Genomic DNA, 144179 nt, shown 5'->3' on the forward strand with positions numbered 1-144179 from the left:
TCTATGAACCTGATATTAAAGATAATTTAAAAAACCATTCCCAACCATGTTTTCCCATTCCACATCCATGAGGACAGTGATATCTCTGCATGGTTCACGTGACCAAAAGTTGTGGGGCAGAACTTTCTCCCTGGTTAAAATCGAACTGGAGCAGCTCAGAGAACTGGTCTCTGCTCTTTACACATTTCTGGTTGAAGAAGTGGCTCCAGTATGAAAGTCCTTTAAAAACCCAGGCTGTATATCCAAGGTGAGCCCACCAGAAAAGAAAAATAATAAAGAAAGTAGCTTTGAAAGACTGGGCAAAGGTCTGGAGGAGCCAGAGTTTTCCTTCCCTGCAGTAAAGCGTGGCTAAAACAACACAAACTCCTATGGCTTACTAATTTTTCAACCCAATATTTTCATATAATTTGTGTGCTTTATAAGCCTTGGAAAAGCCACAAGAGGCCACACATTTCTGATGTAATCGTCTTTGAATTCAACAAAGCCCATTACCATGTCAATGAGGGGGCTGGGTTCAAAGAGCACAGGCTGGTTTGCAGAGCACCCAGAGGGGATTTGCACTGCAGCTACTGAAATAATAAACTCCTCTTTCCCCCCCTCCCTCCCAAATTTTGGCTCCAGCTGGAGACGTCTCAGGAGTTTCGTTCTAATCGCAGATAATTCTTTTTGTTGTTGTGTCGTTCCAGGTTCTGTTGTTGGCCATAACAAACGTTGCTACGGGGCTGGAGCAGCGAGTCCCAGCTTTAGGTGGGGTCAGTCTGAGCACAACCTCTCCGCATTTGGGCCCTTCAGGATGTTCCATGCTTGGGGTGGAGGTTGCCTTTTGTTTCCAGGCGCTGCTTCATGGAAATGGCTTTTTTCTCCATGAGTTTATCCCAGTTTTTGTGCTCTCTGCAAGCTGTGCTGATTCCACACCCCCCAAGCTTTAATTAGAAGAGGTTAATCACCGATGCTTAAACTGCCAAACACTTCAGCATGGGAATATTTTCCTGCAGGAGAAGTGCCTCTGCCTTACACTGAGCTATTCATGGTGCAGAATATTTTATGGACATTCAGGTTTTGCACGGTTGGGACCTCACGTGTGCCCTCCCAGGAGTAAAAAGGAAGGCAGGAGGTGGCAATGCCATGCTCACGCTATAGAAACGAAACAAAAAAGGAGCTACAAACCCCCCAAAGTTTTGCTGCCATTGCTCACCTTGGATACAACCCCTTGCAAAATGCTTTGGGATGGAATAGCCAAAGATTATTTATTCCAAAACATTGTGAGTCGAAAATGACAGCTCAGGGTGAAAGAGTTGAAGGGTTGGGTGTTCAGAATACAAAAAAAAAGCCTAAAAATGAGAGCCTTGGTGCTGAGATGTTCCTTGATGAAGAAAATAATCTCTAAGTCCTTTCCTGTTGCTCACAGAACATCCTTCGCTCTCCTCTGGATCTCCTTCATGACTGTGGTGATGAGAATCTGGTTTTTTGGGCAGTGACCTCACCCTGCTCCCTCTGCCAAGAGCTCCAAAGTCAGGGAAGCTCCAGATCGCGTGGGGTTTCCAAACTGATGCCAAAATGTCCTGGAGAGAGGGGTAAAGTGACATCAGGGAAGGAGCTCTGTCACCCAGCTGGGTCTGGATGCTGAGGGCAGGGTTTGATTCCCAAAACATCAAAGATTAAATTACCAAACACCAAGCTCTGTTCTCAGAGAGCCCGGCTGTGTGTGTGGGACGGCAGAGAGGATTTAGGAGGTTTCAGAGGAGATCCCAAACCCTTCCAAAGCATCTGCAGAGCAGGAGAAACAACCCAACAACGAAACCCCACCTCATCTCGCAGATGGTGGAGCAGAAGGACCAACAGCCACAGAGACACAAAACTTTTGGGGGGTTTAGGGGAGGGAAGAGCGTTTTCCTCTCCATTTCAGAAGACGGCTCTGGTAGGGTTGCAAACCTCGCAGCTCACCAGAGCAGAGCCATTAAGGGTTTATTACAATCGAGTTTTATAACCCACGTTCTAATAAGTCCTGCAAGAATGTGGCTGCATGCAGTAATCATTTCATAAATATTAATACAGCATTTAGAAAGGGGGCCTTAATTTAAAGTGTTACCTTTTTACTGGCAAGTGCACGGTTTAATTACTGCAGTAAAAGCAGAGATTAGTTAAGCCTTGCTGCTGTTCTAATACCTGGGAACCAGCACCAGCCCGGCTTTAATAAGCAGCTTCTGAGGAGGTGAAAGAAATTCCTCTGGCTGGAGAGGCTGAGGGGGGAAGTTTGCTGCTGGAAAGTGGCTGTATTCTTTAACAAGGCTAGACTGTGGAATGACTTCTTCTTGCTGTCTGCATTTTTGTGTGCGTGTGTGTTCATTCACACACGGCTCCAGGCAGGCCCAGCAGGGATGGACAGGCTCCTTCTGCACTAGCAAACACAAATAAAGCACCAGGACAGGCAACCAGCACCAAAGGGTTGGATTTCTTCTCTGGAAAAAAAATATTTACTCGCTTTTTCATAAATTGGATGTTTTCGATCCATTCTGTGCTCCTGGAAGCTCCTTTTTCTTCCCCTGCTGGTTTTTGTTCCCAGATAGAGCAGTGGGGAGGAAGCAGAACCCTGAGTTTGCATCTCTGCTCACACGGAGGGAACAACAACCTTGGTGTATCAATTTCCCAATGAATTAGATAAAAATAACCAGCCCGGAATCATCGCTCCTGCTGTTGTGTGAGGCTGGGGAAGAGACAACAGAGGCCTCCGTGGCTGCATTTTGAGCACTTTAGACCTGATTTAATCACTGCCTGCTCTGGAGCAGGGGGAGGTAGTGCCTAAAATCCCACAGTTTAAAATCCCACTGCCTAAAATCCCAGGTGAGGGCAGCACCAAGTTCCCTCTAAAAGCAGACACTGCCCACACTTGAGGACACGGTGTTCTCCCAAAGGGAGGATAATTCCAGCAGATGGGATGGGGAAGGGGGAGGAGAGGCCACGTCCCCACTGTGCAGGAGCAGATTCCAGGCACAGGAACCGCTCTGAGCTCACTCAGGAGGGCCCTGGCTGTGCCAAAAGCTGAACTCACGTCCCGTTGGTCCCTGCCTGGGAAGATAAGCCGTGGTTCTGGGGAAGAGTCCCTGGGTGAGGACAGCTCTGCAAAGCGAGGCACTTGTGCTTCCTCCTGCTGCTCTTTGCAGCCCCTTCAGTCTTGTGATTTATTGCAATTCCTGTGTTGCAGGCCCAGCATCTCCGGCCAGCGCAGATTGGAACATTTGGAGCCACTGCAGGTCACACCCTGGCTCTGAAACTGGTGACAGCCCACAGAGCCCAGGCTGTGTCCTCACACCTGAGGGTGCTTCTGGCCAGAGCTGGGATGGCAACAGCCACAACCGGAGGGAATTGCCACCCTTGGCTTCTGGAAATAAGGGCAAACCCCCCCTTTGGATCATATGAATGTGGGGAAAAGAAGAGCAAAATGAAAGATATCAGAGACTGGAATTCCAGAATATCCTGAGCTGGAAGGGACCCACAGGGATCATCCAGCCCAGCCCCTGGCCCTGCCCAGACCCCCCAACAGCCCCACCCTGGGCATCCCTGGCAGCGCTGTCCCAACGCTCCTGGAGCTCTGGCAGCCTCGGGGCCGTGCCCATTCCCTGGGGAGCCTGGGCAGTGCCCAGCAGCCTCTGGGGGAAGAGCCTTTCCCTAAAATCCAACCTAAACCTCCCTGGCACAGCTCCAGCTGTTCCCTGGGTTCTGTACCTGGCTCCAGAGAGCAGAGCTGCCTCTCAGGAGAAAATCAGGGCTGGAGGCAAGTGAAGAGTGGAATCCCAGCAAGACTGGTGCTGGATCCGGGGGGAATCCTGAGCACTCTGGATGTGGAATGGGAATCCGAGGGCTGTAACTTCTCCAGCTTTTGCACCTTCCTTGGCCCAGCTGAGCAGCGTTCCCAGCCATTCCCAGCCATTCCCAGCTGTGACACTTGGATCATCATTAGGGGGTGTTGCCATGGCTGATTTCACAATTAAAAACAAATACAGCTCATGCTGCAGCCCGTGCTATAAAAATAAACACAGCTACTTTGCATAACAGCATAATTAGGGCCTAATTGCCAGCTGGTCTGTTAGACCATAAATGAAAACAAACAGGGCAATAAATGGAATTATTAGAAAGATACTATGGCTTGGGGAGATATTGCACCATGAGGGCTATTTGGAGGATCACAGAGCAAAGCAGGGCCCTCCTCCACTCCTCTTCCTCAAATCCCTGGGGATCAATCCAACAATCCATCATCATCCTCTTTCCACGTGGGATCATCGGGGTGTCCTCACAGACAGACATCAGTTTTCAGTGGGAAGAGATGCAGCAAATGGAATCACATGGAAAGGCTCAGAGACAGAAAAGGAGTATTTGTGTGTCTCTACTCATTCCTTAAAGAGGGATTGGGGTTGGGAATGGCACCGCTCCCAGAGTATTCCTGGAAATTTTACCTTGTGCTAAAACATGAGCCATCATTAAAGCTGATTTAAATCTTCAGCGTTTCTGCCTTAGTTTCCTGCTGGTGCTGTTTGGTTTTGGGTGAGCAGTTGGAATTACCGGGACACTCAGAATGGACCTTCCCACCATGGCAAACCAGGGAATGATGCTGGCATCACCTCCAGGAGCTCCTTGTCTGGGTCATTCTCCTCCGTGAACACACACAGGACACACTGGAGACACCCTGGGACAGCCTCTGCTATCATTCTCTCCTTTTTCTCCCTTCACGAGGAGCTTTCCTGAGTGTTTCTATCAGAAGAAAAGCCTGTCCTGTCAGGCAGCCCTTGAAAATGAAACTACTGGGGGCAACAACAAATTCAGGGCAGGAGCTGTTGAAAACAAGGCATAAAACACCTGTTGAAAGGGAGCAGGGAGGAGAAGAGTTCCCAGGGCACACGTGTGCCCACTGCTGTCCCCAGCACAGCTCTCTGGTGATGTATTTTTGCTTGCAAATGCTGTGAGAGGAGCAGGGCAGGGAAAAGGAGAGGGAAAATCCAACCCAACAGCAAGTCAGCAGGTTAGAAATGCTGAATCTTCAACAGATTCCCATCCTTCCCATGGCTCCACATTGGATTTGACGGGATTTATCCCTGCTCCCTGTGGAATTCAGCTGAGAAACGTGAATTGAAGCAAGCAGCACCCCAAAGGCCCTTGGGACCCTCAAGGGAGAGGGTAAACCTGAGTTATTTGTTGTATTGGAGAGGATTTCCAGCTCTGCTGGAGCTGGATTTTGGAGATAATTGAGGATTGTATTAGCAGGGGATTGTCCTGCCAGGACCTGTGTGAGCTCAGGCACCTCTGGAACACCTGGGCTGCATTAACACTGATCATGGGGCTTCCCTGGTGACATCAGACACGAGAGCAGCTTCAGGATGTGGCTTTGCCATTTCCTGGAGTTTCTTCCCCAGTTAGGGCAGCAATTGGATGGGGAGAGTCCAGCCAAAGCGGTTCAGAGCAAAAGGAGAGGAAATCCCAGGTATTTGTGGCATCGATCCGCAGTGAATCCCTCATTGCAGGGCCGGGCTTTGCTCAGCCTCTTCACTCACAGGATGTTCTGCAGTTTTGCAGCAGCTTCCACTGGAAAATTCCAAATCCCTTCCAAGCGTGGGTCAAATGTTGTGTCGGTGGCATCAGCAGGAGTTGGGCCTTTGCTGATGTGGCCCTCAGGGTTTGGCCATGGAGTGTCCTGGGAGGAATTTCCAAGGAGCTGTGTTGGTGCAGGAGAAATCCCTGTGGGATGGAGACTGAACCCACAACCTTGGTGTTATCAGCTCCCTGCTCCGGCCGACTGAGCCAGGCTCAGGGTCATTTTGAGGGGAGTTGGAGGTAATTTAGCCAAAGCTGGGTTTAGCCAGGCTGCCCTGCTCCTCTCAGGCCTGGCAGCACAGACCTGGGGGTGTCCTGCTCTCCCTCCAGCCCCTCAATCTCAGTGCCATGCTCTGTGTGACGAGGTGGTGTCAGGTGCTAGGCTGGATCCAAAGCTCTTTTCCAACCTTGTTAATTCTGGGATTCTGTGAATCCCCAGCCTGGGGGTGAGAACTGCCTGGCAAATCTCCTCACCTTGTGCCCGCATACAATCCAGGAATGCTTCTCCATGGCACTGCTCCCTTCCCTGGTCGAGGACGAAGACAAAACAAACCCCTCCTCTAAGCACAGAAGCAGCCCTCTCCTAACACTCCCAGCACCCCAAACGCTTTTTTAAAAATTTTCCCTCCAGAAATTTCCAAGAGTTTCAGTGATCCCTGAGCCGGGAATGCTGGATCCTGCTGGTTTGGGAAGGACAAGAGGCACAGCCTGGGTGGCTGTTGCAGGAGCTCCCCTGGGCTAACAGAACCCACTTTGTCGGGCAACCACAGCCCTGGCAGCCTCTGCCCAGCTGGGGCTGTGCCAAGCCCAGTGGAGATAGGCCACTCGATTTCGTTCACAGTTATTCCTTGCAGGAGGAAGGAGAACGAGGGAAAGGCAACGAGAAGCAGGCTGGGATCACTGAGTCAGCACACACACACAGAGCCCGCTGCCTGCTGGGTCACTGCTTGGCACGGGCACAGCTCGGCTGGGGCAGCTTTATGGGCTATGTCAGAGTGGTTATCAGGGAGAAAATGGATCCAGGCGGGATGGGAAGGATCCTGGGAGGATTAAGGAGGTCTTTGTGTCACCTTTTAACCACTGCTTGTTGTTTAGAAGAAAGGGCATGAACCTGGTGTGAATTCAACGCCCCCAGCCTTTCCCTGCCCTCTGCAGTGTTCCCGGAGCAGCTCCTCTGATCCAGGCTGTTGTTCCACGTCATCCCATCTGTTGGGAAGAGGATCAACTCCCTCACACCTGCATCACAGGCCGCGGGATGGAGTCTTTCCCTGACAGCCCCATGGCCCACGGATTCCACATCCAAACTGTTGTTGGTGTCCAGCACATGGAGCCAGCTCAGCTCCCTCCAGCTTTAAGGACAGGGTTTAAGGAATGTTTCGTGTGAGCAGAGCAGCAGGGGCAGGGAGGAGGTGGAAGTTTATTTAAGATATACCAAACATCCATCTGCCACAGCAATGTCACCACGTCCCTTCCAGTCCTCCCTTAACCAACAGATCTTCCCAGAGCTGGTTGATCAGATTTTTGAACAAGTGCTCCTCGCTGTGTTCCCTCTGCTCCTCGCTGCATCCCTCTGCCTGCACGTGGTCTAATCTTGGGTTCGGGTCCTCCAGGCAGCACAGTTTTCCTGTGGATCCATTCTCTCCCTGCTGAGCCTTTGGAGAGCTGTTTCCCGAGCGTTCCCACGTTTGTACGGGACGCTTCCTTCAGGGACATGTTGCCATTCACGTTTGTTTTCTGTTCTCTTTGGCTGCCTCTCGTTGCTCTCCTCCAGCAGTTCTGGCAGGAGTGGGGAGCTAATGACTTCAGAAGGTCCTATTTCATGTAAAGTTTATCTCCTCCTGACTGACAGCTCCGTGGATCCTTTCCAAAAGCTTCAGGTTGGTTTTCCTGATGCCCTCTTATGTCAGACATAAGATTTATTCTCCTGCCAATACCCAGAAGGTTTGAATCACAGAATGTGCCTGTCATGCTCTGCCTCCCCAGCAGCTCTGATGGGCATGTGGGGTATTAAATGGACACTTTCTTCCTTGGGGAAAAGAAAAGGCACTTTATTTTAACAAGTTTGCTCCATCCGTGAGAGGGAAGCAAGAGAAACAGAGGTGAAAGGACGTGAAAGAAAGATGGGAGAAAAGTGTGAGCAAAATTAAAGGCAAAGGAAATGAATGAAGGATTAAGAAAAGTGAACAAAAAGAGGCAAAATGAAAAGCGATATGAAGAGATCTTGCAATGTCCTGTGGAAGAAGTGCAGACATCAAACCCTGCTGCTGAGAAGGGATTTAAAGAAGGAAAGGGAACCCCTCAGCTCAGGGAGGAACAGGGAGAGTGGAGGGGACCTCCGAAGGATCCACGTGGAATGGAACATTTGTGCCTGTGGTGATCCCGCTGCTGATTCCGGCTGCTGGGCTACAGCTGGGGCCTTCTTGGATTAGATTTTGGGAATAAACTCTCCCCTGTGAGGGTGGGGAGGCCCTGGCACAGATTCCCAGAGAGTTTGTGGAATCCCCATCCCTGGAAGTGTCCGAGGCCAGGCTGGACGGGGCTTGGAGCAATCTGCGATAGCAGAAGGTGTGGAACGAAATGAGCTTTAAGGTGCCTTCCAAGCCAACCCATTCCAAGATTCCATGAAACACAGGGAATTCCTGAAGACACCACGTGCTCCCTTCCCCGTGGATGCAGAAGGAACCCAGAAAACTCTGCAGCTCCTCCAGCCCCCCTCGGAAGGGTCACACAATGGAACAAGATAAAGGCGGGAGCCAAGGCAAACACAACGGGCCCACTCTCAACATTTATTCCTAGATATTTTTTTAGAAAAAGAAAATACAGACTAAGCACATAAATGGACAAGACTTATTTAGCTCAGTCATTTTATTCCCCTCCCATGCACCACTTTGGAAAATAAATAGTTTTAAAAAAGATGGAGATTTTTTTCTCTTTGCAATCCAAGGCCCGTACCTACACTCACAGCAAACCTTTAAGAGCTACATTTTTTCCTTTTTTCCCCGCTGTAATTATGGTCTCATTAAGATTCCAATAAAAAATAGTCAAGAAAACTGTTTTTTTCTTCTTCTTCTTTTTTTTTTAAATTTTTTTTTCAGAGAAAACAGAAGTGCTCACAGTGTCTCTCTCTACATGTTACGCTTTTAAAATATTTGCATTTGAAATTCCTCACTGCAAATAATTCCAAGCCAAATGTAAATATAACACTTAGATTACTCCCAGAAGAACATTCTTTTGACCATTAATCCCTCCAATTTGGAATCAAATTTTTCCCTCTCTCTCCTCTTTTTTTAATTTTTATTTTTTTTTCCCCAGGACTGTAATTCCACTCTATTGACTGGATCCTGCAATTTGACAGGCCATGTGTGCTAGGACAAATATCCATATTCTGGAACCTGCTGGAGATCTCTTGGTCTCCTCTGCTCGATTTTTGTCAGGCTCTCTGTCAGCTCTTACAGAACCCATGGGGACAGAGCTCCCAGAACACTGGGACGAGATTCCTGGCAGGATGGGGAGTGGATTATGGAGCTTCCAGGCAGGAGAAACAAGGTGTGACATGCTCAGGTCCAGCATGGAAGCAGAGCACAACATGGAGCTGGAATAGGAACATTATTGCTCTTACTTCCCACCTACATCTTCCTAGGACACACAAAAGTCAGGAGGAACCATCCCGACCCTCCAAGGCCAAGCTCCTATGGAATACAAGCCTAAGGATTCCACCCAAGAGCTTCTGCTTGAGCAAATCCAAAACCAGAGCAAATCCTGCAGAAAGGGCAGCACAGGTCGGAGCTTCCCAGAGGATTTAAAGGATTTTAAGAATTTTAATTTCTAAAGTAAAAGAGGGTGGGTTTAGGTTGGATATTGGGAAGGAATTCTTCCCTGTGAGGGTGGGGAGGCCCTGGCACAGGTTCCCAGAGAAGCTGTCCCTAGAAGTGTCCAAGGCCAGGTTGAAGCAAACTGGGATAGTGGAAAGTGTCCCTGTGGAACTGGATGGGCTTTAAGGTCCCTCCCAGTCCAGTCCAATCCAATCCACTCCAATCCAATCCAGACCACGATTCCATGATTCTGTGATCCCAATTTGTGCCAACATTACTCCTCCTCACCTTTCCAAATGACTGTGCCATGGGAGAGCCCAGGTCTGGTGCATCCCAGCAAACCAGGACACACTGTCCCACCCCACCGTAGGGACATGGCATTTCACTCTGGGCCTGTCACTGATGGAGGGAAAACCAAGACCTGATCCAGAAACTCCTCCACCCATGTTTATTGGGATGTGTGCATGGCCATGGCTGTGTCCAGCGGGGGATTTGGGAATATTTGAGCAGAGCACTTCCCAAGCAGCAGCTGGGTCCCAGAGCCGGCGGCGCGGGCTCCCATGGACAATGCACTTCTATGCGCTCCCAGCTCCCCCCTCCCAGCCCCCTCCCCTCAGGAAGATGGTTTATGAACTGTGTACAAATGTTTTCATTCAATGGCAGGAATGTTGTTTTCCTAAAATCGGGAATTAGGACTGGGGCTCATTTCAGGAATTAAGGTGTTAAGCCTCAGGAATCCAGCGGCAAAGACAGGCAGCATCCAAGGGATAGAAATGCCAACCGGCAGGAATCTGGGTGCGGAGACTCTGCAATGTTAATTGGCTTTTTTTTTTTCCAAGGTAGGTTTGTCCTGGTCAGTGGAAGGTGTTTTGTGCACTCTCTGTTGAAGCAGCACTTGGAAAAAGGCCCTGGGGACTTCTTTCCAGCCCTTGTGTTCACTGGAAGCGCTTGGATTGGATCATCCTGCTTTGCCCATGGTTTTTTCCCGGTGGGAATGCAGCGTGGTGGTGTTGGCACCCGGCTGCCTCCCACCTCTGCGCCTGGGGTGGAATGCAGGGAGCACAGACGGATCATCCCAGGAATGCAGTGGGTGTTTCCTTGGGCCTCGTTTCTGTGTTTTAATTGCCTTAAAAATAATAGCGAGCGTGATTTGAAAGTACAAAAAAAAAAAAAAAAAGAAGAAAGATACAAAGCTATGAAATGAAAGGGAAATGAATTTGTAAGACAATGGAGCAGATTGCAGCGCCCTGAGCCAAAGGCCTGGAGCAGCTTTCCCCATCTCTCCTGCCCTGCCCTTGGCTGACGGGAATCTCCCAGTTTCCCTCCTGCCAATCCCGCAGCTCCTGACTGGGACCCCTTGCTGCCACAGGGATCCCTTCAGTTCCTGTCGCTGCAGACCGACCCAGCTCAGTCCCGAGGCGCTCACAGCCTCCTCTGCCAGGGATTTCCAACTGCCGGGCTTTTGATGGCTCCATCTGTGGTGCATTTTGCGTGAAACACATACAAATAGAGAAACATCTTTGAAGGCATTTTTCTGGTTTGCCTGCTCCTCTGAGGTCTCCACTGTACCACAAACTCTTCACGAACCCAATCTCTGCTTCCCCAATAATCAGCCGAGCTCAGGAGCACAATTTAAATACATTTGCAAATGCATCAGAGCTAAATCAGAGCAGCAGCTCTCTGAACTCCTGCTCAGGATTTGGGGCTGATTTTAGGATTTTTTTTTCTTTTCTTGTCTCTGCAAAGGAAACATCAGCCTCTGTCCTTGACACAGGGAAGATACAATCACAGGAGACTCCCTGAACTGGAGAGAAATCAAAGCCACAGGATTGGCCTTTATTTGGAGACAGTAATTCCTGCCTGGCATTTCAGATACAATTGCAACATTTGCCACTTGGGAAAGATAAACTTCATTTTCCTCACCACTACAAAATGTATTTCTTTATTGTCAGCAGCAGAGATTACCCCTGTACACGGAGTCCAAAACAGCCTTTCCAGATTTAACCTCCCATTCCCAAGGGAGGTTTTTGCCACCCCCGCCATCCCTGGGCTTCCTGCTCCACTGACCCTTCTTCTTTGCTTTGGGTATTTTCTTCTGGATCCCTGCAGCTACCCTGAGATGGAATTGAAGGGTGTCACGGATAAATTTGCTCTGTGGATTTCTTCAAGAGATCTGCAAAGGGGGAGAGGATTGGTGAGAATGGAATGAAGAAAAGCAGAACTGAAGGCAGCCACCAAGAACCAATTTTGTGAGCAGCAGAATTCCCATAGTGAGAAGGATAATTTGAAAGCAGAGACAGCAGGAAGCACTCAGAATGAAGTGCAAGGCCAGCTGTGGGATAACCTTATCCAGTGTCATGGCTGAGGACCTCGTGTCCCAATCCAGTGACACTGAGCACAGCACGGAGCTTGCAGCACATTCCAGATCCCAGGAAAGCTGCTGCGTGTGGTGGAAATGCTCCAAACTGGGCAGGTGGATGAGAACTGGTCCCTGGAGGCTTCATCAGGGTCTGCTGCTGACTGGGGATGTCTGGCTCTGGATGTCATCAGGGGAACAAGGATAAAACCCCACAACGCTGACACCACTGTGCTGGGACAACTCTGTCCTTGGAAACCCTCCTGCACTTCTGTCCTGCCATGCAGGGAATAGCATTGCCAGAATTCTCCTTTCCAGAGGCACTTGGAAGTCGTGAGGTGTGGCAGGAGGGCAGCGGGAGAGCCCTGTGCCCCCTGACAGCTCAGCCTTGCCCAGGCACAGGAACCCTTTGGCAGGTGGAGGATTGGGAAGCGTGGAGCTGGGTTTTGATGGACACAGAGCTGGAAACCTGAGCTGTCAGTCAGGCCTTCCACAGCCTTGAAACTTCTCTCCCCCAGCACAACCCTTTCCGCTGCATCTCCAGCAGCAGAGAGGAGGCCATGGCACTGTCAGGTTTCCCCGGGCAGAAAACTGGGAAAGAGATTCCTGGTTTTATCATCCCCCCGAGCCGAGGCTGGTGGACAGGAGGAGGCTCCTCGCTGGGGGAGCAGGGACTGTAAATCCAGTCTGTTTCCAGAGTTTACTCAACAGTGCAAACAAAAATAAACGGGTGTCAGCTCGCCTGCTTAAAGAGGCCATGAAAGGTGACACTGTGTCACTAATCCCTTGTTGCCATTCATTAAATACATCCTCTGGGCTGTTAATCTTCACACCTTCCTTCAGGGGCCACCAGGCAACAAGCTGGGAGGTCTTGACCATGGCAGAGGATGGCAGGAGATGCCGAAGATCAGCCTGAATAAGCAAAACCAAGAGCATTGGAATGGTAATAGGATCATGTGTGAAGAATGCACGTTAAATATGATCAAATTGGCTGGGGTGGCTGGAGAAGGACCAGCCCAGCTGAGAGGATATTCCAGAACGCCCAGAGAAATCTGATAAATCCAGATTCCCACTGATTCCCAAATGTGGGATTTCTCCTCAAGTGGGATAATGCACAGCCTTGGATGGGCAGGGCAGAAAAGGTGGGGAAAATATTGGAGCTAATGAGAGTCAGGTCCACAATGAGAGTGGCTCTGCAACATAAAACATCCAAGGAAAAGGAATAAATGTGGATTGGTTTCCCACAGAAAGCAGAACAGCTGGAGGAGGGATCCCAGACAGCTCTGCATCCATGGACCAGCAGCACCCCAGGACAAGAGTGACCACAGGAACCTCATGTGTCCTTCAAGGGCAGGACAAGGCACTCCTCACCTTGCCTGAGGTTCTATCTGGATCAGAATGTCTCCTGCATCCTGAATTTTCCACAGCAGATCCGTTGGCAGGTCTTCCTTACTTACACTGAGCCGGAAGTGCAGCAGAGCTATCACATCCCACAGGAAAACAAGGAAGGGCTGCCTGTGAGACACCCTGGGACGGGGTGAGTGGGTGAAACCCCACAGTGCTGACCTTCAGGGCTCAGCCAGGGTTAGGAGAGGGGCTGCTGTGTGACGGACACTCGGACACAGCACAAACTGCTCTTGTTGTCCCGGCTCAGCAGGTTGGCACCTCTGGGCCAGTCCTGCCCGTGGTGCCTGGTGCCGTGTGTGCTGCCTGTGCTGCTTTATCCCTCACCGGGCTGCTCATCCAAGCAAACACGCTGGAGATGTTCCCTGTGTTCTGGGCAAAGACAACAAACAAACACAAAGCAGGATTTGGGAGCCGGGCTGCGCTGACCTGCCCGTGCCGAGCGCTCAGGAATGTGACAGCTCAGGCAGGATAAACCAAGCAGCAGCTGATCAGCCCCACTCTCCCTCCTGGGCTGCTCCAAACAGAGCTGATCTTGGGCGCCTGCATGGAAAGGAGGGGAATATTTGGGACTACAAAGTTTCTCCCTCCAGCAGATAAATTTAGCAGCGTCTGTGCTGAGGTTTGAAGCGCTGACACAAATCTGCAAGGCAGGGATTCAGCTCAAATTCTTTCCAGTGTTGTATCACCACATAATTCTCCACAGGTGCTGTTGTTGGTGGTGTTTCGTGGTAAATAATCCAGGCAAGTGGATGTTTTGTTACAACAATCTCCCCTCGGCACATGGATCCACTGGTTTGTCCCTGGCTTTCCGTGCTGAAGTTTCAGTGCCCTTGTCTGGAAATGAGAGCTCAGGCTTCAGCACCAAACAAAAAATAAGAACGAATAAGAATTTCTTCCTTCTGGCAAGGAAGAAATCATCCAGCTTGTCTCACCAGCCAAGAGCCTGGGCATTATCCTGTTTTTCCTTGGATACACCAAGGTGTCAGGGTGACTTTGCTGGGTGAGAGACAGATGAACAGCTACTGCCTCCCTGCTCCTGGGTGTCCTGGGGGACTACTCTCCTCTGGAAGAGCTGCCACAGTATCCTCGAGCTAAAAGGAAATCTCTCATTTGGCTCAAAATGATGACAGCCCCCAAAAGAACTGGCCCAGAGGAAAAACACCCCTTTTTTGTCCCATTCAACGGGTAGGAAATAAGATATTTAGAAGAATTAGCTGGCAGAGATCAAGCTGCACAAGGGAGAGGTGCAGAGAGGCCACTGCAGCGGGTGGTGCTCAGTGACCCTGTGGTGAGAGATGGGGAGTTTTCCTGCAGGATCCAGCATCATTCCAACGTGGCAATGACCCCTTCCTCGGAGCACGGGGCAGAGCTGGGATCCCAACCCCAGACATGGGAGCTGCTCTGCCACAGGGCCTTGGAGCTCCTCGGATTTGCACAGCGGGATGTGTTTGTACATGTGCTTTGCCACCAAAATGTTTTTTGTGTTCATTTTAACAACAAAAAAAACCCTAAACAAGCCCCAAACCCACAACCCTGTTGCACAGGGCCCTGTTTGCTGTTTATCTTTGTTGAGAACATATGGTTCCACTTTCTGGGGCTGTTGGTCTCCAGGGTTAATGACATCTGACCAGATGGCCCAAAGCAAAGAGTGATGGGACCAACGTGCAGGACAATTAATCTGGGGGGGGGGGGAAAAAGCAAAATAAAACGAGAAATCCCCAAATGCCCCCCCTTCACCCATAAAATGTCAGATCCTTGGGCTGCCATCTAGACAGATGTTGTTACCATCTGGGAAGATGTTAAGTGGAGGCTTTCTGTTTCCTTTTTCCATTGAAATGGCCCAAATGTAAATAGTAGACACAAAAACATTTATAAATGATGCTGTCTTTTTTTGGTGTGTTGTCTCCACAGCACTTCCAGCTCAGCTTTTAAAGGTTTTTTGCAGTGACACACTCCCAACGTGTCCAGTGACAAATGATGTAACGTGTTGCTGGCCCAGGGGGGCTGCGCAGGGGAGCCCTGTGTTTCATTACATTTTGCACGCGAGCGTTTTCTCTTTGACAAACCCTGCGGCACCACACACCTCCCACGGCCCGGGGTGCCAGGGCAGCACCAAAGTGCCAAAACCAAGCGGCCACAAAGGGCTGCCATTCCCTCCAAACTCACCCTGCGCTTCGGCTTTCGTGGAATGGGCACCTCTGAGAGACGTTCCAGCCACGCTGGGAACCCCGAGGGAATCTGGGCACAGCCTCCAGCACCCAGCTCATTAAAGCTGCCCATGGATTTACAGAAATCAGCAGCGAACTGGGCTCAAACACCAGCTCTGGCTCTGGAAAAGGCAGCCTCCAGCCCGTCAGTGCTTTGTTTGGGGCTTGTTTTTCTGACAGGAACAAGTTTTGGCGGTGTCACTGAAAGGCAAGGCTTCCTTTGAGTCCCCGGCCGTGGTTTTATGCTCGTGACACCAAGGGCAGATAGAGTTTTGCTGAAAGAAGAGTGCTTTTTGGAGCATTGCTTATTTGGTTTGGGGCACTAATATAAACTGTGCTGGCAAATCCTTTCTCCTGTAGGCAAAGGTTAAGTAGTCCATTGATTTAATTGGCTTAAAGTTAAGTAGGTGTCTACAAGATTAGAGCCCGAGAGCAGCCCTTCATTTCAAGCTGGCTTCCTTCTTCCTCTGACATCACAAAAATCGTCTGGGAGTTTTTTCCCCTCAGCTTTGAAACTTCAACGTTATCTTTCGTCAGCATCTCAAAAGTTGGCAGAAAGATGCAAAGCCAGGGTTTTTTATGATATTTTCATCTCCCTCTGGCTTCGTTGCTCGTGCAGCTTCACAAGCAGCAGAAGACACATTTGTCCTGCACCACGACCACATCTGAGGGAGCTCAAGGAGCAGCTCGGCTTTTTAGACTCAGCTCGGTATTTTAAATGCTGAATTCAAAGTGTTCAACCCATTTTTGTGCTGTTTTCCCAGGTTTTTTAGGCTGGCTACAGAGAGAACTCTGGGGAAATCTGAGATATAAAATGGGCAGAGTGTCCCAAGCTCTTTGAGATCCTTCTCCCTGGAGGAGCAGCCACCATCCCATGATTTCCACGTGGAAAAACTGAAGGTTTGAGCAACTCTTTACCGTAAAGAGCCTCCCAGCCCAGTGATTCCTCCCATAATCATCACCCACCCACCCAAATCAGTATTTTGGGAGTGGGAGCACCACCGTGGGTGTGTGGAGCATCAGTGCTGGAAAGCACAAAATGTTGAAGCAGAAATCAAAATCCAAAAGATGAGGGAAAATGACTTTAAAGGGTCTTTTGTGTCATTTTTACCTATTTGAGTCTGTGCCTCATCTCTGTCAAAAACCTCCAGAATCAAAAACCTCCCAGCATCATCTCCAAATGCAGGGAACCAGGAACTGGGAGACATCTGCTTCAAGTTGGAAGGAAATTATTTTACAAAACCCTCTCCTTCTTTCTATTTTTGGTAATTTCTTAATACGCCAGAAGCCTGTTGGATTATGAATGTTTATTACAGATGTTTGCAATGCATACCTGGCTCCCTGGGGCACGTTTAGTATTCATATATTAGATTATATGATTAAATCTTTATTGGAGACATCTTCTAGTGCAATTTTCCATTGCAGGGTGCTTGGAAGAACGTGAATTTAGGGCTTCAAAGATACTTCCTTGTTCTTCACTGTCCTGTTTAGGAGAGAAATATTGCATGAAGAAACAGGTGAGAATCTCCTTCTTCCCTCCACAGGTAGCACCACTCTCTCCAAAGGGAGTGCCAAGGACACTTCATGGGGGTGAAAACAATTCCGTCCAAGATTCCCACTGAAATCAGGGCACTTTAATTCATCCCCCTGTGCTACAAACTCTTCAGAACGGGAACAGAGTTTCCTTTCTCTTCCCACAACCCTCCCCCAGAAGAAAATGTTGGGTTTTTCTCTCTCTTAAACACACACTTTCAGTAAATGTAATAAATGAAAAGATAAAATGGAGAGGTCTGGAAGAAAACACAGATTAGGTTTTGACAGATATTGAGATGTTAAAGATGCAGATTAATGCAGCTTGGTATTGGGATCTCGAATGGGTTGGGTTGGGGTTGGTATTGGGATCTCAGATGGATTGGATTGGGGTTGGTATTGGGATCTCAGATGGGCTGGTTTGGGGTTGGTATTGGGATCTCAGATGGGTTGGGTTGGGGTTGGTATTGGGATCTCAGATGGATTGGATTGGGGTTGGTATTGGGATCTCAGATGGGTTGGGTTGGGGTTGGTATTGGGATCTCAGATGGATTGGATTGGGGTTGGTATTGGGATCTCAGATGGGTTTGGGTTGGGTTGGGGTTGGTATTGGGATCTCAGATGGGTTGGGCTGGTTTGGGGTTGGTATTGGGATCTCAGATGGGTTGGGTTGGGGTTGGTATTGAGATCTCAGATGGGTTGGGTTGGGGTTGGTATTGGGATCTCAGATGGGTTGGGCTGGTTTGGGGTTGGTATTGGGATCTCAGATGGGTTGGGTTGGGGTTGGTATTGGGATCTCAGATGGGTTGGGCTGGTTTGGGGTTGGTATTGGGATCTCAGATGGGTTGGGTTGGGGTTGGTATTGGGATCTCAGATGGATTGGGTTGGAAGGAACCAGACTCCAATTCCACAGCTCCGCTGTGGGCAGTGACACCTGCCAGGAGCTCCATCCCAGCCGATGGTTGGCGTTTATGATCCTGAAGGCCTTTTCCCACCTGGAGGACGCCAGGTGCAGCTGTGAGGGTCCGTGGAGTGCAGGGTGTGCTCTGGGTACATTCCTCATTCCCATTTGGCAAACCCTGGGACTGGCAGTGCCTGCAGTCACGTAGGGTGGGATTTCACTGCCAAAAAGAACGGGAGCTTTAATTGAAAGCTGCAGATCCCTTAATGCAGAAATTACCCATTAAACAAGATAAGAGCAGAGCAATCCCCGCTGGAATGAGAGCTGGATGTTTGTGTAAACACTCAGATCTGAGCTGGGTCCCGCTGCTGGCTGGGCTGCGGGATGGAGACTCCACTTTCCCCTTTCAGCTGGCACTTTGAAGGGCTCTGCTAATTGCTTATCTCCTTCTCTTATCTGCTCACCTCCCCCAGCCACGCTCTGCCTCTCTCTGTGTGTTGGTTCAAGGGGTTTTCAACTGTGAAAGGCCTGCAAAGTGCAAAGCCCTGACAGAGACAGGTTCAAAAAAAGCAGAATAAACACCCCCAGGGGTTGTCTTTTACCTGTTTCCTCAGCTGATTATCTGGGAACAATCGGACTGCACGGTGCTTTCTTTGGATCTGGCAGTGCCCTTACGGAGTTCCAGGAGAATGCGAAATGAGCATGGATCGTGTTGGAGCAGGCAGAGGCTGCTCGGGATGGCTGGGGAGCTGTGCTCAGGATTTCCCCCCTTCCCGGGCAAGGGGGTCATAAATCCATCATTCAATAATTTAATACATGGCCAACCATTGGACCAGGTGGATCTCCCCGGAAAAGCCATGGAAACATGGAATGTTTGGGTGGGAAGGGACCTTAAAACCCATCCAGTGCCATGGGCAGGGACACCTCCAACTATCCCAGGTTGCTCCAACCCGGCCTTGGACACTTTAACACTCTGGACAGCCTGATTCCATTTTGTTCCTTGTGTGAAAAGAGAAAATTCTTGGATCTCAAAATAGTTGGGAATAATCCAGCCTAAGAGTGTCCAGTTATTCCAGGCTAAACACAAATTCCAGGACAGCTCCAGGATGGAATTTTACTTTGTCCTTTACCCACTGCATCTCCCCATTTCATCTCTAACCAGAAGAGAGCAGCCATCCCACCAGCCTGGGGATTTAAAAGAATAAGCTTGGATTGGCTTTGGAGCAGACAAGCAAAGCTGGAGCACTGAGGGAGAAATGAATTTAAATGCTTTTTGTGTTTATTTGACTTAAGCAAGTCCATTTTCCCTGCACCAACCCACGGGTGCTTCCAGAGCCTGGAGAAGTCAGACTTCCTGAGCCATTCCTGTGACAGGCACTCGCTGCATCAGACAAAATAAATTAACAAAAATTTAATTAGTTTGTAGCATTCCTGTCAAAACTGACAACTCAGACATGGGGAAAAGATCATGTTTTTCCCTGGGGATCATTTTTTATTCCTTTCTTTGCTCTCTGTCTGAGGGGGAACACGAAGTTGCAGAGCTATTTTTGGGTTTTACATGGCCCACTGCTTCCTGTGCTGTGGGAGGGTTCAGGAGTGAGGCCATAAAGGAGCTCAATTTCCTTCTCTCCCTTTAGGACTGTGGATATGGACCCTCTGCTTATTTACATTCTCCCTGACAAGCTTTTCCCTGACTGAGCCATTTTCTTGTAATCCCCACTGGATCCCTGACATGGGTTTCCATCACAGAACGTCCTTTCAAAGGAGTATGTCTTGGTTCTGGCCTAACTCCGTGGATGTAAACACAAGTATGGGTATCTTAGGAGTTTCTCAGGGAAGCATGGAATAACCCAGATGAATTTCCTGCAGCCATGAAGAATTCCCCTCGGAAAAAAACCCCAAAATATCACTCGGAGCCAGAATTTATTAACAACATGTTCACATCTTCCACTTCCAAAGCCCTTTCCCACCTCCTGCCGAACTCAGGCCAGTTGTTAATTGTGGGGACAATTGCTGGATGTCACAAACAGTGAAATACCAGCTCAATGTCCCAAACCCAGACCTGCGGGATGTCTTGCACGGAGGATGTAATTCCAGAGGAATTCCTACATCCTGGGCTGGCACAGAGCAGGGGAAGGTGTTGTGGTTGGAGTAGCTGCGTGCTGGAATTGCTCAGTAATGATTTTGGGCCTTGAAAGCAGCTACTAATTACTTTAATTAAACAATTATCCAGGAGATCAAATAAATAGCAAATAATAAATCTTGCAGGTTGGGAGTACCATGCATTTCGCTCAGATAAGCATCAGTGAAATATAATAGAGTTGAGTGTTACTGTTAATTTTGACTTGGGGCTTACAAATCACAGCTCCCCCGAGCTGTGCAAGATCCAGGTAAAGCAAGAAATCCAATTCAACCTTTTTAATTCTTGTTTTCCAAAGAAAATCGTGCCTTTGGTTTTCATCTCCCCCCCCTTGGTGGGGTGGGGGAAGGTCTGTCTGGGATGTCAGCGGCTCCCCCTGGCTCTGCTGGACCAGCAAACCCCTCATCAGGGGAAAAAAATAGAGTTTAATTAATTGTATGAAGGATTTCTGTGGTGTTTCGTGCTGTTGGCAGCTCACCTCCTCAGGCAATCCTCTCCTCACTCACGTGTGGCCAAGAGGAATCAGGAGAGGATTCCACACTGGGTGTGGAATGAGGGAGGGAGACAAAACATGGGAATGCTCCCCTCAAGAGCAAACTTCAGGAGCTTCACACAATGATTTACGCCAAAAGGGAGGCCCCAAATGTCTGCTTTTGCCTCAAGTGCCCAATGCCATTTTTTGGGCCACTCTGGCAGCACCACCCCCCTTCCCACCCCTGCCCAGGTGTGGAGCTTGCAAGGTCACGGAACAGAACTGCCGCATTAAAACTTAATTAATTCCATGCATCTTATTAAATAAATAATAATCCGTGGGCCCTGAGTGTTTCTTACAGCCCAGGATTGGATTAATTCCTGGATCTGAGCCAGCAGCTTCCCACTCTGCCCAGCTGAGGCACAAAGGAGAGCGTTTCCAAGTCAGTAACCAGGGGGTGATTTGTGGCATGTCAGGAATATCCAGGGAAAAATGATGGTGCCGGAGACCCTGGAGAAGGGAAATCCATCTTCTGCTTGGGAAGAGGTGAATAACTCTTGGAAACCCAACACATTTTACCTTCCCCCCGCTTGGTTCCACAGCCAGTTCCAAGGTGGAAGATTAGTAGTTTGCAACTGAAAGAATTCCATGTAAAATAATAAAGGGAACAGATTTCCAGGAGCAGAAATGATACCAAAACTGAGCCACTGCCCCACTCTGTCCTCCACTGAGGGAACATTTACTCAGCAATTAGGTTGGAATGGCAAAACTTTCAAGGCAGCACTGGGCAGAAAGTCAAAATCTACATTTTAAGGAGATATTTTAAGTCCCCTACACTGCACAGGAGCCTGAGTGATTTTTCTTTCTAACACAAGTGATCTTTCTTTCTAACACAAGACTTTGTCTTCCTACAGATGCACAAGGAGGAAAGGAGATAAATGCAGGCATCCCATAAAGCTGATTTAATTCAGCTTCTCTGAATTTCCCACCTGAATCTCAGAGATGGATGGTACAGCGTCACTACCAGGTGCTCCCTCTAAAATTTAAAAAAGGCCTTAAAAAGGCTTTGAGATTCATTGCATTCCTTGAATTAAAGACTTGAGGGGAAACAAATAAGTGGATACTTTAAGTAAAACCAAAAAAGCAGCAATCAGGAGCACAGTAATTGGTTTGCAAGTTTAAACACCCGTTTGAAGGATTCTCCTACTGTAGCATCAGTGATTTTCCACGGAATCTCAGAATGGTTTGGGTTGTGAGGGGATCTCAAAGCTCCTCCCATCCTTTGCCATGGGCAGGGACACCTTCCACTACCCCAGGTTGCTCCAAGGTGGCCTTGGACACTTCCAGGGATGATAATGTGCAATTCAGGAGGATGTTCAACGGTTCAATGCTGCTCATTCCATGGAATATTTTACCTGGCAGAGCATCCAAACCCCTGCATGTGCCTCTGTGCCGTGCTCAGGTCACCTCCCTTGGGGACTGTCCCGTGCCAGGAGCCTCCTTGTGCTCAGGAAGGGGCCGACTCTCATCAGGTTTGCCCTACGCTTTGTTTCTTGCAAATTTAATGCAAATACAGCAAGAACAAGGAGACAAGAACAAGGGCCCAGCTGCTCTGGGGCTGCTCCCTGCACTGAGGGCAAGACAGGACCTTGGCCTGGGACAGAGGAGCTACTCCTGGGAGATGAGCTGTGCAAAGAAAGAGGAACGTGAGGAGCTGAGAAGCCTCTTTGTAACTCCTCAGCTTCCCTTGAAGCAGGAATATTGACAGAACCAGCTCTGCACAGTGCTGAAATCTGGGAGTTTGAAGTGCTGGAAAGAACTGGGGTTTTAATGAAAAATAAAATAAGCTTTGAAGAGAGTGTGAAAACCCCAGGATACGGAGAGTAGGTGACAAAGTGAGCTCCAGAGCAGGGACACGGCTGCAGGTCGCCATCCCCTCCCCAGCCCTCGTTTATCCCTGCTCTGCAGCAAATGCAGGACCGGAGAGGGAAGGAGGGGGGGGTGCACTGCCATGAAAGCTTCCCCCATCCTTTTTTCTCCTTTCTCTAATGCTGCCCCTGATATATTAAGCTGCATTCCAGCCAGCTTCAAGGACATGTTTCTGAATCCCATTCAAGATGCTGACAGCCCCTGAAGGTGTGAGAGGAAACATGCCCTCAGATGGACTGCATTTATTCGTCTGCTTAGACCTTTAATCTGACATGTTTAGCAAAGCCTCTGCAGCGGCTGCTGAGAACGCTTCAGGAGAAGAAAGGAGGAGAAGCAGGATTCAGGTGTTGCCTCTGGAGGTTGTTGTGGTGTTGGTGGGGCAGGCTCCAAACCTGACAAGAAGAAAGTGGTGCCAGCCAAGGAATGGGGTTCTGTGGTGCTGCTGGGCTGGGCAGGATGCTCTGGCTCGGCTGGTGCCCACCTTGGGGGCTAAAACTGGTTTTACTGGTCTTTTACTGGTCTTCTACTGGTCTTTTACTGGACTGTTTGGCCACGTGGAACCCCAAGGATGCCCACAAACTCTCTCAAATCCTTTATTGCAAATGGTCCCAGGTCTACTCTTGAATCCATTCCATTCTTGAGGGCCACAGAGCCCAACTTCCCATCCTGACCCAAAACAGAACTTCAACGGAATTACTTTGTGCACATCATGAGCTTAGACTTGAGCCAGATAAGGGCTCCTGTCCTTGCTCTGCACAGGAATTGCTGAAATCCTGCCCACTTTGAGGAGAGGTCTGCTGATTTCCACCAGCAGGACAAGGGCAGCTTTCCAGTCCTGGTTTTAATCCATCAGAGATCTCCTGCAAACAGCTGCCTTTTATTTCTTTTCTTTTTATTTTTTTTTTTTTTAATTTCTCCAATTAGGACTAACTCAGTGTCTTTCTCTTTTTTATTCATTTATTTTTTCCTGTGGATAGAATCTATATTTGCTGTGTCCTGGAGAAGTCCCAGTTATTCCTATTTCGTTTACATCAACATCACTCAAGACTTAGTCACCAGCCTTAAATGATGTTGACTTAACATGGGTTTAAATAGAATAAAAAATGACTCATCACTGTGTGAGGGATTTCTGAAGCTGAGCAAAGGGGAGAAAGTGGAACAGCTCAATCCTTCAAATCCTTCTTTTCTCTTTCCTGCTAAAAAGGGAGGAGGGAATTCCCTGTGGTGCTGAAACTCTGATGATGGGAAAAAGGGGTCACTTTGCAAAATACAAAATAAAAGGCAACTTTAATCACCATGATAAAATTCTCCTTAAAAACACTCAGCTCTGCCCTGAGAGCCCTGCTGCAGCACATTCATCATCGCAGGGTCCTTGAGCTGCGTTAAATTGTAAAATTGTATTTGCAATTGTGGTTACAAATTCCATGGGGGACAATGCTGATGGCACAGCAGTGGGGACACAAAACAGTTTAGAGTGGGCTCAGCTCTGCTGCGTTTTGGAGCAGATTTTAAAATCCCGAACTCCTGCAAAATCCCATGCTTAAATAATTTTAAACCCTGGCCCAAGGAGCTGAAGGCCCAGTAGTGGGGATCCAAGGACTTGGGGCAGCTTGGAGGGGGCAGTTCAGCCCTTCACCAGGTCTGCTGCATTTCGGAGCAGGTTTTTAAAAGGGTAAAGACAATCCCAAACTCCTGAAAAATCCTGTGCCTAAATAACTTTAAAGCCTGAACAAGGAGCTGAAGGCCCAGCAGTGGGGACACAGGACCTGGGGGCAGTTTGGAGGGGACTCCAGCCTTCACCAGGTCTGCTGCTTTTTGGAGCAGGTTTTAAAAGGAAAAAAATCCCAAACTCCTGCAAAATCCTGTGCCTAAATAACTTTAAAGCCTGAACAAGGAGCTGAAGGCCCAGCAATGGGGATACAAGGACTTGGGGCAGTTTGGAGGGGCCCGAGGCCTTCACTCAGGTCTGCTGCATTTTTAAAAGGGAAAAAAAGCAGGTTTTAAAAGGAGGTTTTAAAAGGAAAAAATCCCAAACTCCTGCAAAATCCTGTGCCTAAATAAAGCCTGGCCCAAGGAGCTGATGGGCCTGGCAGTGGGGGCACAAGGATTTGGGGCAATTTGGAGGGGGCAGTTCAGAGGGGGCTCAGGCCTTCACCAGATCTGCTGCATTTTGGAGCAGGTTTTAAAAGGAAAAAATATCCCTAACTCCTGCAAAATCCCGTGCCTAAATAATTTAAAAACCTGGCCCCAGGGAGCCCACAGCGTCCCTGCCATGGTGCCACAGCTTCTGTGGGGGCAGAAAGGGCTGGGGGGTGCTCAGACTTGTGGCCATCGTGGCACAGAGACCTCCAGGCCCTGCCCAGGGAGGGACGGGAGCTGCAGCCCCTCTGAACACAGAGCTCCGCACGGAGCTTGGTGGCAAATCCTTCCCAGGGGCTGGAATTTGGCAGCCAAAGCCAAATCCACATTACCCAAGAGCAGCCACTTCAGCTCCTAATGACGCGCAGGCCTCTGATCTGCACTTTGCTCCTTTCTGTGGAGTAGAAAGAGCAGATCAGAGGACACCCCCCAAGCCTTTGAGGAGCATCCAGCTCGGGTTTTAGAGCCCAATGACTTCACTGCGAGCGTCGCTCGCCACTCTCGACGTCTGGAATAAAGAGACAGAAAAAAAGCACCTTTGGAGCCTTTAAGACTAATTAAGAAGTGTATCAAAAGAAAAAAAAACGAGAGAAAGAGAGAGAGAGAGAGAGAAAGATACGTTTGGCTGACTGTGAATGAATCTTATAAAATGGAAATGGGAAACATGTGCAAACACTTTAAATATTTTTGCCCCTGCAAGATACTTGAAGACTTCCCTTGTAAAACAAATAGGGAACAAAATAAAACCAGGTTTCCTTCAGTCAGCACATAATCATTTTCATGTTAATTTTTATCTTGTTAACCCAAAAATCTATTAGAAGAAAATTATCTGCCTGAAATCTGGCTTGTGACTCACGCTAAGTGGTTCTGATATTTTGAGAAAATAAATCTTTACACTGTTTACACAAGTCTATCTGAAATTACAGTGTGTAAAAGAAATAATGGTTTCGGGTGACCATAGGTGACAAATGATCAGGCTTCTGATGTTATTCCCCTTGGCCTTGTCTGCAGAGGAGTTTTTTCCTTTTCTTTTAATCCCTGCTTGTTGTGACAATGGCAAACCATGCCCAGAGCCAAATGCAAAACTAACTGAAGTCATTCAACAGCAAAATAATCGTGCTGTGGATTCTGCCCAGGTGCTGAATGGTCAGATCCAGCCATAATTAAAATGGGCAGAAGATTAATTTAATTACAGATCTGTCCTTAATTGTGAGAAGCCTCCCTGCTTTTCATACCAAGTTATGCTACCCAAAGGTTTGGATTTTAGAAAAGATCATTTGCACACACAGGGCAAGATGGTTTTGAATGGAATCATGGAATCATAGAATCAAAGAGTCACAGATTTATGGAATCATGGAATCACAGAAACACAGAATACTGGAAGGACCCACAAGGATGATCCAAGTCCAACTCCTGGCCCTCCACTCCAATGTTTCATAGTTGTCACCTGAACTCTTCATTTTCTCAACAGGCCCACTGGTTGCCATTAAAAGGAGAATTAAAGTTCTTTCAGGATTTAAACATTCCTATTTCTCCTCACAGATACCACCAGTCTCCACACATTCCTTGTGTCATTCCCAAAATACGGTACAATAATAATAATAATTCAACATCTGTGGCTAATCCTCCAAGCCAAAGGCTATAATTAATTCTAACCCCTTTCTTCTGCTTGAATTTCAGCAGCATAAAATAACAGGTAGAAGGAGATGTTCAATAGTGAGAAATCTGGATAAATACACAGAAGTTCATTAATAAGAACAAGTGGTGTGTTTTGGCTGGAAAACATCTTTATGGGGTGAAGAGAAGGAAGCAAATGAAAGGAAACCTGGGCATTTTATTCCAGGATTTGAATGTTCCATATTCTGCCCTGAGTTGTTTTATTAGCTAAAGCTCTGGGAGGACAATTATTGAGTGGTTTCTATTGAAGTTGTTACTTAAATTCCCTTAAATTCATAGTGGGCAGCTTGGAAACTCTGCCTTGGGTACTGGGATTCCTGAGGAGGGCACGGACTGCAGGCAAAAGCTGCTTTTTAGCAGCTTTGTGTTATTTTGCAAATTGATTCAGTTTCAGCTCTACCAGTTATCAAAACCTTTACAGCTGAGTTTTGCTTTTTAAAGGGAATAGAATCCTTCCCACCCCGCTTTGCAAAGTTCATTCCCGTGCCAGGTTTTCCATCCTCTGGTTTTGAGTCTGGCTAACTTCATAAATAAAAAATAAACAGATAAATGCCTCTCCTTGAGGCTGAAATCCTGGGAAGGGCAGCCAGTCCCAGCATCCACCTGGCGGGATTGATGGATTCTGTCTTTATCCAGACTGGCAAGGCAACACATTGGCACAGACTGGCAGGAAGAAATGTTGGGAATAAATATTTGAATGGTACCTTGGAATTCCCAGTAGGATCAGAAAAGCAGGAAGGGCTTTTGCCTGTAGGTGAGGGACAGCTGGGATGGGACTGGAGGGGCGAAGAGGAGCTGCCCACGAGTGGAGCTCAGGCTTGGAGCCTGAATTCCTTCGGGAATTTTCTCCTCTGTTTAAAATCTGAGCCGTGGCTGGGCAACCTGGAGCTGTTTAACAGGAATCACCCAGGTTCTTCCCCTTCTCCCAGGTGAGATAGGGCAGAATCCCAAGGGAAAGCCCAGCCGGTGCCTTTGCTGGTCAGGGATTTCCACTGCAGAGCTCTGGATTAAAGCAGAGCCATGAATCCAATGCTTCCTTCCCATGTGCACTTCCCATCCCCTGTCCCGAACTTTGGGTGATCCATGGATGGCCCTGGGAGTGACACAGCAGAGGGGACAGCTCAGCATCTTCCGAGGGCTGAGCAAGGAGCTGGATTCCAGTGGCAGGAGGGGAGGAAGAACCATTTGTTGGAAATCAGCTCCAAAGACTGCAGAGTTCCGAGGTGACGGGATTTGTTTTGTGGCACTGAACAACATCCCAGCCCAGCAGGGCCAGGCAGGCTGAGGTCGATGCCCAGCCCATTCTGGGATGGGCTCCACGGCATTTCTGGGCTGTTTGCAACAGGAGAACTTCCCAGGAACGCTGGGGGTGAGCTGCCCACCCAGGCCACAGCGATAATTGGGTTTGGTTTGAGATGCAGATCTCCCACCACAACAAGCAGCACTCCCAGCTGGGCAGCTGGCACCGAAAACAGCTCCAGGAAATCCAGTCCCATTCAGCAGGGGGAAAAGATTTCTGTTGGGAAAGCAGGGAGAAGCTGCTCCTGCCCTGAAGAGCTGCCCTTCCATCCCTCCACAGGTACCTGCTGGGGTTGTTCCTTCCAGGTGCTTGAGGATTTAAAATACACAAGAATTTCAGAGAAAGGAAAACCCAGGCTGAGCCCCACCACAAGATCAGCCACAGAATTATACCCTGTGCTTCCTGCAGCAAGCAGAATTTGCTTCTCTATTACCCAAAAACGACACAGCTGAGCTCCGTGGCTTGAAGTTAACATCACTTGGAAACATGAGGAGGAATGATTTAAGGATTTTAGCAGTGAATTGCAGTGATTCTGTTAAAAAGTGTCTTGGTGGCTGTTAAAACATTTTAAAATTCCGTGGAATTTCTTTAATTCCAAGCCTATCTTCATACTCACATCTAATAATCCAGATTCTTGTCTGTGGATGTGAACTTGAGATTATTAAATCATCATGAACCACATATTAAGCCCCATGAAACAGTCTTAAAATGGGGCAAACTAGAAAAGTTATTAATTCATTAAATGACCAGGATATACATTATTCAAACAGAGCCCAGAACATGAGAGATGATAGAAAAGTCTAGAATTTAGCTAATTTAGGGAGAGCAGTGTGGGTTGAACAGCATTTCTGGTGAGAGAGAATTCTGTGTAAGTGTGTTTTTGTCTTAATTTAGGACAACCTCTTTAATTTAAGACAAACTCCGCTTGGTTGTGTTGATGACCATGAAGTTCAGAAAACAAAGGCCTGGCAGAAAGAGAACTTTTGCAGGAAATTCTGCTCTAGAAGACCTTCCTTGGTGGGATTAAAAGCCCCAGAGCTCTGTAATTAATGTCACCACAGCCACTGCTGTTGATGGACCCTGGGGACCACCCACAGGTGAGGCTGTTCCCACATTCCACCTGCTGGGGAAAGGTGTTTTTCCAATTGTTTTTTCCCCTAAAAGAATGGCAGGCCTGGGGTTATCTCAGTCCCAGTGCCACCAGCCAAATAAAGCATGGACTGGCTGCCAGCTGCTCCCCAGGGATTAATAACATGGCAAGATTTACAGGGAAGTCAGCTCGAGCTGCTTTCCAAAAAACATGAATCAAAGCCATTATATTGTCCTGGATAGACGTCATTAGTAAATGGATCTGATGGGTTTCTGGCAGGAGGACACCTCTGAAGCCAGATAGGCCGGGATGTGTTTTACTGGAGCTGTGAGGGGAAGGGAAAGGAGGATGTGAAGCACATGGAGTGAACATTAAACCCCTCTTAAAATGGCTCTGCTGAAGTTAATGATGTTTTACAGCTTTGCAGCAGGCACAGAGCTGTGGAAATCAAAGGCACTGGGATGTCAGGGAGCCTCTCTAGAGCTGGAAGGGCCCCTTCTCTATCAGTATCTTTCCTTCTTTTTGGTTTTCCCTGGAGATTCGTAGGGTTCAGGAATGTTGGTTCCCCAGTGTTGCCTTCCATTTTTTATGGCCCTGGGGCTGGACTAGATAATCTTTAAGGTCCCTTCCTGCACAAACCATTCCATGAGTCGGTGAACCCTTCTGTGAATATTTTTAAAGAGCCTAAAGATGCTCTTCTAGGGCTGAACCCTCCCAAATTCGTATAATAAAAGGAAACAGTTTGATTTGTAGAGATAAAATTAAAGATAGGAAATAATTTGAACATTATTTTGCCCAGGCTCATGAAAAGCACTTTTCATCCCCACAGCTGCAAAACCCAACCGATTGCCCAGGTTTAGCTGAGCAATGGTGACATCATTGCAGGGATTTTTTTAAGATCCAAGCAATTATTGTCTGCTGGAGATGGGGCTGGCACCGAATTCCTGTCAAGCAGAGCTCGAGTGCTGCAGGGAAACCACATCTTTGGAAGGGTTGCTTGTTTGTGTTGTTTTGGGGTTTGTTTTTCTGCATTTGCCTGGTCCTTGTCCATATAAATACGCTGCTGCTGCACCTCGGGTTGTTGTCTAAGAAAATAAAGCACAAAGTTCTTCTCTGGAGGGGCTTGGCCTGGATCTTGGGGATAAACCAGGCAGCAGGTCCAGGCACATCCAGGATGTCTCTGTGTGGTTCAAACAACCCCAAACCACAGCGGTTACCTCAAGGTTTGAGTCAGGAAAGATCCTCACCTTCACTGGAGGGGTGGCAGCTGATCTGCTGGAATTACTGAAGGTCTGATGAGCTGAGAGAATAAAGCTGTTACTGAAAGATTAGTTAAGGTTAGGGAAAAGAGAGCGGATCATCTGCAGAGCGGATTGGGTCTGGGTAATTTCTGTACACACATTCTGTGTTTAAAGGACTAAGAGTAAGAACTAGAAAGAGTCATGGAATCGTGGAATGGTTTCGGTTGGAAGGGACCTTAAAAATCATCCAGTTCCATGGGCAGGGACAACTTCCACCATCCCAGGTTGCTCCAAGCCCTGTCCGACCTGGCCCTGGAAACTTCCAGGGATGCTGCAGCCACAGCTTCTCTGTGCCAGGGCCTCCCCACCCTCACAGGGGAGAAGGTGAAGGCCAAGACAGAAGAACTGTGGTCCAAGACCAAGAAAAGCAAATACTCCAATGTTTTGTTCAGGGAGGGCGAGCCAATCCTTTTGAAACAGCACACTGGAGCCGGAATCACTTGGATCCTTTGGAAAATCTAATTGCATTTTGATACACAAAGATCATTAAACACGGAGGTGGTGGATAAAGAAGAATAGAAAGTAACATTCTCCTTAAAATTCAGAAATAACATAAACTTCATGGAATGAACACACTGAGCGGTCCCAGGAAGACACCTCTGAGTGCTTGGATTGGGTAGAAGTTAATCTGGATGAAAATAAGAGCAATCCAGCAGCAAAACCATCCCTGACAGGCTAATAAACAGTTCTAATGAGATCTGTTATTACCTGCTATTTTGTCATGTTCTGGCATGCAGTCCCAAGTCTAATGTTTCTAAATGCTGTCATAAATTTTTTCAACCTAATCTGCTCCTAAAAATTTCAGCTCATGTCTCTCCTGCTTCGCAGTAAATTACAGTCAGTGTTGAAGCCTGTGAGGGAATCTAAACCTTTCTCAGAAAACCCCAGAACACCGAACCTGGTCTTTGCCCATCCCACAGGTTGCTGTGACTGTGAAGTTTTATGAAGAACTCTTCAGCTGGACGTGTCAGGCATCTGATTTTGCATAAAGTATACACAGAAAATCACACAGCTGATCCAAAATTATCTATTTGGTGCCCAGAGAGGGGAAAAAAGCTGCAATAGCCTGTGCCTGGCAGCACTTAGACCCTGGCATGATCAACTGTGTCCTCTCCTCTGCTATAGAAAAAACCCTCCAGGTAACGTCTCTCCTGTCCCGCCACTGCTGGTGCAAGCAGCTGTGCCCAAGTTCTGGGTAGAAAACCCCATTTCTGGCAGTTCTTGCCAGTTGCAGCAGAGGTGTGGCCATGGCATTGTCCTTGAGGGCATCTGCACCTGCTTTAGAGGGAAAGGAAACAGCAGCGGTGTCCTGGACATTCCCTTGCCATTTATTATTAATCCATCCATGGATTTTTGGGCACGGGGGATGTGCCCTGGAGGATCCCAGGGTGGTGATGCCCTTCAGGTGAGTTCAGCACAGGAGGCAGCTCCCTGTTCCATGGTTTTGCTTTTCCATGGCAGAATCCAGCCAGGATGTTCTGTTCAGACTTGCCCTGCAGGAATTGCAGAACAGCTCCACTTATTCCACTGGATTTGCTCTTAATTTTTTAATGGAAAGCAGTATCTGCAGGACTTTGATGGATGAAGAGGGTTGAGAATCTCTCACTGACCCAGAAAACAGTGGGAATACTCAAATTGCAGCATTCTGCATTGGGTGTTTTGTACACATCAACACCTTCCTGCTGCACATGTACTGGGAGAAGAGCACTGAAAGGCTGGGAAACTCAGAGGGAAAAGGGCAATGAAAGAGATCTGAGAGAATCCTGAGTGATCCAATTTAGAGTCTGATCCAGATGTGCTGACACAGCACATGGGTCATGTTATCATGTGGGGAATGACAAAGAATTTTGGGTGGTTAAGCCCCTGAAATAACGCTCCAGGCAAGTGGTGATGCTCTAAAAAACTACCAGAGACCGCGAAGCACTAAAATTATCCAATGATTCCGAATTCTGCTGGCTTGGGTCAATGGCTTTGCTCCAGCACCCCCAAAACCAGGCCCCAAATGCTGTTCAGGGCAGGAGCTGGAAGGTTTGTGAGTCCCTGTCCTGCATCCCGGGGACACACAGAGGGTGGAGGGAAGCTGCTGTTCAGCACAACGTGAGGGATGTCACCCACTGGAAAAAGAACCAGAATTCAAAATTCTCTGTGAATTGCGCGATGTTAAAAACCTTATTACTGCCATGCAAGCAAACAAAGGCATTGGGAACACATTTTTGGGCATAAGAAGCTTTTAAACTTTTTTTTTCCTGTAATATATAAATCTGCACAAGTGTTGTCACTCCCACAGTCCAAACAGTTCATTCAAAGACTGAGAGCAGTTTCAGTTTTCCACCAAGGTCAGGACAACTTTGCTGTGCCCTGACAATCCCCGAGCAGGTAATACTTCTAATGCTTTATTAACACAGCCTGGGGTCAATAAACACTTTGTACTGCCCTCCTCCCATATCTCCCGACGTAATTCCCCAATCCTAACGCCTAAAGACCGGAGGGATTCCCAGACCCAAGCCAGGGAAAGCTCAGCAGTTCAGCTCCATTTCAGCTCCTTCTAAGGCCACCGTGGCTGCCACCTTGATAAATGCAGTTGTTACTAGGAAAGAACAAAATCCTTTAATCATTTGCAAACATTAAATTCCATCATGTCTGGCCCGTAAATGTGAAGTCCACTTTCCAGGAAGGATTTACCAAAGCTGATACCTTGTGCTGGCAGAACGTTCACTGTACATTTAGCAAAACGATTTCTCGGGGGAGGTTTTTTGATCCATTCAGCTCCAAACCTACAACCGTGCCCTAATTTGCCCCGAGTGGCTGCAGCTGAATGTTGTCATCTGTCCCTAATAAGGGCTTTGTTTGTCCCGGGCTTATCCCGGGATAGTTAAGGCTGCAAAAAAAAAAAAAAAAAAAAAAAAAAGTGACTCGAGCTCCAAGTCTGTTCTCCCTCCTCATGCAGCCTCCAAAGCCTGACGTCTGTGCTGGTTTCTCAGAGGCAACGTTCAACATCTGGTGCCGAACCAGTGGGGTCAAATAATGTTCTCACCATTTAGCGTAATTAACTCCAACCGCCCGTCTGCTGCGCGGCCCCGCCGCAGCCAACACAAGCAAAGGCGGGCCAAGGCGAAATTTCTGCTCATTATTAAACCCAAATCTAAGCACTTGTCTGTCTGTAAAAACAGAGCAAAGGGAGGAAAACTGAAACCAGCGAACAGGGTCTGAGGTTTCAATAAATGTCAGAGAGCGTCAAGTCTGTTTGGATTGCAAATTATTGCTGGCTGATGGTCTATTATTTTACAACTGGCGATTGCTGTCAGGAGGTGGGGAGGGGGTGGAGGGAGAGGGTGCTCGAATCCCAGCCAGAGGGGAACAGAAGTTGCAAAATACTGTGACAATCGTTTAAAAAAAAAATACCAATGTCACTTTAATGTTGGCTAAATTTAGAGTTTTCATCAAGAATCTCTTCGAAGAGTAACGAGGGCTTTGATGGATGTCCCATCATTAAGGACGGGTTGGATGGGGCTTGGAGCACCCTGGGGTAGTGGAAGGTGTCCCTGCCCATGGCAGGGGGTGTGACGGGATGGGCTTTAAGATCCCTTCCAACCCAAAGCATTCCATGATTCCAAGTCACCCTGGGATGGGAACCACCCCCAGTCCCTCCCTGCCATCCCTGCCTCTGCTTCCAGCCACCATTCCCCAGAGAATTAAGACAACTGCACAACCGTGAGCATGCAGGGCGAAAAAGGCCACCCCACCCTCCTGTTGGGCTGAAGGTGAGCTCGTATCTTGCCAAACAGAGATAAGAGAACTTTGAAATGGTTCTTAAATTCTTTTGGTAAATGAGTTAAAATACAAAGGGGTGGTTGCTTCTTGAAATCACTTGAAATGTCCAGTTGGGAGAGGACATCTTATACAATCCCAGAACCCCAGAATGGTTTGGGTTGGAAAGGACCTTAAATCCCATCCCATCCCACCCCCTGCCATGGGCAGGGACACCTTCCACTATCCCAGGCTGCTCCAAGCCCCGTCCAGCCTGGCCTTGGGCACTTCCAGGGATCCAAGGGCAGCCACCAACAAATCTTGATGGATTTGACTCCCACTGACCACAAATGCAGAGGATCAGACCCAGTCTGTGAGGAGGAGGGAGATGGTGAGGGATGAGCTGCGGGAAAAGCACACATCAGCAGACGGACAAATGTCCCCAGCCGCAGCGAGGCCAAGACAGCAAAGTGCTCACTGCCCCGAAGAAGGGGACATTGGCCTAATTCCACAAAAATCTTCCAGTTGCTAAAACCTGTTGGTTTTGGACTCTACCAAACAGCCCAGCTGAGGCTTCTGACACGGGGAAAAGTAAATGAATCCGTACCATGTGCAAAACAATCAATGAAAACATCCTGCAGTTAATGGGGGGAATACATTTCCCCCAACAACGCTGATTCCAGATCCAAATTTCTCAGCCAGCTTTTTTGGAAGCGAACCAAGCCATTGAACAGAACTTTACAACTCAACACAGGCCGGGGAGCTTTGAAATCTGTGAAGGGATGAAATGCAGGGAGATGTTTTTACATGGAAAACATGGTAGCTCTAGATCAATATGTGAGGTGGGCTCTAATAATCTGCAATTTTATAAAGCGAGAGTAAGTCTTTACAGCCCACCTATTTCTCTTTTTTAAAAATTTCTTTTCAGCAATGCAAAGTGAAGAATTCAAGTTTGAAGACAAGAAGGCTTTAAACAAAATATAAATATTCAAAACATGGCTGTTTGGTGCTGTATGGAAAAGTAAATTCTATTTTTTTTCTATTTTTCTCTCCCTAAATTAAACCTGTGTTTTGCAAAGCAAAAGAAAAAAAGAATGGATTCATGGTTACAAAAGAGTGGTTATGCTCTCCTGTGCCCAGCACCTCCTCCTCTCTCCCTCACACGCACACAGCCACTGGTAATAAAACTGTAACTTATGATTTCGCACCAATAATATCCCAAGAAGGGTGCCTCGATTTTCCCCTGGAGCAAAGGAAAGACGCCAAAACAATCAACGTCTCTCTTGTGCAGAGCTGAGCTTGGGCTCCACTTGGACTCCGCTCTGCGTCCCCCCTGAGCCTGTGGAATATTCTTTACCTGCCAAACTCCTCAGCCCCGAACGCGAGGGTGACCCTGGAGCTTTTTTTGGCCCCTCTCAAAGCCAGGGGAGAAACAGGAGGAACGTGGATCACCCAAAGGTTTCTCCTCCACTTCTCTTCCACCAACCCAACAGGAGCTGCCAGGCAGAGTTGATCGATATTTTCCCAGTGCAACAACTTTTCTGCTGTGGAATCCAAAGGTTCTAAAGATATGTTTTAATTTTTCTGGTTTTTGTAAAAAATGATCACAATTCCTGGTTTCTGGAAGCAGGAACATTTTGCTGTCCCCTCACTTGCTCTGACTGTAGAGTACAATGACTTTGGATTTTATCAAGGGGAACTTCTCTTTCTCATCAATCTCTGACTTTGGTCAGCTCGCACAGAACTGGAAAATACTCCTGGGATGGGAAATCTTGGGAACACACGCTCCAGGAGTTGCTGTACACATGGCAGGGGGTGTGCTCCACGCTTTGGAGGGATTCCTGGTTATCCACACTGCAACACCAGGCACTGCCCAGGGAAGAGGAGATGTGCTCTTTGTAATGCACAGTAATTAAATCAGCTCTAATCAACCACAGCATCTCTTTGGGAAGCATCCATGAGTGAAAGGCTCCCTTTTTTTTTTTTTTTTTTTTAGTACGAGTTTTTCTCATTAGTTACACCAAAGCTGCATTTAATTCTTGTCTTGGCTGAACTAAACTCAGATGCACAGAGAGGGCTGAGAATAAACTTTAACTCTTACATTTGGAACTGCCCCTGGAAAGCTGAGTATCAACATAATCCCAGTCAGACCCCCTGTGACCAAACATGCACTTATAGAAAGAGTAAACAGCCAAATCTCCTCGAGCTGCTTTGGCCCCAGCCCTGCTCCTTCCCTTTGGCACTTGTTCCCTTGGAATGATGGATTAACAACTCCCAATTTCGGCAGTTTCTTCTCCCCCCTCCCTGTATTGGGATTCAGTGTTTGGGTGTAATTAGTTTCTAATTGCTGCGTCCAAACCATGGGAGTTGAGGGGTGGATATCCATGGACATCTCAGCTCTCCTCAGGCAGGAGGGGGAGAATTTCCTCGGGAAGAGAGGCTGACCATGCTTAATGAGCAGTTCTGGCCTGACAAATGGTTGTGTGAAACACTTCCTCCCTCTCCATGTGCTCCCTGCGTGTCTGGGAGTGCCAAGCTCTTCACTTTTGGATTAAGTATCACACACTCTACAATTATTTTGTCTCCTTGTCAGATGCTCACTGTGGAAAGCAGCCACTGGCTTTGTTCCCCACCCGGGTGGTGTTAATGGGCTGCTCAGTCACCCCAGACATGCAGAACAATCAGGGATTTCTCAGCTTTAGGGAGAAAACCAATTTTTCCCCCCTTTAAGTGCCAACATGGACACCCAGAACTCTTAGCTCCATCCCAGATTTCAGGATTTTAGAATAGAAACACAGAATGGTTTGGGTTGGAAGGGACCTTAAAATTATCTCATCCCACCCCTGCCATGGGCAGGGACACCTTCCACTATCCCAGGTTGCTCCAAGCCCTGTCCAGCCTGGCCTGGGACACTTCCTTGGGCGCTTCTGATGCATCTAAATTTATCTGCACCCCTTTGTAGCCTGAATCTCTGGTGAACTCTGCCCACAATTGGCAGCTGTGGTACTGGACTGCTCAGAGCCCAGGAAATACGAGGATCCTCAGTGACCCTCCACCATCCTCATGGGTGCAACTCAGGAGATTCTGTGCGCCCAGGACTGGGTGAAAACCTTAAGAGAAGAAGTCTTCACACCACATTTTACAGCCGAAAAATTTGAAAATAAAAGTTCAGTGAATTCACATTGAAATGTGACCCCAGAATTGCACCAGCCTCAATAAATCTCATTCTCCTTGGCTAAAATACCCTCAGAATAGTTCTCCAGCTTTAACCAGGCACATCTATTCATCGGCCTCACCCAGATGAGAAAAACACTGGGAAAGAACATCCCTTTTATTGGACCTTCAAAACATTTCCCAGCCAAAAATTTAATCCAAACTGGGGCTTAACATTTAGAAGTCAGACTTGGCATTTTAAGAGCTGGTCGATACAAAGCTCGGGACAAACCAAAAAAAAAAGAGATTGTTGAACAAAACCTGAGCTGAGCCCATGATGGATGGACCCTTTCTTTGGTCTCATTCAGCATTGAAACCACCCGTTGGGTTGGCCACCCCGAGCTCAAATATTATTTAATGCTGGCGTAAAAAGAAAATAATAATTCTGCAGTGTGAGTGTTCCACAGCGCGGCTTCCAATTCACCTCTGGCCTTCCAGGCTCTGGGCAATGATTCATTTTCCTCCTGACAGGAGGGGTACAACGTTCTCAGGACTTCTTGGGTGGAAGAAAGCTTGTAGGAAGCAAATCCACAGCGAGCCATTAAACTTGATGAGGATTAATCCCCTCCCTCACTGGTTTCATGTCCAAAATGCATCGATCGCTTGGAGAATTGAGCTTAAGTCCCCAGCTGGGAGCAGAGCTGTGATCTGGGGGTTTTGGGGAGCGTGTATGAACGACCTCACTAATGGTGGAACAAACCCCAGTGCTCTGGGCTTGGGGAGTCCCACTCCAGCAATAAGAGATTGTAAAAGATCAAGTTTCAGCACAATTAGCTCCTGGCTGCAGTTTATTACCCCATCGGAGATTTAAAACATGATTTTTTTTTCCCCCCCTACTGCATTCCAACAATACTTAAGTGTCTGGAGCTGACACTGTAAAACAATAATAGAGTGACAAATATCTGTCTCTCTGAAGACAAACCCAGTGGCCGGGCTTGTTTGGAGACAGTAAATTGTAAGACATGCTTTCAAATGGTCTTTTCTCCTTCTTCTTGCAGGTTACAGAGCTGACTGGAAGTGGTTTTGGTGTCTTGTTTGGTTTGTACCGTTTGTTGGGGTTTCAGGATGGCTGAAGCTTCTGAAGGACAAGGCCCAAGGGCTGAAGGATGAAATTTCCTGTTATTTCCAGCAGAACTGAAGGACAATGCCCAATGCCTCAATGTGAAAAAGAACTCAGTGGATTAAATTCTTCTCTGCAGATGTGCAGTGCTTCCCAGTGGATGTCAGGAGTCCCTGGACGTCCCCTGGGATGACAGAAACTCTCTAGGATCAGTCTCATCTATTTGATTCATCCAGGCTTTGCAGAAAGCCTTTAGCAGAGGAAATAACTGAATGGAGATTATGAAAGATCTCAGAGGTTCAAACACTTCTCAAAACCACTTCTCTAATCAAACACCTTCTAAACCAGCTTCTGATTAAAACAACCAAACCAAAATCCAAAAAAACCTGGGTTTTGCTGGAAAAAACCTGGGTTTTGCTCCCCAAGAAGGGACAGGGAAGTCCCTGGTAAGCTCAGTTTTGGTGAGTGTGAAGAAGCTGGGCAGCGAACTGGGCTCATGGCACATCAATCCATGGAACAGGAGGGGCCTCCAGGCCAGATTCCAGGCCAGGATTTTTGGGATAAACATGGCTGTGTTTGCGGTGTTTGCACATGGAGCTGAGGCACCACCAGGTCTTTATGTCACACACGCTCCCCGTGCACACCCTGTCCTGTTCTGCAGGGACACAGGGAGTGATCCAGGACCTGCAGGGCCTTCCCAGAGGGGCTTTGTGGGGAGCTCAGGTTTCTTGGGGGAATTCTTGTGCCACAGCCAGTGAATAAAAGAGGTGCTGGGAATATGGTCTTTGGACCCAAATTTCTTCTCATCATTGCAATTATCTGTCAGACTGAGCTAACCAGTGTCCCCCCAAGCAGACAGACCTCTGCTGTCTGTTGGCTCTGCTTCCAAGCCATGTTTGTCCCAGGCCTCTCCAGCCCCAGTGTAAAATCCCCGGGGGTGGATCTGCACTTGGCCTCTCCTTGCAGCGGCACCACTGGTGGTGGCAGAGCTGAGGCTTCCCCATTGCTGAGCACCTTCATGAGCTCAGAAACGAGGAGAAAGTGTTTCCTGAAGCCTTGAATTCCCCAAGAGACCAAAGTGTGCCAGGCAGGTCCCTCAGAGCAGCTCTTTGAGCCTCCCCTCTGCCAGAACACACAGGAGACCGAACAACAAAGCCTGAACTATGGGACAAAGTTCCAACAACATTGCTATAACATTGTACTTAAACCCACTGCAGTGTGGAGCATCCGTACCGCTGAAGCCAAGCTGTGTCATTCCTACAGTTTGGGACATGAAGAGCACTCCAGCAGTTTCACTTCCTTGGGCTGGATGGAACCCATTGGAACAGCGTTTGCAGGACACCACGAGCAGGAATATATTTGGGGACATCTCGCTCTGCTGGTTTTTAATAAGAACACCCTGCAAGCAGCCCTGCAGCTTCCAAAGCACTGTGCCAAGAGTGAGCAAGAGAAATGAAAGCACACAAGGGGGGAAAAAGGGAGAGTTGGGAGCTGTCAGGGCCGATCTGGGATAGTTTCCATGGATTGGAAGTGAGCAGCATCGTGCGTTTTGCAAAACATGGAGTCGCAATTACAGGAGCAAATCGTAGCGATCAGAGCGAGTATGAAACTTCCCAGCGCCACAACAAACAGCAGGGCAGAGTTATTTCCATTTAATTAAAGTCCTGTTTACTCAGAGCCCGATGTTTCAGCCCTAAGCAGAGCTGCAGGACCCCATCTGCCCCATTGCTCTGGGTGTTGTGTGAAGCTGTGCAGTGAAGGTGTCACAAGAGCTGCCCTGGTGGGCCACTCACCCCGGAGGGTCTGCGGTGGCAGCTCTGCTCCAGGAATGGTGGCAGCACAGCAGGAGGAGTCTCCGGGAATCCCGGGGAGGGCTGGGGCCTGAGAAAACACGGAGCAATTGGAACAACCCTGGGCTCTTCAGCGCCGCTTTGCCTCCCATCGTTATGGGTGGGATTCAACTCACTAAGCTCTGCCCAGCTCTAGGCCACCTGTCTGGTTTAAGCTGTTTCTCAAGTCCACTTCAAAGCCAACAGCGCAGAGGAAAGTCAGAAATGGAGCTGTGCCACCTCCCTCTCATGGGGACTTACATGGGTCCTTTCCTTTTTCAGGGAATCATGGAATGGTTTGGGTGGGAAGGGACCTTAAAGAGCATTTCATTGCACCCCAGCCACGGGCAGGGACACCTCCCACTGTCCCAGGCTGCTCCAAGCCCCGTCCAGCCTGGCTTTGGACACTGCCAGGGATCCAGGGGCAGCCACAGCTTCTCTGGGCATCCTGTGCCAGGGCCTCCCCACCCTCCCAGGGAGTGTCCAGCTCAGAGCAGACACCTCATCTTTCAGCAGCAGGAGATGGAGAAGCCAAATCCCAGCTCTCCTGGGTAAGACTCCTGTGCAGGACGTTGCTGATGCCATGGAAGCTGCAGTTCCAGCCTGAGGGTTGTCTGGCTTCCAAAGCAACCAGGACAAGGGGATTTGGTGGTTTTGTTGGCTGCCTGCACGGGGCGGTTTGAGCCCAGCCTGGTTTCCACAGGTCAGGCTTAAGGCAAGCTGGTGGAGAGGGGCAGGAGTCAGCCTGTGGATAAACACAGCCTGCTCTCCGTGCAGGAACAGCAGCCCTGCAACATCATTTTCCAGTGATGTCCATCTGGCACCTTCGTGCTGCACTAAACTCACTTTGAGGGAGTCAAGAGAAAAAAAAATAAATAGGGAAAAAAAAAAAAGTGGGAAAACCAACAATGCTAAAAAAAGGCCTTGCTATATTTAGGATAAAGCTGAGGATGCATTGGTCAGTGTCCAAGGGAAGTGGCCCAATGACCTGATTACTGCTCAGCAAAGTCGATGGGAAAAGCTGAAACTGGAAAACTCGATCGGTTTTATGACCTTTAAGGAGTGCAGTCAGAAAGGGGAGTTTAGTGCCTCTATCTTAGCATTTGTTTATAATATTAGTCATTCTTAGAAGAGGGCCTGACTCATGCTGCCCGAGTTTCTCCTCCTGTGTAAACTAAAGCACTGTGACATTCAGTTATTTAATTATTTTAGGCCCCTCCTAAATGAATGCTCTCCCTGAAGTGCCTTCTCCTCCCAGTGACACCGAGTCTGCACAGAACAACATCTGGCACTTGTTCCTTCCACTCCACTTCAGGCGCCTGCTGGAGAGGGCCAAAATTAGCAGCACATTCACCCTCAGCCCCATGCTCAGTGCTGAGGGGATGAATGTCCAGATTCTGGGATTTCAGCTTTATTTAGGACTAGGATTTTCTGGTCTGGCACACGCTGGTATCTCTGCACTTAGAGACACTCGAACATGTTTATCTTCATGTGTTTATGAGTTCATGAGCTGCGAAAGTGGGGATTGGGCAATAAAGATCATTCCACTGAAATCATCACCCCCACCCCAATCAACCTGGAGATTTCACACTCGATTTTAAAAGATGGGCTGCAAATCACGGCTGCAGTTTTTCTGCTGATTCCTCCCAGATGCCACCTCTGTTTTACATGGCTGTGGAGATGGAAGGTCTATTTATAAATTACAGCCTGATACCATCTGCACAGAGCCATCAGATCTCCACTCGGTGCCAGCTCGGAGCTGCAATCCCCAAATGTGCCCTTGGAGCCCTCCACGAGAAGTGTTCTGGGTGGAGACCTTCCCGATTTGGCTCCGAACCACCCCGCAGGTGTTCAGTTCAAGGAGTGTCACCAAGGTGTGAGGCAAAGAAAGCCATTCCAGCCCAGACTGGTTAATTCTTATTTTCTTTGCTGCTAATTGTACCTGCAGTGAGCGGATTCCCTCATTAGCCCCGGGAACACCGCTGAATCCCCGGGGCTGCTCTCTCCCTGCCCGCCCCGCATGGATTTTATTCCTGAAGTTGGCAGGCTGGAAAACTGGCCTGGCTCCAACCCTCGCAGTGCCTGGAACACAACCCTTGCACAACCCTCCCAAGGCTCCACTTTCCCCGTTGCCACCTCCGCTGGCAGCGCCATCCCAGGCTGTTCCCTCTTGCCCAACAGCCCGACGCGTTCCCCTGGGAAAGCTGACGGCTGGGTCTGGAATAGAAAATGATGTTTGAAAACAAAGACACGTGGCAGTGGTGGAAGGGACAGCTGAACGTGCTCACCGAGGGAGAGGGATGATTAATTGCGGGGAAATCTACAATTTGATCATGGTGGAGTGGTGAAAACAGAGCGCTGCACTTCATTCCCACTTAATTTCCATGGAGTTCATCCCAGTTTCCAGTCTCAGGCAGTGGCTTTGTCTGCTCTGGATGGATTTGCAGCATCCTCAAGTGATGCCACTTGAAGCCGTGGCCTGGGCAGTCCTCAGGAGCAGCCTTGAGGGCAGATTTGTCACCAACTGTCCCCTGCCTGCTGGGCACAAGCTCTGCCTAAATTCAGCCGTGAGGGGGATGAAACTCAACCCAAACTCTGGAAAACGGAAGGAATTGATCTGCCCAGTGAGTGCCCAGAGCTCTGGATCAGCTTTCTGCCTCCTGAGTAACCACACCAAGCAGACAAGTCCCAGTTTAAATGGGATGCCTTCTTTCCATCTGGGAAACGTGGAGCTCCAATGCACATTATTGAGTGGCTTTAACTCACGGAGTCATGGGATGGTTTGGGTGAGAAGGGACCTCAAAGCCCATCCAGAGCCACAGGGACACCTTCCACTGTCCCAGACTGCTCCAAGCCCTGTCCAGCCTGGCCTTGGACACTGCCAGGGTTGGGGCAGCCACAGCTCCTCTGGGAATTCCATCCCAGCCCCTTCCCACCCTCACTCCTTCCCAATATCCCATCCAGCCCGGCCTTCTGGCAGTGGGAAGCCATTCCCTGCATCCTGTCCCTCCATGCCTTGTCCCCAGTCCCTCTCCAGCTCTCCTGGAGCCCCTTCAGGCACTGGCAGGGGCTCTGAGCTCTCCCCAGAGCCTTTTTTTCTCCAGGCTGGAAAACCCAATAAACAAAATAGGAATATTAAATATATTTGTTAACAACAAATGTTATAAATATTGAATTTAAATCCACATTTAAGACCTTCCCCTAAAGGATTGACCAGAGGTTTATGACACAAGTCAGTAACTAAACATGATTTGTTTAAAGAACAGTTCCATTTTAAAAAGCAAATGCTGTCAAACCATTCATGGGGGAGAAAAAAGTGCCTTTGGCATTGTATTAACGATATATTTTTAATTTCCCAGTTGCTACAGTCTCGCTGTTTGCATTTAAGGCTGTCAGAAGGAATTGTTTAATAAGTGCCATGGAACAAAGAGGCTGGAAATCACCTCCCATGGAAAGCTAGGAAAGCTTTCAGCACAGACCCAGAGAAAGAAAAGCCTGGTCAATAGTGCTCGGAAGTGCCTGTTTGTGCTGTAATTAAAGGAATTTTAATGTCTTAAACCTTCTGTGCAGCTGAATAAAATCTCCTGGGTGAATGGCAGAGGGGTTTTAGGGAACAGGGATGTATTGGTGTCACAATTGTCCGTGCAGGGATCTGTGGAAGGATGTGCTCATTTTTTAGGATCGGCATCTTTCCAAGGCAGGCCCAGCAAAGTTTGGCCTAATCCAGATCTAGCAAGGACAGGCAGGAGGGAGGGATGGCTACAGGGAAATGCCTCTTCCATCCTCCCACTGCAGGGAGAATCTATCCATCTCCTCTTGCTCCATTTCCGCTTGATCATGAACGTCATGGAGATGAAGGATGAGGGCTGAGATTTTGGTAAAAATTCCTGGGTTTGGTGGGGAAACCCAAAGAATTTCAATGATCTTGGGTTGGTTTTGTTGGGTTGATTGGTTCTGGTTTTGGGTGGGTTTTTTTGCAGCACAGAGCCTTATCTTTATAATGAATAAAACCAAATTTCAGAAAACATCATCTGGCATTAATTCCTGGCCTAATGAACTGCACAGCACCAATCTGAGCTCCTTCTCCTGCTACAGCATCCCTCCCCAGCAGGCTCTGAGAGGGCTTTGAGCAGGAGCAGCGCATTTCCAGCCCAGTTTTACATAACTTTTCCTTGGCTTTGCCCTCCTTACACAACCCTGACATTTCAGCCTTTTATTGAGCAAGAGACTTGGAGGAGTTAAGTGGCCTTGAAAAATAATCCCCAGAACCCAGCCCAGGTCTCCGGGGAGCTCCATGCGCAGGACCCTGCTCTGCTGGAAGGGGCTGGGAGCTCTGGGGCAGCTTCCAGGACCTGCAGCACTCCCATGGCCCCCCCCAGGCGATCCCTCAGCTTCAGTTTTACCCTGTAATTATCCCCTCGCAGCCTCTGAGCGTTATTTCCTGGTCTCATTCGGGGAGGGAGGCGAGGACAGGGCTGGGTGTGCATGGGAAGCTCTCCACGCCCTCTGGGAGTGCTGAACTTTGCAGGCAGTTGGGGCAGTGCTGGGAATTTTGGCACCTTCCACCAGAGCTGGGGCATTGCTGAACCAGTTTGAGGAGCCCAGCGCACGAGGAGGGGCATTTTAATCTGGAGGAAAGCACATTAATCCCTCCTGGCCCTCAGCTCCTCGTGCTCAGAGCTGCTGGGGACGTTTCCTTCCCAGTCCAGCTCTTGCTGCAGCTTCTGGTCTCCTCTTTGGGCTGGTGGCTCAGTGCACGAGGCAGTGTCAACAGCAGCTCCTGGGGCACAACATTCACAGAATCCCAGGATCACTGAGGGGGAAAAGCCCTCCAGGATCACAGAGTCCAAGCTGTGCCAAATCCCCACCTTGTCCCCAGCCCAGAGCACTGAGTGCCACCTCCAGGCCTTCCTTGGACACCTCCAGGGATGGTAAAACCTCTCTGAGCAGCCCTTTCCAAGGCCTGGCCACTTTTTCCATGAGGAAATTCCTCCTCATGTCCTGGACCTCCCCTCGAGGCCGTCTCCTCTCCTCCTGTCCCTGTTCCCTGGCAGCAGATCCTGACTCCCTGCTCCTGTCAGGGACTTGTGCCGAGCCACAAGGTCCCCCCTGAGCCTCCTTTGCTCCAGGCTGAGCCCCTTTCCAGCTCCCTCAGCCGCTCCTGGGGCTCCAGCCCCTTCCCAGCTCCGTTCCCTGCCCTGGACAAGCTCCAGCCCCTCCATGCCTGACTCACCATTCCAAAAGCAAATATTTGGAGGCCCAGGTAAATCCAGGGTGCAGAGAGGGTGGAATCACCTGGTTCCATTGGATTCTCTGAGGGTGCTGTGACCAGGAGTGGTGGGAGGGCTCTGAGCACCAAGGGCACGAAGCTCCTCCGTATCCAGGGCCATCTCACAAAATGATAAAGATTTTGGGGGGGGTGAAGAACAGAAAATCTCTGATCATTGTGAAGCTGCTCTGACCAAGGGTTTCAGGGTTCCCAAAGCCAGAAGAGAGGGGAAAAAGAAGTGCTGGGAAGGGAGAGAGGCCTGTTCTGAGGATGGGAAAGATCTCCTCAAAGAGTGCCAGCACAGCTCCAGGCACTCTGGGTTCCCTGCTGTGGCTGTGGCCGCGGCTCGGCCTGGCTGGGACGAGGAGCTTGGATGGCAAACGCAGTCTGGGAAGCGAGGACGATGCTGGGAGGGACTGGCAAACACCTCCAGCTGCTCCAGCAAACAGCCCCAAGGGCTGGGATTCAGGCCCTGCCTCTCATTAGCAGCAGCTCCCTGCTTCCAGGCTCTTTACAGGATGGAGGGGTTTAAGAACACTTTTTACCATCCATTTAATGTAACAATATTAAGCTCGATTTGGCAAGGCCGCTTCAGACATAAAACTTTAAAATGAGCTTTTTCAGAGCATAAAACCACAATTGGTCCTGCTAGTAAAAGGATAAAATAAATGTCTATTCACCCTAATTGCTGTCAAACTTGTGATTTTTTTGTTTTGTTTTCTTTTATATGTAGTAAAGCCAACGTGGTTTTATTGTATAGGGTGCAAACGCTCACCGTGTAATATTATAAATCCTGCAGAGAATTAAGCATCTGCACATTTTTCCTGGCTGTTTCTTGCTTTAACTCGAAACGTCTGCGAGCCCTGGCACGAAAGGAAAGTCTGTGGGCGAGCCTGATCCCACCTCTTTTCCAACCCCACTCTTTCCGAGCCCTTTGCTTGTGTGTTGGCAGCGGGGATTTGTGAGGCTGAGAGCAGCTGATGACAAACTCAGCAGCAAGTGAGGGTGTCAAAAAGGATTCTGATACAGAACATTCGTGGGGTTTCTCCACCTCATTATCCCAAAAGCTGGAAGGAGCCAGCCTCCTGCAAGCTCCAGTTGGAAAACAAGGATTCTTAGATCAGCTCCTCCTACCCCCAAGCCAAGGTGGGAATTGTCGGATCCACGAGCTGAGGGCTCTGACCTTTGCTAAACTCTGCTTTGCTTAATGGCTCTGCCTGTGGTTCCAGAGCAGCTCTGCCTGCTGCAATTCCATCAGAAATTCCTGTTCTGCCTCCACCTTGTCCCTGAAAACCCCTACAAGGAGCTTGGAGGGTTTTTGGTGCCCTGACAAATGTCCCACTGAGGGATGTGGCAAGAATTGCTCCCATTTCACCTGGATGTAAATAGAGGGAGCTACAAAAGGAAACAGCCCTGGCAGGCTCCAGGTAATCCCAGCTACATCCCAGGGACTGAGGGGTGTGGGATAACCTGGAGCAAGCACCCAGCAATGCTTAATCAAAGCAGTGACCACGGAAAGACCAAACCCCTCTCAGTTATTGTTGTGTTTCTTCCCCTTGAAGGCTTCTGTGACCTTGCAGAGACAATCCAGCTGCCCAAGTGAGTTACCCGGGGATAACCGTCCCAGAGATGGGAAGAGGAAAACAGAACATGTGAAATTTGCAGGTAGTTTTTGGAAAATCGCGAAGAATTTGTCCGAGTCAGGGCTGGAGGAGCTGGGACAGGCAGCAAGTGACAGAACCCTGCTCCTGCCACTCCTCCACCTCCCACCACTGCTGCTTTTGCTTTTTCAGTGCCTCAGACAGAAATATTCCCCTTTCCTTTGTTTTCATGGCAAAGAGCAGGAGATGCATTTGCTCATTGGGAAATGGCACAAATTTGCTGCTCTAGAACAGCTCCGGGTTCCTCTGGGAGAGACACAGCTTCCAAAATGATCCTTTCCCATGGTCACTGGTGGCTCCAAGGAGCCCTCGTCGTGCCAGGCACCTCCTGTCAGTAATGCTGCCCAAACAGCAGCCAAAAAGGAGGCTCTTGTTTCCAAAACAACTTATTTATTTATATCCCTTATTTACTTCATTATCACTTCAATCTGCAAATGAGGTTTCAGTTGAGGCTGGAAAAAACAGAAAGAACATTCTCCACCTTAGAGTTTTTTATTATCTTCCAATTCTTTGACAAGAATTGTGATGGGTTTCTCAAAACTTTTACTTTGTTGGGTTTGTTTTAAATCTTTACCAGTTCAAACCCAGCAGAAGTGTTGTAGAATGACATTTGAAATTCAGTTAAGGACTCACACTGCCTTTGCTCCTGTTGCTCCTCATGGGATTCTTTAGAAAGTGAGGATTTTTCCATCCCAAACTGGAGGTATTCGCACATTTCCAGCCTCCCAGCCAGCCCCGGTACAGATAAGGGCTGGGATTTGCACTGTGTTGTTCTTCCACTAGATGTCCCAGTAAATATTATTTACATTGATCAGGGCTGAAGGATTTCCCTGGAATGCTGTTTTGTGTCCACCTTTATGGGCTCTTCCCTGGTAGGGGAGTTTTTAAGCCACAGGCTTTGGAATAAAAAGAGGGAAAATGGATTTAGATTATAAAGGCCACATAAAACACAGGTTTACAAAAGTGTGAGGATGCTCTGGGCATTTCCTGTTGATCAGTGGAACAGAAATACAAACAAATAACCTGAAATATTTATCCCAATTAATAAAAGCTCCTCCTAGCATGGAAAATTACTAGAATGGAATCCCAGCAGGAGCAGCAGCAGCTCGTGTCAGGACTGGTTGGTTCTTCCAGCTGAGAAGCACAAGGAACATTAATCATGGAATTATGGAATGGTTTGGGTTGGAGGGAATTTAAAGCCCATCCAGTGCCACAGGCAGGGACCCCTCCCACTGTCCCAGGCTGCTCCAAGCCCCAATGTCCAGCCTGGCCGTGGACACTCGCAGGGATCCAGGGACTGCCCCAGCTCCTCTGGGAAATCTGTGATGGATTAAAGGCTTCTGCCTCTGATAAACTGGGGTTGGGGAAGGATTTTACTGTTAATTGAAAGGAAAATGAGAGAGACACAGAGCTGTGTTGGAATTACCCACTCCTGCTCTTTGTCTGCACAAGGAGGGTTCTGACAGGGTCACTGTCCCAAATCCCAGCCCTCTGCTCCCCTCCTGGCACTGGGACACTGCCCAAAGGACAGCAGCAGGAATGGCACTGCCCAGCCCGGCCCCGTGTCCCAAATCCCAGCCCTCTGCTCCCCTCCTGGCACTGGGACACTGCCCAGGGGACAGGGAGCAGGAATGGCACTGCCCAGCCCGGCCCACTGCCCAGCCGGACCTGCAGGAGGAGCAGGAGCTTCCCCAGGGCTGTGCTAAATTTAACCCATTGCTCCAGGCTCCCGAAGAGTCCGGGAGAGCCGGAGCCCGCCCCGCGCACGGACTGTACGAACGGGATGTGCTGGGTCCTACCCCCGGCTGGGGCCGTGAAATCAGAGCTGCTGGGGCTGGCTTGATCCCTTTTGTTCTCGCGTGGTGGTCTGGTCCCAGCCTGCCACGACCACAAAAAGCGCCTCACTTGTTCCTTCTTGCCGAGCTTCTCGCTGTCCTTCAGCAGGGGAAGATTTCAGCGAGACACTGCCACTGCCTGCGGGCAAAAATGCAAAGCAGACAAAGCAAAACCCCCCCAGCCCAGCCCCCAAAATCCCCCCAAACAGCTCCAGGTGCAGAACACAACACACTGAGGAGAAACATGTGAAACTGTGTTCCTTTTTGAGCTGGAATTAAAGGAATTGGATTAATGATTATTTAAGTAGACACACATGAAAACAGATTGACTGCAGATAGGAAACAGGTGAGTGCAAAGAGGGTGGGTGATAAGGGGACAGGTGGGTTAATTAAATTGCTTTTTAAAATACAGAAGAGGGGTGTGAGGTAAGAATGGGAATGTTGGAGTTTAGGGTGGCTGGGTTTAATTTTAGCTCTACGTGAGCACAAAGCTGTCACTTAAAAGGAAGATGCTGAGAGAGAGAAGGGCAGAGCTTTCCTAGAGCTGTCAGAATTCATCTCTCCTGGAATTACCTCCCTGAAATTTCATCCAATTTGAATTTTGCACCCAACTCCCTCTCAGGTCAAGGTAGAGAAGAAATATTTGCCAGAGGATCCCTAAAACTGCTAAGAAGGGAAGGCAGGAGGAGTCAGCCCCTCTGGGGGCTGTGCCCTCATCCCAGGCCAGACACCTGCACAGGTAAAGTCAGCAGCAAGTCCTGACCTTCATTCCTCCAAAAAAATGCAAATAAATCACCAACAATCCCGAAGGTGGCTTCAATCACCCTCTTTACACATCCCCCTTCCCTAGAGAGAATCTCTCCCGGAACACTCCAGCCCAGCCTCTTGTTTTCCTGGCAGCCAGCAGGATGGTGCTTGGGAACACTTGGAAAGGATTGGGATCGTTTTGGGTTTTTTTTTTAATATCCTGGGAGAAATTAAATCAAGAGACAAATGTGGGAGCTCTGAGTGGAAAATCATGTCCAGACTTGTGTGCGGAGAAAAAAAATACCGTGATAACAAGGCAAATCCTGCAATTTCAGGTTTATGTTACGTTCATGGGGCAATGGGGAAAAAGCCCTGCTCAGCTTTTAAACCTGTCCTCTGTCTGCAGCCAGCAATCCCAGCCTCTCCATTAGTTGTGCAGTAAAAGTCAGGAAAAGATGGGAGCAGACAAAATATGGGATGAGAGTGCAGTGGCTGGAGGATGAGAGGATGATTTCTGTGCTGTTGCTTGGGTCTAACATGATGGAATAACCTCAAAAGGGCTGGGGCACCCAGACAGACTCCTGCAGCTTGCCAGGAGCTTCCGAAGAGCAATTAAAAACGGACAATGTGTTTTCCCTATTTCCCTGGGCTCAGTTTGCCTTAGCTTTGAATCCTGGGTATCCTCTTCCATCTCTCAACACAGATCTTTAGCCAAATAATATCCAGGAAAAGCATTGGGAAGCTCATCAAGGAGGAATGAGGTCCCTCTGTCTCTGTACCTGCCACTGCCTGGCTCAGGATTTGATGGATCAACAGTGCCAAGGAGCAGAGGATCAGCATTGGGAATTCCCAGCCTGGATAAATCACAGTTACATCCCATCCTCAGGCTGGGAAAAGAGAATTGCGAGCAACAAACTGATGGAGATGGGGAGAGAACAGGAAAATTAATGTTTCTTTAATAAAGTTTTCTTTAATTCTTTTTATAAAACTCTCCTAATTCCATTGCAGAGTCTGTGGTAAGAGCATGTGGATTTATCTGCGGTGATAGAACAGCTTCAGTCCCTGGGAAGCTTTCCTGATTCCTCACTGGCTCATTCTGGGAGTCTTTAAAAAATGAGGATTAGGATTTGCCTTCCCCACGGGAGGTTCAATCACTCCAGGTTTGCGAGCTGGGATGATCCCATGGAAGAGGGCATTTCCACGGGGGAACAGCCACCCCGTGGATCTGCAAAGAGTCGAGTGCATGATCCCAAACAAGGAAACACCCCAAGTCCAAACCACACCAGAGGTCACACCTTGATTTCCAACCTTACAAAAACCCTTGGGTTGATTTAACCTCCAAAAGATAATTAGGTGCTAATTAACAATGTAACAAACGCCAGGGATTATTACTGCTGGGACCAAAGGCACCTCCAGGACAGATTTCCAGTCTTGGCTCAGCCCAATATTTTGCTGTGGGTTGTTCTTTTTTAATTTTTTCGGTATTTTTTTGCTTCCCAGAATGCCATTTCTGAAGAGCCCAGGCTGCAGGAAGGCACCCTGGGATGCAGCAAGGAATGATTTGGAGCAGCCCTCTTCCTGAAAGGAGGCGATTATGAAACGGGGAGAGATGTGGCTCTGATAAACAACGCCCACCTTCCCCAGCCCGCAGCCTGTTTGGGGTGGCACCCGGCCAGGAGGGAGCTTTGTCAACAGCTTTAATTGGGGTGCTTTTCATCCCGGGCTTGCTGTGCTCCCCCACGAGGAATCCAACAGATTCCCAATTTTTCAGTGCATTTAAGAGCACCAGAGGACAGCGGCATCATGGAATCATAGAATGGTTTGGGTTGGAAAGGAGTTTTAAAATCACCCTCCCTCACCTCCCACTGGGTGTGAGGAGAAAACCCAAAATCCAAGCGGATCCTTGGAAGCCTCGTCAAATTCAAATTTGCAAATATTCCTGATTTGCATCCTCACAAAACCTCTCCATCCTCTTCAAGGTCAAGTCCTGGAGTTGGTGCTTTCGGGCAGAGCAAGCAATCCTTGGCTCCCACACAACAGTCCCCAGGTGACACTTTCGGTGACAAAATGGTAATGGATGTCACCAAGGCGTGTCTTTGATCCCTGGATCAGCAGGGCCGAGCCTCCATCAGGATCAGTGTGAGCAATTAAAGCTTTATCCTGTCCTGAAAATAGCCCCAGGTCAGGACAGGCTCAGGGAGAAGCTCTTCAGCCCTCCTGGAACTCTAGAGATGGACACAACAGTTCAGAATTTGGGAGTTCCTTTCCAAGCCTTTAAAATCAAGGCACAACACCAACCAAGCCTGACATCTTGTCCTGTCACGGATCCACTTCACATTCACCAGCCAAAAAAGGGCCAAGAGAAGCCTTTCAAAGCATCCGTCAGTTTTAAGTGCTGAACTTTGCCTGATCTTCCCTCTGGATTTCCACTGGAAAGGAGAACCAGTGGATTCCCACGGGCTCACCCGAAGTACGAAGCATTCCCAGTTCGTGGAAGGAACTGTAAAGCTTCACCTCTGTGGTTTGTCTCAACCTTAGAAGGGCCCAATAACAAAACTGATCCCTGAGTTAAAGTTTCTGCCTTTCCATCTTTTTCACGGCCCAGCTCAGCCCTCTGCCTGTCCTGGCTGGGCACAGGCACTCGGTGTCCACCCCGGTATCTAGTTTTTGATTAAATTTGGGCTTTTTCCCTTTCAGTTTCACTGTGGCTGAGGACATCAAAACCCTTGCAGTAGCTCAAGCAAGCTGGAGTTGGGCCGCCCATGCTGCAGAGCGCTGAATTTCCTCCCCAGCCCCTGCAATAATTCTTGCAGAGCCCACTGTGATCCTTCCAGATGTTGGTGTTTTCCAGGCCCTTTCCAAGCCCAGCTTGAATTCCCCACGGATCCCAAAGCCGTGTGGAGGGGGAACTCAGCTCTGGGGGTGGACAGTGTCTGTGTGATTTCCTCAGCTCCCTCCCTGCCCTGCCACAATTAGCTTAATGACTGTAAATAACTACGAGGGATTTGCTGCAATGAAGGGAACGTGTCACAACAAGCAGAGCTGTGAGACAACCCCCACGTTTGGCACCTGCCTTTGTCCCCGAGACTTCACATTGCTGTCCTACAAATCAAAAATTGCCATTATTGGGATGCATTTAAAACAATTCCCGAGGTTTCCAACGTGACTGGGAAGGTTTTCCTTTTTCCTTCTGCTTTTTCAGCAGCAGCAAACCCCAGGGTGAGGGTTCTCTTTGCACTTATTTCTTTTTGCTCATCTCTGGCTTTATTTAGAGAATGGATTTTCCCTCGTTGCTCCTTTGAGTTTTGACCACAGAAATATCAAGTAGGGAAAAATGGAAGTTTGGAAAACAGAAGCAACAGTGCTGAGTCCTTTCAGAGCTAAACAAACCCAGCTGCTCCGGGATTTCCATAACAAAATAAAAATAGAATTTGCTGTCAGGTGTGGGTTCAGATTAGGTGGAAGGGGAGGGAAGCATTCTTTGTTTATCTTTTATTGTTTAGAGAAGCAGTATTTATTTATCCCTCATTGTTTATTAGGGCTGCAAGTGCCCTCACAAAATTGGATAATTCTCCTGCTGACCAGGCTGGGAGTTGCTGGGACAGAGGACACCCTGCAGTGCTTGGGAAGGAGCACAGCCACTGCCAGGGAAAGAGAACTTCCCAATCCCCACTGACTTCAGATTTTACTCTGTTGGGAATTACCAGACCCCTCCTATCTAATTGTAGTCCTTTTCTTGGCTCAGGGGGAACATTTCCATGAACTGCCAGGTGTGCTGGTCAGGCTGAGGCAGAGCTGATTTGTAGTGATTTGTTCTAACACCAACAATGCTGATTTTCCCTCCCTTTCCCTGGCACTGCCGTCCCAGCGCATCCTGCCCGGTGTGATCCCAGCCCCTCAGCAGGGCCCTTCCAAACGCTCCAGCCCAGGGAAACTGCTGAGGGGAGAGCACAGGGACTCTTCTGGAAGTCAGGTCCTCATCTGGGATTGCGTTTGGAGCTGGAAACATCCTGGGATAGAAAACATTCCATGCTCCAGGAAGGCTGTAAGGGGTGGCACTGGCTTTGTCACGCTGTGACAGTGGCCTGACCTCTCAGGACACGTCCTCTGCTCGTTGAATTTGTTGCTATCAGGGCAGGAACGAGTTGTTATCAGGCCATGGTGACAAGTCAGGCCATCCAAAGGAAAAAACCAGCTTTTGCCTCCTCATTTTCAGCTTCGCCCTCAGCCTGACAGAAAACTGCACCTTTCCTTGGCCACCTACAGAGCAGGAGGATGTTTGGAGTGAATCCCTTCCTGAGCCACTCACAGCATCCACAGCAATTCCCAGGGTTAAGGACTCTCTTCCCTGAAGAGTATTTTTCTCTTGACACCCATCATAAGTCCCAGGGCAAAAAGTAGCAGGTCTGAACAGGAGAGGGAGGGAAAAGAGCCTCGTTTGCTGCCTTGTAGCATTTTCTCCTGATCAGACAGGGAGATAAAGCCTCTGCTCCCAGTTAGAGGATCGGATTGGAGGTGGAAGTGACGGCCACATATTCCCTGGTGCTCTTTGTGGGTGATTTATCTCCAGAGATGCTCGTTTTCCCTTGTTAGCTGGAGTGGAAATCCAGAGTAAATAGGAGTAACTCGAGTAGGAGGCAGTGAGAAAAGGGTGTGTCCTGAACTGAGAAGAACAGTAAAAATAAACCTCCAAACGCTGGCATGGTGTGCTCATAATCACAGAGAAAGACAGAGAAAAGGAGAAAAATGATAATTTCTGGTTTATTGCAGAGTGGGTGAAATTTGGGTCTGAAAGTCAATGATTTTGCAGCTCTTACTCAGCACCTGATGCCCTTTGGCCCAGGGCCACCAGGGCAAAAGTGGGTGACAACTGCAACAAGGCTGAAGAATTTTTTTCCCAGAGCAGCTGTGGCTGCCCCTGGATCCCTGGCAGTGTCCCAGGCCAGGCTGGACAGGGCTTGGAGCACCCTGGGAAAGCAGAAGGTGTCCCTGCCCTTGGCAGGGGGTGGAATGAGGTGAAATTTAGGTCCTTTCCAACCCAAACCAGTTTGGGATCCTCTGGTTCTTCAGGAGCCTCAGCTGCTGAAAAGAGGAGATATTTTACAGCTGCCACATGACACAGATGAACCTAAATTTAAATTGTTCAATAAACTGGGGTCTGTAACCTCGATTCCACATCAGAAGCCCAGAAACCCCCACCATCATGGATTAGCTGTTATTTGGTATATTCCTCTTCATCATTTTGACATTTTCGGAAAAAAAAATCCAAATTAGAACAAGCCAAGTCCATTCTGAGGAAGATTTGTGTTTGCTCCTCATGACTGAGCCTCACTCAGCACAGCTTTGTTCCCAAGCCGGGGTTTGTTCTCCCTCAGCCGACTTTTCACATCCTGATTCAACAAAGCCCTAAAGCCTGAGCAATCAGTGCTGGTGTAACTCGTGCTCCAAGCTGCTCCCTGCTGAACCTGCTGCAGGGAAGGAGAAATGGCACCAGGACACTTCTCAGGAGCACAACCAAATGAGATGCAGCCCTGGGATTTGCTCCTGCATCTCACGGTGATGCGGATTTTTTCTTGGGAAGGAAAGCACCCAAGCTGTGCCAAGCCACGGAGAGGCAGAGCCTGGAATATGTCACACTCATTTTTTACAGGATTGGGGTGCTCCACAACAGGCAGCAGCACTGGGAATCGTCACCCAAAGGTGACATTTGTACACCAGAAAATCTGCTTTTCACTGCCATGAACGATAATGAGTAAGGGTGGCGATTCCCTCCTTTAGGCTTTGGATGAAGGAATTCAGCTTTGCAGAGCAAATGCCATCACGGTTCTTTTAGGAAGTCAAACTCCAGCCTCAGCTTGGGCTTTCCCCATGTTTTTGTATTTTTTTTCTCCAGCTAACAGCCATGAGGAACATTTTGCTGACAGGAAATGGTACAAGTACTAAAAGGAAAATAGGGGATAAAAATATCAGGATTTCCATCTGTGATCACCGGAATTAGCATCTATCCTTTTTATTGCTTCTTTCTCATCCCTAATCCTTTGTTTTTCCTATCAATTCCTTCTTGCTTCTCCCTGAGCACAGAGCAGACTGAGTGAGGTGCCTGGCACGGGCAGCTCCAAGCTCTGGGGCTCTGGAATCCCCCTGGATCCGTCAGATCCCACGGACAAAGCCCGGGAAGTGGCAGAACAAAGGGATCTGAGCCTCCTCGGCAAGGTGTCCGCCTGCCATCTCATGCATGAGGGGAAATCTCCTCCAGGAGAGCAGCCCAGCCCATTCCTGTTGGGAGCGTGGATTTTCCGGATGACTGGGAGTCTGTAACCCGCACCTGAACCTCGCTGGTGGCTCAGCCTGTGGGAATTGTTTTGGCGGAAAGCGAGACCCGACAGGTCCCTGCTGACTGCAGCAGGAAGGCTCTGACAGCCAGAGGTAATTCAGGAAAACCCATGGCTCATCCCGGCTCCGGAGCCTGGGGATGGCGGGGTGGGAGCCTGGCGAGTGCTGGGGGCTCCCACTGCTCCCCCACACCCAGGTGGAGGAGGAAATCCCCCCAAGCTGCAGCTCAGTTCTCCCCTGGCTCCCTTTTTTCTGGGACAGATTTGCATTGCTCTCATTTTTAACGGAGAGAGGTCCCAGCATTTCGAAATCTCAGCATTTCAAGGAAGATGCTGGGAGGGAAATGCCTTGGAGGAGCATTCCCAGTTAGAACAAGAAAGACGGTAAACACCAGATTTCCTCCTCACTCATCCATTATTTGCATCTTCAAAAGGCCAGAACCCTCCTAAGAAGTTCCACGTTGCGTTTGGGACACTTTTTCCCCCTCTGTTTTGTTCTAACTCGGGTTGATAATTCATTGCAGACAAAGATTCTTTCTCCTGGAAGTTCTGCCTTTGCACTGTCAGAAATGTCATCTGTTAATCACTCACGGTGAGGAGCTGCAGAATTGGCTTTGATGCCGCAGCTCATCCCAGCCCTGGGTGAGTTGTCTCCTTGTGCCCCAGGGTCAGGGGAAGTGCAGGGGGACAGGAGGGCCACACACGTTTGGAAAAAGAGTGATGTCAGTGACAGGGAACTCCCAGAAACATCTGGAAACAGGGAGAGGGAGAAATCTTTATACAAAGATGCTCCTGCACTCGTGGTGTCCGGTACCAAAATGAATCATGAACGAAATGAGCTCGTTTTGATTCTTTTGATTCTTTGGCAGGGGCTGCCCAGGGAGGTTTGGAGTCCCCATCCCTGGAGATGTCCAGGGAAGGCCTGGAGGTGGCACTCAGTGCTCTGGGCTGGGGACAAGGTGAGGGTTGGGCACAGCTGGGACTCTGTGATCCTGGAGATCCTTTCCAACCTCAGCGATCCTGGGATTCTGCTCTCCCAGATCCCTCTCACTGGCACAAGACAGCTCTGCATGGTTCTTCCTAGGAAAATGATAATTATTTTATAAATTTAGAATCTTTTACATTCCTAATGAAATCCAGGCACTGCAAGAGCTCTGGTGTGCCCTGGGGACAAAGAGCTCCTGCAATCCCTGCCTGGGGAGCAGAGCACATCCGACTGCTGTCCTCAGCCCCACAGCTGCATTGGAATCATGGAATCATGGAATGGTTTGGGTTGGAAGGGCCCTCAATGATCACCCAGCTCCAAACCCTGCCACGGGCAGAGGTGCCGCTCTCCAGATCAGGTTGCTCCAAGCCCCATCCAACCCAGCCCTGAGCATTTCCAAGGATCCCTTCTCCACGCAGAACCTCTTTGCTCACCTTATCCCGGCCTTCCATTTCCAATTTACCCAAATTTGGGTCATTCCAGGAGTTTCCCTGCTTTTCCTGCCCTTGCTGTTCTCAGGTCCCCCAGCAAATGGATTCATCCTCTGTTCCAGCTCTTCTTTCCAGAGCATTTTGAGAGGCTTCCCAGTCCTTTCCCACTCGCCACCTTCCTGACGCTCCCGGAATCCAACTTTTCATGAAGAAAAAGGGATAAATGAAATAATTTGGGGTTGTCACCTCTACACCGCACTCACGGAACAATTGATTCCCATTTAACACCCCCGTGACCCTTGGAAAAACATTTAAAATCCCTAAATCTTGTAGGAGCCAAAACCAGAGGTGTTTAATCACTGAGCAGAAGAGAATAAACCTCTCTTCAGACCCACACAGTAAATCCTTTAAGAAGTTCGAATGCATTTATTAGAGAAAAGAGAAAAAGTTATGGATGTTTCAGAGGTCAGAGAAAATGCCTGGGAGACCCATTCCAGCTGATCCGTGGAGGTCACTGTTTATATTTTTTGCTATTTATGTGTGAAATGTTCTCTGAATGAAGGGCATTATCTGACAATTTACTGCTGATTTTCTCCAAAAGGTGGGAAAATGGATATTCCAAAGGTCTGGGTCTCCAGACAAGAAAATGGGATCGAAATCAATTCCAAGAGGTTTTTTCGCTTTGTGCCCTGGATTCCTCCCGGGAGTTGTGGATGGTTTTTGTGGGTGACAACAAAGGAAAAAAGAAGGGAGGCAGCGAGAAAGGAGGGAATTCAGAGGCAGGGACTTCTGCCCGAGGAATGACGTGGGGGTGGCACTTTCCCTGTTTCACAACTCTTTCTATGATGGCCAGAAATTGCTCCAAGTTGGACCAAGCGATGCCTTTGATACCAGCTCTGTGTTTCTAGCCTGTAACTACTGATTTCCCCCTTGTTCATCCTGGTGATGGGAATATTTGGGAAGCAGGATTGGCAAAGATCACAGCGATCTGTGGAAGGAAGAGCAGCAGAAGGAATTCAGCAGAAATGAAGATTTGCTTTTACGCTTTGCCAAGGCAAAGCCCCTGAGTGTTAATTAACGCTCGTTATGGACCAAGGCGAAATAACCTTAGGGAAGCAGGGATCTGTCTCCAAATGCCAGACAAGGATCCCTGTTTTCCACTTCTAAACTTTATCAGCTTCCAGCTCCGTGTCAGACAATCCTGGATAAATGGAAACGCCACGCCTGGGTGCTTTGGGAAGTTTCCCCTTGGGATGTGGCCAGGGAGAGCCCAGGGAAAGGATGGCTCTCTGAAGTCCCTGAGAAAATATTCCTGCTTTTTCCATCCTCAGGGAGGAGTGGGGGGGCATTTAGGAAAACCCTGATCTGATGGCACAGAAAGAAAACTCTGGATTTTCCTTGTGTGCCCACCAGTTTTTGGGGACAGTTCTGTCCGAGATGGGAGTTTGGGTCCATCATACAATGAGGACATGGAAAATCTCTGCTGAGAGGGCTTTTTTCCCTCTGGAATGGGAAAACCAGGGGGATTTGTAGATGGTGCCTTATATTTCAATCAAAACAAACCATACAGGGTCCTGAATGCCACAGAATTGGGACCAAATAAGTGGCAGGAAAGTTCAGAGTTTTCTGTTGTTATTTGCTCTGATCTTTTCAATAGGAGCAAATTCTTTATAAGCTTTTGGAAAAGTAATTTTGTGAAGCAAAAGCAAAAAAAATCACGTTGGACACCTCAATTTCTTCTTGAAAGCATTTCAAATCTCTACTTTTAGGTTGCTAAACCAGAATAAAAATAATTATCACACACAACAATTTGCAAAGCTTTTAATTAGCAAAACTAGCAGGGAGGAAAAAAAAAAAGCGAGGGAGGCAAAAAAAGCAAAAATCTCAAGAAAACTTGCAACAGGTTTTCTCTAAGCATGGGTGGAGTGGAAAAAGTGAGCCAAGATAATTACCCACACTTAGTCATAAGGAGCAGGAAACACAGTAAAAGAAAAAAAAAATCTAATTGGAGCTGTTTTTCATATATATATTAAGGTGTTAATTTCCATCACATCATGCAGTGTGAGAGCTTGGGGTTGGGAGTGCAGGATCCTTGGCCTGCAGATGAAATGACAGAGAAAAGGGCAAATCCACGTGCGGATGTTGATAGGCACACAGTGAAACCCTCCCGCAGCAGCTCCGGCACGACTTTGTGCTCATGGAGGGTTTTGTTGCTTTGCTTTCGGACAAAAGCTGCTGCCACTTGGACAGAAAAACAGAGAAGGGACAAGAGCGGGGCTGCGAAGCCACCAGGCAGAGGAGGTGACAGGAGAGAGGTCCCCGTTTATTACAGAGCAGGTCTGACGAGGTGTCAGCCAGCCACAAACCCTCAGGGTGGTTCACAGTGACCACAACACCCCCGACTCCTTTAGGAAGGAATGGAAAATTCATTTTGTGCCACAGGCATCCTTTTTTCCCAAAGGAACAAGAGCTGGACACGTCGCTCCTTTGGAGGGCTGCAGCCCTGGGTTCTGATGTTCTGAACAATTTCATTGCAAGGGGAACCTGACCCATCAATTATTCTCAGAGTGCAAAGGTCTGTGTGACCAGAGGCTGAGAACTTGAGGCTTTCCAAGAGCTCAGTCTCCCTGTTGGTGTGAAGTGATGCATTATCCAGCTGGGATGGGAGCTCTGCACCCTCGGGAAGCCCATGCTGGCCAGGCTGGCTGTTGGCCAGGCTCGTGTTTGTGCCGTGCCCTGTCAGGGCTGTGGGGCTGACACGTCCCCATGGGTTTGTTGTTCTAGAGGGTGGTGGTGCTCCAGGCACAGGCCCTGCTGGAGAAATCCCCTTCCAGAGATGTCAACTGGAAAGTCACCTCCGAACGAGCACGGAAAAAAACAGAGGTAAGCAAACAAAAAACCTCATCTGTTTGTGTTTGCAGGCACAGGGCCTCTCCTCCCTTCGTGCTGTCGTTGTAGGATGGCATTCCCTGGCACCAGCTCCCTGGAGGGGGAATGTTCTGGGTGGCAGCATGGAAAGATGCTGGCAAAATTCGTGTCCGGGTTAAGAACTGGCTTTGCCTGGGCACCGTCATGGCAGAGACAATTCCTAAACTGTTCCATGAGTTCATGTCTCCCTTCCCTTCTCCTCTTCCTCTCCATTCCAGCTAAAAATAGCAATTCCCAGAGCTGGGAAGGGGCAGTGCAGATACCTGTCAGGGACAGCAGAGGCCTGGCTGTCTCCAGAGAGTCTCAGGAACACCCCCTGAGTCACCGGGCTCCAGATGCCAATCAGCCCTGGCAATCAGGGATCCTAATTTCCCTCCTATCTGCTCCACTGAGCTCATGCAGAAAGGGAGCTGATTTGCACGGTTTTATTCTTTATCTTCGACCCCAACAAAAAAAGGAGGATCACACCAATCCAAATTTTCTGAAAATTTGATCCCCAAACCAACAAACTCCCCAGGCACTCTTTGGGATTAAGAGAATCCCTTGGATAGAAGAGCCACGAGAACTTCAGTACTGACATCTGTCAAAGAGCAATGAACTCGTTGGGCCTGGGAAGGTAAGGATGTCACCCGAACCAATCTTTAACCTCGCTTCCCTGTGGTCTCCAAGGCCTACCGATGTTCTTTAGAGAAATATAGAATAAATGGATATCTGGATGATATAGAAAGATAAATGGATGGAGAATGATTGAATTCCAGGCTTTTTAGGGGTATCAGCACTTTCTAAGCCAAATCATCAACATCAGGCTGCCCAGAGAAGCTGTGGCTGCCCCTGGATCCCTGGAAGAGTCCAAGCTTGGATGGGGTTTGGGATAGTGGGAGGTGTCCCTGAGGATGAAATGAGTTGATCCTTCAGGTCCCTTCCAACCCAAACCATTCCATGATTCTCTGATGATTTATTCAGGTTTTTTTGTTGCTCCCAAGCCCAAAGCTGCAAACAGAAATGTCAGAGAACCCCGACGGGCTCATCCCCAGCACCCCTGAGCCTCATGGTGCCCTCTCCTCTCCCTGCTCTCCTCGTCCTCCCGGGAATTCTGACAGCCTGGCTGGGGCTGGGCACGAGCCCCTCATTCCTGGTCCTCCTCCCGAATCAGCCACACCACTGTGGAATTTTTATTGGCCATAAATCCTTTATTGGTCAGATTAATCTGATTTAAAGTGTTGCACCCAGTAAATACTGTGTGCTGTTTGCTTTAGCACTGCCTGTGGAGAAGGACAGCGTGGGGACCCGGCATCAGTGGAAGCTGGGGATGGGAATGGTTGGAGGGGGACCTGGATGAGGAATGATCCCAGGCTGGTCGTGGAGGGAAGGGACTCTCCCTGGGTGTGAGCTGCTCCCGTGTGTTGGAACGTTCCACCTCAGTGACCGTCAAAGCTTTCCCTGGCCTCTCCTGCTGACTCGTGGCCAGGGGATCCCTTTCAACGCAGGGAAAGTCTCTGCTGGGGGAGGGGAAGATAAAAACACTTTGAAAAAGAAATCAGTGGTCGCTGGTTTTCTGCTGGTCTCATTTTTATTGCCTGTTGGAGCTCTGCCTCCACTGCAGAGGTCAAAGCTGCTGGGTATTGTCAGAGGATGCAGGGCCTGGCTCCTACCTGAGGCAGATATTGGCACAATTGGAGGGGAAAAAGCACATCCATGGAAAGATTTGGATGTGTTTGTAAGGACATGGATTCCTGGCCAAAGGGAAAGCAGAAAAGACCAATTGCCTTCTCAAAGAGTGAGCTGAGAACAAGGACACAGGACAATATGCTGAGGCCCATCTGCTTTCCTTCCCCTGCCAAATGCTGGCTCACAACAAGGAAAAAGCGACCAGCAGGGACAGGGGAGGTTCATTCCTGACAGAGCTGCCGTGTCCAGCCACAAACGTGTCGGGAAGAGCAGCCCCCATGTCCCCTGGGACCGTCTGTGCCCGAGTCACGAGGGCTGAGGGGACACTTCTGCACTCCGGTTTGGCACAAAGCTTTTGTAATTCCCCAGCATTCTCCAGGGTGAGACTATCAGAACATGCAGTTGTGATATCCATTAAAAATATCCATGAAAACTAAAAATACCACAGCAGAAAGGTGTTTGTAGGAGCGGGCGAGCACCAGCTCCTCATGGCACAACAAAGAAATGCAAACCTTGCGATGCACTGAGGGGAGGATGGCGCTGGGAAGGATGATAAAATATTGCCATCTGTTGGCATCCTGAGCAAGGAGATCCCTCCACATTCCAGGTTTATCTGCTCGTGGACAGCGAGAGGAGAGATGGGACAGCAGAATGCCCCAAAAAGGAACCATTTCAAAAGACAACGCTGTTTTTTTGTAACGTTTTTTCTAATTTTTGCTTGGGGATTCCGGGTGTTGATCTCCCTCCACTCCTTCCCACCCACGGTATGTCACCACACAGGTTTGGCCAAATCCTCAGTCTGGATTTCCAGGGTTCTGGGGCTGCCCTTTGGAAGTTGTCTATCCAGAAAACAACTCCTCAAGGAGAAGCATTTCGATGTTACTATTAATAAACACAAATTCGGGTCACTGTGTCCAGCTGGAACACTGAGGGGAGATTTGAGAAGGTAGAACTTATGGAAGGACCTTCTTTCCCAGTATTGTCCAGGCCCCTGGAAGGCAGAAGGGAACTGAAAAGAGGAGAACTTGGGATTGCCAGCGCTCCAGAGGAGGCGGATTTCAGGAAAACCAATAAAACTCGTGCTGTTCCTTCCAGTTGGAGATAGAGGAGCCCCTTTGTGCCAGACGTTGCCATGACCTCAGTGCCTGGAGTGCCAGGAGAGCCTTTCACACACCCATGGGGATCTCCAGGCTGTGGGGGCCCCTCACTGGCACGGGGACACCCCCCAAACATCAGCAGCACAAACCCTGTGGCACATCCACAAACCCCAGGCCTGGGCTGCCGGCCCAAATCTCTCTTTATTCCCTTAAAACACTGGGGGAGTTTCCTTCCTGCTCTGGGGGATTTGCAGCTGGAAGTTAGAGATGGGAGAGCCAACCTGCAAGGTTCCATTTGAAGTTTTGCTCATTCCGGGAAGAACACCGGAATGCTCTTGAGCTGGGGCAGAAGCTCTGGGACAAGCCCTGCCCCATCCTGGCCGGGTCCAAGGCCAGCTTGGAGCAGCCTGGGATAGTGGAAGGTGTCCCTGCCCACGGCAGCGGTGGAATGGGGTGAATTTTAAGATCCCTTCCAACCCAAAGCATTCCATGATCCCATGAAAACTCGAGCTGGATGGGCCACTTTGGTTCTGCCATCTCTTCCGTGTTTATTCCAAGCACTCATCTGGCGTCAGCCTCTTCCAGTTGACATGCGAGGGCTCCACACCGTTGTTCGCCCTCCCTTGGATCCACACCTCCGGCATCACTCCAGCACAAACTCTGTCTGCCCAACTCTTCCAGCATCACCTTGTATGAGAAAATCAATGTTCAACCTGAGGCTTCTTGTTTGAATTGGAGAGATGAAGGGTGGACAAGGAAAACAGCATCATCTTCCCAGCCAGACAAAGTGAAATTGTGTTTTCATCAAAAACAAAGGCAAATCTTTCAACCTCAGGTCCTGGCACTTTCAGGAACAGAGATTTTGGTTTGATCAAAGGCCCAGAAGAGGTTGGAGATGTCTCACTCCTGGCTGGAAGTTATGAAAATAACGGGCATGCAAAAACAATTACATGGCAAAACAGTCAAAATGGAAAGACTCAGATTAACTTTTTTAAAAATTAAGATTTTAAAATAAGAGTTTCAAAACTTAAATGGAACATTTTTTTATTCCATTATTTTTCAAACACTCTGGGACGGACAAACTGCTCCAAGTAATGAGGTTTTTGCAGTGAAAGTGATAAAAGAAAAATGCCTTGCAATTGTTTTTCAGTGAGAAAAGGTTTTGATCAAGTAAAAGTTGAGAGGTTGAAGTAAAATTTGAAAGAAAATATTGATGGTGCAGACACTGCTTTTGTCCTACAAAACTGGGGCCGTCAGTTGGCTGCAAAATTTAAAATTAAATTCATCCTATCAATTCTTGCAGCCACTTCCCTAAATTCCATTCTAAGCAAAATTTGATGATTTCACCATTTCCCGCAGAAAACTACAAAACCTCATCTCCTCCATCTGCTTCTAGTTTGAGCTAAAAATATGTCTAAAACAAGACGAGTGATGCCTCCGAAAAAAATATTCCTGAAGAAAAAAAGTGAAAAAAACCAAAGAATTCTGGATAAAATCCAAAGTTGTCTGACAATTTTCCCATCCCACAAAAACTTGAGATTTCCAAAACAGCTTTGCTGTGCAGTAGGAATAAATTTTGTAGAGAAAAGACCCACCCAAGAACATCCAATAACCCCGTGGTGAAAGCTCTGATTTGGGATCTCAGCTATTCCAACCCAAATATTCCCCCTGTCTGCTGGAGATGTCTCCTTCTGCCCAAAGCCAGGAGCTACCCTGGATCTGGGAAGCTTTGCTCCAAATGGATGCATTCCTGCAAAAAAATAAGAGTTGTGGTTTGAGTGAATCACGATGAAAAATTGTCCTCCAGAATTTCTCAACTCTTGTCAAACTGAGGAGCCTCGGGGATTAAAGGAGCAGGAGCTCAGGGTGGCTGAGCCATCCCTCAGGGTGAGGAGCTTCCCCAGGGATGTGAGGAATGGGATGGCAGGAGCTCTGGTGCTTTCGTGGAGGTTTGGAGCCCCAGCTCTCTCCCAGGTGACAAAATCCACTCAGCGAGGTCCCACAGGCTGAGCTGGTCCTCGTGGGCAGCTGAGCTGGAGTTAAGATCTCCCCTAAATACTCCCAATTTTCAGCTTGGGGCATATCCAGGGTGGCCAGAGTGACCCCCAAGGAAGAGCAGCAATAACGTGGCCCTAAATTCAGCTCCACACTGAATGCAAACCTCAAACAATGAATATTCTCTGAATAAACTCCTTCCAAGGGAAAGGCTCCAGCTCCCAGCCCTGCTCCCCTGCCAGCAGCTGAAGCATTAATGGTGCTGAGCAAGGGCTGGAGGTGAAATCCCCGGTTCTGACTGACACTTTGGCTTTTGGAAAGCCGGCATTTGGCTGTGGCACAGACAGATCTCACAGCAGGCCAGGAACGCAGCGGGGTGTGGCTGGAGCTGCAGGTAACAGGCACTTTCTCCCCTGCTTCCCTTTTATTTTTAGAGCCATCAGCTGAAATGTCACCTTTCCTACGAGGCACCCGACTCTGGGCTCTCCTCACTGGCAGCAGGGTGGGATTTTTCCTTTTTTCTCCTCGCTTTGAAGTCAAACCAATAATTAAGAAGTAGGCTTGACTACCTGAGAATCCCTATCTGGTGTTACTACTGTGTTACTACTAATAATAGTATCTGAGCTGGCTGCAGAGGGTGCTGGGGGAGTCAAAGCACTGATCTAAAGGGGGTTGGATTGCTCTCATATCCATGAGGGATGAACTCATCACCCTGGCTGAAAAACAACACCCAAAGAAGTGAAGGGCCTTGTCCAGCCTCATCCCCTGAGCTCGTGGCAGAGCTGGAAATGCAGCTTGGGGGGTTTTGAGGCCGGATTCAGGAGGAATTCCCATGCTTAGCTAATTCCCAGATGTTTCGCTGGGATCTAGAGGCTTCTCTATACTCCTTAAATAATGCCCAAAGGCCAAAAAGCCCCTTGGGACAGGATGGATCCTGGATCCAACCAGCCAGTTTTGGGTCCTGAAGGAAAGCTGTGGCCCTTGCAGTGTTGGACATGGAGCAGAGCTGCCCTGGGCCCCCAAAATGACGGCCCAGGGACGCGGGAACACTTCCACCCCGAGGAGCAGCGGGGATTGGTGTGGATGCTGTGCCCAGGTGCTGAGCACAGGGAGGAAAGTGTTAAAACGTGGTGCTCAAGGAGCTCTCGCACCTGTGGGGAAGAGGAGACTTCAGGGAAACCCCACAGTGACCTTGCAGGACCTTCAGGGGGCTTAAAAAAAGGACGGAGAGGGAATTTTTATATGGGCAGGCAGTGACAGGACAAGGGGCAGTGGTTTTAACCGGCCAGAGGGCAGGGTGAGATGGGATATTGGGAAGGAATTCTTCCCTCTGAGGGTGGGGAGGGGCTGGGATGGAATTCCCAGGAGAAGCTGTGGCTGCACCTGGGTCCCTGGAAGTGTCCAAGGCTTGGAGCAGCCTGGGATCGTGGAAGGTGTCCCTGCCACCCACAGGGGAATGGAACTGGGTGGGCTTTAAGGTCCCTTCCAACCCAAATCATTCCATGATTCCATTATTCCATGAGTGATATTTACTTCACTCCAACAGTTTGTCCAAATCTAAACTCTGAAGCGAAGGAAAGTCCAGTTTTACAGATGTTGAGTGTCCCCTGTGTGTGAAGGGGGAGCTGCCAGGTGACCGAGCACAGGGATGTGGCGACAGGGATACACCACAGGTGCACTGGGTGCTGATCCTTGCAGAGCAGTGTCCCAGGGCTGGCAGTGCTGAGCCACCTTAAACCACATCAGTGGCACAGGTGGCAGCAGCTCCAGAAATGCACAAACTGTGGGTTTTTGTTCATTTTGACATTTTGGCCCCTCCCCACCGCCTTAACCCCCGCTGGATGTCACCCAGGCCAAGGCTGATCTTGTTCCACGTTCCTAAAGCTGCAGCGGGGATGACACCGGTGGTGGAAATTCAAAATACAAACGGGGTTATTTCATTTTGCAACCCCCTCTGAGCGTGGCCACTCCATGTCTTTAAAAGGGCGGGGGGGGGGGGGGGGGGATTGGAATTCACTTGGTAAATTTTCTGGTCAATTTGGTTTATCTAAATCATTCCTTTGTACAAAAAGCTGGGAAAACACAGCAGAAAATCAGCTCGGGAGGATGTGGTTATCAGGAGATAATCAGGCCCTGGGGAAAGCAGACGCACCTGGCTCTGCTGTGCCCCTGAAGAATCATTAACTCCCTTCCACCCCCCGTGCAGAAACCACCACTGGCCCCTGATTCCTGCACTGCACCAGGGAGATATCCCCAAAACCAGCTCCTGGGGAGCCGCCTGGGAAGTCCTGAGCTCTCCACAATTCCTGGAGCAGCAGAACACCTCACAGGCAGCTCATACAAAGCGGAGCTCAGCAGTCAGGAGCAGACAGAGCTGTTCAGCTGCGCAGGGTGATCACAATCCCAGGAGCTGTGACCCGGGCTGCAATGACAGGAGCTGCCCTGGAGCAGGAGCTGGGAGGGACGGCCTCTCCCTGGCTGAAATTTTGCACTGTGGTCCATCCACGTTTAAATTTAGGGTGCTGGGAATGCATTTACCGGCCAAAAATCTAACCCAGAGCAAGGCAGGTGCAGTTCCCAAGGTGAGCCATGGCTGAAACAAACCTGGGCTGATTTAGGGACAGTGCGGAAGGAATAAGAAGGATTTTCTAGCAATATCAGGCTCTTGAAACACCAACAGTTACACCAGGGTGGGTGGAAAACCCCCCCAGACAGATCCATGTGGAGCAAAGGAGAGAGGAAGGAGCAGGGAGAGGAGACTGGAGCATTTTGGGTGTTTTTGGAGCATTTTGGGTGTTTTGTCATTGACCCCCGCCCCCTTCTTCTGAGGAAAAGCTTGGCTACCTGCAGCACCCATGCTGCTGGCACCACGCACGCCTCCTTTGCCTCTGGAAATCTGAAGGGAAAATATTTTCATTGGAAGCCACCAGCTGATACTCAGCAAGGTGGAAGTGGATCTGACACCTCCTGCCCGGAGCCCCAAGGCAGTGGCAGCTCCTTCCTGTGCTCAGCATGTCCCAGCCCGTGACAGCCACTGCAGCTCCCTGACCCGGCAGCTTTCCTGCCCTTCCCTCCCAGCACAAAGGGGATAATCCGACTCTTCAAATGATGGGATCCATTCCAAGGCTGCTCCATGGGGAAGGGGAGCACATCCAGGCTGTTGTGGCCCAGCCCAGACACCTGACGGTGTTCACTGAAGCATCGCTGGCATTTTCCTGCAAGACCCATCCTGAGAGATTTGGCTCTTCCACATCCCAACCTCCCCCAGCTCCCAACTCCAACTGCCACAGTGTACTTTGGGAAGCTGCCAGATTCTATTAATTAAACTATTATCTTCCCTCACTCTCTCTTTTTTTTTTTCTTTTTCTTTTTTTTTATTGAAGATCTTGTAGCTCTGAGGAATCCATTGTTTATTTTAATTAGAAGCAAGGATTTGTCTGGAAATCTGTACGTGGCGCTGGCTGCGTAACCGGGCTGGAGCTCTGCACTGTTCCCAGGTGCAAATGGAAATGTTGCTAGCTTGAAATTAAGGTCACAAAAAGTATCTTTCATTTCAGCACAAAGCTTAAAAAAAAACCCCTCTGAAAATCTAAATCTCCAGGTAAGGGAAAACTGAGTATCAGCCTGATTGCACACACATTTATTAACTCCAATTTGTTCATGGATAGTTCCCTCCAGGACACAAGTGGACAATCCCTGCTGCAAAGTGGACGGGATTTCTGTGCTAATTTGACAGATAGAGAGGACAAAATGAAGGCAGAGCTGCAGCCTGAGCTTACAGCCAAGGGTTCTCACCTGCTCCCGCTCTGACTTCAGGGCCTCGCTGAGTGCATCACTCACACCAGAGCAGAGCTCCTCTCTGCATTAGTTATTCTATAATTAGCCAGGTTAATTAGTTATTTAAAGTCTATGGGATATTCAGAACCCCCCTCTCCCTCAGATGCTCAGGTCAGGTGTGACACAGCTCCTCTTCATCCCCACTTCGGGATGTCTTTATCCCACCTGGCAGGCACGGAAGCGATGGACACATCCCAGAGAAATCCCAAAATCACAGAATCAAATTCAAATCACAGAATCATGGAATGGTTTGGGTTGGAAGGGACCTCAAAACTCATCTCATCCACCCCCCTGCCATGGGCAGGGACACCTCCCACTGTCCCAGGGGGCTCCAAGCCCCATCCAGCCTGGCCTTGGGCACTGCCAGGGATCCAGGGGCAGCCACAGCTGCTCTGGGCACCCTGTGCCAGGGCCTGCCCACCCTCCCAGGGAACCATTCCTTCCGGATATTCCATCTGAACCTACTCTCTGTCAGTTTGAAGCCGTTCCCCCTTGTCCTGGCACTCCAGGCCCTGGTGAAAAGTCTCTCTCCATCTTTCCTGTGGGCTTCCCTCAGGGAAATGCCTGGGATGGATGCAGAGAATTCAGGACTTCAGCTTCCCAATAAAGGCAGCCCTGAGGGCACACTCAGATTGAGCCGTCCCATCCCATCCCATCCCATCCCATCCCATCCCATCCCATCCCATCCCAGATCCCTGTGTTTGCCTAAACACCTGTCTGGTTTTGGGATTCTGCTTTGGGGTAGAATTGACGATTTCCTATCAATCACCTCCTACAGTTTTTATTCTCTTTCCCAGGGAAGTTCCCCTGGGGGTGAAACTCTCGCTGCCTCCAAGGAAGCCTCTTCCCCTCACTTATTTTCTCTCCTCCCTCCAAAACATGGAACTGGTGCTGGGAATTCTCTGCAAACCACAAATACACACATGAAGAGCTTCATCTCCTCCTGGCTCAGCCTGAGCGTTTCAACTACCAGGGAGAAGAAAGGAAGGAGCAGGAATGAAAGATTGCCACTGCTTCCAGTGCCTGGGCTGGGAGGGTTGGATCCACTTCTCTGGGAAGAGACAAAGGAGTTATAATTACCAACAAAACCTCAGCAAGCTGCTGTTGTTTGACATTTATCCACGCTATCCACCAGCACAAGGCTTTTTGGGAATTCTCCAAGCCTGGCTGTCCATTTTCTTTCCCTCAGAGCGGGTCAAGTGCTGCTGGAGGTTGGAACAGGGGATTTTGCAAGGCCGGAGTTGCTGTGAGACCAAGGAGATTCCCTCCACTCCCAGCTCTGTCTGCAGTCAGTTCTTTACCTAAAACCTCTCCTGAAACACGGCTGGGATATTCCTGGGACGGTTCTGCCTGCCTCCTGCAGTGCACACAGTGACACTCAGGGATATATTTGGGCTCCCCATCAGGAATTTGCCTCTCCAAGTGAAGCCATTCTGCTCCAAATGCAATTTTCAGCCTCTGTGACGTCAATCCCGGCTTCCTGTCTTCCCTGGGATGGAGTCTCTGTTACACTCAGCTTCCGAGGAGGCTTTCTAAAAACGCTGGACTCTTCTGCTGACTCATCTCCAAACCAGACCAGGTGGGTCCCATTAACTCCAATTCAGGAAGTGAAAATATGGAGAGCGTCCCCACAGACAGCCGGATATCTTGGCAAGGAAAAGCCCTGGAAAGGAGCCAGTTCAGGAAGCAGCTCAGGATAATGAGGTTTATATTTGTTGGTGGAGCAGAGGAAAAGCCCAAGGTGCAGAGTGATTTGGGTGACTCAATCTGCTCCCAGTCTCCCAAGCCACTGGATTCCAGTTCAGATCTCATCCCGAGTATCTGGTTGAAAACGGATATTCAGGGAGTAGGATTTAGAGTGACCATTAGGGCCCATAATTTTCAGAAGGAGATGAGAGAAAGTTGTTCCTTTCCGACCACACGGCTGAGAAATGGATTCCAGCAAACCTTGGGGTTTTCCTATCATTTTTGAGAAAGATCCAATCGCTTTCCCTGCAGCTGAAAAACTGACAACTAAAAATGAGCTGAGTGCTTTTCCTGAAGTCACTTGGCCAGATGGAAAAGAAGAGCAGGGAACATCCCAGACAACGAAGAAGAATTTGGAAGGGTCCAGAAATCAATTTTTGAATTTTTTTTTAATTGAGAAAGTATATAATGAGGCAATTTTCTCTTTTTTTTTTTTGAGAAATATTAGAAGATTGAATAGTTGGAGATGAAAGGATAGAGTGCAGGAGCCCAGAACTCTGATTTACTGTTTTCTACTCTTAGACCACAAGAATTTTGCAAAGCATTCCTCAAGAGCAAACTCTGTGAGATTAGAGCCCGATGGAGCAGAATTGAGGACAAAGTTCCACTGCACCCTGGCTGCCCACTGCCTGGACATCCCTAAATTTCCATGGCTAATGATGGAAACGAGAGGGAAACAACCACAACAGCATCCCTTTATTGGACAACCCAAAAGGCAAAGCTTTGGGCTGAGATCCAGGGTGATCTTGGAAACCTCATTTTTTAATCCAGAGCGAGACATTTCCACTGGCTCGTGACCATGCTCCATCAATAACCCTCGAGCTGCTGATAGAACATCCATTCCTGGGAAGTCCTGGGAAAACGGGGATGGATATTTATGCCTGCCTAGAACACCCCTGGGCCTTGCCAGCCCCAGGCTGGTCCTGAATGCAGGGCTCTCCTGGGACTGGCGTTTCCAGCTGCGCTGCAGACACCACAGGTGGTTTTGGAGCTTTAACTCGGGCAGGTTCAGGAGGTTTTTTTTGCTCCCCTGGCTGTTGAAAGTGGCTATTTAGGGAATGATCAGCTAAAAAGTCCCAGAAATGCCACTGGGGCTGCTTGTCCTACCCTTGCAGCTCCTGTGTGATGGGAAAGCTGGAGAATCCAGCTCTGCAGGCCAGGCTGAGTCACCAGAAATACCTGTCAGTGTCACAGTGGTGCCTCATCCCACCCAAACCCTTGCTCAGGTCCTGACAGGATGGAGTTTCCCCTGTGAAAACCCTTCCAGGGATGCACCAGCACTGCCCAGCTCCAAATCCAGCTGGGACAGAGAACTCCCAGCTCAACATCCCATTCCTACCTTTTTTCTTCCCACATAAAACCCCCAAACTGGACATACCCCATCTCCAGGTGAGCCCTGGGGGGAAATCCCTGTTTTTATCCCTTGGTTTTGACACTTCCAGCACACAGAGCACGGAAAAACCCTGAACCAGTTTTCCACTTCACCTCCTCAAGGCCCAGAGTAATCCATCCCGAGGACTGAGAGCAGCTCCTATCCATGGAGAAACCCAGCCCCAGGAGCTGCGGGGTTGCTGCCTGACGAGATGTGACCCACCTGAGCCGATATCTGCCGGCTTCTCCAGCCTGGCAGACGATCATTTCCTCGCCATAAATTTCCAGCCCCGATCCCAGCGCTCCCTCGGGGGCCGTGGGACGAGGGAAGCAGCGCCTGGCTCGTAAAGCTGAGCAGTCTTGAAACAGAACCCAGCTCTCGTGGAGCCCACGGGCTGGGATTGCAGCAGGGCGAGGAGAAAATAACAAACAAAATCCCCCTCTCTGCAGAAAATTAAGGATAACTCGCACAGGAATTGCTGCTCGGTAAAAGTCAGCCTTTTCTTCACTCTTCAATGTGATATTCTTTCACTTGTTTAGAGAATTGAATAAGGAAAAAAGCAATTTTCAAGAAAGATTAGAGCGAGTTCTGTCTGTTCCTTCAGTCTTTTAAACTCATGCCATGATTTATTTATTTTTAATTTATAAACTAATTATTGTTTAGTTTAAAATTAATAACAAATAAAAATGGAAACAAAATTAATTAGATTTTAATCATATAATTACGGCAATAAATTAAATTATTAAATTTGGAATTTCTTTCTTTCTGTGATGGAAGTGTATTTTTAGTCTCTCTTTTTAAAACCTTTCTGCATTGGCAGCTCTCTGGGACACGGCTCCGGTGACAATGTCAGGGTCTGTCTCAGTGCTCTTGTCCCCTGGGTGGTGGCAATTCCCACCCCGAGCTGAGCTCAGGCCAGAGCCCCCACTCCTCGACAATCCTGGGCTCTGATTTCCCTCCACTTCCCAAACTTCCGCCTTCACCTCCTGCAGCCAGCTCAGCTCCAGGCTGGCTGTGACCTCCCCTGCCCTCGTTCCCCTCCCAGGCAGGTTCTCTCCATCCCACAGAATTCCCTTTCCCTGTTGCTTTAGCTTTTAGCCCAGCTCCTGCCTTCTCCCAGCCCTCTGGGAACGCCGCTGGCTGCTTTTCCAGCTTTTCCCAGCTCCAAACATCACCTCCCCAACCCTTTGTAGCTTCCAGCCCGTGGAGCAGGGGCTGTGTTTGGCTTTGAACCCCTCCGGTGTGGAGCAGAGCCCGTGGGCAGCCCGAGGAAAGGCCGTGGGCCCGGGGGGTGCTGAGTGCTCCGAAATGTGGGATGTGTTTTCCTAAGGGCACCTGCCAGAACCCCGCTGACACATCAAGAGAAGGAAAATATTTGCCAGCAGCCTCCTCTCACAGCGTTTCCCTGCCTTTGTGTGGGATATTGGGTTCAGTTGGGGCTGCAAACACAACGCTGCTCCCGCCAGGCCTGCCCCGACAGCTCCTGGGGCAGGAACAGCCGGCACTGGGAAAACTGCCCGGCCCCCTTGGGCCGCAGGAAACTGTCCCCGAAGGGTCACCAAGGAGAGGTCGAGTTCCTCCAGGTCTCAACTCTTTTCTCCAAATGCCGCCTTGAAGCTTTTCCTGAACTGCTTGGGCTTCTCCTTCCAGTCATTCAAAAATAATTATCCCTGTTTGCGAATCCATGGGATCATGGAATGGTTTGGGTTGAAGGGACCTTAAAAATCATCCAGTGCCACCCCTGCCATGGGCAGGGACACCTTCCCCTATCCCAGGGTGCTCCAAACCCCAGCCAGCCTTGCCTTGGACACTGCCAGGGATGGGAAATCCAAAACCTCTCTGGCTAAGAATTGTTCCCTTTGAACTGTTTGTGACCCCAGAATTCCTGGGTGGAAATTAAAGATCAATAACAATCCTTGGATTTTCTCATTTAACTTCTCTACAATCTGTGATCCTTCTTTCTTTTTCCTTTTTTTCCCCCCTCAGTGTGAATATGATTATTCCTGGCTCCAGCTTGGATTTGTAGCCAAGCTAAAATGAAGGAATGTCCTCTGCGCTTTCAGGTCAATAATCTGTTCATCTTCTGCCACTTTAGTGAAGAATCTCTTCACACAGTTCCCAATTCATGATGCAGAAGTTTGGGTTCAGAATGGGACCAAACTCACAAAAGGAAAGGTTTTTATTTACAAAGATTATATTAAAAACATTAAAATAAAAATGAAAAAGGAAAATTAGTTACAAAGAGAACCCAACCACCAAAAAGACACATCAGAACAGAGAAGTGAGCTGGGATGGCTCGAGATCAGGGATTGAGAGGAGAGGAGGAAAATGCCCCCAAGATCTGAGGTTTATCTGAGCAGGACCAGTCAAAGCAGGGAGACAGGAGAGGTCATGGCCTGAAGGCAACAAATCTTCCCTGGAAAAGACAACCTGTCCCATGAGGAAGGACTTTTTAAGGTGAAGCTGTAGAGATTGAGGTGATAACAGCAAAATTTTCCAGTTCCACTCCCAATAAAGGTCGGGATGAGTCTCTTTGCTCCGGGGTTGTTCCCAGTACACAGGAGCTTCCATGAGGGCTGGAAATTCCTCAGCTTTCACCTCTAACCACCCTCAGCTGGAACTGCAACGCTCCTGAACATCCTGCACACAAACCCCAAAGCAGAACCGAGACCACAACGTGCCTGCAATTGTCTCCTTTTCGCAACATCTCAATTTTCCCTGGCTGTTAAAAGACACATCTTTCCCTTTGCCGGCAAATCCCTGACATCTGGCCTGGGTTTTTCCCCTCAGGAAAGGCAGGATGCCATCCCCGAGCCGTGATTCCAGGGTTGTTAAACAGCAGGGATTATCGGGCAGGACAATATTAAGTGGTATTTAACAGCAAGACCAAAGTTCCTTGTCAAATGCTTGACTTAGTGTTCCTTGATTGTTCGCATCCCAGCGCCGGGACCTTTTGCACTGAACCATTTTTCATTTTGACAACAAACTACCGCAGCTCTCCAACGCTGCCTGGCTGGAGCTGCCAGCAAAGTATTCCTGTGGCAGAAATATGGCCACGGAGAGGGGTTCAGGGCTGCAGGAGAGGAGGGTTCAGCCCTTTCCTTCCAGGGAGCAATGGCATTCCAAGCAGTAGGTGTCCTGAGTCAGAGCCTGGCTAATGCACTCAGTATGATCCTCTGTCTAGTCATAACAATGGGGGGAAAAATCCCAAAAAGGGAGGGAAAAAGAGAAAATCGAGGCTTGGTGTGATCGTTTAAATTACAGGCTGCCTTCTTCGGGATGCATCTTAATGAAGATGTATGGTGGGAGACAAGGGGATGGGGAAGGGAGGTTGGATTACTGATTTAGGGGGGAATTTCCAAAAGGTTTTGGGAGAATCTGAAGGGCCTTTAAACCTTCACCAAAGCTGGTTTTATTAAAGCACTAAACCCAGGAGTGCTTATGAAACTTAGAGTGTGATGTGAGCAAAAGGCAGGAAATAAAGGGGAAAAAAAGGGGGAACTTAATGAAGGTTTAATCTTCAAGGGAATATGGACTTGGAGACTGTAAATCTAATGGAATGGCCCCATATTCCAATGTCAAAAGCTGCCATCTTATGCCAGCAAATTTAACATTTTCAGAGGAGAAATCGACTTTTAAACCCGGCGAGTTCTGCTGGTAGAAGATGGGATGTGGTAGCTGGAGACGGCTACGAACCCGGCTCTTTCCAAGGGTCTTTCCCACTGACAGATTTATTAGGGAATTTACCACCCCTCTTCCATCCTTCTCTGTCTGTACATGCTCCCTCTGTACTTCCAGGCTGGAAAATTTCCATGAAAAATCCTGGAAATTTGATTGTGAGCTAGTCTGGACCCAGCCAGAAAAGCAGACTGGCTTTCACTGCAGGAGAAACAAACTTTGGGGTTTGTGATCTCCGTTTCTGATTTTTATTTCGAAATTCCTGCATTTCCTCAGCTTCCTTTTTTTTCATGTTTCTTTCTGGAAAGGAGAGCAAGAACCACCTTAAGTACACACTCTTTTACAGGAGTTCTAGCAATATTCCTGGAGAAATGTTGCATTAATACAATAAATGAATACATGGGTTTATTTTTCACTTCACCCCGAAGGGAACTGGGCATTTTTACAGATCTCTGTGTACAGCACAGCATCATTTAACACTCCAAACCTCCTCACTGTGGGTTGGGAGCTCCATCTGTGCCCTGAGCAAGCCCCATTCCCAGTGTTTGGTGATTCACCACAAAAGATTAAAATGTTTGCTCGCAGCTTTCCAGATCACATTGTGAGAAAGGCAGAAGATCAAATGTAATCCCAATTTTATTCCTCTCTATGCACACTCCAATGGATTCCTCTTGTCAGCCTGACAACAGCAAAATGCAGGCTCATTTTAACATAAATTTTTTCCAGAGGGTCTAATCCAATTCAACAGAAAGTTGGAAAAAAATCCCATTATTTGGAACAAATAAAACGAGGATAAAACCTTTGAACTGCCCTGAGAATGTTGCCAACCTCAGAAATAAGCAAAGCTTATTAATTATGAATTATTAGCTCAGATGCTGCAGCTTTTTTCTTTTTCTCATCTATCCATAGCCTTAAATCAGATGGGACAGAGTTTGTTATCCGAGTTCAGATTAACAAACACTGAAGGAGGAACATAAATAATATAAATAAAATAAATCATATAAATAAAACCAGCTCAGGCAATGAATTCCTCCCTGCTGCTGCTGTAAAAGAAAGGGGAATCCTCACCAATAAACAACAGGGAATTTGAGAAGAGAATTTCTATGTTTTCATGTCTGTAAAATGACACCAGACTTGGCTGGGTGTAATGTGCCTTGGAATTAAAGGAAAATAATCTGCATGCACTTTAAAGCTGCAATAAACCCTCCAAATTTGTACCTAAAACACAGATCTCCGATGAAATTCCACGTGAATTCCTGGTGAGTGATGGAATGGACACTGGGCCGTGATTTTAGCTTTTCAGGGAGTGCTCTGGACCCCTTTCCTGCTCTCACACACACAAAATAATCCAGAATATTTGGCTTCCAAAGTATTGCTCAGCTGCTGTGGGAATTGTGTAAAACAGTTTGTTCTCAAGTAATTAAAGCATTTCCAATGAAGTGGTCAGGCCAGCAATAATCATGCCTTGCTAAAAATGGATGAAAATTAACACTTTCACTCCAAAGATCTCGGAATGCCGCGGCCTTTTCCGAGTATTCCAGGCAGAGGCTGGGAGCTGTCGCTGGTCTCAGCTCTAAAATGAGCAAACCTAAACCTGTGTCTGGATGAGCCTGGAATTAGGGTCTGGAGCCTGGTCAAGGTGCAACTCTGTGGTTTGGGCGTTGTCTTCCTTCCCTCACGTCTCCTCCCCTGTGGATGCAGGAGATTGATTTGGGACGCTCATTCCTTGGTGTCTGGGGGATATTCCCAGGGAAACAATCCCAGCAAACTCATCTGTGCTGCTCTTGAGCCAACCCATGGGATGCCTCTTCTGAAATCACTTCAAAATTCCAGTTTCTCCATTTTTTTTTGTCTCCCATACCCAGAAGCTCGCCAAATGTTGTAGCAAATCCCCCCAGGCTCCAGGACAAGGGATATTCCTTATGGGAATGTGCCTAATTAGCTCCCAAAGGGACAGGAGCTTCCTGCCTCGCTCCATCCCTGGCAAAGCTCCCATCCAAAAGCTGAAGGAACCATCAAGACTTTTCAGTCTTTCTATGGCAGGGGCTCAGTTAAAACAATTCAGGTGTGTCCTAAAATCCCAGGTTTCAGAAAAGTTCTGGCTGCCCCTGGATCCCTGGAAGTGTCCAAGGTCAGGTTGGACAGGGCTTGGAGCACCCTGGGACAGTGGGAGGTGTCCCTGCCTGTGGCAGGGGTGGAATTAAATGGTCTTTAAGGTCCCTTCCCACCCAAACCATTCCATGATTTCATGATTTGGAAATGAAATCCCTCTGCTGCCATTCCCTGGTGGATGATCCTTTCTCAGCTCGGGCACACCTGAGACACTTCAGCTGTAATTTAGCTGCTTCTGGCAAACGTTCAGCTTCAGACACCTCCGGGCTTTGCCCAGCCTAAGAGGGCAGAAATCCACTATTGCCCATGGAATTTCATAGGAATAATGGAGCTCCTTCCTTTTACAAAAGAGAGGACAGCTAACCACAAACTCCCTGTTTCCTCCAACCCCCAGGGTCCCCAGACCTTGGCTGGAAGCTGCTGCTGGAATGGTGCAGGGAAAGAAGCTCATCTGAGGACACACATGTGCCAGGCAGCTGCTGATCCATGAACAGCCTTTAATTCCATAAAAATAATAGCCTAAAATAATATTCCATTAAAATAAAACTTGCAACAGGCTTTTATTTCCATACCAATTGGAAATCCATTGGAACAGAGGGGTGAAGAACCAGTTGTCACATTGTGAGCTACACAAGCTTCAAACCCTGCTTTACTTTATTCGCCTTTAACCTTAAATCTTCACCTGCAGGCACACAGGTATAAACTCCATAAAACTTTACTTGTGAGTGAATTCAAGACAAAAGGTTGTAAATCTTTAAAAGTGGCTGTTCAGTGTTTCAGGTGATGCTGGCAATGAACAAATGGCCTCGTTCCGCGTGGTCGCATTCAGCCCAGAAACCCCTCAGCCGCTTCTGGCAAAGCACAGACTGTTCAGCACACAGCAAAATTAAAGTGCAGCTTGTGAAGATACACTGGGAAGATATATGGCTTCATCAGAACCCCGAGAACCCTCCCATCAATGCAGCTTCTTCTTAGCAAAACCTCAAGATATCACAGGGACATTTATAACTCGAGCAGCCTTTGATCAGGGAAAAAACCCTCCAGAAGGGTTATGTTCAGCAAGAGATCCGCAAGCATTAACAAAACAGATGATCCATAAATCTGGGACAAGTGCTGGGTGACAGCTGGGCTCTTCTGACATGAATTAAAGACCAAAGGGTCCTCTCAAACTATTTCTACCTCCTGTCCCCACCCCAAGCTATATTTTTTCCCTTCTTTGCTCTGAAGCCACAAGTCTGGAGGGTTCTCAGTGTGAGCTGTGCCTCTGTCAAAATCACTTCACACCCGCAGGAAAATTTTTTAATATGAATTGGGCTTTAAAAAACTTTACCTTGATTTAGTGAGAATATGAAGTGGGGCCACAGTCAATGTGTTGTTTGTAGGAGCCCTGGAACATGAAGGGTCTCTGCTTCTAAGGCAACATTAAGCACTAACTCCCATTTAAAACATCCCAAAGAAGCTCTTTATTCAGGGCAGGGTTTTTCAAACGAGGAAAGCAATGTTATCTGGAAGCAGCCATTCCAAATATATATAAATACAGGAGGTTTTTGGACCAACAGACTTCCAGGGATTGCTGCAAGTGATGTTGTTTTACTGCTGGTCAGGAGGCACAAGCCAAGAGTGGGAGTGGAGCAGTTTGGGCTCAGCTCAGCCGGAGTGGGACAGCGGGGACATCACTGCAGGCACCCAGGCCAGCACAAAATTGCAACAGGCTTTTATTTCCGTTTGCTCCAGAAGGCTGGAGCTGCTCCTGTAAATCCCAATCTTTCAGCTTCCCTCACACCATCACTTTAAGAACCATAGGAAAAAAAAAAGGAAAAGAAAAGAAAGGTAACAGAGATTTTATGGGCTGCCAACTGATTGCTGAGCTCATGCTCTATTGGCTTTGAGCACAGGATCCATTACAGATACCTCAACTACATTTTATCCCCAAACTACATTTCAGCAGCATTGCAGCTCCCAGGCTCTGCAGGGAGCAGGGGGGGGGTTGCTTCTCCTCCGGGGGAGCCGGGAAAAGGCTCCTGGAAAAGCCGTGGCAGAGCCATGGGTGGATTATCTTCCTGCAGAATCACACTCTAAGCTCAGGGAGACTTCGCCTCCCGATGCAATTGGGAAATCACAGCAGAAAGGGGATTAAAGTGCAGGTCCAGGCTCTGTTCTCCCTGCAGTTCTGGCTGGTGCAGCCTCTCTGGATGGCTCCGTGTCACATAATACACTCAGCAACGGCCTTAAACAAATAAGTGGCTTTTGTGTACAATGGGACGTGTGTACAGACCTGCAAAACCACATCCATGGAACAGCAGCCAGCTATTCTTCAACCCTAAGTGAGTCCTTTCCTCACAAAATCTTCTTAAAGCCCTTCCTAAGCGTTATTTCGCTTTAATAAACTCGGCAGCACAACCCTTTGGGATGGCTCTGTCTGGCAGCTGGAAAGGCTCAGGGGAGGGGGAATTTAGGTGCCACCTAAAGGGGATAAGCTGGGAAAAGGTCTGGGTTGCTGCCTTGACCCACAAGCTCTGACCAAGATCTCCAGGTGATCCTCCTCCCGTGCATTCCCAAAGCCTGACAACTCCGAGAACTACAAAACGCTTCCAGTTTTCCAGGAAATGGCTATAACTGAGATTCCCTCCTGTGCCCAATGGGAGACACAGGAATATTTTAACCCATCTCGGCAGCTGCCCTGTTTCCCCACGGATCTTTCAGGGAACTGAGATATCTTTCCAAAGCAACAAACCGTGAGATTTTTAATCCTGCCGCGTTCCTATTTCTCTTTTAACCTCCTCAGCTCCGCACCTCGCCTCGGAGTTACCTGTGAGCACTCATTCCCCAGGAGCGAGGCATTTTCCCTGTAACCCAGCATTTTCGGGAGGCCCACGTGCCCATGGCGTTATCTCCCTTTCTCCTGAGCTTTGATCTCGTGGCTTTTCATGCCGGGGCTGGCCCAGGCGGCTCTTTGGAGCATCCCGGCAGCGGGGCCATCTCTCAGCAGCATCCTTGATCTGGGGACAGCGGGGGCTCCGCGCCAGCGCAGCGCCAACAGCTCCTGTTAGCGCCCAGCTCCTGCCGTGCCACGGGGCAGGGATGCTTCGCATTCCAGCCTTTGATGCCCCTCGGCCCCGGCTGAAAGATGCGGTGACTTCAGGCGCGGTGTGGAAGGGATTTTCTCGCAGGCCTGGAAAAGCAACGTGGTTGTTTAGCAAATGCAAGGAGCGCAATTCTCAGCCCAGCTTGTTACGAGGTGGAAATGACAAAGATTCTTTTAAAATTCGCTCCCCCCTGGTTTATTTTGCCTTCTCGAGAGCATTGGTAGATCTGGGGTGGTGGCGGCTGAGCAGACACCACGTATTTCCCCTGTATCCCAAATCCTTTATCCACACTCGAGTCCCTCCTTCCTTAATAAACCTCTGCAAGTCTCGAGACAGCGCTGGTGAAGATGAAAACCAATTTGCAAACCCGCCCAGGTGACCTCCAGCCGTTCTTCCAGCTCTAATTTCTATTATTCACCACCTGCAAACTCAATGCCTGTTTTAAACCTCGCAGGTAGGAGACATCCAGCGCTTCCAGAAAACCTTCGGGATCGCTACCTGCGTATCTCGGGCATCAAAACTCTCTTATGGTAACAAAAGAAACGCCTTGAGAGATCTCCTGTCGCTTATTCAAACAAAAAAGAAAAACGAGCTGCTAATTAGTCTCATAATGACTTATTTTCTCCCCCCTCCCTCCCTTATTTTAAATAAAACCTGATGATGCAAAGTATTCCTTGGCTTCCCGCTCTGTACCCAACCGGCTCTCGGTGGAAAGAGCTTCTTTTTTTTATGGCTACGTATTAAAAGTAAACCAGTCCATGCCAGGTTTGGATAAAAGGCTATTTATTTTCAACCAATTTGATAGCTGCAGTTTTCGGTAATTGAATTTTCTGTGGTCAGAGAAGCAGTAATCTTAGAAACCAAATAAATATTTTTTAATAAAATGGAACACTGAGAAACCCTATAATAATGTCAAATATGTAGCCACTTATGGATGGATAAATATTTTAAGAAATTTACATCTCACCCAATGCTTTAGGCCTTGAGCTTCCCTGGAAATTTCAAACAACGCTATTTTATTTTTGGGGAAGGGGCAGGGGGGAACGGAGTGTATTTCGATAAAGAGCGAAATACTAATCCTTCAGTGTGCAGAGGGTTTGATTGCCAATATTTATGCAAGAAAAGAGAAACCCAAAAACGCTTTCTCAGACCCTTTCCCCGGCACGTGGCAGTCCTGGGGATCCAGCTTGTCCTGCAGCTACCCGGGCTCCACAAAAATGACCAACTCAGCCAGAACCACCCCAAAACTTCTCTGCAGTGACACAGCTCATGAAAATCACGAAATCTGGGACAAAATCCACTTTTGTTGAAGCGTCTCCTGCCAATCCTTTGGACAGACACTTGTTCCTGCTGGTTGGTGCAAAGGGGAGAGCAGGAGAACGAGATCCTCACTTCTGCAATGATTATCCCCTGGATAAATCCCAGTGAGAGGGCACAGCTCACCTGGGAGGGATTCCCCGGGCTTCTGTGCAAATACCGGGGTCTGGGGAGCTGCTGCCTGCAGAACACAGCTCAGGGCACACAGAGATAGTGCAGGAGGAAAAGCTGCCGGTGCTCCCGGCTGCTGCAGCCCCGGGAGTTGATGGAACGCACAGATCCAGAGGCCTCTGCCATCCCAAATCCTCACCTGCTTCATAAAATCCCTGATAACTTTTCCGAGCTTCTTTTCCAAACTCAGTGTGGTTCCCTTTGCTTGGGAGTCTTCTGCTTTCAGGCCTTACTTATTTTCTAAACCAATTCTAAGGCACTGTGGAATAAAGGAGTTCCAGTGGGATGCAGAGCAGGGATAACTGCAGGGACAGAATTCCCGTTTCCTGCCGAACAGCCAAGCTGGAATTATCGTTCTCTTATGGTGACACCTGCTGGCAAAGGCAGCCTCCTGTAACAGCTTCTGGAAAAAGATCAATTCCAAAATTTGTCTGGATCCCTGAGACCAGGTCAGGGGTTTTGGGAAATGAGACACAGGAGAGTGGCAGGAACTGGAGTTAATCAGCCACAGTCAGGAAAACCAGGAAGAACACACATCAGGTCTTTAAATTCAGGGGATAAATGGTTCTCTGTCTCCATGGATAAGACACAATAAAGGATCAGTGCACATCCTAGGGAGGCAACAAAGATCTGGGCCAGGTCCTGTTTAGTGCAAGGTTCCTACCTGGGAAGGCAATGCTGGGAAATCCTTCACAACCCCTGGGCCTCTGCATTTCCAGTCGTGTTTTGTCCAGCATGGATGCTCATTCCAAGCTGATTGATCCATTACTCAACAAAACTGATCCCAGTTCAAACACAACCACCACGCTCAGCCCCCACCTTCTTCTTTTATTCATTTTCAGTGTTGCTGAAAAGTGAAACCCGGGTGGTTTTCAGCAGGACACTGTGGAAATCAGGGATGAAATTCCCAGTTTATTAATGATGTGCCAGGAAAATGACACATCCAGCACCGATGGAGAAATCCCAACCACGTGTTCCACACCACAGGTATCCTACAGGACCAGAGCTGGCGACCCTAGGGATACAGCTGAAATCCGTGTGTTTTATCCCAAAATTTCAATCCCAGAAAGCAACGATTCCAGAATGGAAGTGTAACCTGTGCTTGGTCACTATTTTGGCGTGGAAGAGCAGGGATGGCAGGATGGGGTTTGCAAGGATATATCCCACTGCTTGGCATCCCAACAGGAATCACCGTCAGCAGCAGACATGGAGCACTCCCGGCGTCACATTAAGGTGATTATTCCATAATTAAAACCCCCGAGCTGCTCCCATACCTCTGGAAAACAGGGAACAGAGCAGGAATAAGCCATAATTGCCAAGATATGGCAAATCTTGCTCGACTGCAGGAGCCTTGAAAACTCTTCAGTACAATTTCCAGCGAGTTTTTCTCCCTTTCAATAAAGTTCACATTTCCTTCTTTTCCCTTGTTATGGAAAATTCTTGGGATAATAGACAGCGTGGAACCAGCAGGACTAAGTTTGACGAAACCCTTTTAATGATGCATCATGGAAAAAGCAACTGAGGATTGTTCTGGAGGTGCCAAAAAGAGTTTCTGGTTCATGTTGGGAGTTTCTCCTCCAAGTTTCAGTCTCCACAAGCACCTTGGAGCACACATCAGGAACAGCCACTAACAGCTTTTCCAGTCTTTCTCTTGGAGACTCCATCTCACAATATTTGCCTTGTTCAAGGAGGAAAGATGCATCTTGGAGCCATTTGCTGGGGCAGCTCTGGGGCATCATGCAATATTTATATTCTGTTAATCTGAGATCTTGAAATGAAAGATGGAACAGGCCAAATCCAACCTTTCCATAAATGCCATTGATTTGGGAACAGCCCTGGATTTGGGCCAGTGTTTTCCCCTGCCTCACTCGCTGCCTTTCGGGATATTTGTGGAAATGAGGACCAGGGTCATTTGGTATTCAGCCCTGGCTATGAATTATAATCTGGGTATGAACTGCACAGAAATTTAAAAGGCAAATTTTTCACCTCAGAAACAAAACTTTTCTTCCAGCAGCCAAAAAATCCAGGGCCAGAGGCAGCCCCTGGCTGGCAGGAAAGGGCAGCACACAAAACACACGCGGGGGGTTCACCAGGCCCCGCTGCAAAACCAGAACAAAACGACAAAGAATTCCACACTGAGCAAGGGGGACAGCTTGGAAACTGTTCAGAAACCTGAGAGGGTTCACGAGATTGGCATCATCAGGGACATAAATTTCCATAATATCTGCATCCAAAATAGAAGCAGGCCACCTTTATGTTCTGTGCCTCGTTTAAGGAGGGCTATAGTGCAATTAAATCACTGCACACCATTCACAGTTTGTCTCTGGGCCATTCCCTGGAGTGGCTGATTCCTCCCCCTCGGAGCAGGGAGAACAGTGAGGCACCAGAGGGGTTGGGCAGGACCTGTTTCCTGTGTGGGTCTCCCTCCCCTGAAGGATCTGTATCTTCTGGGGATAAGGCCTCAGATCCTAAGGATGTTCTGATTTCTTGGATTTGCTGAACCTGTCTTGAGACAAAACCTCCAGAAACACCCCAATCCTGCTGGATTTCACTGCTTTCAGATCCCTGGATGTATCAAACCTTTAAGATTCCTGGATATACAGACCCCAGAAGGATCTGTATCTACTGGGGAGGTTGGATAACGCCTCAGATCTTAAAGATGAGACAAAGCCTCCAGAAACACCCCAGTCCTGCTGGATTTCACTGCCTTTCAGATCCCTGGATAGAGCAAGCTTCAGTCGGAGTCAGTGCTTGACCCTGACCTCACCAGCTCCATTTCAGATGATAAAAGCCTGAACTGGAGCGACTTAAGCTGGGCTTTAGGCCCTGGGATCAATGCTCAGAAACAAACTGAGGTTCAGGCTGTGTGGAAGTGTCCAGGCCATCTGAAATGAGATATATTTCTAATACCTTCACCAGGTATTAGCTTTTCTTGTTTGGAATTGATTCCTGCTCCACCTGCATCTGGGGCATCTCCACACATCCAAATTTTTTTGCTAGGTTCTCTCTAGAGCATAGATGCACTTTTATCTTAACTTCAGGTTAATTCATCATTTAAAATCAAAAATATCAAGAAAAGCCACATATTTCCATTTTATCAGTAATAATCCCAGAATCACTGAGGTTGGAAAAGTCCCTCAGGACCATCAAGTCCAAGCTGTGCCCGATCCCCGCCTTGTCCCCAGCCCAGAGCACCGAGTGCCTTGGACACCTCCAGGGCTGGGGACTCCAAACCTCCCTGGGCAGCTCCAAGGCCTGAGCACCTTTTCCAGGAAGAAACAAAATGAAAATCCAGATGTCCCTTCCTGACCTAGAGAATGTCAGCTCTGCTCCAGTGTCCTTTTCCATCCTTTCCCTCCGCGTGTCCATCAGCACAGGCACTTCCAGGAATGCTCTGTGAATTTCTCCGGAGCGTTCCTTTCCCTCTCACCCTGCCTGGCCAGGACTGTTCAAGCACAGCCTGCAGTTGATGTAGACACTGCAGGAAATTTGCATTTCTCCTGCAGCTCAGCTCCCACACGAGCTCAGTCCCAGACATCCATGGGACAGGATTAGGGAGAAGTTTCCATTCTGCTCCCTGAACAGGAATTGCCATGGGTTGGGGAGGGCCCCTCGAGGAAAAGCCATCCCCAAGTGTGCTCTGAATTCAATCCTCCCAACCCCGAAGCTCCTGGGAAGCACAGAAGGCAGGATCTGATGCCACTGGTTCCTGGGTGTGTTGTTAAGCAAGGACAGATTTTTCCCCCTGTGAGGATATGCTGCAGGACCAAACCCTTAGCAACAGGGATGCTGTATTCCAATTTAATTTGCCTAAAGTTGTCCTGTGTGGAATTCTTCCCCTGCAAGGTCACAGTGGCAGCAGGAGCATCTCCTGGCTGTTCCTGTAAAAATGCAGTTCGTTCAAAACTTTTATTCCTCTTTTCCTCCATGGAAAAGCAAAGCTTCTTAACTTATTGCTATTATTTTTTTTTTTTTTTTACTTACAGCATGTTCTATTTTGCATCTGACCATGGAAAGTGCTGGGCCACGAAGAAACTGACCTTCAGTTAATTGTTTAATCTGCTGAGATTTCTGGCTCCTTCTAAAACAACAACAGCATCCTTTCCTCCGAGGGAGGGGGTGGATAAAAAGGGAAAAGCCAGCACCCCACTAATTGTAGCCAGCACAGAAGGAGCCTCCATGCCACAGGAACATCTGGCATTTTCAGTTCACCTTAACCCTTCCCCTTGGCATTTCAAGGCCTATTAATAAACAAAACAAACTGGGCTCAGCAAACAGATGAGCAAACATCTTGGATGGCTGCAGCCCATTAGTGAGCCCCTTCCTTCCCTCCCCCAGCACCCCAAGCCTCCACGCTTTGCCCCGGAATATTTTTACCAATAAGGAGCAGCACTGGGATGTGTTGTGGCGAATATTCCCAAACAAACCACGTGGGAAGGTCAGGCAGCGTTTCCTCAGCTCCACGGGACCTCCCGGGCCACTCAAACAAATCGCCTGTGTCCCAGGGCTGAGGGAGGCAGAGCCAGCCTGGCACCAGGAACATAATTTAGTGTGCAGGTATTTGATTTGATAAAAAACCCCGACGTTAATTGGAACAAACTCCATCTCTGGATGTAGAAACGTATGGATGGATGTGGATAATGGGCTCCTGACACGGCTGTAATTCACTGAGAGGGGCCAGACCCCAGTTTGGGTCTGACATGCCACTCCAGCCTCGAGCAGCCCTGGTTTTCCACGATCCCCTAAGAGGGTAGCGTGTTGCAGCTGGCAAAAAAATAAACAAACCTGAGCTCTGTGCTAACAGGATTTTTTTCCCCTCCTATGATTTATGCCACGAGCGAAGGAAAAAACAGCGACATGTTTGTGAGGGGAGGTTCCACTCCGTGCTTCCAGCATGTCCAGCACGGCCTGGACATGAACACTGGGAACTGCCTGGTTTTGGGGAAGGGCAGCATCTTAAATGCCCCTGCAGGACTCTATTTTTCCTTTTTTGTTTTGAATTTCCAGGGAAATCTGTGCCTCTGCTGAGGAGAGCCTCGTGGTTCATGTGCAAGCAGCACTTCTAGTATCACTCATTAAACTCAGGGCTTTCTTTAAAATCTTCTCCCTTGTTCTGCAGAGTCAGGGAACTGAATATGTCCCTCTTTCAAACAGAATTTTCTGCTCTTGGCTACCTCGGTGGGTTTTTCCAAATACCGGCTTCAGAGATAAACTCATTTACACCTTCCCCCACTGCATTCAGAGCACAGCTCCAGTAAGAATTGAGTCCAGGGAGCCCTAAATGAGCTCAATTTAAATCCCTGGATCCCTGTCAGACACTGGAATGAGTGAGCACACACAGGGCACCACCCCACATCCCCCTCTGCTCCCTCACCCCTCAATCCCAGCACTGGGATTCCCTTTTCCAGCTGGAGCCTGGGAAATGACTGAATTCCCCCCAGCCCCGCTCCAGGCTGGGCTCTGGGCTTTCTCCCATTGTTCCCAGTTTGTTTTTCTTTCCAGCAGGAACAGGAGCTGCAGTGTTGGATTTGCCAGTGGAGATGACAAACACAGAGCATCAGGCCTTGCTTTTCACCTTGGGCATGTGGAATGTTTTACCTGGAAGCCGAAAGAGCCCCGTGCCGTGTGGATTTCTTCTCCCATTCCTTTCTATCCCAGAAGATTTTAATCGCTGGTAATTTCAAGAGAATAAAGATTTTAAAGATAGGTTTCCACCAGATTTCACAAACCAGGGAATTGGATGGGGAGATTGCTCCCAAAAGCACAGAGGAGCCTCCCTGGCCTCCAGGACAGCAGAAAAAGGGAGGAAAAGAGAGGGAGAGATGGTGAAAAGTGGCTTTTATCAAACCCTCTGCACACCGAACATTTATTTATTGCTATGGGAAATTTTACATCCATCTCCCTGCTCCCAAAATCCAGGAGCTGAGTCCGAGGAAGGGGATTGAGCTTTACATGCTCTGGTCCATAAAGTGAAAGCCTTCTGCAGGTCTGGGATCTGGGCTCCCGGTGTCATCTTTCAGAAACAGAACCCCAAGGAACCTCTGAGCCTGGGGAGTTTCCACGACAACACCCAAATATAAATATCTGTGGCCCAGCAGAGGGAAAGTGTGTCAGTGGCACTGGGGCTGTGCTGAAAGACAGAAATTAGCCAATATCTTCCATCCTAGAACAGGAAGATTTTCTTTTTACAGCTTGTTGCCATCCCAACTTGGTGCAACCCTCCTCCTCTTTAACAACAGCAAGTCCAAGCACACAGAAACAGAAATTTTCCATCATTTTTGTCCTTCCTGCAGCAGCAAGCACCGATCCCCAGCCCAGCAGCAGCCTGGGTTCATGTGCCTGAGCTTTATACTCTACAAGTCTAATATAACAGCGTGTCAAATGTTTGCTTTGGCGATCCCGATGCCTCAAATCCCCTTTTTATACCAATATTTAAAATGGGAAAAGGCTTTAAAAGAATGGGCGCAAATTACTGCTTCAAAGGTTTTATTGGGCTTCCAGCTGAGCATTGCTTCTGCTAAGAATGGGGACTTGAAAAAAAGCAGCGTTCAGGCTGCTTTATTGGGGTTTGTTTCCGCTGCTGCTGCAGTCCTGAAGGAGGGAGAGGAGCAGCAGAAAGAGCAAGGAGCAAAGAATGATCCTTTTTTCCCTATAAATCCCAATAACTCTGATTTTTTGCAGTTCATAAAGACTGACCTCTAACTTATCCCAGTGATGAGAAATAAGGGAAATTCAGCTCAGCAGAAGTGAGATGGGCCTCCCATCAGTGACAGCCACACTAAAAAGGAGTCCTTTTTTAAATATTACTTTAATGAAATGTTTAGGAAATTGTGGGCAAACATTTTGTTGGAAATTCAGGTTATAAAAGCTCACCCAGCTCTGTTGGGAAGCTCAGGGAGATGGAACAAGGCACCAGAGCAGATGGAGAGGCAGAATTAGCCTGGCTGGGTTTTAAGGGATTGACACAAGGGCACTTTGTGGGGTTCTTGGGACCATTTCCCTGATTTTAGTGCTTTATCACTTGCCAGGGTTTATCAGCTCAGCTTTATCAGTCTTGTGCAAGTGGGGGATGAGCCCTCAGGCCACTGCCGGGCCCTGGGATGGCCAGGGCAGCCCAGCTCACCCCAGTGACGCTGCTGGGAATTCGACCTTGAGCTGCTTCACTGCTGAGGAGGGTGGGGATCACCCAGATGGGCTCTGGTGACACTGCCGGGGTCCCGGGAAAAATGGAGCTAATAAAGCTGGAACCAAACCAGCAGTTTGATGAGGTATTACACAGAAATCCTCCCCTGGGAGGGTGGGCAGGCCCTGGCACAGGGTGCCCAGAGCAGCTGGGGCTGCCCCTGGATCCCTGGCAGTGCCCAAGGCCAGGCTGGACACTGGGGCTTGGAGCAGCCTGGGACAGTGGGAGGTGTCCCTGCCATGGCAGGGTGGAATGGGATGGGCTTTAAGGTCTTTTCCAACTCAAACCATCCTGGGATTCTGTGATAAGTTTCACTCGTGGCATTTTCTTCCACGGCTTTTCTTTTTCCTTGCCTTTTCCAAACCCAGGGATTTGGATGGGGACAGAAATCCCTCTCGCTGCTGCTCAGCTCTGTCCACTTTTCCCGTGGCTGCCAGGTCAGAGCACATGCAGGCGAGCCTCTGATTGTGGGGTGGGGAAAACAAAGCCCAGGCACTGCATTCAGAAGCTTTTCACCCTGACACTCAGTCTGGGAGCACCAAACGGAATTGCACTGCTGGAATCACCCATCCTTCCCTGCCAAGGAAGCCTCTGTGGTGGAGAACAACCTGGAGATATGGACATGAAAACTTTAAGCCAGAGAGTCAATCAGGAGTTAACCCAGCCACGCTTCACTGCAGGGTTCCAGTGTCAAACCACAGGAAGCTGTCCCTGGTGGTTTGCTGATCTCTGTGGTCTGACTGAGCTGGAGTTCTTTGGAGCAGGAACTTCCTTGCTGGCAGTGTTATCACGGGCCCTTCTCCTCACCTGGAACCTCCAGATCCTGCAGGGTCTGCAACAGATCTGACCCTCTCACCAGAGGAGGGAAATTTCCATTTACTCAGCCATGGAGAACCGGGTCTCCACACCAGGGATGAACAACACTGGGTGCTAAGGAGCAAAAAAAAAGAAAAACACCCAGAATTTCAGCTTTCAGAAACCCCAAATCTACCAGACTGCTCAGATATTAAAAACCAGATTTATTTATAATCCCTTACCCCACAATGGCACCTTTGGATGCTGATTCACTGCACTTTACAGGGAGTTCATCTCCATTAATCCATTTTGCAAAAGCCACATGAAAGAGGGACAAAGATCAGAGGCAGCAGAGCCAGGGCACGCTGAGATGCACAGAAGGAAGAAGACAACTCGAGGAGTAAATCACGGTTTAAAATTCAACGGGCACTTTTGAATTATTTAAGGCACTGTTTTCTTGACAAGGATTAGAAACTGATATTTCAAATGCATCACTCGAGCAGGATGACACCTTTTCAAATGAAGGGCTCCTGTTGCTGCTCCTGTTATTCTGTCTGGACTAAAAGATGACTTTCAAGTACTTTGTCTATCACTTTTAGAGAGGAAAAAAACCCCAGCAAGCCTGAAAGAACAAAGGCAACACTTCAAAGCCTTCAGCAGAGAAGGAAGTGCTTTCTAACAAAAATCATCCACTTGTGTCAATGAAACCTTTGTCAGACAGTTCCTCTCCTGCCTTGGCTGCTGCGGCTGAAGACAGAAGGAAAGAGAATCCCTGAGAGAATGAACCAAGTCATGTCCCGGCAACGTCCCCTGTGTGCCCTCTGTGATTGTGTGACAAGCTGTTACTGAGAGGAGCTGAGGGAGCACACGCTCCTTTTACTGCCCTGGGGTGGGTCTCACCCCCCCTGGCAATTTGGGAGGCTGCTTGTCCCTCACACAAGGAACTTCTGGAGAGGACTTTGCAGCAATAAGGAGCAGTAGGAGTTCTGAGCAAAGCCATTTCCAAAAGAACTGCAATTCCTCAGGCTTTCCGTATTTTTCCATGTTCCTAAATAGCAGGGAACTGTGCAGCTTCCGTGGGAAGTGATCCAGTGATCCAGCGATCCAGTGATCCAGCGATCCAGTGATCCACTGCTACCTGCAATGGGCTCTGGATCAATCCAAAGCATCGGGGCAAGTTCATTCCCTCCTGACCCTCGGGTTCACAATCTCACCTCAGCCAACGGAGATTTCCCTTCCCAGCCACCTGGAGTGCCATGGGGATTCTCTGGGAGACACCTTTCATTCTGTTCAGGTACTAAAATGATTTTGGGACGTCAATTCTACTTTATAAGATTTTTTTATGGTCAAGCCCACCCGTGCAGCTGTCTTGTACCACTTGTGACACAACCTGAGTGTTCACAGCTCTTGTCAGGGCCCCTTTTCAGTAACACGTGGAGCCCTAACCCAGAACTGCCACTGGCAGTGGTCCCTCCCTCCTGGAATATTTGGAATATTGCAGAACACGTTGTTAAACACGGCTTTAACGCGAGGTTGCTCTGATAGCTATTACCCCTAACAAGCCTCCCCTCAAGAACGAGTCGCTTTTGACCTCCACACACCTGGAGACTTCACCCTCCTGCTGCACCTCTGACCTATCCCCCGATAATTGACGCCGGGCAATTATCAGCAATTTGTTGGCTTTGTTTTCCTTAGCACCCAATTATGCAAATAACAGACCTGGAATGGAGCTGCTCCTATCGGGCTGGGGATTTGGAGCAAAGCTTTCATGCCTGAGTGACTCTGCCAGCCCGGCTGATGTGCAGGAGCAGGAAATGAGAATTCAGGGAATACTTATCCCAGGCAATCTCTGCCGGGGTGGCAGAAGGATTTTTAATACCTTTTTTATTAACTCCTAAGAGAACCTCCAGCCTAGATGCCGCCTGCTCCCACGGACTTCGGGATATTTCACTTTGCTGTGCTCCTGAGCTTCCTTCCCTGGCTGTGCACCCTCAGCTCTTCTCCAGGAACAAGGCAGGGCTGGGATATTGGCAAATGCCAACAAAGAAAGCACATTTTCCAAACCCAAAGGGGATGGACTTGATCCAAAGCAGGATCACCACGTGGAAGGAGAACCCCTCAATTTTTCGCTGCACACAGGGAGTGGAGCAGAGCTGTGCCCTGGCTGTGTCTACAATGAATTTTGTGCTTGAATCCATTGTTTTGTCTTTTTCTGTCCATGTCCACCTTGGCTTTTGTGCTTGAATCCAGTGGTGTCTCCCTTCCTTTCTGTGCCCTGTGCAGTTCACAGTGCTGAAAGCAGAACAGCTGGTCCTGTCCCATCCCGCCCTCTGTGTATCAAAAGAGTCTTTAACCCACAGAATTTCATCTGCACCAAAGATAGGGACAAAAACCACTGGAAAAAGGACATTCTGGGCCCCTTTTCCCTACCCTTCTTTACCCCACTCGGACCTACCTGACATGTCAAGTTCAGCATTCTCTCCACCAGTCCCTTCCCAGGCTTGTGACCTCATCCACTTCCCTGACAAAAGATTAGGACACATTTTCAGATGCTCAGGGCTATTTTTAGACAGCCCCAGAGACGCGTGGGGAGGGAAGGGGCAGGGGGACTGTCTTCATCATGGAACAATCTCTGTGTCTGGAGAAAGCACTCGGATTTCACATCACTGCACGGAATTGCCCTGACTAAGGCTGGATGAGCTCCATCCGTCTGAGACGGCGCTGCTGGAATCAATTCCCTCTGGGAAGGGGCTGCAGGGACTGGAAATGCACAGGGGGGTTCTTTTATCTTCACCAGAGGAGAATGTGCTCCGTCAGGTGTCCTGAAAACGGGAACAAAAGCAGCGGGATCAGAGGACAGACAGAACTCTGTGCTGTGGGCTGAGAGCCTGGCCCAGGCTCTGCCAGGGAGGGAAGTTCTCCACTCTTCCATGAGGAGGGGACAGCTGAGGCACAACCCCGCTGGAGACACAGCCCCATCCCAGTGCTGCTCCTCATCCCAACACCGGAGAATTTGTTCCCCATCATTCCCTCCCTCCTCTCCAGGAACTCAGAACTTGGATTTTCATCAGGTTCCACCTGAGGAATCAGCAGGGACAGAGGGGGTGAAAGATGATTAAACCAAACCCCCCAAATCCCAGAATAACACATTGAAGGCATCACCTTTTCTTCCCCCTACACAACAAGGGATCGGAATATTCAAAAGGCAGTTCCAGAAAGCCCCTCCCAGCACTGCCCTTGGTGATCTGCCCACTTTGCCAAACCCAGAGCCTGCTTCCAGCCATGCCTGGCACTCTTCCACCCAGGAACAGCACATTGGACTCGGGAATGGCTCTTGCATGTCACGCTCATGGGCATTTGGCCCACGGAGCACTTTGTTACCCAATCCATAAATCCATGAAATACAAGCCTGAGTAAAATCCGAGACATTGTGGAAACCGAGGAGGGCTTGAACGAGCTCCTGGAATAAAACTCGAGCCCCTCCCCAGCCAGAGCAGTATTTTTAGGAAGTCGATTGAGAAATGTTTTCCTTGCTCTATTTCCATGTTTACTGGGATACAACATTGTTACCCTGGATTGCATCAGAAAACATGGAAACAGCCCGACAAATCGATCCGGCCACAAGTTCTCCGAGGAATTTGCTCCTTGTCTCCAAGGAGTTCACTCAGCACAAACAATGGCAAATAAAGACAACTGCTTCTCCAATGCATAAATATGGGGATATAGATGTGTTAGGGGATTTGGGATGGATTTTAGGATGGCATAATTCTCCAAAGACATTGGATTTATAAAATTAGAGGATATAATCACATCCAAGTGAAACTTGCTGTATTTTAGGGAAAGGCCCTATAACTGAAATAACGATGGGGCCATGCCCTCCCTGGGGCTTTCAGGGTCTCAGCCACTCCAGGAAAGGAACTGGACTCTACTTCAGTATTCCCTAAGCCCAGAAATCCTTCTGATTCTGAGGTCTGAACTCACATCTCCAGCCAGCCAGAATTCCAGGGAATTGATTACCACAATAATGGGAAACATGGCAGCTTCAAAATGGTTGGTTTGAACTTGGGATCTCTTCAATAACAGAAAGAATAAAAATGTCCAAGCGTTGCCTTTCAGACATCTGAGTGGCCTCTGCGTGTAATCAATTAGAAACCAGCTCCATTCCACAGCAAAATGGCTCTGGCTGAGCCAAAAGATAATTTTTGTCAAAGAGGTGAACTAATTTTTCCCAGGTCAAGCATATCCTGTGACTCTTTCCCTGCTCTCTCTGCTCCTTACTTTGTCTTCCCAGTTAGTTTCAATTCCTTAGTCCAAAACCTGCCTAAAAATGGAATTTCCTCTCAAAAAAAAAAAAAAAAAAAAAAAAAAAAAAAAAAAAAGGGAATTATTTTGACAGGGACAAAAAAAAAAAAACCAATAAAAGGGCAGCAACAACCCTGATATAAATTCATTTGTGTGGAGGGATTTCCAAGCCCTGTTAAGTTTTTGTTTGTTTGTTTGAGAAATTAAAGAAATATTTTATTTCAGGTTTTTTTTTCCTTCAATAGACAGCAAAAAAACTTAAAAAAACCCCATTGTGAGGCTTCCAGGTGGGCAGGCAGGATGCTGTCAGTTCCATTTCCCCACCAGTGAACTGAATTTTTCTGGCAAAACTGTAGCAGGCTCCAGGAGCAATTGTGATTTTGCAAAGAGATATTTGGTATCAGGAAATTCTCCCGATGGAAAATGGCCCAGCAGACCCATTCAGCGAGAGTGGTAACACGGAATTAGCAGTTAAAGGCTTTCAGGGGGATTTGTTACAAGGCTGCTTTTGCCATTAGTGACCAAGCAGGAAAATCTGGGAATTAAGGGGTTTAATAACAGGAATTAATAGCCTAAAGTAAGAGGAAGTGTGGATGTACAAGAATATAAGAGGCTGTGGCTGCCGCATCCCTGGAAGTGTTCAAGGACAGGGGCTTGGAGCAACCTGGAATGGTGGAAGCTGTCCTGCCCAAACCATTCCAGGATTCTTCGATTCTGTGAGATTTGTCTCTCACTGTGAAGTCCTTTAGAATTAAAACCCCACAAAAAGAAGTGGTTCATTCAAAACCAGCCTGACAAATGGGCTCAGAACCTCTCCTTGCTACGGCTTTGTAACCCAGGAGCTGAAACCACCCAGCTCCTGAGCTCCCCGTGCTCTTGGCAGGATCCTGCCCATTTGAAGGCTGAGGAAACAGAGCCAGGGATCGAACACAGCCAGAGCTGCACTGGTTCAGTCCCAACACCACCAACAGGACCCCAAATGTGCCCCGTGCCCTCCCTGCACCCACCAGCCCACCCTGCGGGGCTGCTCCCGGCTGGAAGTGGCTGCTGTTCCCAGAGCTTCCCGCTGGGAATGATGTCTGAGCAGGCACCGGCTCTGGCAGCAGCCCGGGATTGTTCCTAGAGGCTGGCACACACGGATGATTAGGGAATATAACACATGGACAGAAGGAATTTGTTCCTCCTCCACCCTGTACGTGGCAGATGCTCTGTGAGGACACCCAGATTCACTCTGTCACCTGAATTAGAACAAAGTGTTTTGCTATTCTCTCTCGTGTTTCCTCCTCCTCCCTCTCCACCCCTTTCTCTGTCCTTATTTTAATCTACAAACCAGCAATGGGTCTGCAGGCATCCTGCCAGGGCACAGCTCGCATCCACCTGGCAAATGCTGGGCTCCTTCTCCTGGCTCCAATTAAAAACCAAGACAAAAAGGAAGAGCCAGGAGGTCATTTTGGAGCCAAGGCATCCGCCCAGGGTGTCCAGACTTTATAGGAATTAAATTTATGGGAACTAAAGACTCCCATCACTCCCTTGCTCTTTCTCTTGCTCAGGAAGATGTTTTTATCACCCTTGGCACTGAGGTAAAAATGTTTTAAAAGGATGAAATGATGAATATTGATAGTATTAATTTCTTTTTGCTTAATAAATAAATTGGAAATAATTTAGAAAAGTGCATTTTAATGCATTAACAACTTTTATTTCTGGTCTAACAACTAAGTGAGAAGTGTTGGGAGGGACTTCAGGACACAGAGCCTCTGGGGCTCTCAAATCCAGCAGCAGCAAGTCACCCATCAACTCATTCCTAATTGTCCTTCCCTCAAAAAACCAGTCATATTTTAACTCAGCACTTTGCAGGTCCCATTGAGGAACGTGGAGTTGTTATTCACATCCTAAGGGCCTGCTCAAGCGTGACAGAGACCCACCAGCAAGTCCCGGCAGCAGGGTGTGTGGGGATCCTTTACCTGAGCCAGATGTGCGGCTCTGATTTGGATCCTTTACCTCAGCCAGACGTGCAGTTCTGATTCGGATCCTTTACCTCAGCCAGATGTGCGGTTCTGATTCGGACCCTTTACCTGAGCCAGATGTGCAGATCTGATTCGGATCCTTTACCTCAGCCAGATGTGCGGTTCTGATTCGGACCCTTTACCTGAGCCAGATGTGCAGCTCTGATTCGGATCCTTTACCTCAGCCAGATGTGCGGTTCTGATTCGGACCCTTTACCTGAGCCAGATGTGCAGCTCTGATTCGGACCCTTTACCTCAGCCAGATGTGCAGCTCTGATTCGGATCCTTTACCTCAGCCAGATGTGCGGTTCTGATTCGGACCCTTTACCTGAGCCAGATGTGCGGTTCTGATTCGGACCCTTTACCTGAGCCAGATGTGCAGATCTGATTCGGATCCTTTACCTCAGCCAGATGTGCGGTTCTGATTCGGACCCTTTACCTGAGCCAGATGTGCAGATCTGATTCGGATCCTTTACCTCAGCCAGATGTGCAGCTCTGATTCGGATCCTTTACCTCAGCCAGATGTGCGGTTCTGATTCGGACCCTTTACCTGAGCCAGATGTGCAGATCTGATTCGGATCCTTTACCTCAGCCAGATGTGCGGTTCTGATTCGGACCCTTTACCTGAGCCAGATGTGCAGCTCTGATTCGGATCCTTTACCTCAGCCAGATGTGCGGTTCTGATTCGGACCCTTTACCTGAGCCAGATGTGCAGCTCTGATTCGGATCCTTTACCTCAGCCAGATGTGCAGCTCTGATTCGGATCCTTTACCTCAGCCAGATGTGCGGTTCTGATTCGGACCCTTTACCTGAGCCAGATGTGCGGTTCTGATTCGGACCCTTTACCTGAGCCAGATGTGCAGCTCTGATTCGGATCCTTTACCTCAGCCAGATGTGCGGTTCTGATTCGGACCCTTTACCTGAGCCAGATGTGCGGTTCTGATTCGGACCCTTTACCTGAGCCAGATGTGCAGCTCTGATTCGGATCCTTTACCTCAGCCAGATGTGCGGTTCTGATTCGGACCCTTTACCTGAGCCAGATGTGCAGCTCTGATTCGGATCCTTTACCTCAGCCAGATGTGCAGCTCTGATTCGGATCCTGCCTTTTACCCACCCTCACCATGACACCGTCACCCACCCCTGCCCCTCACACTGATTTCTTGCCCCCAGTGCTCCCCACTCTGGCATTGTGCTTTAGGATTTGAGTGCTGGCATTTGTCAACTCTCTCAAACTCCTCTTTTTTCCCCCTTTCAGCCCCCAAACCATAATTCCAGCACATTTCAAGGGAAGCTGGAAGAACAGAGCCTTGAACACATCCCTGGCACGCTCCCTGCAGTGAAACTTCCCTCATGCAGGTCAGGTGAAGTCCTGACCGCCTTCATTTCCATTTCAATAAAAGCAGCTGGGAATTCACCCCGCTGACTGACATGGGAACGGCTCGAAGGGCAGGATGGAGAAAGTAGCACTTCTTCAAATTGCAAACTCCTTTGGGAAGGGAAGAACGCCAGGTTCTGCCACTGCTGAGTGACTTGGATCACTCGGCAGGGATGGAATGGGGACAGCCCAGACCTTCTGTGTGCCACAGGCTCTTCCAGTCCGGCCTGAGGCACCTGCTCCATTCCAACCGTGGGCAATCACATTAATTAATGATTAATGATGATAGGGCTCTTGGAAACAATTTTTTTAGCCAAGCATCACACTCACAAATGACTCAGAGGAGTCAGTAAACACTGGTCACCAGCCAGCAGTTACAATGCAAAGGAAGCAGCCTGACTTCAGAGGATTGTTCTTGCACTCCGGGGGAATTAGGGATACCCATTGGAATGCAATTACAAGGCCCGGGCTGCGATGGGATCAGCCTGCGGTGGATCAAAGCTACTGTTGAGCAATAATCGGTAATAATGCGGGCCCAAGCAATCGCTCAGCGCGGATCACTCGGCTTTTCTGGGATGCTGGAGAGCAGAAAGCGAGGAGGAAGTTGAGTGTCCAGAAAACAATCACCAAGAACCACATCAGAGCAGATAAATATGGGTGAAATCAGAGCATTTCTGTCCTTCCTGGTGTCACAGCTCTTTGTTTAATATTTGGGGTCATTCCCTCCTTCTGGAGGCAGTGACAAGCACTCAGAGCACGAGCTTTTGCTACACAACACAGAACCGCTCCCAACAATCTGAAAACATCCAAAGTACTTCCCACATCCAAAGCTTCATCCTTCGACTTCATTCCCTCCTGAAGAATGACCAGAACACCTTTTACCTGTAAGGTTTTCATCTTAACCCTCACCCAGATGTGGCTGTACCCATCAAAGGACTGAGATAACCTGGTGAAAAGAGCCCCCCCTCAAAGCAGGGGTGAGGGGAGGTGGGAAAATGCTGGGGGAGAGGGAGTGACTCACTGCATGTCCAGACAACCACACTGCACCACAGAAGGTGTCAGACATCACCTAATAGTGGAAATCAGGAAACCCAGATAAGATAAGTGCAAAGGGGCTCGGTAACTCTGCAAGTTGCAACAGCCCAGAAGTCCAAAAATAAGATGAAATAAGGACCCAAAATGAAACGAGGCAAACCTGATGATGCTAAACAAGCCAGCAAAACAAGACAGAGCTCCCGGATGATGCCCTGGAATTCTGCCTCCCTCAGTTCCCTCATGGAACCTTTCCCAATTCCTTTCCATGCTGGCTGTCCCTTATCTGGGCAGCAGTTCATTTTAAAGGAATGACAGAAAGGGTGAAATAAGTGTTGGCTATTTCCAGTGCCCCCAAGTCACAGCTGCCAGCCTGCAGGGGAAGGTGGCACCGCAGGGGACATGAGTGCTGAGGTCAGGAAGAAAATATGCCACTATAGAGTGCCAAACCCAACCTCCTGCCCACTTGTGGCCACGGAAGATCCCGGGGCACAATTTGCAAGGCTGAGGGTGTCAGCCCTGGTACATTGTCCAAACCTGGGTTATTTATAGTCACCCTTTCTAAAATACTGCTTGGAAAAGTTAATTTTGTGTTCTGTCTGGAGCAGCAGCACGGGGAATGCCATGGGAGCAGTGTCCCCGGGGCTGCTGAATCCCGGGAAGATAAAAGTCCTTTATCACCTTGCATCAGCACTTTAACACCCATACAATGAAAAGAAATCAATAAAGAATAAATTAAAAAGGGGTTTGTTTCAATTCTAGACTTTTCATGCATTCCTGTGTTTAACAGCCCCGATTTCAGTCCTATTTTTCCCCGTAATCCTCAAAATTCAGTATCTTTTCCAGACACCTGGAGTTGTGGGTTCCAACTTTGCATTCCCATGTTCCTCCATTGCAGCTGTTGACGTTTGTAGGATCAGGAACCAGGCACAAGCAATATTTAATTAATTTCCTCTCTTCTCATCATCTGTAATTAATTCTGAATGGTTGGTGGGTGCAACCTTGAAGAGTGTTTTGCCAGAGAAGATGAAGATTTTTCAAAACTAAATATTAATTCCAGTGGCCACCAGTGTTTCTACTGACAAAATAAACCAGTGAGAGCACGGGGATGGAAGGGCAGGGAGATCCTGGGAAGCAGGGCTTGCCAGCTTCTTGGATTTTCCACTCGTTTTAGCACAGAACCCCAAATCCTCAGCACTATGCTTTTCGCCATTATTAAATCCAAGTTTTCCACTGGTGCAGAATTTAATACTGCATCACTGGAAGTGGAATCATGGGGAAAATTGTGTTTTCTTTGCCTTTCAGATACAATAAATAGATAAAACAGTTAAAAAAGAAAGTTATTCAAAGAACCAAAGGCTCCAGTTCAATACAGCCAAGACAATGTACTGTGAGACTCAGATCTGGAAAAGAGATATCAGCACAAACGAGTATCAGCCAAAGTTAATATTTGCACAAAAATGGTGACTCATATAAAGTGGGATTTCCTCTCCTGGCCACTTATGGGATATCAGCTGTGTCTCCATTGAGTTTGATGCCACAACTTTCATCTAAGAGTGAAAAACGTTCAGCTCAGGTAAGGAAGCTTTTCTTTTTGGGCCTGGGTTCTTCCTCTGTGTCCAGCTTCTGAAATGTTCAAGGAATACTCCTGTCACCCAAAACTCCATCACATGGTATTGCTCAACTCTTTTTATGAGGTAGCCACTTCCTGATCCCAGTTATCCCCCAGGAATGCAGCATGGAACCAACACACCGGTTCCACGCTGAAGTTTGCAATTTAAAGTTCCCAGATAAAAGCAGAAAACATCTCAGGGAAAACAACACTCCAGATTTCTTCCCTTTTCTTAAAACACACATCGAGTTCTAAGCTGTTTAAGCTAAAGGGAGGCACTTTAGAGGAATTTAAGTTTGCTCCAGGCTCAATTTTGCCGAGTTAGTGAAGAGCTTCTCAGTGTCACAGAGGTGGAACATTAAGAAGATCCACCTCACAATGTCCTGGAAGACACCTGGAGGTGTTAAAAACATTCAGGAGCACATCAGGCAAACATCCAAGTCCAGGTGTAGCGTGAGAAGTCCAACTACACCACCTATTTAATTTCCTTCTGGCTCCGAACTTTTATAATTTCATTATCATTGAATGTGTTTTATTCAGTCTATGAGGAGTTACTGGGATTTGCCTGCTCCTCCTGCAGCTCACAGGATGCTCCAGGACAAAAGGGCTTTTTATCCCACTGCGTCCCTAGAAGGGAGTGATAAATAAATTGAAAGACAATCACTGCTGCAAGTGAGGAACGCGTTTCATGCAAAAACACAACAGCTCTGGGGATGTTCACCGGGAGAAACAAAAAGAAGCTGAAAATCTGGATTGATAGCTCAGCAGTAACTTCAGAAATTTAGAATCTGACCATAAATTAAAAGACAGCACCCTGCTGTGAGGTGCTGAGGGAGAAGCTCCGTTTCTCTGTCTCGGTCTGACTGCATGCTTACCTGCTCGTTAATATTCTGGATTCTCCAGAGCAGGCACTATTTTCCAGAAGTACGGAGTATTTTAGTGCTCAGCCTGCTGCTCTTGGCACTGTATAAACACTGGGTCACAGTTAAAAAAAGCACATTATGCATTTAATCATGTCGATATGGAAAGAGTAGGATTTATTAAAAGCACCTAGATAAGTTCCAGGCCTTACTCCCATTAGCGTCCAGTGGTGACTCACAACTTGGTTTTATGAACTGTCTGGAAAAATCCCTTTGGGATCTAACTGCATCTTTAAGCACATTTTGTAAATGTGACCTGCTGTTCCCATAGAACAACGGCGTGATTCCTTTGGGGATTTTAGGAACGACAGTAATGAACCTAATAAACCCGGGATACCCTGGCCTGTGGCACGCTCAGTACCCATCCAATTCTTAAATCTATTCATTTCTGATTCTCTTCTTGTTTACATTCTTGTGAAAACCCACCGGGCTCTTACTATTTCATTAGCTGTCTAGACTGTGCTGCAGGTAAATACGGGGGACTTTAAAATGGGAATGAACACAGTGGGGAAAAACAAATAAGGCAAATAGCAGAAAATACCGAAGGTGTTGCTTCTGCTGCCCTGAGCCTCTAAAGCGCTTGGTCAATTTATGTCGTTATTTAGGAAAGTGTTTCTGGAAGTGCTCAGCCAGAAGGTCCCTAGAGATTATTTGATGCGGGAGAAGGGTGCTTGGAAGGACCGGTTAGGGACGCAGTTACTTAGGGATGGAGTTCCTGACACTGATTTTATTCCTTAACACCAACCCCGCTCCCGGCCCCGCTCCTCCGCCCGCCCGCGCCTCGCCGCCGCCATTTTCCCGGTGGCCAAACGCCGAGCGCTGATTGGCTGCTGCGCCGCACACCGACCAATGGGAGGAGGGCTCGCTGTTGCCACGGCAACGGCGTGCGAGCGCGGCCCCGGGGCCTGCGCTGAGTTTTAATGAATTATATGTGAATTATAACAACACTTCTGCCGAGTTATACCTGAATTGTAACCGAATTACAGCGAGTTATACCTGAATTATAACAGCTATAACTGAGTTATAACCGAATTGTTGCTCTGTCCCGTCCACACCGTTTAAATTTCTCCCCCTCTAACGAATTCAGTAGCTCACCCCCCCAAAAAAATCTATAGGGACCTTGTGGTTCTATGGAAACACAGTCATTAATAACCATACATTCATAGATATACGTATGTATATGAATAGGGCATAATTTTATTCCAGTGGGCCAATTTTGCTTTAATAAATAAAATGTTATGAAGGGAGGGTGGTCAGCTTGTTTGGAAGAACAACACTGGCCGGCGGCGACTCAGCTTTCCCTGGCTTTTTCACAGCTATGAACTGCTTGATATTTTTGGCTCGGCTCTATTATTATAATTTTTTTTTCCCTTTTAAAAAATATGAGGCAGTAGGCTTCCTCCCAAGACACACTCAGGTGGGGCCGCTTCGAGCTGCTGACTTTCCCCTGGGGCACCTCATTTTGTTAAAAAAAAGGGGAAAAAAAAAAGGACAACTCCCCCGTGACACACTCAGTAAAGCTCAAATGGCTCCGCTGTCCCCTGCCCGTCCCTCCAAGGCTGTGCAGCCTCATTACATCCCTCAAAATGGTTTTAAAAGGCTGCAGATGGAAGAGCAGTGACATTTATCACTTGCAAATGAGGGCCCTGCCGTCACCTCCAAAGGAGAGTTACATTCTGTAATCCCCATTCCAGGGTATTTTTCTGCTGACTTTATACCCGGAGTCTCAGGGAAAATGAGCTCCCTGTGCTCAGTTTTATTGCTGCAGGGTTGGAGTGACTCCCTGAGGGTGGATATGGAGCCCCCCAAATCTCCGTGGGATTGTTTTAATTCGCACACGTCACCTGGAACGAGCAGAATTCGACCACTGCTCTTCCATCTCTCTGCAAGGAATTGTTTTCCCTGATGTTTGGCCCTTCTCAGATGAGAGTTTTCTTGTATTTGTTCCACCTACAACTGTGCTGGGCCAGCCTGTCAGGTTGAGGTTTGATTTGAGTCGGACAAAGTTTGACTCTAGAGTTTTAGTAAAAATGATAAAACTGTTTGAAATCAGTCCATCATTGGGGAGTGGGGCCAGTTTCTGCTGGAGCCTGCGCTTTGCATGGAGAACCAGTGTCAGCTGCACAGTAAAACATAATTTATCAAGAACGTTTGATCTCTCTTATAGAGAACATTATTACCCTGTTCAGGCATTCATTTCTGGTTTATTTGCTCTTTTTTCTCGGCATGACGTTTCCATGGGAGATGGGAGTGAGAAAAAAGGGAACAAGCAGCACGGTAAGAGAACATAAAACACTGACCACTATTGGAGTGCTGGTGGGAAAACAGTCAGAGCTGGGCCATTCAGGAAGAGTCACCAGATATAAAAGTTTGGAAGGCAAAATGGGGGATTTGCTTTATCCTTACAGCTGGTTTGTTTGGAGCTGCAGGGGTTTTAGTGGCTCAGGTGATTCCTCCTGCATCATTTTCATTAAAAAGTCTCAAACTCATCTACACAGGAAGTAATTGTTTTGGCCCGCTGTCTAGATCTGGAAAATGAGGAGGGAGATTCACATGGAACAAAGTTTTTAGGCAATTTAGGAAATTTTGAGCATTCTGGGTCCACTTTTTCCCTTTTGACTTTAAAGAAACTGCGTAGCTTGAAAGCTTCTTTCCCAAAATATCTGAGCAGTGTGAGTCCCCTACCCTGTGAAGAGTTGCCCAAAGCTTGGCTCCAGTGGTTCCCAGTCCCTTCCAAATGAAAATCCCTTGTCCTGCCACTGGGCTGTGGGGAGAGAGAGAATCGGAGAGTGGAGGAGAGAAAGCCCCAGCAGCTCCACTCATGGGGGGGATGCAGCCCCTGCCAAGTGTCATTATGAAAATTCTTCCTTTTCAGACGATATTAAACTCTCCTCTTGGCAGGTCCCCTGATGCAGTCAGTGTTTTTAGTGAAAATACACGAGGCACTGAATTCTTTAACCTCAGTTCATTTCTCATTATATTACTCTGTTAATGGTCCTGGGAAATACACAAAAAGCCCAGCGCTGGGGCTGAGCTCAGCAGGGATCTCTGCATGTTTAGGGTGGCCCTTGGCAGGGAGCGAGTGGAGAAGGGGAAAAAACATTTTTGCAATGGGAAGAAGGCTCAGAAAGAGCTGATTTTTCTGAATTTAATTAGGCATTGGAAGCAAGGCCATTTGGACCTCTCCTTCCTCTTCAAATGTCAGGCATTTGAAGTTTGAATCGTTATAGAATAAGTGCTAATTAGCAGCTCTGGGTTTGATTCCTCCCCAAATTCAAGATTTTATTCACATCTTCTAGCCAGCAAAGAGAAGGTTGACATGGATTAAGTGTAGAGTTTGGCCCCATGAAGTTCCTGCCCATCAGGCAGAACCACAATGAGTGGGAAACTCCGTGTTTCTGGTCTGTCACAAATACAAATCAGAGATGTGAAAGGAGACAAGGAAGTGTGACAGATCCCAGTGCCCTGCAAATGGGGGTCAACAAAGCTAACATGAGGGTGTTTCAAATGCACCTGCTCTTGCTTGTTGTTCTCAGGAGCAGGCTCACAGTCGGCTTTTGTGGCTGAAGTCACCGATGAAAACTGGGCAACTGCAGGAAATTTATTGCTTATGACCATGAGTGTAGCTGCAGGAGACTGCATGATGATTTATGGTGGTGTGGCTATAAATTTTGGTCCTATCTCCTGGTCTGGGTGTATTTCATCCAGAAATATTTGATTAATAATGATATTTTTTTTTTTCCAAAAGCCACTTGATCTTTAGTTTCACTGCATCGGCCAAAGAAGTAGAAAAATCATCTAAACCTCCCGTTGAATATTGTGTTGGTTGAGGGTGAGCAGTGTGCAAGACCTCTTGACCAGGAACTTTTGCGCAGAAGCGTGAAAAATGAAGGGAGGAGGTAGAATGGTTTGCTCAGTGTTGGGCAAATATCTGTGGCACAGGTGGAAAACCATCCCTGGTGATGTTTGCCCAGTCCCTGTCACCATTCCTCCCCTGGCTTCTCAAGGCATTACTGAATTTGTAGGTTGTTGTCAGATTCTGTCACCCAGCTGTGTCCTCACTCTGCGAGGCCTCGGCATTCTCAGGCTGGGAATCCAGCTGGGAATCCAGATCAGGGAGCTGCACTCCCACAGAGCTGCTCCTCAGAGCTGCTGAGGCGCTTCTCTGGATCCTGCCTCCAACAAAACCAGCGGTCCTCGAGCATCTCTTCCAATTTCTGCTCCCACTGACTCTTGCAAATGGTTGTTCTGAGCCAGTACAAACTAAACAGATGTTTAAATGCTCACACACTCTTTTATTTTTTTGTTTTATTTTCGTCCCCTCATTTTGCTTTTAGTTCGGACCACGACAACTTTGGGTTGGGAGCTTTTAAGACCATTCACGGCTCTACTCGCAGCACCTCAAGGCAACCTCTATTTGCGCATATCTCCAGAAGCAGCAGGAAAAAAGTTCCATTTTCCAAAAATTCCTCCCACTTCCTCTTCCCTGCGTGTGCCTCTAACCGCTGCTGTATATGCAGTTAATTGAAATGGTGTTTGTTTTATCTTGAATAACCTTGTAATTGATTGAGGTGGTGGACAGCGAGACTCCAGAGTCATTTACATACCTGTGCACGGAGCAGTAATTTCTGGGAGCCTTTCCACTGCTTTTTTTTTTTTAACTTTTTTCCCCCCTGAAGAACTATAGTGCCCTGTCTGTGCATGTTTGCATATATCTATAGATACTCGCCTCCATATAGATCTCCCCACAGTCCATTCACTCTGGCTGCCACTGTCCATTTGCTGCTCCTTGGGATCTTATGTTACCTGGGCTGGGGAGACTCCTGGCACTCTTCCCTGCGAAAGAAAAACAGCCTGATTTGGGGAGTGCTCGCTCTGCACAAGGCCCCGATTGTGTGCAAGGGCCCAAAAAGTAACAAATGCACTTTAATTATGTTGGATGCTTGGTGGCTGGCTTTGCAAATCTTTTATTTGTTTTGAGAAGTGCCCCAGCAGCAGCAGCAGCAGCAGCAGCACTAAATTTTGTGTGCATTTGGGGAGCCTCACGGGCTTGGGCGGGGGGAGGGAGGACGGGCTAATTAACTGGGCTGCTGTCAAGCTAATAAACTAATGGAGAGCTTAAACAAATACAAAAATAAAGGAAGTAGACATGAGGGGGAAAAATAAAGTGACTAGACATGAAGTCTTGTGACGTGCATTTCCAGCTTCCATGAAAAGGTGGCCGTGGGCACCCCGAAGCGTGCGAATGGAGTTTTCTGTCTCTTCGTTCAAGTGCCCCTTTTAGGAGGCAAAGGTTTAGCGGATCTCTCCAGGAATGAGTAACGAGAGAGGAGCTTTTCCCATCCTGCCCAGAAACCAATTCCAGCTCATCAGGGTTGTTCATTTTGGAAAAGAGTCAGATTCACATTCATGGGACAGAGGGGAGTGGAAAGCAATCAATGTTTAAATCTTCTCTTTGCCAGGCTGAGATGTTACATAAGGTTGAGGAAAATGTTTTATTATCCCAGCTAAGCCTGAAGTGTCAGATACTGACGGCGTTTCGGAGACAGGATACTGGGCTTGATGGTCCAATAGTCTGACTCAGGCTGACAGATTTTCTCTCCCGCCCTCTCAGATTATTACTTGTTCTTTTTTGGTCCATTAGGTAGGAGGTGGTTTGAAATTCAAAAAGGTTAAAGCAGCACACGCGTTACTTTGGGACTGGGCTGGAAGGAACCTCCCAGTTCTGCTCATCCTGGGGCACCAGACAAATATAGATCTTTGCTCATCTGATTTCTCAAGGCCTCCAGCTCCCATGATCTCATGCCGAGGTGGTACACACTGCGATGGGGCAGTACCTGTGCCCAAGCTCCTTGGGTTTGTCTCATCCTTCCTTGGCTCAGTGTTATTCCATGAGACTTTAGGGGATCATATCCCATTTTCACTGAAGTTTGCAACCCTTTTATCACTCCAGTGAGTACTGCTTGTTCTACCTGCATTTTCCAAGGCTTATCTCAACTCTAGAGTTTACTTAAAAACTCACAGGGCTTTCAAATGTTGTTGAACACTCAATTATCTGACCCAGTGGTTAACAAAACACACGGTGCTCCGTGTTCCTCTTTGGGAAAATATTTACCAGCCAATATCTGTGTTATTTGGCCACCTTTGCTTATCAAACACAGAGAGGCTTGTGCTGAATAAACCAAGGGAGCCATTGCTGGATAATAACTCGAAAACCATCTTTTCAAATGCTAAAGAAAGGAAGTTTTGCATTTGGAGAGCTACAGGAGATGATGGGTGGTCCCAGCCAGCGTGGGACATGTATGGCTGGGATGACACAGCCCTGGAGCCGGGCCAGGCTCGGCTTGGAGCAGGCAGCCAGTATTCCAGATCTCCTGCAAAAGCATTTGACTGCCCCCTGATTTCCCTTTCATTTCCAGGGTGAAATATCGGCCCAGAGGTTTCTTCCCCGCCTTTGATGGCGCCTCCTGAGTGTGACAGCGAGGCAGAGGAGCAGAAAGATTTCGTGGTCTCAGAACAAAACAATCGAACCACATTCTCAGTACTTATTTTCTTTCTGGAGATCTCTGCGTGGCCTGGTGGTTTCTTTTAAACTTGGAAAGGCTTGAAAGGCGGTGAGGTTGTTAGTTACATTCTTACAGCCCTCCTCACTCATTCTCCAGGGTGTTGCAGACACATTCTGGAGCATGTTTCAGTCTGCCCCGAATCCCATCCCCTGCAAGCTTCCTGAATCCAAGGATTTCCTTCAGGAGTGTGGTGGTAAAGCCTCAGGCAGAGGCAGCCATCCCACAGAGAGCTGCTCCAAAGATTTGGAGAGAGAAAGAGAAATCAGTAGCAACCTTTTCCAGGAAGAAGGTTGATTTTGTGCGTTTATTGTCATTTCTAAGGCACTTCAGGCTAGCTTTTGATAAATACATCTGAATTCATTCTTTTGGCTCTGGGAGCAGGTTTTGGTTGCCTTTGGTTACTGCTGTGCTCGAAGATGCTGAGACACCGCACAGATGACAGGCACAGGCGTCACTGGAACAGAGGAGAAGCAAAACTTTCCATTTCACTCACAACAAAAGCTTTCATCTTCCTCAACCCAAACCTCGGAATACTTTCTTCCCTCAAAAGCTGAGCTGTTCCCAACCTCACATCCCACCAGGAAAGACAGGGAAGAGCTGGACTGTGCCCATTACTCATTGCAGGGTCATTTACCATCATGGCTCTGCTCCCTGTTACTGAGGAGCTCCTTCGCTTGTAGCCCTGGCTCTGTCTCATCCTCTGCTGCTGCATCCGTGGGGAATCTGACATTTTCCCATCCCTCCATGTGCCCAGCTGGAATTCAGTGGCCTGTACAGAAGGAAAAGGGCTTTGATCAGTATTTTTGAAGCCACTAGGGAAGTTTTATCCATGAGGATTGACCAAGGATTTCATCCCACTGCAGCAATGCTCAGACTGGGTGATGAATATTCAAACTGAGCTGGGAGCTCTTTATTGAAAACCCCAAAAAATAACAAAACCCAAACCAAAAAAATCAAACACATCTTCGGTGGAGATAATTTGCATTTTTCTAATTCGAAAAACTTAAAGGAATTTAAAACCTCATTTTAATCAGGAGATTTGAGATTGGAACTAGGAATTGTTGCTGGTGGAAAGGCTTGGGTCGTTAGGAATGGCAGCAGGAAGAATTGTTTGTTAGGAATGTTGTATTCCATTAACAAATCCTCCTGAAGCCAGGCTCCCTCTCCACTCCTGATCCCAAATATCCATCCCTCGTGTATGGTGGTAAATGGGGTGGATCTGGGCCTGGGATCAGAGGAGGAGATGTGGTTCAGCAGTAAAATAATGGGCAAGGAATTAAAAATAATTGACTGATCTGACACAGCCACCAACTGAAGGTCCCTGCTGGGTAACTGGGTGCTTTTATCAGCAGTTTTAGACCATCCAAGATATTTAATTAACTCCGTTTTTCGGTACAGCCTATCCGTGTGCCATGATTTAACTTCACTCGTGGCAAAAAGATATTCACGAGGAGGTTTTGGTGTGCTCTTCTCACCTTTTCCCTTGATGCAATATGCTTCCAGTTTATTTATTGTGGGCTTAGACATCATCTCCATATTTTCCTGGGCTTTTTTCTGGTTAAGGGATAAGTGGAGGAATGGAGAGACTGAGACAGGCTGGTTTCAGGGCAGCTTTTCAGCTGAACTGAACAGCACTTGAGGGTTTTGTTTGTTTGCTCCTGCAACCTACTACAAGAGGTTTTAGCCTGTTAGGATAAAATCTCCAATAAAACTGGAAAACGTAAGTTCCAGGGTTTTCTCAGTGTTTTTGCTGTTTCTGAAGACAACTGATATTTTGAAGCATTTATCTCAGCTCTCTTGAAATCAGTGGAGACACCCTGCTCTGGGGCACTCTCAGATATGACACTATCTCCACGAGAGATTCAGTGCAGTCAGTAAAAAGTTGTGAAAAAAACACATCCAGAGGGGTTTTTTGTTGTTGTTGTTTATTTTTTAAAATTTATTTTTAATTTATTTAAAGATGCAAAAAGTGACTTGTGCACAGATCCAGCCTGGAGTTTCCAGCTTGAAAACACAGATCAGCATTTGGTCTTGCAGTCAGGCACAGATAAAATTCCAGTGTGTAACACTTCATTTAGCAGAGTATTAACCCCTGGGGAGCGCAGGGGAGCCCTTCAGTGAACAAAACTCCTCAGTGTTGAGCAGGTAAAAATATCTCTGCAGGATTTTTCCCCCTGTGTGTGACAATGGTGAGAAGGTGACCAGCCCAGCTCCAATCCGTTTGTTTTACTTGCTGGGAATTAATCAGAGCACCCTGGGATTAATAATTACTTAATCAAATAATCGCTTCGTGACTCCAACACTTATCTTTTTTTTTTCCTCCAAGCAGGCTGGAAATAAGAGCCGTGAATATGTAAATTGGAACTGATTAGAGGATTGGGTTTCACTCTTTTTTTTTATTATTTGGAATAAAAACAGCCTGCAGATCCCTCCAAGCCAAGCCGTGTCTCTGAATTACAACACCAGCGCCTGTCGGCTGTGATAATTTCACTTCATTAAGTTCCAGATATAAATAGGGAACGGTTCTTATTTTTTTTCCATGCACCACCTTTAATAAGCAGGGCCTGGAAACACAGGGGTTATTGATCCATGCAGCCATCGGGCCTTCCCCAGCCTCTGGAACAGGGCAGGAGGACCAAACCCCTTCTACCTGCTGCCTTCTGCAGCCGGGGACAATCCAGCTCTGTTGAATCCATTGGAAAAGCTGCGGCAGGAACGGCCAAAAAAGCGTTGGAAAAGGGGAAGTGGCGCTGCCCCGTTCGTAGCAAAGCAAACTGAAATCATTTGATAGGCCCTGACAGCAAGAAATGTCAGCGGGGATTGCAAGGTGAGGAATTGTTCAGGTGGCCCCCAATAACTCCCTGGCAGCGCTGAGCAGCCTTAGTGTCCACGAATCCCCAGGGAAGGCTCGTGCCAAGCATGCCTGGAAATCTCCCTGTCATAGCAAGGCCATGATTTTTAAAAGTCCTGTCCACAGCCCAGAATGTGCCTCCCCAGGAGGAGTTCTAACCAGGCCATGCTCTCATATCAAGGAGGGTTTGCATTTTAGATTGTTATCCATTGTCTGGAAATGTGAGGGATCCCTGTTCTGGAGTAGGGATCTCACACCCTTGTCAGGAAAGTTTCCTTTTCCCTCATGATTTACAGATTTATAGCAAGACATTTAAGGCCAAAAGTACTTTAGTGAAGTTCAGGAAAGAATTCAGAGGCAGAACAGAACCATTATTTTCTCAGAGTTTAAGGATTGTATTATTTCATTTCGTACATTTGGCAATGGCTCGTAGCTAAGGACACAGAATAAAAAGAAGCTCCTAATCTTGCACTAAAAATTTTGCCATGAATAAAAAGAAGCTTGGGGGTGGGGGATTGCTGGTGCTACGAGCAGCTCCTAAGGACAAATGTTGTCAGATGTGGGTGGATGTTGAGTGAAAATTAATTCAGAGGGTCTTGTCTTTATCCCAATTAAATGCCACAAAACATCTCGATGGAATGTGGCCATGGCCACACGTGGATCCCAGCCTTTCTCTGCCCAGGCGTCGGCAGGAATTTCCCTGGATGTCAGTGGATTTGCAGGTACCAGTTCACCTCTGTAAGGAAATAATAAAGTGTTCCCTCCCCTCAAAGCTTCTGGAGCTCAGATTTTCTTTTCCTCTGGTAAATGAGCCTTGGGAAGGCTGACAGCTTTGGGAGAGAGGTGCTAACTGAGGAGTGGGGAATGTGGAGGAGCTGTGCAAAGAGGGAGACTGAAAGCATTAAAATGAAATCTCTCAGTTTAGCTAAAGGAACCAAACATTACAATAAAGCAGCCCTGTGTCCTACAAGCCCTGAGCAATGCTAATTAATGCAGAATGCTGTAATGAGAATTTTCAGTGAGAATTGATCCTGGTTCTGAGATGACACAATGGAAGAACCAACCTCCACCACTGATAGGCTGAGATTCGATTGTTCCTTTCCCTGGCCTGCTGGAAGTCAGGAATAATCCTAACCTTCCTCTGATGCCAAGCAGGAGTTTATCCAGCAGCGTACAGTGGGAATTCCAGGGAGAGAAATGGAACCACAGAATCATGGAATGATTTAGGTGGGCGAGACCTTAAATCCATCCCATTCTACCCACACCTTCCACTATCCCAAATTGCTCCAAGCCCCATCCAGCCTGGCCTTGGACACTTCCAGGGATCCAGGGGCAGCCCCAAACCCTTGGCTCGATGCTCACATTGTGGAAATTCAAGTTTGAAAGCTTTAAGTATTTTTTTACTGTTGCCCTACACACGGGGCTCGTTAGGGAGCTCCGACTGCTCCAGTGGTTCTTAAGGATTTAGGAGGAATTGCAATTCAGGAGTAAAAACTTAGGCACTACGACTAATTCTTATAAGCACCTTGTGGGTTGTGTGTGCGTTTCACAGAGATTTTCTGAAGAACTTGGATGGTGATTTCCTGAAAAAAAAATGAAAATAGGAAAAGAAAAAGCCTTGCTGTGAAAGTGCAGCACTGCTCAGAGAAACCTTGATGCCTTTACCAGCATTCCCAGGTACTTTCGGGCTAGGTGTGCTTGAAATTGAAGTCCAGGAATTAGAGAACACAAACTTCATTTATTCAGGGGCAACTGGAAAAGGTGAATGCGTTTCCATGGAGATCGGGTGATTTCCTTTCCCACAATTCAAGTCTTTTCCACAGGTCCTGTTTCATTCTGCTCACCCTCATGTTTTGTTGAGGAGAAGGTTTTGGGGGATTTTGATCTCAAGAGTTGGCCAAGCTCCAGGCAGAACAATGAAAAAGTGGTAAATCACTTTAATAGATATAGCACGAAGGAAAAAAAGAAGGCAGAGAAAGGAAGGAACTGAAATTCAGCAGTCCCAGCACATCCATCAAACACGGAATGCTCTTCTTGAGGAACAGGAGGACTCTCCAGTGAAATAAAGTGCAGAACTGGGATGGTGTTAGAAGGGCTCTGATGCCCAAGATGCCAGTCAAATTTAATGATAAAAATCACATTTTTATATTTTCTCCAAATTATGGTGCTGGGGATGATCACATTTGTAGAGTCACGGAATAGTTTAGGTTGGGAGGGACCTTAAAGCCCATCCAGTGCCACCCCTGCCATGGGCAGGGACACCTCCCACTGTCCCAGGCTGCTCCAAGCTGGCTTTGGGCACTGCCAGGGATCCAGGGGCAGCCACAGCTTCTCTGGGAACCTCTGCCAGGGCCTTCCCCACCCTCCCAGGGAAGGATTCCTTCCTACTTCACCTGTGTCTTACTGACAGCTGGGAATTATTTACTGTGTGTTATTTACACACTGTTCATTCATTGTGAGTTATTTACTCACAGTTTATTTATTGTGTGTTATTTACACACTGATTATTTATTGTGTGCTATTTACACGCAGTTTTCAACACTTGGGTGGCTCTGGCTGCTGTGACCACTTGCAGCTCCTGGTGATGCCAGAGGTCTGTAGCAGGTGCCTCAAAGTCAGTTTGGTTGTTATGTTATATGCAGAGCATGCCCCTCTCAGCAAATCTGAAATGGGTTTGGAATAATTTTTAGCAATGTACAAGGGACCAGAAATTACAGAGTTTTAGTGGAGAATATTTTTATTGAAGACTTGCTTTTTTTTTCTTCATCTCTGCTCAAAAAGCACAGTATACACAACCTTTCTCCTCCAAAGCTGATAAATGGTTTAGCCATTATTTAAAGTTTGGGAAAAGGCAGCTACAGAAATAACATTTTAATGTATTCCAGATTAGACTTCATGCTATATTTGTAATAAAGACTTGTTTCCAACGTTGGTTGGCAGATCACTCGCAGGGACAATTATCCAAATAGCTATTAGGATACGATTGCGCTCATTTCCAGGCAGTGCGGGCTTGCCAGGACTCAGCTTGGCTGGCAGCTGAGTTTTGGTTTGACTTTTGGAGAAAACCACAAGAATTTGTCAGTCGCCTTGGCCGTAAGGGAGTCTCCTTGTCTTGAGGCTATTCTTTTTCCTCTGCAAGGAGAGGAGGCAGAACATGCTCTGCTTTGGTTTGGGTTCCTCTTGGTTTCGGTATCTTTCATCTCAATGAGAGCAGGAGGAGAAGACTCAGGTGTGACCCAGGTGTGAGATCTCTGCCATCATTCAGAAAAAGAGGAGGGTCAGGAGGGTCAGAGCCAATGTATTCTGGAGGGGGAGAACTGAAAAGAAAATCAAAGGTCATGGATTTCTTTTACTGGGGGAGGGAGCACTTAATGCCAAGCTAAATTAGTGTTAGCTGGGCTTGGAGACTCCCTCTCTCCCTGCATTTTGCTAATGTGTCGCTTGGCAGCTCTGAATCACACTGGCTGCCTCAGTCAGGAGCTCGAGGCAAAGAACACCAACTCCCTGAGAAGGGAAAAGAGCTCCTTGTGCCAGGGAACATGTTCTGTGCTGAGGTGATGTCATTGTTTAAGTCACACAGGCAGTGCTCGGGAAGCTTTTTCATAGTGAGAGATAAGGAGGTCCACAAAGGTCCATGAATCTTCAAATAACTCCCGTTGTTCCCTTTTCTAGAACAGAAACAGGTTCATTATTTATGGCCAGTCCAGCGTGGGTCCTGCGCAGGCAGCAGAGAGCTTGGGGCTTCCTCTGTCCCTCTGTCCCAAGTCTTACAAAGCTCATTTCCAGCCTTTAAATTAGTTCAGTGATGTTGCTCAGCGTTGTAAAATAGAGATAATAAAGCTGGAACCAAACCAGCAGGTTTAGATTAGATATTACAAAGAATTTCTTCCCTGTGAGGGGGGGGGAGGCCCTGGCACAGGGTGCCCAGAGCAGCTGTGGCTGCCCCTGGATCCCTGGCAGTGCCCAAGGCCAGGCTGGACAGGGCTTGGAGCAGCCTGGGACAGTGGGAGGTGTCCCTGCCCATGGCAGGGGGGTGGATGAGATGAGCTTTGAGGTCCCTCCCAACCCAAACCCTTCCATGATTCTGTGATAAGTTTTGCATTGTTGAAATGAGTTTATGAAAGGTGATGTGCTCCTTGTGACAGCAGAGGGCCTGATGAAGGATCCAAAGCTCCTTTGCTCTCCTGTATTCCTACAACCAGATAAAGCTTTGGATAAACACAGCACAGCAGCTGCTGTGAGGGGCCAGCACCTGTGAAAAATAACTTTCCAAACTCTGTGTTTCTCAAGAGGAGGAGAAAGGTTCAGGACTGAAGCATCTCTTTTTTCCATTTGCATATCATGAACAACTGCATTGCAAAAACATTGTATGCACAGACACAGACACATATATAAAAATACAAATATATAAAGAAGTATCTAAATAAAAATAAATATAAACATAAAGAAAATACAAATAAAAATACAAATAAAAATACAAATAAAAATAAAAATTAAAAAACCCCATAAAATAAGCATAAACTAAAAAATATAACTATCCCTATCACTATAAATACAAATAAATAAATAAATATTTTAAAATATGTATATATGTATGCTGTTATGTAGCTGCACAATAACCACTGCTTCCAACCCAGAAGCTGATAAACACCCTGGCAGCAATTCTGGTGAGAATAAAAACATTTAAAGTACAAAACTATCGCAGATTCTTCCTTAAAGAATAATCTCAAGCTCTTCTCTGCCCTCCATGTGTGTCCCCATAAAGACTTTTCCATGGGGTGATCCTGCCCCGTGGAATGCTCAGCAATCCCTCCGTGCTGGCCCTGCTCCAAAGCCATGACTGCACCAAGGGGGCTCAGGCATATCCTACCAATGGAGCAGAAAATTGCTTCAAGGCTCGAGCAGCAACACCTTGGCGGGGCACAGGCTGTAATTAGCAATAAAGCAGCACCCATGGCCAATGGGGCCTTTGTGCCCCAGATCTCACTCTGCTCCTGGTGCCGAGGGGAAGCGTGTGTGTGAGCGGGAATGAGAGCACCGAGGTGCTCCCCAGCCAGAAGGGAATGATGAATGTGCTGCAGTTGGCATAAAGTGGAACCCGTGCCAACATGGGGCCCTCCTGTTCCTTCCAGTCCCCCACCTACGTTCTCCCAAACACCACATTATATTTTTAGCATTTTTATTTTCTTGGAAAAATATATAAACTGCAGTTATAAAATGTGTTTAAACAAATGAAATGGAGCTAGCAGGTGTACAAAAACGGCCTAAAATGCTTCCCAGAGCTGCAGTTAAACAAAAAAAAAAAGTAAACTTAAACGATTCCATAGTGGAAAAAATAATCTCTAGGTAGAGTATATAAATGTCTTTTTTTTTTTTTTTTTTGCACGGTACACTCAGTTTCAGTTTTGATCCCTAAAAGCCACCCAGACTCGTTCTTGGGTTGGATCATCGTGTCTCACCCACGTTAAAGAGGTTCATTCTCCCGTTGTCATCTGGGGGGGAATAATGCACCAGAGGTGCCACTGTGGTAAATTCTGAGATCTTGCACTCCCAGGATGGTTTGGGTTGGAAGGGACCTTAAATCCCGTCTCATCCACCCCCTGCCATGAGCAGGGACACCTTCCCCTATCCCAGGCTGCTCCAAGCCCCAGTGTCCAGCCTGGCCTTGGACATTGCAGGGATCCAGGGGCAGCCACAGCTGCTCTGGGCAGCAGCACATCCCAGGGGAAGCTGATTTACAAATCCATGGCTCTTTTCTGTTATTTTCTATTTGTGCCATCTCCATGATGAATCTGGAGAAGGCTTTGGTTCAGTTTGAAAATGATTTCTATTAATTTTTGGTAGAATGAAGTTGCATCTACCAGCTTAATCCAAACTGAAGCACTGCTGGCAGTGCACTGAGAAATAGAAGTGGAGAGAGAGATTTGTATTTGGATGTGTGGATATAGAGAGGATGTCAATCCAAAATAATTTATAATCAAAATACAGCCCTAGCCAAGACACCGGAGCCTGCACAAAGAAAGAAAATAATTCATTCTAAGTAGAGCTGGAAAGAGAGTTTTATATTGTGCTTGTGCTGCCTGGTTTGGTGGAAATCCAATAGGAAAGGGAGCTTAAAATTCAGTGGATTCTGATTTCTCTTTGCCCCTGAAGGCCCAGAGGAGTCAATACCTTGAATTTTGGTGTCACCCATCAGTATCTCCTCGTAAGAATTGCTGAGCACTTTTAGCACAGTGAGGGAGGAGTTGGGCTTTCATTTGATGTGAAAAGTGACGTTTTTATGGGCCTGGCTCTGAACATTTTTCTCTACCTCCCCAAATTTTGGTGAACTTTTGGTTCTATACCAGCCCTGCAGCCGACTTTCCTTTCAGCAATCAGGGCTAGCAAAATACACTATTTCTAAATGAAACAAGCCCTCATTTATTTCCAGGGGAAAGCAGTAAAATGTGGCACGTTCTTATTTCCAATCTGTCTGAAACACTTTGGTCCTCTGAATAAAAATTTTAATGCATAAATTTCATGCAAGATCAAAAGTTATTAAACCCCATTTTGCCATCTTTGTTCATTTTTTTTTAGCCTAAAATATCCCCGTTAACTCTGATAGAAATGGTGCAGCATTTATTTTCAGGAATAAGTTGTTCAGTCATTCTATGAATTATTAAATAAATATTGTTATCATTGCTCCTGTTTTGACTAATGAAAACTTTTTAAGCAAATACCAAATTTGAGCTGTGTATCTGAAAGGATATTCTGGATTAATCCAGCCCCAAATGTTTGATTCAAATCCTCAATCCTGAATTTATTGAGCCCCCACCATCACTCTGGTTTGTTAGTTTAAGTGTGATTCTCCAGCCCCGCTCAGTACTCCAATGAATTCATCTGCAACGCTGACAAATCCATACGGATGGATTATTCCCACTTGTGTGTCCAATTTTCTTTTAATGGGTCATTTTCCTCTGAATGGGTAATTCATTCCACCCCTGCTCTGCACAACTAGACCTGGTTTAAATCTCCTCTCCACTGCAGTGTGACATAAATTGTGTGAGTTGGTGGGGAGTCATTTAGAAACTGAAGAGGGAAAGAAATGGAAAAAAGGAGGGATGGTTCCCCTGTCTGACATACAAAGGTTCTGGCTGCAGAGTGAGGCACAGACAATTTAAATTAAAACATTTTTGAAGGCAGAGAGCTGTTGAAAAAGGTTTGGAGATGCCTTCTCCTCTTGTGTAACTTTATCATCATCATCCCAGCTTCTCCAGGCTTCTTGGTATCCTCATCTCCGAAGAGAAGTACAAACCCAGCCAGCAGGAATTGCTTCTGAAAGTCTGAAAGCAATCCAGATTTATGTTCTAACAGCGCTGGACATGGGGGAAATCTGTTTTAACTCCTGATCCGTGTGAAGGTTTACATCTGAAGTTGAACATCTGAAATTTAACGTGTGAAGTTCAATGTGTGAAGATTAACATGTAAAGTTTAAAGTGAAGTTTGACACGTGAAGTTTAAGGTGTGAATTTTAACATGTGAAGTTTAATATGTGAAGTTTAACATGTGAAATTTAACTTGTGAAGTTTAACACATGAAGTTTAACACATGAAATTTAACATGAAGTTTAGCATCTGAAGTTTAGCGGGTGAAGTTTAGCTTGTGAAGTTTAACATCTAAGGTGTAACACATGAAGTTCAACATGTGACATTTAATGGGTGAAGTTTAACACATAAAGTTTAACATGTGAAGTTTTACGTGGGAAGTTTAACATGTAAAATTTACCATGTGAAGCTTAACATGGGAAGTTTAACGTGTGAAATTTCACATGTGAAGTTTAAAACATGAAGTTTAACAGGGATTTTAACGTGGCTTGCAGGGCGGCTGCTCAGAGCTCTCCATACTCGAGCCCGTCCGTGTGCACAGACAAGTGAAATCTTTTCAAACAAACAGGCTGGAAATTCTTGGCTTCTCCAGGAACCGGCCTTATTTCCAGCAGATCGTGGTTTGGATTCCCATCCTGCCCTTGGCATTCCAGTTTTCCCCCTGCTTGCCACAGCTAGATTCTGTTTGCTGTTTCTGGACCGAGACGCTGAACAAGATCCTGGTGCCTCAGGTAGGCGATGTTTTACCGTGCAGGAAGAAATCCCTGTCTGAAGTCAGGGAATGGAACCTCCTGGTTAACGACTGGCAGACCTACAGGAAAGGGATTGAGCTGCCGTCAGTAGGTAACTTATTAATGGCTGGTGTTTAATTTCTTAGGGTAAAACATAAGAATCTGGTGGTCCTCACATGAGTGGTGTAAGTACAGAAAGGGCTGTGTAGAAAGGTAGCGCCGTTTCCTTCCAGCCACCATTAAGGGCCTCGCAGATCTGCCAGAAAAGGGAAAATTAACCTTCTGTGGAAATCCAGCAAAAGGCCTTTTCCCCTTTAAATCATTACAGCAGAACTTAATGATGCATCAGTGAGCAGAGTGTGTTCAGGCCAGATGCACACGGGGTTCTTGGATGGCTGCTCTGCAGACACTGAAGCTCCACATTTCCTCCTTAGACTTCCCAGACTTACTGGAGATGTAGTGACTGCGTTTCCCTGGATTTCTGAGCTGGTGAAGCTTAGAGGCTGTTGGGATCAGGGATAATATCTATTGCTGAGCTTAGCTCTGCTGTACCCAACCTGTGCCAGCTCCTCTGTGCGTGGCTGGGAGAAAAACCAGCACCAAGGAGAGAAGGAAGAGTCAGAGACAACTGAAGTGTGGCTGACAAAACCTCAGTGAGGCATAAATGAAAGGGTTGTGATTATGTTAAAAATGAGAGTGACCAAAAAAAAGAGAGAGAAATCCTTTCTTTTCTAAGACCATTTTAAATGCAAAGACTCATCCAGAGCCAACAGATGCATGGAAAGTGAATTTTCATTGGCTGGAGACCAAATTAGGGACAATGCCGTACATGAAACTTGCTCGTCTGACCAATGTTATGCTTCATTTTCATCAGCGCTGTCCATGGAATATTAGATATTCCGGCAGTTATTTAATAAGGCCAACGCACACAAGGAGCCCTTTAAGGTAAAAAGTAAAATAATCTCTATTTTCTCTTCAGGAGGTTTTGGCAAATGGGAAAAGATGGAGGAGAGGGAATAAAAAGTGTATGTGAAACAAAAGTTTTAACAGTCTGTCTAACCAATTGGTATAATTAAGTTTTACTTCAGCCCTCAGGAAACCCCAGGGAAGTTTGTGGCATCCCAGTTCATGTGCATATTAAGTAGGGGATCATGTAACCTTCATGCAAAGCTGGAAAGGGCTGGATTTTGAGGAGTTATGGCCCTCATTTGGAGCTGTGTCAGTCTGAGGCAGCAGTGTTCATCCAGGACTGTATTGGGTTGCACAGAGTTGGGTTTGGATTCACCAGAGCTCTCCAGATTAGAAAGGGAGGTGGTGGAAATGTAGGGAAGAACATGAGCTAAGCCAAAGGGGTGGAAACGCTGCCCAGACATCCCTCAGAAGCAGCCAGCAGTGGGATTTCACCAGGGATCCCTCAGGGAAGTCTGTGAAGTGCTGGGAGAGGCTGAGCAATGTTCTCCTGCTGTCCCACGCAAACCCATTCCCATTTCCCTCCCTTGTGACTGGTGCAAGATACAGAAAATCTTTCATCACCTTGAGTTGGTACCAGAGTTGCTGGAAGTAGGTCCCACTTCATCCCCCAAGCCACTCTTGCCATTTCCATCCCTAAAAGGAGGTGGATGCACAAGGAGGGCACGGGACCCTCGGGATTTGCTCAGGGGGTGCTGAGTGGGGTCGAGCACACTCTGCCTTGTGACTGTGGGGGAGCTGTGCTGGAGGAAATGAGGGCAGTAAGGAGTAATTCCTGCAAGTTGTCATTAATGGTGTCTCCCAGTGAAAAAGTGGGAATGGGAGTAACCTCTCTGACAAGGGCAGCTTTGTCCCCTCAGCAGCTTGGTTGGCAAAGCAGCAATTTTAGCTTCTCCCAGACATTCTTATCTGCCCAATGTACCCAAACCTGCTCACCCTCACCCTTAATCCTCAGGTTTCCTACAACACAGGAGCCATTCTCAGATCTTCACCCAGCCCTTCTTTAATACTTAAAACTCTCGGTTTACATGGACATTATTTCTTCCATTCAATACCTGGGTAAATCCTCAGCTGCTGAAATCAGCCCTGTTCCATGGGATAAAATTCACATTGGGGGTTTCTTCCAGATAAAAAAAATTGTGTTTTCATTCTAAATGACGAAGAAAACATGAGAAGATTTTGTGTACAATGTGATTCATTACAACTTTTGTGGGGTCCCTGAGAAGATCCCAACCATGCTGTCTCCTGGTGTAGGAAGGGAAGGAAAGAGGAAGGAGGAAAGAGACTCATTTTAACACATCAACCACTAATGAGAGCTTCCAACCCTTACCTCCTTTTCCCTTCTTCAGCCCTCACTCCTCCAGCAGTCCCAAATACGATACAGCACTTTAGGACACAAACATTCCTCTGGCGTTTCAGGAGTGCTGGGGTGGGAGAGATTGATTTACCAAGGCCTTACAGGCAGGGGGGCTTTTTTAGCCCCCCAAACAATGCTGTTATAGAACATGTCCTCACAAAATATTCAACCCTTGCACATTTCCATTTTGGGCTTGCAACCAGGTGTGTCTGAGCTCTCTGCAGCAGGGTTTTTACCCAGCGTGGTTCCTGGAATTAAAATGCAGCTTTATCCCCATGTGTTTTCTCCAGCAGCCTCAGTTCCTGGACAAGCAGTTCTTGCCTTGCACGTAGGTCACCTCCATGCTGGAAAAAACCTGCAAATAGCTCACCTCACATCCTCCAAAACACACAGGCATCTTCCCTGAGATGTTTCTCTTGGATTTCTTGGCTTGGCTGTCTCAGATGTTGGGGATGTGCAGACTGTGTTACCTGTGCTCCAGCTATTTTGACAAAGCAGTGGCAACGGAAGGATTAAGGTTGCGGCACCCTCTGAGCTCGATTTCGTGTGATCCCAACCAACAAAACCGGGAGCAAAGAGGACATTTGGATCAGACCCCCCCCCCCCACCTCAGTGCTCTGGCCTGGAGCAGTGAGTCCAGCCCAAGCCCACAGTGGTTGTTCCCTCAGCTCAGGTGGCAGCAGTGCATTCCTGCGCTCGGAACGTCCTGGGCTCGCTCTCACAGGTGACTTTCTGCTACAGCAGCACTTTCCCAGCTGCTCAGTGGGAAAAATGGAGCATTTTATAAATTAGCTGCTCTGGAAGAAGCTGTTCAAGCTGCTCTGCCCGTGGAGAGGGGGAGGCACCTGCCAGGAGGGCTGGGCTTGGTGGGATCTTGGCTCTTGGAAGGCTTTTGGACTGGATGGTTCCTGGAGTCCCCTCCAATCCCCACCTTGCAGCACCCTGACCATGTGTATTTTCACCCCCATTGCACCCAATGTTTGTCTTTAATTCTTTCCCAAGCCATCAGTCTGCTTATCCCTGCTAAGGAGCAGAGAATTCCAGCCCATACCGAGCACTAAACCACCCCACGGATCAGAGAAGGGTTAAAAACACGATTGGTGGGCACAGCCCCCCCTGCTTTCTGCAAGGTTGGTTGGAATTGTGACTCGAGACTGACAGCTTGCCTGAGTGTTTGTGGTTCAGCTCAAAACCACAAGAGCCAGAAGCACATGGTTTAGATTCTGTGTCTCTCTCCAGCTAACACGAACCAGTTGTTCCAGAAGCTTGGCTATCTCTTGGAGAAGAGTTTTGCACCAGGATCAGCCTTGATTCACCCCAGACGGCCCTTTGGAAACCCAAAGCAAAAAAAAAGAAAAAGTTTCCTAAACAAAGCCTCACATTTACTTTTTCTTGTTTATTTTTGCAGCTTGTAAAGGAGCTACTAATATCCTGGTTGTAAAAAGAAAAAAAAAAGGGAAAAAAAAGAGAAAAAAAAAGAGGAAATCTGAAATGCCAATCAAAAGCAGCACCAAATTAGGGAGTGTTTACTTCAAAACTACGTTTTTTGTTGCCTTTTTTAAGTCAAATTCCTGTAATGTAGTAATGTCAGGGAGGGCATGGAAAGAAGAGAATTAATTGACTCAAAAGATATATTTAGACCAATCTTTTCAGATTTGGATGGGTAAAATGAGGCACGGAGTAAGGCTAAGGTTTAGTCAATGAGCTTGCACATGTAAAGCATTAAATGTACACCTAACACTGAGCTTAATTCCACTGTCATAGAGAACCATAAGCTTAATTATTGCTTCTAATGAACAGCAGGAAAGATGAAAATTAAAACACACAAGGAGCAATGTCCAGGTGTGGGCAACTCCTTTACACACCAGGTGAAGGAATCATTACCCAGCTCGCATGGGAGTGGGAATCAAGGGGGGTCAGTATTTAAAAATCCAAGTTTCTTGTCCACTCACTGATTATCTGCCCTGTGCTGCTTGTCCCTGAGCACAGATTTATCACATTCTCTCTGCATTTCTCATGGCCTGGCTGAGAGGAGCTGCTGATGCCCAGAAGGTGGGACTTGTCACAGGGAGGTGTTACATGTGCAAGAACTCTGGGCAGAAGAACAGCCCTTGCAGCTGGAGAGGAAGCAGAGCATGGATTGAGGTCACTGCCTTTCCTACATCAGCAGGGCAGGATAAAACCGTGCACATCTCGGCTGATTTGCTCGAATAATGTTCGTTACCCACTCGCACACCCTCAAACGAGGCAACATCCTTCAGGCCCTCCGAGAAGTGAAAGAGCAGTAATTCGATAAATTATTGTGGTGAGGAAAGAAACCCAGTGCTCAGTTGCCCCAAATCACAGGTATTAGGGCTGAAATGAATTCTCCTTTAACAATTTCCCCTCACGCAGCCCCTGGGATTATTTGTTTTATCTTTCTCCTCCTTGATATAAAACTGGTTCCAAGCTATTGCATTACAATACCTTCTGTCCTCGGAGGTGAGGAGCTTGGAAGAGAGAAAGAATCCTTCTCTGCTGTGTCTCTCTATCTCCTAGTTAGGAATAAGTGACCATAAAATCTGTGGATGTGTGAAACCACAATATATTCCCCTGTTCTGCCATTAAAAGCCACGCACGACACGAAGGTGAATCAGAGGGAGGAGCGTGTGATTATACACCGGGAGTTTGCTTCCAAGAACAGATTACATTTCTGGGAATTCCAAATACCATATATTTTATTTTAGTATTATGGGAATTTTCAAAAGGCTTCTAATGTTACTGCTCTTTAAGCTGCTCTATAATCATGGGATAATTTTTATTAACTAAAAGACTTTATAGCTTGAGAGCCACGCAGGGGCCGGGGCAGGGCTGATGGGCTGAGCAGGAGGCTCTGAGGGCTGAGATGCTGTGGAGGTGCATCAGAACTGCCCTGGCAGGTTTAAACCTGACTGGAAACACAGGTTTAAGGTGGATGTCTGTTGTTTGAGCCATTTGGTGGGCACAGGAGTGGGGCTACACGGAGTTATTCACCACACACACACTTAGGGACTGTCCCTCTTTTCTACATCCCTCCTGTTTCTTCAGACCTGCAGAGGTTTTCACCTCTTCACTTTAATGATCACATTTGTGAAAGACAGGCCTGAAATAATGAGGCTTTGCTCCTGTGGTAAAATGGTTTTAATTGAAAACTAATGGTAAAAGCAAGGTTTTAAACTGGCAGAGGGCAGGGTTAGGTTGGATTTAGGAAGAAATCCTTTACTCAGGGGGTGGGGACGCCCTGGCATGGGGTGCCCAGAGAATTTTTGAAATCCCCATCCCTGGAAGTGTCCAAGGCCAGGTTGGACAGGGCTTAGAGCAGCCTGGGACAGTGGGAGGTGTCCCTGCCATGGCAGGGGTGGTACTGGATGGGCTTTAAGATCCTTCCAACCCAAACCATGCTGGGATTCATGCTGTGAAATGCCACGAGGAGGAGTTGGGAAGAAGAAATGCTCCAAGCTCTTGATCCCTACAAAACGATCAACACTGGAATGCTCGGAGCAGGATGCTCACTGTTCCTGCCTCAGTGTGCAGCGGGTTGGGTGGGAGAGCTTGGGACATGTGTGCACAGGGAAAGGAGTCCCCAGGCCATACAAAGCAGTGCCAGGAACATGGAGAACCCTGCAGGAAGACTGAACCCTCACGTTACAGAAGCGTTCATCCGACGCCGAGCGAGGAGTTGGACGGTAGCATCGGGAATGTCTTGCCCAATTTGCTTTTATATCTGTTTATTTTATTTTGTGGGGGCTTGTTAGTCCTGCCCATTGTGAGTGCTCGGAGTGTCTTTGGTTACAGTGGGTTTTATTTCAGGGATCAATCCAAATCTGCTGAAAAGGAAAAGTGTGTCCCTGACAAATGCCATGAGCCGGAGCCATAAATAACCCGCGGCACAGCCACACCAGAGAGGCCTTGGCAAGGCTCACAGAATATCCTGAGCTGGAAGGGACCCACCAGGATCGAGTCCAACACCCCAGCAACCCCACCCTGGGCATCCCTGGCAGCGCTGTCCCAACGCTCCTGGAGCTCTGGCAGCCTCGGGGCCGTGCCCATTCCCTGGGGAGCCTGGGCAGTGCCCAGCAGCCTCTGGGGGAAGAACCTTTCCCTAAAATCCAACCTAAAGCTCCCTGGCACAGCTCCAGCCGTTCCCTGGGTCCTGTCCCTGTCCCAGAGAGCGGAGATCGGTGCCCATCAGAAGAGGGGTTTGTTCTGGGGGTTGGTTCTGTCTTGAAGAAAAGTGAAAATCCCTCTCCAGAGGCAGAATTTCCCTTCTGTGGAGTCCCACAGAATGAGAGGTTTCCCTCCATCCTTGATTATTTTGCTTTAGATTTACAGAACATCAAAACACAGCAAGAACCTTCCACCATGAAAGGGTTTTTTAAAGCAAAAGCAATGAAATTGGTTTACTCTTAATTCTTCTGTTTCCATTTAGGGTGCTTTGTTTGCAAATGTGGCTTCCTGGGTCTGGGATTCTCAGGCTCCTTTTGATGCCTGATGTTATGACAAGTTACTTCTGCCATTTCTTCTATTGGGACAAATCATGTTTATGGAAACACAGAAGGGAGGGAACGATAACTTCAGGTTTAGGTTTTACTTTCCCATAAATAAAACCATCTGAACTGCGTCTTGTTTGGGAACAGAATGATTTTCTGGAATCAAAATAATAATAATAAAAAATCAGGGTGATATTTCACCAAAATCAAATCGAAACAAAACAATATTAAATTAATACTATTAAATAATACCACTTTTACCAGAATGGGAAACTTTTACTCTTAAATGCTGAAATATCTCAGTGTCAGAGGTCTCAAGAGAGCACAGAATTTTCCCTAATTTTAGTGGAAGTGTGACAGCTTCCTGTGGATAAGGATAAGGAGCCTGGCCTGTAATTTAGGACATTTGCTCGTATGAATACAATTAATTCACTGCTTTGTGCAGAAACAAACGCAGGAATTATTTACGAACCCTCTGATCCTGGTTTGGCCTTGCTGATCCTAAACGTGGAGCAGCGTTTTACACCTGGGACTGGGAATTGCAGCCGTGGTTGGAAAGGCGCTGGAATATGGATGGGAGGGGACACAGCTGTGGGAAGGACATGGGACAGGGATGGTCCTGCCCCAGCTGAGGAGCAAACACAGCATGAAGCCAGAGCCAGGGAGAATTTTTTACCTGACTGCTGCCCTTGTTCTTAGAGAATTCTTGGGATAATTAAGGTTGGAAAAGACTTCCAAGATCATCAGGTCCAACCTTTGACTGAATCCCAACGTTCCCACTGAACCGTATCAGATCTTCTGCAGGTTAAGGCTCCATGGGGCACATGGGGTTGGACTAGAGGACCTCTGAAAGTCCCCTCCACCCCAAACCACTCAATGATTCCATGATTGCACTCTTCACATCCCTGCAGGCATCTGTCTGTCCCTCATGGCGCATATTTCCCTTTATGACAAGACACGTTGTGGAGTCCAGCCGGGAATATGATGGAACTTCATCCCTACCCATCACCAATGGGATATTTTCTTTCAGAATTACACGGGGCTTGAAGGAAAGGGCGTCTCCATCAAATACAAATCAGCAGCAGCAAAGCCATGAAGAGCTAAGGTGGAGCTTTGGGGTTGTGCAGGAGCTCCATTGTCATGGACATCGTCCCCGTTACGGGGGTGCCCAAACACCAGGGAGGGTTCCAGGGCTGTCAGTGACCTCAGCCAGCCCAGACACATGCTGGAGTCCAGCTTACAGCTGACTGGAATCCTGAGGTTTTACTGGCCCACAGCCAGTTTGAAACCCACTCGAGCCACCCCAGTATTTTATAACATTGTAAAGACTTTATTGTTTAAAACATTTCAAAAATTCTCCACACAACCTGGCGGCCTCCCAAAACTGTCTTAAATGAGCCAAAACTATCAGCAGCCACCCACCTTCCTGTCCATTATCCTCTGATTAATGACATTCCACCACCAGGGTCCTCCATTCGGGATCTCCCTGCTGCAGGACCCCTGCATGAAGGCCATCCCTGAGACCTGCAAAGTGTCTGTGGGGTTTGCAGCCGTGTTTTAGCTGGGAGTGTCTCTTTGGCATGGGGGCACCATGCAGGAGGGGGCTCTAGGGGGTGCAGCATCTTGTAAAACCTTCACTGGACATGGCAAAGCAGGAGAAATCAAATCACATGGAGGTTTCTGTTTCTGGATTGTTTCTGTTTCTGGATTGTTTCTGTTTCTGGATCCCTGTTTCTGGGAGGGTTTTTGTGCTCTTTGCCCACTCATCTTGTACCTTCTGAGGCAACCCAACCATAAGAACAGCCAGAACAAATAACTACCAGCCAACCTCTTCAGCTGGAATTCGTTATTGAATTAGCTCCATCAGAAGAAGAATAGCAGTGTTTATTTCCTGTTACAGATGCAACACACAGATGATAATTAGTTAAAGGATTAATGTGGTTTAGTGAGGGTGAGTAGGCCCTGGCACAGGGTGCCCAGAGAAGCTGTGGCTGCCCCTGGATCCCTGGCAGTGTCCAAGGCCAGGCTGGACGGGGCTTGGAGCAGCCTGGGACAGTGGGAGGTGTCCCTGCCCATGGCAGGGGTGGGATGAGATGAGCTTTGAGGTCCCTCCCAACCCAAACCATTCAAATTCCATGATTCTATAACCAAACTTTTCCATGATTCCATGATTTCATGATTCCATGATGCCATGATTCAGACACCTTGCTGCATGGCCACGCTGCTCCGTTGTGCTGTGGATCCAGGAGGTTTTCCAGGGATGATGCTTTTCTGAGTAAACCATGAAGAAAAGACTCAGTGCTTTGGAGTCAGGGGTTCCCACCTGTGAAATGTCTCCGAGTCCCTGCATTGCCCCGGGCACGTGACAGAAGATGAGCAGAACATCTGCTCTGTGATTCCACCCAGAGCTGGGCATTGAAACAGCTTTAAAATCTGGATCAGAGGATCATTTCTTCCTGAGAATTGTTTTTCCCAAAGCATTAATTCTGGTGCAAAGTAGGCACAAGGGCACGTGCTGCTTTGCTGTGCAGGTCCTTCAGCAGACTGAGGTTTTATTCCTGGGCTCTGTGCTCTCCTCCACCCAGAATTTGGTGCAATTTATCACAAACATTTCTGGCTTCATTCCTGCTTGAATCTTTACATGTACGTGTTTATTCCCATGTCTACACCAATACATAGCACAGGTGGGGGTAGGAGCCCAGCAGATGATTTTTCAGGAGGTTTTATTTCCATGAGAAGCTTCAGAGCACATTTTCACTCAGCACTGACTCATCGTTCTCTCTCTCTCTCTCTTTTTTTTATTGCTGCCTAATCCAAGAAACTCTGACTAAGTCAGCTCTGCCACGTCCCGAGTGTAGCAGGGATTCCTTGATGCAAACAGAACTGGTAATTCTCCTCTGAAATAGCAAGAAATTGCTATTTGTGGGCTCCTGCTTTACGCAATGCTGACCTTGGCTGAAGCAGCCCCAGTGGAAAGGGCCGTGGTGCATGAAGTCAGTGCCACTGTGGTAAATAAAGGCAGCGCCAGCAGGGCCCAATTTCAACATCTCCTGGCACAGGAGGCAGAGCTGGGCAGGGGCACCGAGCTGGATTTTCTGAGCAGCAGTCTGGGAACCTCATGGCTCTGTGTCATGGGGCCACAGCCCAGCTCGGTGCCTCAGCTGGGTGTTTCGGTGAGTCCTTTTTGAACAGGCAAACCCTTTTCATGTTCTGCACGGCCATTAAAGAGCTGCCAGAAAAACCAACGGGCTGCACAGGTAGGCTGGGAGCACAATGAGGACGTTTCGTCAGTGGCCCAGGCTGCTGGAACTTCAGAAGGTTGCAGGTATTGACTGAAAAAAAAAAAGAGAATAACAATATGAGAGCCCATTTCAGCACTTGAGCTTGGCAGTAAGAAATCACTGAGTGAGGCCAGGGCTAGGCCATGATTTACATGGTCCCTCACATGGACCAGGTGAGACGGTGATGCCTTAGGTTTTAACTTTTATATTTTTCAAATCCTGCACTGCCCAGTGTGTAACTCTGAAGTTTCCTGTAGCCTGTTCATTTCTGCTCTCTCATGCTGGGCAGACATAACAAAGCCCCTCCGGCCCTGCTTTCCAAGGACACCCAGACTGTCCTAGGCCAAAAGTATAAACCAAAGAGCTGCTAAGGGGAAAACTGAAGCTTTAATTGGAGAATTAACCCTGCTATGCAAATGAACCAAACCTATATAAGGGTGAAGAACTCGTGACCTGGGGTCCATCTTGGGGTCCATTTTGAGAATGGCTTCAGGCTCCCCAGGGGGTACCTTTGAAGGCCTTTCAAATAAATACCTCTTTTAATCCTTTACCCCTGTCTAGTCTCGGTTTCTAGGAGTCCTCTTAAGGCATCAATGGCAAAAGTCAAATTAGGTGAATACCTGCAGCCCATAAACCCCAATTACACGTGTACATGTTTCTAAAACAAACCATAGCTCAGACTCCTGGAAAAGGCTGACTACCCTCACTCGGCTTGCCCAGAGCTCTGCTCTGTAAGGCTGACCTCTCTTTCTTCCCTGTAAATCCTTAACTAACACCAGGAGTAGCCAGTACCCATCAAATTCCCTTAAAATGAAATGCAAAATCAGCCTTGGAGAACCCAGATCTGCCTTTTCCTGTGGATGGACAATCCTCTTCCCAGGAGGGATCAGAAACCCTGTGGCTGTCCCAGAGCCCCTTGAACAGGGTCATTTCCCTCTTTCACATCCTCCCCAGCTGCATTTTAGCCCCCAGCAAAGAGCTGGGACCATTTCCCTGCTGGATGTGCCCCTCCTTTCAAGGCAGTATTTTCATCCCAAACCTTTGCGTGAGGTTGAAGTGGATGAATCCATGAATCTGCCAGAGCTCCATTCCAGTGTCTTCCAGTGGTGTTTTCCCTCTCTGACATTTCCCACACATGTTTACTGGGCAGCTTCTTCCCTGCACAGGCTGTATCCTCGTTATCACATGAAATAATGTTTTACTGGGAGAAAGATCCTCTCAGAAACACACTGGAGGTACCTAAGCTGCCTGTTTCTCCCCGAATCCTCAGCTTTCTTTCATCAGGACGATTTTGTTGAGATGATATTGCCTCTCCTGGGCGTCATTCATGGGAGCTCCACAGTGGTGATGAATAAAACAACTGTGGCCAGACTGCAATAAATTAATTGCAGCGTTTTATGTGAGTAAGAGAATGGGCAGGAGACTTGAGACTGAAACCCAAACCTGCCTCTGAATCTGTGGTTGAAAGACTGGTCTGAAAAAGAGAAAAGAAGACAGAGTGGGAAGAGGGGGTTTGGGGGGAAAATAAACCCAAAGCAGCCCAGCATGTTGTGGTTTCTAACAAGCAATTTGGAGTCTCCATTTCCAGCCAGCCAAGTACATGGAAGATCTGAATTTCTAATTTAGCCACTGCATGTTATGTTTTATGAGATGCAGAAAGTTTTTATGGATCTGTGTCTCTGCCTTTTATTGGCTGGAAACTGATTGTGGAGCTGCACTTTGGGAGCCCTCCAAAAATCCAGGGCCAGGAAGAAGATGCCCTTCTCTGTCTCCAGCTTTTGTTTTGGCTCAAGGAGGATCTGAGTTGCAGCTCTGCTGCCTCAGGTTGCTGCTGGCACTGACAGATTTCACCTTCCAGGTGTGCTACCGCTCCCAGTCCTGCTTTATTAAGCACGACTTTAATCTTAGTCTGCAGTGGGAAGGCTGAATTTTGTCCAGTTTAGTGGAATATTTAATGAATTAACCAATCACAAAAATGGAATCCATGGAGAAGAGAGACAACGTGTGCTGACATACGGGCTGCAGTGGGGAGTACAGGATCATCTTCCTGCTCAGGGAGAGCAGCCAGTCCCGGTGTGGAAGCAATCCTGGCAATCAAAGGTGGGCATTGCTTCAAATCTCACCATCCAGCCCTAACCCACCAGGAGTTTTGGCACCGAATTATCAGATCCATTACTTTGCCAAATTAAATTCAAACTTCATGCTGTCAGTGAGTATTGGGCAAGGGAGCCTTTTGCTCTGGGATGTGCCATGACTTGGAGTCCTGACTAAATTTAGGCTCCAGTTGTGCAATCAGGATCATTTTCCAGAGAGATTTCAGGGATTAACTGGCCTCGTAAATCCTGTGGGGTAGGAACCATCTTACAGCTGTACCACAGCAGAATATTACTTTATTAATTACTGCTGCTGTGAGAGGATGAACAGGTTTGCTCTGCTCTCCTTCCTTCAGACCTAAAAAGCAAAATTTTCACTCATTTTTATAAGGACAGCATGTTCCACACTGTATCCTTTTTAACATTTACATATTAATCTGAAATATTAACACATGCAGCATTCCCAGGACAAATATTGCTGATTATTCACTGGTTTCCCAATCAGGGGTAAAGCCCACACTGCTATTGTTAAGTTACTGATATTTTTACCTGTTAGGGCACTGCCACAATCCAGATTTTTAATATGGATGTGGTGACTGGTTTAGATATTTTGAATTTGGTGTCTAAACCCCTGATGTTTGACAGTTTCAAGTGAGCACCTACAATTTTTCTGCAGGATTTATCTGTGAATAAATCAGAGAATCAGATACAGTTCAGTATTTCACTGCCAGACAGGGCAGAATCAGTGTCCTCAGCTTCCCATGGAAATAAATCAAAAAAATAAACCAGAAATGTAGGAATTGAGAGGGAAGAGAAAGCCCTGATTGCTCAAACCTTTCTTTTTTGATTTTTAAAGCCTTCCTGAGCTGACTGGTGAATGCTTTTCCCAGCATTTCGGGCCAGGCTGGGAATCTGGGAGGTGGGATTTGGTGCAGGGAGTTATGAAGTGTGTGGAGCAGTGATGATGGGCAGGTAACAGCTCCTGGTGGTAATTCCAGGGATGGAATTGGGGCTAAAAGCAGAGCAGCCTCCCTGGTTTCACAGGAGCTGGGATGCCGGCAGCACATCAGGCAGCACCTCTGGATTACCTGGGATCGCTCTCAGGCTCCAGCTCTGCCTTTCCCAGAGGGGTCCCAGGGTCAGGAAAGCCTCTGGATGTTGGCTCAGCCATGGGGAGGGGAAATGGGTCCTGCTGGAGCTGCACAGGACGTGGGGAAAGTTGTCCAATTGGGAGAGGGAAGACGAGCTGGCACCGAGCCCCAGTCCCAACTTTCCAAACTGGAGTTTCGGGGGGATTTTGATGTCAAGTTTTCCTTTCTTTGCATGGAATGGTTCAGACACTTTGGGAATGTGTGGCCGGGGAGTTACAGGGCCTGCAGGGCATCATCCCAACCCTCCTGCTCTGCTCCAGGCTCCCTTTCCCCACAGTGCAGCGTTTCCCCCTGGAGAATCCATAAAAAAACTGTCATAGAAAGCCAATTCCTCCTCTTTTTGGGAAAAACCCCATAACTTTCTTTCTCTTTCACAGCAGGAGCCCCATCCTGTAAACACAAGGCAACCCTGTCGAAACATTGGGAATAAGATTTTATCTATTTTCCTTGGATGTGTCCCCCTGTGCCCCCTCCTTTGTGGATCGTGGTTAAAGTGATAATGAGTAAATCCTGGGATTCCTCCAAAAATTTCAGCCAGTGCTGGAACTGTGCACAGATACCCAAAAAAATCCATGTCCACAGATTGTCAGCACCCAGATTTTAACAAAAAAGAACCGTGGGGACCCCCTGCCAGAGGCTGTAAACACGGAATTAAAAAAGGGAATGTTAAATGGGGATAATCTTATGTTTATACAGAGCTTTTCATCCAGGGGGAACCCAACTGCTCTGGAAGTCACTGCTCATGGATAACCATGGGGCGATTTAGGGTAAGTAGGGAAAAATCCTAAACTCAGTAGGAAAACCCAGGGATCCCCAAAATAACCTTTGTACAAGAAGCACAGACTGAGAAAGCATCGAAGCTGCAGAACGTGCAGGGGATGATTTCTGTGACAGAAAAACTCCAAGGAAGATCAAAACAGTCCTCGGGGATCGAGGGAATGAGGGCGTTTTTTCCAGCCCCGCTTGGATGTGCTGACGGTGCTGTCAGAGCACTGAGGGCTCGTGCGAGGACAGTTTCCATTTGTAAGGCTCATTCAGCCTGAAATCCTCCAGCTCAGATCCCAAGGCCAGCTCCGTGCCACTCCCTCATGGCAAATGTTCCCGAGGCTCCAAATATCCCCGGGGTTAGTGGGGGTCATGGAAGGGGAAGTGAAAAGAAAATTAATGACTTGGCTGAGTTGGAATTGATTGGATTTTAACTTCTTGGAAAAGGTGAAAGTTGGTGGTGTTGAGTTTGTGGGAGCTGAAGTTTGGATGGATTAAAGCCCAGTTTTCCCATCACTTTATCTTGGGATATCTCTTCCCAGGAGCCCCAGTTTCCCATCCCAAAGGCGGACACCACAGGAGGGGACAAGTGCCTGGACACCCTTCCAAAATCCATGGAGATTTTCCTTCCAAACAGACTCTTTTTAGGCATTTAATGAAATATTTTAGCTCTCAGTAAAGATGAGAAACCTCTAATGTTTTCCAGGATGTATTTTTTATTTAAGAAAAATCAGATTTTCTCCAGAAAACCAGGCATTTTGTTGGGATATTTTGATTTTCTCAAACCCCAGTGTTTCTGTCAAAGACCAGCCCTGGTTGTTTGGTGGAAAAGAGGCCAAGGAGTGCTGGGAAGGCTTAATGGGATCAGTTCTTAGCTCAGACTTTGCTCTGAACATTACTTAAATCAGTTCTAAATAACACTTCAGGGCAGCCTAATGAACTATTTATTTAGTCATTGATTCCTCTTTAAATAAATTTGATGGACGTTGATAGAAAGTTCTTTTTCCTCCTCTTATTCTGTTATAAATTTGTAGGAACATCTTGCTCTCCTATGGCACCCCAGAGAACAGATCCTTCACTTCTATTTATCATTAGGATTCATCACTTTTTTGGAAAAAACTCCATGTTCCCTCCCTGCTCCTTCCCCTTGATTTTTTAGGAAACTCAGGCACGGAAAAGCAAAACAGAGGAGCAAAGCAAAGCACACTCAGCACTAATTTGGCAATGGGAGGAACGCACTAAACCAGCTTTTATTGTTGAAAACTCAGCCTGGAGTTTTCCTCCTATAAAAGAAACAAACCTCGGTGACATTTGTTGGAAGTTCTCACGAATTCCATTGCGCAGGAGATGGAGTTGGATTGGAGCGGGTCTGTAAAACCAGCCCAGCTCGAGCAGTGCTGTCATGGAACCAGGGCTCTGATTCCCACTTGCAGAATGGGCTCTGGTGGTGCAGCAGCTCCGCAGTTCCCAAGGCTGCCCCAGGGATTTGAATGTCAAATTCGGATTGAAATCCTGCTGGGCTGAGTGTGCTCCAAGAGGATTTGGAGCTCCTGGCCTGGGGGGTCCCTTTGGATGAGGAGGGAGGATTTGCTTAGTGGAGAAACACTTTAATCTGCTGGAGGTGTGAAAAATTCCTGGTGGAGATCCTCTGCTCCTAGAAATCAATGGATTTTAGCCCATTTTTGTGGGACCAGGACGGATTTTAGCCATGGAGTGTAAAAGCCACTGGGTTTTGGCTGCCTGGCAAAGGAGAGGCTTTGTGAAGGTCACAAAATCCACACAATCCACACAAAATCCATAAAACCCACACCATCCACACAGTCCACACCATCCACACCATCCACACCATCCACACCATCCACACAATCCCATGAAACCCACACCATCCACACCATCCACACCATCCACACAATCCCATGAAACCCACACCATCCACACCATCCACACCATCCACACAATCCCATGAAACCCACACCATCCACACCATCCACACCATCCACACAATCCCATGAAACCCACACCATCCACACCATCCACACCTCCACACCCAGGGGTTCTCTCACCTCCACACCGAGGGATTCTCTGCTTCCCTCCGAAGGATTTGCCTGCTGATTTCCCACATTATTGTTGGGAAAGCTTCTCCCCAGATCTCATCTCAAAAAGAGAACAGATTCCATGTTTCTGCTCACTGTGGAGAGTTCTTTGTCTCCGTGGCGTTTCAAAACCTCACAGAGAGTGAGGGGAATTGTTCCATACTCAACTCACATCTCAAATGAAAGTAATTTCATCTGGGAATAATTAATATGGACTCTCCCAACCATTTCAGTGCCCCCTCACTGCTGCTCCAAATGGCTTTGTTTGGATCCACTCAGAATCTGTCCTTTTGTAAAGTTTGGATTAAAGGTAATAAAAATTAAAATAATAATATAATAATAATAATAATAATGTTATAATAATAAATTTAAAAATAGTTTTAATCATTCAATAATTGAATGTTTTCAGTCACAGGGAGCTCTTGTGTTTAGTTTTGCAGAAATAGAAGTGTTTAGACATCCCTTTGTTGGACTCCAGTCAGGTGCAGGTCACCAGATTGATGCTGGTTGGTGTTTTCAGTGTCCACAAGGTGCTTTTGCTCCTTCCAAAGGAGAAGAAGGTGCCTGAGGCAGCTCCAGCAGCTGGTGAGGGAGCTGAATTGTTCCCAAAAATGTGTCCTTGCTGGGAAAACTCCACCCCAGCAGCTGCTCTGCTCCCTGCTTCAGACTCAGCTGGGAGAGAGGAACAAACCCTGAAGGCAACCTGAGAGACAACATCCCGAAAATCAGCCTGGCCAAGGAGCTCCCAGAGCGCTGCATGGAGCTGCAGGTGGAATAATAAATTAATCAATCAATAAATTAGGGAATAAATACATAAATGAATCAGGGAAGAATGAAAGAGATGGAGAAATAGGCCTGGTGGCTTTGCACCAGCTGGGGAACCCCAAGGCACTCTGGATGTCCAGCATGGAAAGCCCAGTTTGGAGCTGGGATGTGGGAATGGGGAGGGTCAGCTGTTTTGCAGGGCTGGACTGGTCAGAAACCTTATGGAATTCGTCACATTTTTTAAGGATGAGGGGAAGAATAGAAACCACAAGTGAAACCCTACCCAGCACCACAAATAACTACAAAGGGAGCTCAACCTTGGGGGTTTTAGGCTGTCTCTCCCCTGCCCTGTTTTAAATCCTTTTCCTGTTTGCCTCAGCTTAGCCCCAAAATACGTCAGAGATTCCCAGGAGAATTTTCTGCCCTGGAATGGCCTCGTGCTTCCTGCAAGGCTCTGTCTGCTCCCTCATCCTCAGGGCCCGTGGGCATTGTGGGTTTTTGCTCTCTGCCTCTCCCTGTAAATCCCCATTTTCCCAGGAATACGTCCCAGGCAGGCATTTGCTCTCAGACATTCACTTTGCCCCCTTGCCAGGTGCAGGTTTTCCATGAAATTATCAGCTCCACCAAGAAATTTGTCACTTCATTCCCATCTTTCTGTCCTGAAGGAAAGCAAGTGCCCCTCAGCATCAGGTGGAGAACTCGGTGTCCCCTGCTCAGCCCAGGGGTTTCCCTCCAGATTTATTTATTTCTGTTCATTTGGGTTCATTGTCCCAGATGTTCCCTGCCCCTCACATGCTGAAAACTACAGCGATGCTTCCAGTGGGGCCTAAATCACTGCTGGAACTCCTTGGGAATTTTAGCAGCCAAGGTGAACTTTTTAGAGCACCAATTTTCCTAAAGCCTGGTATTCCTGTGATTTTTGAGGGGAAAAACCCAAACAACCCAGAGCTCTTATCACAAGAATTGTTATTTTCTGCACTGTGGTCACTGTCTGGCCCTCACCAGGACTGGGACCCCACCTCCCAGGACACTTGGGAAGGGTCAGTTTTCCACCACGTAGGCAGGAATTCTGTCAGCACTGATGTGATTTCCCACACATCCCAGGATCCCTCTGCCCTCCAGCTCTCCTGGAGCTCACAGGGTATTTCATGGAATGTATATAATCCATATAAACCTTCCAGATCCGGGAAATCTCCTATGGACTGGGGCTGCCATTGTTCCACTCAGACACACCACAAACCTCACAGAGTCTGTGGTTGATCCAGCCCAGTGCACTCAGACGTGTTCCTTTCCAAGCAGCCCTTGGACATTCTGGAACGCACAACATTCCTGCGCTGCCGTTCCCAGGGGAGAGACCTTGCTCACCTGAGGAGTCCTGGAACACCTCAGCCACCCTGAAACCCAGCTGAGGATCAGGTGCAGTTACTCTAAAATTGGAAATGTTAAAATGGAATCTTTATCCAGCCCTCTGGATCATTAAAATCCAAAAACCTGGTTTTTTTTGGTTTTTTTTTGTTTAGTTTTTCTTTTTTTTTTTTAATAAAATGGTTTTGAATAGAAGGATTTAAAAAAATGGGGTTTTCATTTATAAAACAGAACAATGTTTAAATTCTGTGCCTGCAGACCAGCCCAGGACTGAGACAAATTTTGCATCCCTCAAGTCCCTTGGAAGCAGAAGGGGCTGCAAGTCTGGGAGCTTTTCATCCGAACATCCCCACTGGAAGCATTTGAATGAGGTTGTCTTTGTACACGAGCATTTCAGAATGGGAGTGAAGGTTCAGATAGCTGACCCTTAAAGAATTGGATTCTGTTTGCTTCCCTCCTGAAGTACAGTAGCACGTGGGTTGATTTGGCAGCTAAATTCCAGCCTGAGTTTGAAAATTGGGGGATCTTCTCTTTGATTTCCTGCCTTCTGTGCAATGAAGTCCTTCTCCCCCTGCACTGCCCACCTGTAAAATCCAAGTGTTTTCATGGGAGTTTTGTTAAAAACAACAGGCCCTCAGGTGGTGTTGTAAGGCAGGAATGGACGTCCTGCAAACCTCAGGTGGCCAGACAGAAATTGCCCTTGGGACAACAGAGCCTCAGGAAGCTCCTGGAGCTCAAATAAACACTCCAGAGCAGTTGCTTGGACACCCTCCTGCAAACCTGCAAAACAAGGGTGGAAACCTCGTGAGCTGCTCCGTGCCCAGGTTAGAAATAGGAAATTCTGGTTCATGGTGTTACAGCTCCTCTCCTCATGACCATGACTCAGGGGAGCAGCAAAAACCCCATCAAATGTAGACAGTGAAGCTGGACACCCCTCCCAATAAAGGGCTTTAAGGTGTTCAGGGATGAACTTTGACAGAAATCTTGGAGGCTGAGGCAGGACACGAAGCCTCCCTGCTGAAAACCGACACTGGGTTCTTCCTTATCACAGTTGACCTTTTATTTATTAAGTCCTCCAGGATCAAGTTGCTGGTCTGGGTCTGGAGCAGGAGGTGGGACCTCCATTGCTGCTTAGTCTTTCTAGGAAAACGGGCACGGTATGAAAACATTGGGATCCTTAATTGGCCTCATTAAAGCCTCTGGCCATCTGGACCTCACTCATTCTAATTAGTCATCGATAGGGTGGTGATTTAGTCATGAAAAGAAGGGAAAAAAAAGCCACCTCCACTCTGTCAGCTCTGCCTTTCCTCAGCTTTTACACCCCAGGCTGGAGGGGGGGATGTGTTCCCAACAGCAGCTCCGGTTTTGGCAGGGTTACTCCTCCCAAGAGCCGTGGAAGTCTGGAGAGGATGGAACTAAATGTGGCAAAGAAATCAGGAACATGTGACTACCCCACCCTTCCCTTGTCAGCCGGGCTGGCATCCGCGCTGCCAAGTGTCATTGCTGCACAGAAAACCTTGGAGAACACATGGAGAAGGCTGCCAGGCGTTGCTGGAGTGCTGTTGGAAATCTGGGGCTCTTCACTGGCACCCCCTTTTGTTTCCAAGCAATTCCCCTCTTGCTCTTCTGACAAGGACAGCTCAGGAGTGGAGGAAAAGGAACTGAGTGACTCCTGCTGCCTCTTTTAGGATTCCCAGATTCACATGTTCCATGTTGCTGCTGCCTTTGACTCACCCAGTTTATCCCAGTCAGAATGACCAGGACACGGCTCCAGGCTGGAGCCTCCTTGTGTTTGCCCATCCTGGGACAGCATAAGCCCAAATAATCCCGGAAAACCACAAAAAGGTGGCTCAATGAGGATAAATAGGAGAGCCTGGAGCACGACGTTTGCAGCAGTGGGTGGGCCGGACTGGGGAGAAATGGCCAAAATTGGTCCCTTCAGCACTGGTGATGCATCAGGGGATAAATCACACGTGGGTGGTCTTAAAAGCTGAGGAACTTCTAAGGCCGCATTCCCAAAGCTGTCACATCATTCCCAAACTTATCATGACTGCTTTGCCTCTCCAGATCTCACCCTCCTGCTCCCATCTCCATGTTCGTGGACGGTGTCATCCCGAAAATTACGTGTTTAGGGATTGTATCTGAAAATAGTGATGGAATATGTGCACAGGCAGGTGAGGAGAGATTTACTGGCTGATTTTTAGAATGAAATATCATTATTTTGTACAGATTGTGCTGGGATTTAATGAGCCTGAGCTGCCGTGACCTGGTTGGGTCCAGGACATTCCCCTAAAATTAGTGACAGCGAGATCCAAACCCAAGGTCTGGTTACAAGCAGAGCTGGAGGAAGGCTGTTGAATCAGGAAAAATCTGGCTTAGCCACCCCATATATTTGACAGTTAATTTTGTATCTGTATTGAGGAAAAACACCCCAGAAAAGTGGTTTTTATTGGGGCAGCAAAGGCCCTGGGTTCTGGCCACCTTATTAATAATATTCTTCTGTAGGAGAGGGACGCAGTTCTTTATAAAGATTTATTAATAGTCATTATTATTTGCACAGGAGCTTTAATGTGCAGTAAAAGACCTATAAAGACCAGCAACCAAAGGAACTCTTCGATTTCACGCTGATCTGCACTAAGAAAATACCAGTTTTTCTTTTTTTGTCTTTTTTTTTTTTTTTTTTTTCAAATAATAATAAAACAAAGAGCTTTCAGGAGCAGCCCCAGCAGAAGGCTAATGTAAAGTGATATATTTGAGCCCCAGGAGGATGGTGTAAGTTACTCTTGCCTCTGAGGCCTGTTTATTGTGTTTGTCTGGTTGCCCTGGGAACCAGCTCACGCCGTTTCACTTTATTTTCTAATGTTCCTGTAAATGTTAGGTAGGGCCGGGATTTATTATCCACTGTCAACACCTCCAGTGGAACGCGCCGCTCGCTGGCGTTTCCTTGGCATGGAGCCCTCCCTGCTCCCTCAGACCCAAAAACCCCTTTATTTCCCACTGAAACGTGTGTGAGTGTGAGTGTGCACACGTGTGCGTGTGCCTGGGCATCCCCATCTGAATCAATAAATCCCAAACTTATTTATTTATCCAATAAATCCCAAAGGCTTCCCGGAGCCTTTCACGGGGATGGCAAAGGGTGGCACAGCTGAGCACGGGGGAACTGGGTGGGAGCTGTGACTCATTATTGGGGTGAGGTGGATATTTAGGGGCCGGGGAAGGAGTGTTTACCAGGAGTGTTTATTATCCCAAAGGCAGCAGCAGGATCCTGCTGCTCCTGTCCCCAAAGAGCTCGGGTAATTCAGAGCGATGAATCATCAGAATTATTAGGGCTGGAACGAGTTGCTTTCCTTTCCTTTCCTCTCCTCCTTCTCTCCTGCACCAGTCCCTCGGCATGACAGGGCACATTTGGTGGCAGACTGGTGGGTGTGAGGCTTATTTTTTAATTTGCTTTTTTTGCCTTGGGTGGCACCTCCCAGTCTGACACGCAGTGTTTCATTGGGGACACTCCTGACCTTTTCAATGCCCAACAACAAATGCAGTCCTGGCTCCCTGAAAAGTGTGGATTTGATTCTCCCTATCTTTTCCTTACTCCTGCTTGGAACTGCAGCCTGGTCTCTCCTTCCCATTTCCCTGAGGAGGAGTTTTGTCCACCTCCCGCTTTCGTTTTCACAGGAACCCATTCCTACCCCAGTTCCAGACAGGAATTCCCATCCCCTCTCCATTTTCCCGTTACAGTGCCATATCTCCCAGAATTTCTTCATCTAACGGATTGTCAGACTTTGGAATGTGCTGCCCAGGGAAGTGGTGGAGTCACCATCCCTAGAAGTGTTCAGAAAACCTGTGGATGTGGCCACTTGAGGATGTGGTTTAATGGTGGCCATGGTGGTGCTGGTTTGACTTGATGATCTTAAAGGTCTTATCCAGTATTAATGATTCCATGATTCCGTGATCCCCACCAGCTCCTCCTTGCCTTGTCCCCACCAGGATGGGTTTGGGCAGTGATTTGGTGTGGCTGCTCTTGCCAAAAAAAACCCTTCACTCTGGACATTTGTGCTCAGCTTTGCTGCTGATGGGACTTGCCCCTACTTTTACAAGGGGATTTGGACTCAGCAGTGGTGGTGACTGGGGGAAGAGATGAGCTGGATCAATCCATGGGTAAAATCCAAGAAAAGTGACTTTGTTCCTCCCCACTCCTGGGGCTGATCCCGCCTCCCACTGTCCTGGAACATTCCCTGCTGGGCAGGAACCCTTCCACCATGGAACAGCTCCAAGGAAACCCCAGCCCCCAAAGCATTGGGATGAGGCGGTGCCCTGAGACTGAGGGGCAGGCGATGGGGAAGAGCCAAAAGATCTGGGAATGCAGATGGGAAAAGGCCTGGAGCAGAATGGGTGGTGACAGCAGGGAAAGGTCCGATGGGGAAAGTTGGATCTGACAGTGCCAGGCTGTGGAGAGTGGATTTGCCTTTTGGTTGGAATGAGTTAAGGGTGGTGAAGTCTCTTTGGGAATATCGAAGATTGGGATTCCTGTTTCCTGGGCGATGCTGAGTAACTGAAATCTAAATTCCCAAGTTCTGTGTGAGAACTGGAGTGAGGTGGGATTAATTCATATTTCAAAGATCCTCAACTGAAGACTTCCCTGGACTCTGGTGTGGTTTGTGGGAGTGTTTCCCAATAAAATCAAACCCTGTTGCTTTGTTTCTGGGGAGATGATGGAGAAAAAATGGGTTTTTCTTTTTTTCTTCTGAGAGAGGTGTTGCAGAAAGGATAAAGCTGTGCACAGAGCTCTGGATTTTCCAGAGCCTTCTCAGGCAAATCAGCTCTTGGAATTTGTAACAGCAACAGCCCCTCCAGAGGTTTAACCTGAACCACAGTCAGTGTAAAACTCTCACATCCCTCACCCATCTCCGCTTCAGGGAATATTTCCAAATGTACAAAGTGTGGTTTCATTTTAAAATGAAAAATGCCACCGTTACAGAAAAATGTAATGGGGAAAATACCTTTTTAATGAGCCTAAAATGGAATGGAGATGACAGTGACAAGAGTAACTCACTGAAATCCCAGCTGCTCCTTTTAATTGCTCCTAATTTGCTCTCAGGTGCTGGTAATTGGAACAATTTGCCTCCAGGAACCTGTGAGGTCTCAGACATTAATTGATTTTGTCTCTCTTAACCAACCTCACCAAAAACAGAGCTCATTTTACTGCCTGGTTTTCAGCTTAGTGCTGTTCTGGGGTGAGACATGGGGCAGAAAACATCCCCAGCACCCACCCAACTCCATCACCCAAACCAGGTTGGGAACTGAGTCAGGGAGAGCTGAAGCACCTCTGTTTGCTGTTATATTCCTGAAAAATACCCCTAATGAGGCACCACAGCATTGGGAGATGGATTAAATAGAAAAAGGTGCTACTTGGAGTTTATTCCAACTCACCCAGCCCTAACAAATGTGGTGTTTGCAGGCATTTTTCTTCCTTGTGCTTGGAGAGCAGCAGAATTTTAATGGAAAAATAAGCTCAGCCTTGCATGGGCAGCAAGAGATCATGGAACGGGCTCTTTAATTTTCTTCTGAAAAACAAGTCAGGTTCTCAGTGTTGTGGTTTAAGGAGGCTCTGTTATTCTATTTCAGGATAATTTGTTTTATTATCATTATCTGGTACAGAAAAATAGTGGAGGAGACATCTCAGGAGTGCCCTGTGACGAGGTCACTGTTTGGGAACAGGAGCCATCCTCAGGGCCTGGTATCCCATTCCCAAATGTCCCAGGTGTTATTTCTGAGCCACATGAGGCTGGGTGAAGCTCAGAGATGCTTTCATTGCCCTGCTAATCCCACATTTTGCCTCTTGCCTCCAATCAGAGCCCCAGGAAAACCCGGGGAATGTTGGTGAACACTGTCAGAAAAATGGGAGCAGCTGCTGGATTGACCCTGGAATTGCTTTGGATTCACTCTGATCCCACCAAACCCAGACCTTTCAGTTGCTGCAGTCCAGGCACCACTTCAGGAAAGTTGATTTGCTGCTTGAAAATCCCCCATAATTTCAGGTTTTTTCCTAAAGTTTGCTCTATTTAATAAATTCTTTATCATTTCATGTAATCGATTTGAAGTTTTCCTAAGCAGCATTTTGAAGGTGTTAATCCCTGTTGAGATCAGCTGGGTCAGTGCATCCCCTGCATAAATGGATGCCTTTTCATGGATGCCTTTTCATGGATCTTTCCCATCTGATTTGAGGGCACTGAGGAGAATCACCCCTCAAAAGGAGCAGTTGCACGTTTGCTGCATCGACACCAAACACGATTCCTCACGACTGTAAATTTCCATTTGCCATCACCCATTTTTCAAAAGGAAGTCGATTGTGAGCCTGGAAAGATTTATAGCTCCATTCTAAAATATCCATCATTTTAAACCCAGCCCTGCTGCTGACATCCACTAAACTGCCATAGATAGACTGCTAAAGTACTTAAAAAATTAAAAAAAAAAAGACATTACAATATATCCAGATATTTCAAGCCCTTTTGTGGCACATGGACAAACTCAGAGCTGTATTTCACAAAACCTATTTACATTTCAGCTCTGTATTTTTGCTCTTTATGTCCTTTTCCATGGCTCTGTATTGCCAAGGCTTTTTTTTTTCAGAAATAGAAATTTTCCCTGCTGTGACATCACTGCTTGTCCTCAGGAACACCCCCACCCCTCACAAGATCTGACCTCAGGTGCTGGGGTTTTATTTTTTTGGTAGAACCATTCTCGCAAACCCAAAGATTTACAGGCTGGGAAGGTTTGTAACGATCCCAGATTAAGGGTGGGACTTTCCAAACAGTCCCAGCCTTGAGCACAGCCGAGTTTGAACTCCATTACCCAGCAGCTTTTCAAAGCTCCACCCTAAGGCTGTGTGAAATTATTCTGGCGGCGTGGAGAGCGTGTTTACCTAATGTCAAATGTTAAACATTGCTGCCCATTAAAATATAGGCCCTCATTATATTTGGCCTGGTGGAAATGTGCAGGAGAGAAGGAGCAATTCTCTTTTCCCGGCCTCTGGAGCTCCGTGGAAGGGCTGGCACTGATTTTTGGTGTCTGCTTGTGGGTTAGGAGCTCCTTTTAGGAGATTTGAGTCCCATCCTCGGGCCATAATTACCCGGGAGCACCA

Source organism: Corvus hawaiiensis, chromosome 19 (genome assembly GCF_020740725.1).
Source record: "Corvus hawaiiensis isolate bCorHaw1 chromosome 19, bCorHaw1.pri.cur, whole genome shotgun sequence".
NCBI lineage: Eukaryota > Metazoa > Chordata > Aves > Passeriformes > Corvidae > Corvus > Corvus hawaiiensis.